At 57.6% G+C, this 134,984-nt stretch overlaps 8 protein-coding genes, 3 long non-coding RNA genes and 1 other non-coding gene across 25 annotated transcripts; 6 read left to right on the top strand and 6 right to left on the bottom strand.

Moving 5' to 3' along the window:
- Positions 1 to 5,015: 5,015 nt before the first annotated feature.
- Positions 5,016 to 12,027, top strand: NLRP6 (NLR family pyrin domain containing 6; the record flags this gene model as incomplete). The annotated part of the gene is given in 11 exon segments (XM_027090793.1): positions 5,016 to 5,310; positions 5,543 to 5,579; positions 5,853 to 6,703; positions 6,706 to 6,942; positions 6,945 to 7,043; positions 7,046 to 7,595; positions 8,457 to 8,549; positions 9,590 to 9,742; positions 9,821 to 9,825; positions 9,828 to 9,987; positions 10,430 to 12,027. Coding segments are annotated over 11 exon segments (2,619 nt in total), but the record flags the coding sequence as incomplete, so codon positions are not given.
- Positions 12,028 to 12,065: 38 nt separating this feature from the next.
- PGGHG (protein-glucosylgalactosylhydroxylysine glucosidase) lies at positions 12,066 to 20,418 on the top strand. 2 transcript variants are annotated; one of them, XM_027090790.1, is made up of 14 exons: positions 12,069 to 13,265; positions 13,509 to 13,792; positions 14,111 to 14,321; positions 14,395 to 14,830; positions 15,665 to 15,784; positions 16,224 to 16,355; positions 16,577 to 16,688; positions 16,897 to 16,969; positions 17,062 to 17,198; positions 17,339 to 17,472; positions 17,599 to 17,694; positions 17,769 to 17,866; positions 17,941 to 18,152; positions 18,255 to 20,418. In XM_027090790.1, the coding sequence occupies exons 2-14, from the start codon at positions 13,534 to 13,536 to the stop codon at positions 18,308 to 18,310; spliced, it is 2,076 nt and encodes a 691-aa protein (XP_026946591.1). In that variant the 5' UTR covers positions 12,069 to 13,265; positions 13,509 to 13,533; the 3' UTR covers positions 18,311 to 20,418. The 2 variants fall into 2 exon arrangements, with proteins under 2 accessions (XP_026946592.1, XP_026946591.1); XM_027090791.1 differs by lacking the exon at positions 18,255 to 20,418 and having other exon boundaries at positions 12,066 to 13,265; positions 17,922 to 18,060.
- Positions 20,419 to 21,562: 1,144 nt separating this feature from the next.
- On the bottom strand, positions 21,563 to 23,212 carry IFITM5 (interferon induced transmembrane protein 5). Its single transcript, XM_027090792.1, has 3 exons — positions 23,123 to 23,212; positions 22,677 to 22,965; positions 21,563 to 22,070 (listed from the first exon to the last, which is right to left on the bottom strand). Exons 2-3 carry the CDS (start codon positions 22,866 to 22,868, stop codon positions 21,858 to 21,860), a joined length of 405 nt encoding a protein of 134 aa, XP_026946593.1. The 5' UTR covers positions 22,869 to 22,965; positions 23,123 to 23,212; the 3' UTR covers positions 21,563 to 21,857.
- Positions 23,213 to 30,107: 6,895 nt separating this feature from the next.
- On the bottom strand, positions 30,108 to 34,342 carry LOC113611377 (uncharacterized). Its single transcript, XR_003429438.1, has 3 exons — positions 34,223 to 34,342; positions 32,392 to 32,508; positions 30,108 to 30,172 (listed from the first exon to the last, which is right to left on the bottom strand). It is a non-coding gene; the product is annotated as an uncharacterized LOC113611377 (long non-coding RNA).
- An 8,797-nt stretch (positions 34,343 to 43,139) lies between these two features.
- LOC113611348 (interferon-induced transmembrane protein 3-like) lies at positions 43,140 to 44,451 on the bottom strand. Its single transcript, XM_027090169.1, has 2 exons — positions 44,018 to 44,451; positions 43,140 to 43,424 (listed from the first exon to the last, which is right to left on the bottom strand). The coding sequence occupies exons 1-2, from the start codon at positions 44,273 to 44,275 to the stop codon at positions 43,233 to 43,235; spliced, it is 450 nt and encodes a 149-aa protein (XP_026945970.1). The 5' UTR covers positions 44,276 to 44,451; the 3' UTR covers positions 43,140 to 43,232.
- Positions 44,452 to 57,488: 13,037 nt separating this feature from the next.
- Positions 57,489 to 61,814, bottom strand: LOC113611391 (uncharacterized). 2 transcript variants are annotated; one of them, XR_003429448.1, is made up of 3 exons: positions 61,623 to 61,814; positions 58,498 to 59,340; positions 57,489 to 57,703 (listed from the first exon to the last, which is right to left on the bottom strand). It is a non-coding gene; the product is annotated as an uncharacterized LOC113611391 (long non-coding RNA). The 2 variants fall into 2 exon arrangements; XR_003429447.1 differs by lacking the exon at positions 61,623 to 61,814 and having other exon boundaries at positions 58,498 to 60,000.
- A 13,737-nt stretch (positions 61,815 to 75,551) lies between these two features.
- B4GALNT4 (beta-1,4-N-acetyl-galactosaminyltransferase 4) lies at positions 75,552 to 87,878 on the top strand. 6 transcript variants are annotated; one of them, XM_027089841.1, is made up of 20 exons: positions 75,552 to 75,927; positions 78,925 to 78,927; positions 79,405 to 79,500; positions 79,580 to 79,675; positions 79,751 to 79,841; positions 79,918 to 80,018; positions 80,183 to 80,250; positions 80,444 to 80,522; positions 81,723 to 81,789; positions 81,922 to 82,056; positions 82,144 to 82,253; positions 82,372 to 82,472; positions 82,550 to 82,650; positions 82,731 to 83,622; positions 85,434 to 85,735; positions 85,903 to 86,056; positions 86,181 to 86,253; positions 86,354 to 86,507; positions 86,824 to 86,950; positions 87,422 to 87,878. In XM_027089841.1, exons 2-20 carry the CDS (start codon positions 78,925 to 78,927, stop codon positions 87,543 to 87,545), a joined length of 2,874 nt encoding a protein of 957 aa, XP_026945642.1. In that variant the 5' UTR covers positions 75,552 to 75,927; the 3' UTR covers positions 87,546 to 87,878. The 6 variants fall into 6 exon arrangements, with proteins under 6 accessions (XP_026945642.1, XP_026945640.1, XP_026945638.1 ...); XM_027089837.1 differs by having other exon boundaries at positions 75,562 to 75,992; positions 78,925 to 79,028; positions 87,334 to 87,540; XM_027089836.1 differs by having other exon boundaries at positions 75,563 to 75,992; positions 78,925 to 79,028.
- A 2,858-nt stretch (positions 87,879 to 90,736) lies between these two features.
- TRNAG-CCC (transfer RNA glycine (anticodon CCC)) lies at positions 90,737 to 90,809 on the top strand. The gene has a single exon. It is a non-coding gene; the product is annotated as a tRNA-Gly (tRNA).
- A 3,643-nt stretch (positions 90,810 to 94,452) lies between these two features.
- On the top strand, positions 94,453 to 103,336 carry PKP3 (plakophilin 3). 4 transcript variants are annotated; one of them, XM_027090092.1, is made up of 14 exons: positions 94,453 to 94,941; positions 96,191 to 96,416; positions 98,592 to 98,668; positions 98,774 to 99,405; positions 99,494 to 99,617; positions 100,028 to 100,232; positions 100,522 to 100,696; positions 101,114 to 101,231; positions 101,306 to 101,476; positions 101,559 to 101,744; positions 102,040 to 102,193; positions 102,406 to 102,598; positions 102,695 to 102,782; positions 102,954 to 103,336. In XM_027090092.1, the coding sequence occupies exons 1-14, from the start codon at positions 94,861 to 94,863 to the stop codon at positions 102,987 to 102,989; spliced, it is 2,466 nt and encodes an 821-aa protein (XP_026945893.1). In that variant the 5' UTR covers positions 94,453 to 94,860; the 3' UTR covers positions 102,990 to 103,336. The 4 variants fall into 4 exon arrangements, with proteins under 4 accessions (XP_026945893.1, XP_026945894.1, XP_026945891.1 ...); XM_027090093.1 differs by having other exon boundaries at positions 94,458 to 94,941; positions 96,221 to 96,416; XM_027090090.1 differs by having other exon boundaries at positions 94,458 to 94,941; positions 102,937 to 103,336.
- Positions 103,337 to 104,207: 871 nt separating this feature from the next.
- SIGIRR (single Ig and TIR domain containing) lies at positions 104,208 to 112,889 on the bottom strand. 4 transcript variants are annotated; one of them, XM_027090097.1, is made up of 10 exons: positions 112,604 to 112,889; positions 108,325 to 108,487; positions 107,253 to 107,451; positions 106,610 to 106,743; positions 106,370 to 106,510; positions 105,829 to 105,972; positions 105,437 to 105,539; positions 105,222 to 105,372; positions 104,845 to 105,034; positions 104,208 to 104,545 (listed from the first exon to the last, which is right to left on the bottom strand). In XM_027090097.1, exons 2-10 carry the CDS (start codon positions 108,329 to 108,331, stop codon positions 104,382 to 104,384), a joined length of 1,233 nt encoding a protein of 410 aa, XP_026945898.1. In that variant the 5' UTR covers positions 108,332 to 108,487; positions 112,604 to 112,889; the 3' UTR covers positions 104,208 to 104,381. The 4 variants fall into 4 exon arrangements, with proteins under 4 accessions (XP_026945898.1, XP_026945896.1, XP_026945897.1 ...); XM_027090095.1 differs by lacking the exon at positions 112,604 to 112,889 and adding an exon at positions 110,142 to 111,477 and having other exon boundaries at positions 108,325 to 109,573; XM_027090096.1 differs by lacking the exon at positions 112,604 to 112,889 and adding an exon at positions 110,142 to 111,477.
- Positions 112,890 to 113,158: 269 nt separating this feature from the next.
- On the bottom strand, positions 113,159 to 131,632 carry ANO9 (anoctamin 9). Its single transcript, XM_027090098.1, is given in 25 exon segments — positions 113,159 to 113,742; positions 113,862 to 113,955; positions 114,027 to 114,128; positions 114,679 to 114,826; positions 115,557 to 115,709; positions 115,784 to 115,911; positions 116,053 to 116,150; positions 116,251 to 116,308; positions 123,785 to 123,896; positions 124,128 to 124,164; positions 124,250 to 124,270; positions 124,273 to 124,413; positions 124,494 to 124,536; positions 124,538 to 124,584; positions 124,717 to 124,799; positions 124,886 to 124,946; positions 125,061 to 125,157; positions 125,570 to 125,704; positions 125,919 to 125,992; positions 126,074 to 126,132; positions 126,247 to 126,293; positions 127,422 to 127,567; positions 127,757 to 127,882; positions 127,992 to 128,066; positions 129,322 to 131,632. Coding segments are annotated over 25 exon segments (2,367 nt in total). The 5' UTR covers positions 129,331 to 131,632; the 3' UTR covers positions 113,159 to 113,469.
- On the top strand, positions 116,060 to 118,802 carry LOC113611308 (uncharacterized). The gene is made up of 2 exons (XR_003429393.1): positions 116,060 to 116,171; positions 116,829 to 118,802. It is a non-coding gene; the product is annotated as an uncharacterized LOC113611308 (long non-coding RNA).
- Positions 131,633 to 134,984: the final 3,352 nt, after the last annotated feature.

Here is a 134,984-nt window from a genome sequence, read left to right as displayed (position 1 = left end):
CTCTCAGTGTGATGGTTAATTTTATGTGTCAGCCTGGCTAGGCCATGATGCCCAGTATTTGATCAAACATTGTTCTGGGTGTATCTGTGACGGTGTTTCTGGGGGAGATTAACATTTGGTGGACTGGGTAAAGCAGGTTGCCCTCCAAAATGAGGGTGAGCCTTGCCCAATCGGAGGACTGAATAGAACAAAAAGTTGACCCTCCCATGAGTGAGAGGGACTGCTGCCCAACTGCTTAGTCTGGGACATTGGTCTTTTCTTAGCTTCAGACTCAACGGAAACATCAGCTCATGTAGGGTTTCAAGCCTGCCGGCTCTCAGGACGGAGCTAATGGTCGGGTGTCCTGAGTCCAGCTCTCCAGCTGCAGCTCTCAGGACTTCTCAGCCTCCATAACCATGTGAGCCGATCCCTTATAATCAATCTCTACCCATATCTATATCCTGTTAGTTCTGTTTCTCTGGAGAACCCTGACTAATACAACTGTATGCTACACTTGTCACGATCAATGAACCAATATTGGTACATCATTATTAAGTAAATAAAGTCCATACTTTATTCATATTTCCTCAGTTTCCCTCTGATGTCCTTTTCCTATTCCAGGACCCTATCCAGGGCCCCACATGACAGTCACTCGTCACATCTCCTTAGGCTCCTCTGGGCTATGATAGTTTCGCAGGCTTTCCTTGTCTTTGGTGACCTGGACGGTTTTGAAGAGAACTGTTCAGGTATGTCATAGGGTACCCCTCTATTGGAACTTGTCTCCTGTTTTTCTCAGGATTCTCTGGGGTTATGAGGTTTGGGAGGACGACCACAGAGGTAAAGCACCCTTCTCATCACATCATGTCAAGGGCACAGACTATCAAGGGCACAGACACATCAGTATGGACTCATGGGTATTTGTCTTATGCCTTGGATTACAATCAATAGTACTTCATTTTGTTGCTCAAATGTTTCCAGACTTGGTGTTGGGAGTTCTTTCTTTTGGCTTCTGTGTCCCTTTGGCATACCCTTTTCATTATGGAGTTTTTTGGGTTTTTTTTTTTAATTTGTTTTGAACACTTTCTTACTTACTGGCACAGTAAAATGCTCCAGACTCTCCTTGTATATTTTCTGCCCCAGTGCTAGAATAAGCCAAGGAACCCTGGTCCCTTTTATTGGTGAATGGCACTAGAAACCAGGATCCGGGCACCACGTAGATATACAACATTATGCACCTGTCAAAATTCATAGAACTTTACAGCACAAAGAGTGAACATTAATGTCTGCAGACTAAAAATACCACTTGGGATGTCAGGGGATCCAAGGGCTAACACAGTGTATGTCATGAAAGAATCTAACCATATTACACATGTACGAATGAATCTCAGGGAAGGGAGTGGGGGAAAGGTGGTGACTTAAGTAACTTCAGAAATGAGTGGAGTCTGGGACTTCCCTGGTGGTCCAGTGGTTAAGAATCCACCTTCCAATGCAGGTGATGTGGATTCGATCCCTGGTTGGGGAACTAAGATCCCACATGGCGCCTGGCAACTAAGCCCACGTGCCGTAACTGCTGAGCCTGGGTGCCACAACTAGAGAGAAGCTGGCGCGCCGCAGTGAGGAGCCCTCACGCCGCAACCAAGACCAGACACAGCAAACAATAAATAAATACATAATATTTTTTAAAAATGAGTGGAGTCTGTAAGAATAAAGGCAAAAGAAACTGCAAATAAGCACTGTACTCCAGGTTATAAAGTAGTTTCCCATGGGGGAGTGTGTGTGTATGTTTATATATGTTTATATATAGTTTTATATAAAATAAATATATAGGGCTTCCCTGGTGGCGCAGTGGTTGAGACTCCGCCTGCCGATGCAGGGGACATGGGTTCATGCCCCGGTCCGGGAAGATCCCACATGCCGCGGAGTGGCTAGGCCCGTGAGCCATGGCCCCTGAGCCTGCGCGTCCGGAGCCTATGCTCCGCAACGGGAGAGGCCACAAGAGTGAGAGGCCCGCGCACCGCAAAAAAAAAAAAAAAAAAAAAAAGAACTCACACTGTGGAGAGAGAAAAGTGAATGTGCTTTTAGGAGAAACACAGCCGTGGCCTGTGTGCGAAATCCGTCTGCGCAGCATCTCAGGCTCAACGAGGGGATCAGTGAGGGCCGCCCTGGGTCTTCAGGATGGGGCTGTGGCCAGGGGCCCCGTGATGGCCCAGCGCTGTGCAGGGCCAGATTCTGTCCACAGCTGAGCTCTAAAACATCTGCTTTTGCGGTCTAGGCTGCTGCTTTCCCTGGCAAAGCCCCCTCTGCAGAATCCCAGCGTGTCAGAGGAGCTAAGTCAGGGGCAAGTCGAAGCATCTGGGACCCCACACAGGGCTCACAGGGCTCTGGCAACTGAGGCCAGACGTTGCTCAGGGCTTGTCTCCAGGACCCTAACTCTTCGGAGACCCTGCCCCCTCCTCTGCTTTGCTGGGCGCTGCCCACACTGTGGTCTGGAGGGAGGGTCTCGTCCCTGCTCTGGGCCTGGCCCAGGTGGGGCTGCTCCAACACACCAGGCAGGCACACGGCTCCGTCCTCTCAGGCCTCTGTGGGAACAAGAGAGACTTGTTCACGTTCTTTAAAAAGCACAGAGTGCCCCTCCCACCAGGAAGTGTGCTGGCGGTGTGTCCTTCAGGCTCTCCCGTCACCCCTCCTGCTCTGTGCCCGGGAGGCTGCCCATGTGGAGGGCAGCAGCAGGAGTTTAGGAGCAGGAAAGAGTGAGGAGGGCGCCCTGGGGGAGGTGTGAGTGCGGATAAACAGAGCCTTCCTCGCCTTCTCCCTGCGCCTTCCTTGGGGAGAGGTGGGGACTGTCTGTCTTAAATAGAAACAAAACTCGTAGGTAGAATGGGAACCTCTGTGGACCCTTTCCTCCTGGGGAAGGGGCAGCAGAACAGAGGCTCCCAGGACTCTGGGTTCCCTCTCCAAGGGCAGCTCTCAAGGCTCCTGAAGGAAGCAGGACTGAACACAGGGATGACCTGTGGAGCCTGAAAGGCAGTGATGATGCCGCAGCCCCTGTTCTTGCAGACACACTCTCACAGAAATGCACACTCAGAGACATACTGTGTTCGTTTCCTGTGGCTGCTTAGCCATTACTACAAACTCGGCGGCTGAAAACAACACACATGTATTCTCTTACAGTCGTGGAGGGCAGAAGTCCAAAGTCAGCTTCACTGGGCTGAGGCCCAGGTGATGGCTCAGCCGCTCTCCCTCTGGAGGCCCCAGGGGAGAATGTCTTCCTTCCCAGCTGAATCTCCAGCTTCTAGGGCTGTGTTCCTTGTGCTCCTTGCCTCGTGGCCCCTTCCTCTATCCTCAAAGCCTGCAGCCTGGCCTCTTGCCTCAGTGTCACACTGCCTTCTGCCTGTGTGCCAAAGCGCCCTCTGTCTCCATCCTATGACACTTGTGATGACATTCAATAATAACTATGCAGGATAATCTCCCCATCTCAAGATCCTGAATTTAACCACACCTGCAAAGCCCCTTTTGACATTTCAGGGAACATTCACAGGTTCCAGGAACTAGGAGCTGATGTCTTTGGGGACTATCGTATAGCCTACCATAGATACGTTTACGCAAACACAGTGTTAGGGTGGCCACACCAGCAGACACAGACATACACACACCCCCACATTACACACAGGCAGACGCTGTCAGTAGAAACCCGCGTTCCTGGGGTCCCACGCGGTCACCCATCAGTCACACACATGCCTCACGTCCAAAGCTCTTCCCATCAGCCTGCTTAAGCCAGGTTTGGGAGGCCGCAGAGCACTTCCCTGTCCCATTTTCTCCTGGCTCCCGGGTGACAGCCTTCCTTTCCCCAGTGACACTGTGCATGTCCCTCCTTTGCCCCCTCTACCTAGGAAGCCCTCGCTCACCTCTGCCTTCAGAATTTAACCAATCTTGAGGCCTTAAAGTTTAAGGTCTTGTTCTGAGCCAGCCACCTCCTCCATACAGCCCACCTTGCTCTGCAGTTACCTCTCACAACCATGCCTCGCTGCCACACCCCATGGGTTCTTAGAGAACGTGAACTGAATAAAGGAACAGTAGAAAACCAAAGGTCACTGAGCAGAGCTCTTAAACACCGGTCGTGCGAAGGTGCCACGGTGCCTGAGTTTGGGAGCTTGGTGACTGTCGGACAGACATCTCAGTGTTGGCCAAGCTAGAGCACCTGGGTCTGGGGCATGGACGGGGCCAGACAATGCCCCCAGGCTATGGCTCCAGTCAGGCTAGGGAGGGGTCGCCTCTCTGATCCCCACCTCTGCCCCTGAGTGCTAGACCTCGGGGCCAGACTCTGGAGACCAGCCAGAGGCTCCCGCTCTGGGTGAGTGCGGCTGGCCTCAGCCCTCTGGGTCCTCCACCTCCCCCTGCTGCCTTCCTGGGGCTTCACGCCCTGTGTCCTTCACACATCCTTCCTCCGCCGACTCCATCCCCCCAGAGGGCATCTGTGGAGTCTGTCCTCCACCAGGGGCTCAGTCTCTGCCTCTGGTGCAAGGCCCTCAGGCTGGGCCTCACCAAAGGGTCCAGTGAGCACGGATGTCCTGGGCAATTCTGGAACACAGCCTGGACCAGGTGGTGAGTCCAGCTCCCTGCTGAGGCCAACTGCTCCGGGCTCCTGGGTAAGAGAACGGAGGGAAAGGAGGGAAAAGGGGGAAAGGGGAGAGCACAGGCCCTGGTAGACATCTTATCTTGGACGTTTGACCTGGATGCGTGGAAAAGAATGAGCAGAAAGGTAGGTGCGGAGCAGGAAGGCACCCCCTAACTCTGGGGTCAGAGGAGGCCAGTGCCCGCCCAAAGCTTTGGAACGCCTTGGAGCGAAGTCCTCCGTAGGGGTGCTGGGAGGAGAGGACGACCCTCCCGGTAGAGCGCTATCGAGCGTTGGCCTGGAGCCACCTGGATAGATGGGGGCCGCGTCTAAGCCCCTGCCGCTCGTGGGCGCCCGGGGCTGGGGTCCGGAGCTGCGGGGAGGGGCCGGGGTCACCGGGGCACGGCATGCGTGCTAACCCCGTGCGCCCGCCCTCAGCACGGAGGCCCGCGCTGCCGCCGCCCGGGAGGTGCTCCTGGCTGCGCTTGAAGACCTAAGCCAGGAGCGGTTGAAGCGCTTCCGCCACAAGCTGCGGGACGCGCCGCTGCACGGCCGCCGCAAACCGTGGGGGCGGCTGGAGGGCACGGACGCCGTGGACCTCGCGGAGCACCTGATCCATTTCGACGGGCCGGAGCGCGCGCTAGACGCGGCGCGAAAGACCCTGAAGAGGGCGGGCGTGCGTGATGTGGCGACGCTGCTCAAGGAGCAGCGGCTGCGGAGTGAGCGCGGGGTCCCCGCCCTCCGTTCCCTCCCGCCTGGGCAGAGTCCTGGCCACAGGCCTCCATCCTTCCACTTCCCCAGAAAAGCCCCGGAGCTCTTCCGGCCTGGGCGCGCTTCGTCCACAAGTTCGCGGGCCCCAGGGCTCCGATCCTGCGGGTGGCCCCGACCCCTGATTGCGCCCCTCCCCGCACCGCACAGTCGGCGGGCCCTCACAGCAGTCCTCCCTTCCAGGGCTCGGCCTCAGCTCCTAGGCGCTGCTCTCCGCGTCCGATAGGTCTCTCTCGGCGGGAGGCGCAGGCCCCGAGCTTTCCGGGCCTTGAGCCCTGGGTTTGGAGTACGAGTGTCCTCGAAGTCACTCGGAGGTTCCTGACAGCTGGTCCCAGGGAGGAGCGCGGATGGGAGGGGGACTGTGGCGCAACAGGGGAAACTGAGGTCTGAGCCCGGCGGGGAGGGAAACAGGCCCCTGAGAGTCGGCTGACACAGCCCGCCTCCTCCTCGACCCCCGTTCCCCTCTCCTCTGTCCGGCCCTTCCCTGCCCCCAAGAGTACAAGAAGAAATACCGAGAGCACGTGCTGCGGCAGCACGCCAAGGTGAAGGAGAGGGACGCTCGCTCCGTGAAGATGAGCGAGCGCTTCACCAAACTGCTCATCGCGCCCGATAGCGCTGCCCTGGAGCACGAGGCTCCGGGGCCCGCGGAAGAGCCGGAGCCGGAGCGCGCTCGGCGATCCGACACCCACACCTTCAACCGCCTGCTCGGCCACGACGGGGAGGGCCAGAGACCGCCGACCGTGGTGCTGCAGGGCCCGGCGGGCATCGGCAAGACCATGGCGGCCAGGAAAATCCTGTACGACTGGGCGGCGGGCAAGGTGTACCACGGCCAGGTGGACTTCGCCTTCTTTGTGTCTTGCCGCGAGGTGCTGGAGCGACCGCGCACGTGCAGCCTGGCCGACCTGACCCTGGACCAGTATCCCGACCGCAACGCGCCGGTGCGACAGATGCTAGCGCAGTCCACGCGGCTGCTGTCCATTCTGGACGGCGTGAACGAATTGCCGGCGCCAGGGCCCGCCGAGGCCGCGCCCTGCACAGACCCCCTTGAGGCCGCGAGCGGCGCGCGGATGCTGGGCGGCCTGCCGAGCAAGGCGCTGCTGCCCACGGCCCGCGTGCTGGTGACCGCGCGCGCCGCCGCCCCCGGGAGGCTGCAGAGCCGCCTGTGCTCCCCGCAGCGCGCCGAGGTGCGCGGCCCCTCCGACAAGGACAAGAAGTACTTCTACAGGTTCTTCCAGGACGAGTGGAGGGCGGAGCGTGCCTGCCGCTGCGCGAAGGAGAATGAGACGCTGTTCTCGCTGTGCTTCGCCGTGTGCTGGACCGTCTGCCCCGTTCTGCGCCAGCTGCTCCAGGTCCTGACCTGTCGCGCACCTCCAAGACCACCACGTCCGTGTACCTGCTTTTCATCGGCAGCGTCCTGAGCTCGGCGCCCGCGGCCGACCGACCCCGCCTGCAGGAAGAGCTGCACAAGCTGTGCCGCCTGGCCTGCGAAGGCGTCGTCGGGGGCAGGGCGCAGGTCTCTGAGAAGGACCCGGAACGACTGGAGCTTTGCGGCTCCAAAGTCCAGGCGCAGTTTCTCAGCAAGAAGATGTGACAGGCGTGCTGGAAACCGAGGTCACCTACCGGTTCCTCGACCAGACCTCCCAGGAATTCTTAGCCGTGCTGTCCTACCTGCTGGAGGACGAAGGGCTCCCCAGACACCTGCTGGCGGCGTAGGGGCACTTCTGCGGGGGCACCCGGAGCTGCGTGGCCACCTCGCGCTCACTACGCGCTTCCTTTTCGGGCTACTGAACACAGAGAGGATGCGCGACATCGAGCACCACTTCAGCTGCGCGGTTTCAGAGCGCGGGAAGCAGGATGTCCTGAGGTGGGTGCAGGATCAGGGCCAGGGCTGCCCTAGGGTGGCACCAGAGGGGACCGAGGGGACCCAAGCGCTCCGGGGCGCTGGGGAGTCAGAGGAGGAGGAGGGCGAAGAGCTCAGCGACCTGCTGGAGCTGCTGTACTGCCGGTACGAGACGCAGGAGGGCGCCCTTGTGCACCAGGCCCTGCGCGGCCTTCCTGAGCTGGCACTGGAGTGAGTGCACTTCAGCAGAATGGACCTGGCCGTCCCGAGCTACTGCGTGCTGTGCTGCCCGGCGGGGCAGGCCCTGCAGCTGGTTAGCTGCAGACTGGCCACTGCCCAGGAGAAGAAAAAGAAGAGCCTGATGAAGTGGCTACAGGGCAGCCTGGGAGGCAGCTCGTGAGTCCCCAGAGCAGGGCGGCCCTCTCCTGCAGGCCCTCTGTGTGCGGCATATGTGCATCTTATGCACTGAAGTGTCCATCTGGGCCTGGGGAGTGTGTCCAGACCTGACACCTGCTCCCCAGAGGAGAGGCACGACTTCAGGCTGGTTTTCCCACCTCCTTGCAAGGCAGCTCCCAGGGTGTCCTCACCATGCCCCGCACCTCAGCACCCACATCTGAGGCAACCCTCCCAGCAGCCCCCCACCCACCACGATGCCTTCTCATAAGTCCTGGCGTATACCACGCCCTCTGTGCCCTGAGCCTTTGCTTCTACTGTTCCCTCCACCCAGAATACTGTTCACTGCCTATCCTCAAAGCCTCTCCAAGCCATCCCAGCTGGCCTGAGACCATTTTGGCCTCAGAAATGCCCCACTGACCACCGTATGCCATGACATCTGCCCGTGCCCATCTCCTCCACCAGACCCTCTGCTCCTCCAGGGGCAAAGCTCGTGCCGTTGTTTCTGTGCAGTTAATTCCAACCCAGCACCTGACTCAGGTGCTCAGCATCTGTTGGGAGAATGAATGTCAGGACGTTGACAGGGGCTGGGGCTGCCCACTGCAGGTGCAAGGACAGGCCTACCTGGTGTGTGCAGGTGACATGCCTCCATGGGACTCACATAGACAGCTTCAGTGGGGAGGTACTTGTGGTCACAGTTGAGTGGTTTCACTCTGGGCTTGGGATGAAGAGGGAGGAGGGTCCTGGCCCAGCTTGTGGGTGAGGGCAGAAGCAGCTCCAATACCTCAGGACCATAGGAAGGAGTCCTTTGTGGGAGTGAGGGATTGGAAGGGGCTGGGGCCTTCACCTTCCTTTCTCTCTTAGTAGCTCTCGAACCACCATGAGAAAACTCCTGGGCTCCCCACTGCATCCACTCTGTGAGTGGACCGACCGACAGTGTGGTCTGAACACCCTGATGTGAGTGAACATGCCCCCAGCCCTTCCCCTGGAAGGGATGCAGAGCAGGACACCCTGGGCAGGGACAGAGGTGTGGCCCTGTCTGGGGATGGCTGAGAGGACAGGCTGAGAACCTGTGGCCTCTGGTGTCCCTTGCTGGGGTCGACAGGCTCTGCCCACACAGGACAGAGGAGGGAAGAGGGGATGGGGGCAGGGCTCCAGCACCAGCTTAGGTGCTAGTTAGGACAGAGGGCTTGGCCCCAGTCTGAGTGGGAAGCAGAGTCCAGCTGAGCATCCTGGGGGAGGGATAAAGAAGGCCAGACTGTATTTCCCTCCCCAAGGAAGGCTGCTCAGTGCTATTGTGAACTGCTGGGCGGTCCCTCTGGATTCTTACAAGCAGATATGGAAGGCGTTCAGGGCGCGGGCTCTGAGGCCTGTCCGCCGTCTGAGCTTCAGTTTCCTCCCCTGGGAAATGGAGCCAGTAGCTTCCACCTCAGAAGGTTGATGTGAGGATTAATGAGGCAGTACTTAGTACATAATCTTTCCAAGGACTGTTCACCACCACCAAGTAAGCAGAAAGTAAGAAAGGCTGTAGGAACTAGTACCGAAGGGGCATGTGGTGAAATAGGCACAGTCCTGTGTCAGTGGTGACACAGGGTAACTTAACCTGCATAAACGTCAGGAGCCGAAACAGTGATCAGCTCACTTGGCCCATTAGTTCTGCTGCCCGGCTAAGTGCGTGAAGATGTTCCTCGCAGCATTGTTTATAATGCCCAGCTAACTAAATGAGCTCAGCCCACCTGCACTTGGTGGGTGACTATATGGAGTTAGACATATTAAGAACAAGGTCTCTTATTGGCTCATCCAGAAGCTGGTGGAGAATGCCCTGAGGGAAGAGGGGAGTGCAGTCCAGCAGGGACACACATGGTGACAAAGGGCAGGAGAAGCTCTGTGGGGCCCAGGGAGGCAGGTGTGCAGCCAGCACGTCTGCAGACTGAACCTCAGCCCCCAGGGAGTGGGCAGCTTGCACGGCTGGGGACCCATGTACCTCCTGACCACAGGCTGTCCCGCTGCAAACTGCCCGACTTGGTCTGCAGAGACCTCTCTGAGGCCCTGACGGAGCTGGGCCTCTTCCACAGCTGGCTCAGCGAGGCCGGCCTGCATGCGCTGAGTGAGGGCCTGGCCTGACCCCAGTGCCGGCTGCAGACACTCAGGTGAGGGCCGGCCTGGAAGGGACCAAGGGGGAGACGGGGGCTCCCATGGCAGCTCCTGCAGTCAGCACTGCCCGCGAGGGTGCAGCAGCTGGGCCTCCAGGAGGCTCCCAGTATGTGTTTGGCCTGCTCCAGCAGAGCCCAGCGCTGACTACCCTGGACCTCAGTGGCTGCCAGCTGTCGGGGACTATGGCGACCTAATTGTGTGCCGTCCTGCAGCTCCCAGGGTGCCGCTTGCAAAGCCTCAGGTGGGGGCAGCGCCGGGAAAGGTGCGGGAACACAGCCTCTCCACCCTGGCTTGGGGTGGGCGCCAGGGGCTTCCCCCAGACCTCACAGAGGAGTCCCGCCCAGGGCCCTCCCGAGGGACCCTGCTGAAACTCAGCCCCTGGAGACCCACCCCCTAAATCCCTGGCCCCAGCCCTGGGCTTCAACCACTCCGCCAGACCAAATGTCCATCTAGTGTCTGGTGCACATGGCCACAGTCTGGACCGGCACGCTTTCACTCCCCTGAAGGCTCTGGCCCCTAGGCCCTACCCGCTGCCCCGGCCTCTGACAGCCCCCTTAGTGGCTGCCTCCCGTCCCTGTGTGCCTTCGGCCTAACCCAGGTCAGCAGCTCCCCATCGCTGCCTCCCCGAGCCCTGGCCTCCTTCCCCCACCAGCTCCACTGCCGTCCTCTGCACACGGCTACAGTCTAACGTCCGTGGAGCTGAGCGAGCGGTCACTGCAGGAGTGGCGGGCCCTGGGGACAGCAAAGGCGGGACTGGCCGTCACCCACCCAGCATTGGACAGCGACCCCCAGCCTCACAAAGGGCTCGGCAGTGACCCCTGAGGCCCTGGGGGAGGGCTCTAGTCAGCCCTACGGAGTAGCCCTCCCCACTCCAAGGGCGAGAGGTTGGTGTTCTCTGCTGTGGGCAACTCTTGAGCCTGAGGGGCCCTGGACAGGCAGGTGGGAGACCCAGAGAGACACGGCCCCTTACCTGCTCCTGGACAGCCCCCGAGACCTCCCCACACCCTGGGGACAGGTATGTCTCTGTCCTCCCCACCAGGAGGAGGGGGTCCCCTCCCCTAACCCCACTGCTGCCCCACCCACGTTCCTCTTCTGGGACCTCCAGCCCTCCCATTGCAGGCGCCCCTCAGCAACAAGGGTGACGCTGAGCGCCCCCGGGAATTGAGGACCTACAGTGTGTTGGCCTTTACCTGGTGCAGGATGACCCGTTTGCTGATCCTGTGCCCATGCACAGTATGGGCACCCAGAGCCCACTACTCGGCTCCAGCCATAGGGCATCAAGCAGGGGCTGACCCGTGGCTGAAGGTAGGTGGGTCACCGTCCCTCCTCAGGAATTTGGGTCTCAGCATTAGGAGTGAAGCCATCCCTGAGGCTGTGTGGTCTGAGCCCAGAGGTGTCCACTCGCTGTCTGAGGACTTCAGGAACAGGCCAGAGGAGAGTGGACAGGAGCAGTAGCCCCTGCTCCGGATGGGAGCTGTGATGGCGCATGTGGTGGGCAGCGCCCCCGTGCACTGATGATAAATTCTCCTTGGGATTTGTTTTTGTCGGTTTCTGTTGCCCTTAGCCAGGCATCCTAACAGGTGTTCATACTCTTTCCTTTGGTCCCCAGCCCATCTCAGTGGGACAGGGTTGTAGCCCCCGTTTCCTGGGTGAGCTCAGGGGAACACCCTGATGCAGGAAGCTCTGACGTGAGGCTTGGCCTCCATGGGCAGGGCCAGCGACTGACAGCCCCCGAATCCTGAAGTCTTCTCTGCTCAACCCTGCTGGACTTGGCCAGCTTCTGGGACCCCAGTCAGCCCCTCCACTTCCCCAAATTCCCTTCCATAATCCAGTTATTCATTCCACAGAACAGACCAAAAATCCCTGCCCTCCTGGAGCTGGTATTCTAGGAGGAAGGGAAAGCAGGGGGCTGGGGGGATGGAGCCAGTGGTTTCCTCTTACATGTAAGTAGTCTGGGAACATCTGGTTGTGGACGAGGCATTTGAAAACGGAAGGAAGGGAGGGACCAACCCTAAGGATGTCCTGAAGAAAAGGCAGTGGGATGGCAAGTGTAAAGGCCGCAAAGGGGCCTGTCTTGGTTGGCTGCTGCTGTAACAAAATACCATACACCGGGTGGCTTGTCAGCAAGATAAGTTTATTTCTCGTAGCTCTGGAGGCTGGGATGCCCAAGGTTAGGATGCCAGTCAACTTGGTGTCTGGTGAGGAGCCTCTCCCTGCAGATGGCCGTCTTCTGGCTGTGTCCTCACGGGGTAGAGAGAGGGCGAGCTCTCGGGCCTCTTATAAGGGCAGAAATCCCGTTCTTGACAGCTCGTGACCTAATTACGTCCCAAAGGCCCCACCTCCAAATACCATCACACTGGGGATTAGAATTCAACGGATGGGTTTGGGGGGATCACATTCAATCCATAACAAGGAGCGAGCTTGGTGCAGAAGCAGCAAGGAAGCCAGGGTGGCAGCAGCGGGATGGGGGAGGGGCTGAGGGCGGGGAGGCAGCCCTGGGTAGCTTGTCCTGCCGGTGAGGTGGGCACCACTGCAGGCTGTGAGAACTTGCCCACTCCTGGGGTAGATGTGGCTCTGGCTCTGCTGACAAGGGCTGTGGGGCCAGAGCAAGGACTGCACTAACCCAGGAGCACGGCCTGGTGAGAGCGGGCACGCCCTGGAAGGGGGACGCGCCGGTGGATGTAGGTGGGGGGACAGCAGGCCTGAGCAGCGGGATGGGTGAAGTCACCACGGCCTGTGCTGGGCAGGCCACGGCAAGGGCAGGTTTCAGGGACACGTTGAATTCGAGTGTCTCTGGCTGGGCGAGTGGTCAGAGCACAGTCATTCGGGTCAGACCAGGGCCAGAGAGACGAGGTCCAGACAGCCCCAGGGCCTGGAGCCTCCAGCGGGGCAGGGGGCAAGTGGGTAGAGGCTGAGAGACGAGGCTGGGAAGAGCCAGAAAGTGGGGCGGGGACAAAGGAAGGCGGGGCTCCAGGAGGGGGACCTGCCTCACCTCTCCGGGGCGGACGGGGGTTCAGGGAGAGAGGCAGGACCCGGCGGCAAGAGAGGGGACACCTAAGCCGAAACCCCGCCCCTCTCAGTTCCACCCTTGGAGAAGACTCAAGGGAGAGTTGGAGCTGGGCTCCTCGCAGCCTCGCAGGCACGACTGGTCGAGGCAGCCCGCCCCACCCGCGCCCCGCCCGCCCCGGGGGTGGGGACGTTCCATCCGGCCCGCGCTGCGCGCCCTGGGGCGGGGACCGCGGGGCCTTCCGGTGACAAGGCCGCTCCTGGCTACTTCTCCCTCCGGTCCGGCGGCCACCCGCTGGAGCCGAGGGACGCTGCTGGGCTGCGGCGAGCCCCAGGGACGCGGCCGACGGCCCGCCTGCCCCCCAACCCCCAGCTGCTGCCGGCACCCCACCCCGTACCCAGCCGGCCTCCTGGAGGGTGAGGCCCGCCGGCTGAGGCCTCCTCCCTTCCCGCCAGCTGGACGGCTTCGAGGCAGTGCGCCCGGAGAGAGCTGGAAGGGACTGAGGCCCTAAGGTGGGAGTCCGGGGCCTCTGCTGTGTCCCTGGAGATCAGTATTGGGGGCGAGGGTCTCTGAGGGTTGAGGGTGTTTCCTGGGGTGGCTTGAGAGTGGGGTTCTGGACAGTCGGGGCTGCCCAGGTGGGTCACACACGTCCCTCCACCCGTGGGGGCATTAACCAGGTTCCAAGGCAAGCTTCGGGGTTTACAGAAAAGGGAGGCCCAACCAACGGTGGGGGCCTCTGACTCCCCCTTTTGCAGGCCCCTCCGCTGAGCCAACCTTGCCATGGAGGATGCTGGCAAGGACGCCACCAGATTCACTGCCCATTCTCTGCCCAGTGACCCCCGGCTCTGGGCCACCGTGACCAATGCCTACTTGGGCACACGCGTGTATCATGAGACACTGCATGTGAGCGGAGTGTACAATGGGGCTTGGGGGGATACGCACCGGGCCATTCTGCCCAGTCCCCTCAATGTCCAGTTGGAGGCCCCTGCAGGATCAGGAGAGCAGCTGACCAAGACCTTTGTCCTGGACACTAACACAGGTAGCCACTGCCTGACCTCCCCCTCCCCTCCGCCATTGTTCCAAGTGAGTGGGAGACCCGACAGAGGTCCCATCGAGAGGATGCCGACTCCCAAAGAACAGGAAGCTCTGAGAGGCCACTTTGTGAGGCCTTCAGCCCGACAGGCCTCCTGGGCTGGCAGGAGCTGGCGGCGCCTGTGCAGCTGTCGCTTCCCAGACAGGGCATCTGGGGCTTGGAGGTGACTCCACTCCCCGCCGGCAGCTTTGGAACTGTCCTCCGCGGCCCTGAGTGGGGTGTTCGAGTTGTCCTGTCTTCCCCTCCCCACCCCCGCCCCGCCAGGCTCCTTTCTGCACACCCTGGAGGGCCCCAACTTCCGGGCCTCCCAGCGCATCTATGCCCACCGCACGCTGCCTCACGTCCTGGCCTTCAGTGTGTCCATCACCCGCTTGGCCACAGGGAGCTGGCCCATCACCGTGCTGCTGCAGTCAACCTTCTCCCCAGAAAGCCCGGACCTGGACCTGCATCTGGGTCCTGACTTCCAGGGAGCCCGGTGAGGAGGGGGCGGGGGGCCGGCTGGGTAGCCCGAGGGAGCCCGTCCCTGAGACACAGCCATCCCGTTGCAGGTACCTGTACGGCCACACACTCACCCCCGAGCAGCCTGGGGGGGCACAGCAGGAGGTGCACATGCTGTGGACGCCGGTGCCCCCAGCCTTGACCCTTGGGGAAGGGGAGGAGGATGGGACGTGGGAGTTCCTGACGGTGGTGGGTGGCAGCCAGGCCGAAGCCCAGGCCTGCCTCACCGATGCCCTGCAGCTGCAGGCCAGGCGCACTCTCTACATGGCCCATGCACAGGCCTGGGCCCAGCTCTGGGCAGGCTGTGGCCTGGATGTGGAGGGGCCCCTGCGTCTGCGCCAGGCCCTGCGTGGAGCTCTCTACTACCTGCTCAGTGCCCTGCCCCAGCCCGGGGCCCCAGGATACGTCTGCCACGGCCTCAGCCCAGGCGGCCTCTCCAACGGGAGCCGTGAGGAATGCTACTGGGGCCACGTCTTCTGGGACCAGGTGCGCGCCAGCCACCCTTAACGCACACCTGCTGCAGAGCCGGCTGTACACAGAGCTGCTGCCTCTATCCTGCATGGGGTGGGGCTGTGGTTGGGGAGGCCCAGGGACCGTGGCAGACGGAAGGCTTCCTGGAGGAAGTAGTGTCTCGGCTGAAGGCTGTGTAGGCATTTGGTGAAAACGAGTGATGTGATTCAGGCAAGGGGACCAGAAGGTTCAGAGGCCCAGAACTGAGCAGGTGCGGCATCTGTGCAGGGCATCTGTGCAGGGGGCCCTCACCGCTGCAGGAAGAGCGGTTGTAGAGGGGGCTGAGGAGACTTTAACTGGGGAAGGACATGGGCAGCCGTGGGCTCTGGGAAGACCCCTGTGGCTGCTGAGTGGAGCGAGGGTGGAGCGAGGTGAGGCAGCCAGGACCGGCTGCCGGCTGGGCTTGGGAGGGTCCGGGATGCTGCTGCACATTTCCTGATGCCGGAGAAGCTGCTGCTGTGCTCCCTTCTTCACAGGTGAGGCTCAGAGAGGCCGAGCTGCTCACTCTGGGTCGGCCAGCTAGTGAGCAACAGAGCAGGCACCCCCCCACCCCCACCAGGCTGCCCACACCCAGACTCTGGCCTGAGCCCTGGGCAGACGCAGATGCCCGCTGGGGACCAGGTCTGAGGATCATCTGGGCTGGGGATCGGACTGTGGGGTTGGCAGGCAGAGGGCCCAGGACAGACCCAGATGAGGCAGGAGAGGAGGGAGCTGGGTGTGGCCCGTGGGGAGAGAGGAGTGAGAGCGCCAGGATGAGGGGCCCCTCGGCTGTAGCGCCAGGACGAGGGGGCCCCACGGCTGTGCTCGCAGGACCTCTGGATGTTCCCCAGTATCCTGATGTTCCACCCGGAGGCCGCCAGGGCTCTCCTGCAGTACCGCATCCGGACGCTCGGTGGAGCCCTGTACAACGCCCAGAACCTAGGCTACCAGGTGAGGGGGACTGAGCACCTACCCTACGGGGCCCCCCCAAGGGCTGACGTCCCATACCACCCCCCAGGTCTTCATCCCTCACCCCAGCCCCCTCTGTGGGTGTGGCTGGAATGTCCTGGATTCTCATAGAGGCTCTGTGGCATCCCCCAGCCTGTACTGTACGTGTGGGAACAGCAGCCTGACCGGGACCCCGCAGGACGTCCCCTCACTGCCCTACCCCAGGGCAAGTACACAGTGGAAACGGGGCAGAAGCCACCTGGCCCACGATGGGGCCACACAGAGGGCACTCAGAGCCCACAGGCCCCCACGAGGTCACGCGGGACAACTGGTGCCCCCGCCTCTGTCTGCCCTCCATGGCTGAAGGCTGAGAGCGTTGAGAACCGGGGTGGGCTACCCCCGGCCCCCCGAGAGCGGAGTCAAGTCTACTCCAACCCCGCAGGGAGCCAAGTTTGCCTGGGAGAGCGCGGGCTCCGGCCTGGAGGTCTGCCCTGAGGCCATTTATGGGACCCAGGAGATCCACATCAACGGGGCCGTGGTGCTGGCCTTCCGGCTGTACTACCACACCACCCAGGTGAGGTGTCACTGTGCCACCAAGTGTGACCTCCTACCTAGCGAGGCCACGCCCTCCACACTGCCATGACTTCCTGTCCGGCCGGTCCGGCGGAGCATCTCAGAGCCAGGCCTTCACTTCTGGGCACTCAGAAGGGTAGGCGTTGGCAAGAAATGCAGTGACCAGTGGGAACTAGAATCACAGGTGCCACGGCCTCTGATGCACCACCTCCTGCTCTCCAGGACTTGCAGCTGTTCCGAGAGGCTGGGGGCTGGGATGTGGTCAGTGCCGTGGCTGAGTTTTGGTGCAGCCGCGTAGAGTGGAGCCCCGGGGAGGAGAAGTTCCACCTGAAGGGTGAGAGCGTGGCCATGGTGGGAGGAGTGTGGATGACGGGGAAGGGGCAGGGGGAGTGGATGGTCACAAGTGGGGAAGCAGGTGGGTGCTTCTCAGTTCAGCATGTGGTCACCAGCACCGGATGCTGCCAGGCCCACACTGGCGACTGGCATCAGGGGCAGGTCCCTAAGACCCTGCACTGAATACCACCTTGTACTTATGTGCCCAGGAGTCATGCCCCCTGACGAATACCATTCAGGGGTCGACAACTCCGTGTACACCAATGTCCTGGTCCAGAACAGGTCAGATCCAAGAACCCGCCCCACCTCCACCATGCAGGGGGCCAGCCAGGAGTGCAGGGCTGCAGCCCACCTCTCCCCATCTCTACTCCTAGCCTGCGCTTTGCTGCTGCCCTGGCCCAGGACCTGGGTCACCCCGTCCCCAACCAGTGGCTGGTGGTGGCTGATAAGATCAAGGTGCCCTTTGACCCAAAACTGAACTTCCACCCTGAGTTTGATGGGTACCAGCCTGGTGAGTGGACTTGGAGCTCCTTCAGGGCCCTTCTCCCCTCCCACAGGACCTCGTGTCCGCCCTGGATGCCCCCTTTCCAACAGGGCAGCCCCTGCCCTCCCCACCTCACCCCATCAGCAGCATCTCCCCCCTCCCCCCAGGAGAGGAGGTGAAGCAGGCAGATGTTGTGCTCTTGGGGTACCCCGTCCCCTTCCCCCTGAGTCCTCAAGTTCGCAGGCAAAACCTGGAGATGTATGAGGCTGTGACGTCCCCCCAGGGCCCTGCCATGACCTGGGTAAGGAAACTGCAGGGTGTGGGGTGGTGGTCCCCAGGGCAGCCCCGGCCCTGCCCCACTGGCCTCAGTCTTCCTTGCCCCCGCAGTGGGCCTCACCCCAGCGTGACCTCTGATCTCTGTCCCCAGAGCATGTTTGCAGTGGGCTGGATGGAGCTGAAGGACCCCGGGCGGGCGTGGGACCTCCTGCAGAGGAGCTTCGCCAACGTCACGGAGCCCTTCAAGGTCAGCCTGGCCAGAGCCTCGACCTACACGCCGACCACGCCCACCTCCTGCACTGACTGCTTTGCCCCCTGCAGGTGTGGACGGAGAATGCAGACAGGTCGGGTGCCGTGAACTTCCTGACAGGCATGGGGGGCTTCCTGCAGGCGGTGCTCTTTGGGGTCACGGGATTCAGGTGAGTGCAGTGGCAGGCAGAGGGCAACCACCTGCCGCCACCCCCCTCCTCACAGAACCTTCCCCTCGCCGCAGGATCACTGAGGCCGGTTTGACCTTCGACCCCATGTGTCCAGCGGGGATCTCCAGAGTGTGCGTTTCTGGCATCTCCTACCAGGGGAGCAAGCTTGACTTTTCCTTCTCTGAAGGGTCTGTGACAGTTGAGGTCACTGCCCGAGCAGGGCCCTGGGCCCCCCCGCTGGAGGCTGAGCTGTGGCCATCACAGAATCGGCTCCCCCTGTCCCCAGGTAGGCCGCCACTCCCAGACCCACCCAGGGGTCCAGGGCACGTGACCCCCAAGGTAGCCCCCAGTGTGTGCCCTCACCCCACAATGCTTCCTCTCCCTGCAGGACACAAGGTCTCCTTTCCCTGCTCAGCTGGCCGGATACAGAGGTCACACCTGTAGGAAGCAGGGGCAGCAAGTTCTGCCCCAAGAGTTTCCTGGGAAGATTGTTTGAAGACATTAAGCATCTGCGCAGAGCCCACAGGACCCCCTCTGGGACACCCTTGGGCCCTCCAGCCCCACCGAGTCCCCCCCGCCCCCCGCCCAGTCCTGCCCCCTCCCCCAAAACGACCAGGGCTATTGGCTTCAGGGATGTGTCTCAGGCCTCCCCCCGGCCACTCCCTCTGCGGGTGCCCCTGCTGGCTGCACCCACCCCTCCTCAACGCCCTCCCAGCCTGCCGCCCCCTCCCACCCTCCTCCACACGGCAGCCAGGCTCACGGGTTCCAAGGAAAGTCTGGACTCTTTGGCCCAAGTTCAAGACTCTGCCTCTAGCCTGAGACCCTCCCCAGCCTAACCCCCCATAGATGGTCAGCTTTCTTGCAGCCTCACACAGCATGTCTGTTCCCGCCCTCCCTCAGTGCCCCTTCCCTAGGACCCCACAGGGTGAGGTGGGAGAAGGGCCAGCGGTTCTGCGAAGACAGAGGCAGATGCCGGCCTTGATGGGGAGCACGGCAGGATGAGGGGCGTGGGGGAGACTCAGTCTCCTGTGGGATTACTTGGGACATCGCATCGCAGCTTCACAAAGGACCCTTCTGTGTCACACGAGGGAGCATCAGGTATGGCTGGGTCCAGGTGCTCCTGGGCTGTTGTGAGCACTCGGCATCCTCAGTCCTTGGGTCCTCTTGCCTCTGGGCCACTTCAGTCAAGTCGGATGGTCTCTGTCACATGCCTTTCCTCAGCCAGGAAGGCAGGGGAGTGGGGTGTGGAGCAAGACCCTGCATTTCCTCTGACCAGCCAGAAGGACTGGGGCCGGGTGTGCGTGAGTTCCAGGCCATGGCCCTGGGCCCACCTGTCCTGGGCAGGCTGGGAGGGCGAGGCTCTGCCCACTGTCTCTTCCTGGGCTTCAGCCCCTCAGTTGGCACAGCAGACTTGGGTTTCCCCAGGGTGAGGCGAGATGGTGTCTGCCATGGAAATCCTGGCGAGGGCCGAGCCTGCTGCAGCAGATCTGCCTGAGGAATGGGCAAGCTTTGTCTGCTGTGAGGAGCTGGCGAGCTCCCTGCTGAACGTGAGGGTTTCGTAAAGGATCAAGCCCCCTTCCACGCGGCTGGGAAGCACAGTCACTTGCTCGCTAGAGCAAGTAAGGGAGTCCCGTCAACGTCTGCGCCCCTCCTTCATCTGCAGACCGTGCTCTCTGTTCTCAGTGGAGAGTTAGCCCGAGTTCTCCAAGAAGCAGACACCAGGCAGACAAACTGTGATGGACTGAAGCCCCATGAGGGAGAGAGGGAAGAGGGTGGCTGCAGGGAGTGTGGCCGAGCTGCAGACCAGCTCCCTGAGGGCCTGTGGCCTCAGAATGGATCCCGCGACTTGGTGGGGCTCCCCCAGGGGCCCACAGGCTCTCGCTCAACCGGTGGCAGTGCCGCAAAGGCCCAGGCAGGTCTGCTGAAGCACAGCATGGTGGCCAGGGACTGTCCCCATGAAGCAGACATTTGCCTTTGCAGCCCTGGAGCCAGATGTGGGCACAGGCATCAGGTGGGGGTGGTAGGTGGCCCTTCACCCACAGGACTGACGTAGCTTGATACGTGCCGCGTGTGTGTGCCGTGTGTGTGCGTGCACGCGCACGCACACCTACCTGTGCCTGTGGAGGGGCAACCCTCCAAGGGGCCGTGACGGTGGCAGCATGTGTGTGCTGGCCTGGCTGGTCCGGCCCATGACAGCCAATTGCCTGAACCTGACCAGGGTCCTTCAACCTGCCCAGGACACAGGCTGGAAGGGTTTCTGGTGACCTTCTGTGCCTGGCTTGACCGCGTATTCTCTGTCCTCAGCAACTGGGCAAGGGCTGGACAATGTCTGCTCCCCTCACCAAATGTGGAGACCAGAAGACCATCCCCTGCTTGGAGACATGTACCCGGCTACACACAGGCTGACCCCTGCTCCCAGCCTCTGTGTCCAGCATGGGTTGGTCCCTTCCTGGGCCAAACCTGGAGCTCAGTGTTGGAACGCCGTCTCCATCCTAGTCCGAGCGCTGGCCTTGTCCTTAGTCCAATGTAGGGCCAGTGCCCAGGAAGGGGCACTGCTCCATCTCCACCCCAGGCCCCGGCCAGCACAACCTCTGCCTCAGGGGCTGGCTCAGAGCAGCGCACACTCAGCAGGGGGCTGGGGTACTGCCAGCCTGCGGCCGGGACTCATCTCTGCTGGCACGCTTTAGAGACAGCTGGACCAACTGTTGGCCGTCACAAGAGGGGGGCTACTCTGGGGGCTCCAAGTACAGGAGCTAGACAGAGACCCACGCCCCCAGCCCAGGCAGGGTGGGCAGGCAAAGGGAGGGAAGGGACCATGGGTGGGGTATTCAGAGCCCTGAGCCACCCTGTGGTTAAGGCCCCTGCAATTAGCCTGCCCTATCATTGGCCCGGCCACAGCAAGGCCCAGGGGCCTCACCCCCAGCCACACAGGGTGTGCGTGTGTCTTTGGCAGCCCCCACTCTGCCAGGCTCTGCTGGGGCTGCCGGGGGGTTACATAAGGGAGGTAACTGATGCGAGGACGTGCACCCGCACAGAGGCACTGGGAAAACGCCCTCACCCCCCCACGCCTCCCTTTCTGTACAATCGTGCGTGTGCAGAAGGTGCTCCTGTGCACCTGTGCGTGATGGACGTGTGCACGGGTGACGGCGTGACCATGCATGTCTGTGTGCCTGTGTGTCTGTGTCCAGCCCCACTGATCCAGGAAGGAGGGAACCCACTGCCGGGACAGATCAGAATTAAAGGGACGCAGGGTCACAAGGACAGAGTGACCCAAAGAAGTAGGTCAACACAGGCCCAGCCCCAGACAGGAACGTGCACGACAAGGACAAGTCTCACTGGTCAGGGACTCCCCTTAGCGCGTGTGCACACACGCTGACTCGGGGATGGGCAGGCACGTGGACGCAGAGACACAGCACACACATTCTGAAAGACAGGCCGCTAAACCACAGAGCGGCAGAGATCAAAGCCCGACTTCTCAAACTTCATTCTAAAATACTCAGGCACCTCCACCCAGAAGCCGCAGGCCGCCCAGTGCCTGAGCAAAGGGGACAGTTGGGGCACCAAGCCGACAGGGCAGGGCGTCCACCATGGACGCTGGGGGCAGTCCAGGGGGATTTGGCTGCAGTGGTCCCTAGGGTAGCTCCCCTCAGGAAGACACCCTCCCCCACCCCAGCCAGGAACAGTCCTGGAAGGCACTTTCTGGAGCCAGGCGCTTTTAATTGTGAAACTGAGGCTGAGCCTGGCGGCTGGGGAGGGAGGAGCTGGCCTGGGGGCAGGGGTGGGGGGTGGGGTTAGGGGACTGGGGGCATCGATCGAGGTGAGGGTAAGGCCCTGGGGTCCCTGTGGAGGATCTTCAGGGTCAGTGTTAGGTGCCCAGGCTGGGGCTGGAGGGTGGGCCTCAGGCCCGTAGGCAAGTCAGGGTTCCAGGCGATTAGGATGGAGCCCCTGGGGTTGGGGTCCCTGGATCAGGGCGGTGACAGGGCCCAGCCTGTCAGTCATAGTCTGAGTCGTCGAACTTGGTGCTGAAGAAGGCGGCGGAGCCCTGGGCCAGCCGGGACAGGTGCAGGGCGCCGGTCACCACCAGCACCAGCAGCAGTAGAGGCGGCACCAGAGCCCACACCGTGGCCAGGATGTTGTAGCACTTGGCTTTGGAGCCGAGCCGCCGGGCTGCTTCCAGATCTCCAGTCACCTTCTGGTCTCGGGCCTGCGGGCCAACAGCAGGGCCAGCTCTCTACACCTGCCTGGGGCCTGGGTGGGGCCTGCCACCCAGTCCCAGGCAGCCGCTGGGTCCACACCTTGGAGGACCCGAGCTGGACCCAAAATCTAGATGGAGGGGTGTGGCCTGAGAGGATATTGCCCGGGCTCCACCCACTCCCTTCACCGTCCCCAGCTGGGCACATGGGCTTGGCCCGCCCAGGGGGCCTTGGGTCATCAGGGGCTCAGCCTAAAGTGGCGCTGAAAGGAGACCCTGCATCTTCCCACTCCAGCTATGGACCCAGTGGCCCTCCCAGGCCAGCATCAGCCTCCAAGGACCTCTGAGGGTAGGGAGTTCTCAGAGGTGCTGAGAGCGTTTGATGGAAGAGACGCCCTTGGATAAGGCCCCATCGACCCTGGGCTCTTCGGGACAAACTAGACCCCCCATTTCGGTTTTATGAACAGCACCCCAGCCTCAGTGGAGAAGCCCTCGTGAGGGAGGGGCTCCCACCACCGTCAGGCTGACGGATGGCCCCGTGGATACTCCTGCACCCCAACTTGATAAGCAGCCCCCGTGAGATGCTCTTGGGCCCCCTCGAAGCGCCCCAAGGCCCACCTTGATGGAGTAGGCCAGCGCCAGGAAGCCGAGGCAGCACAGGTTCAGGTAGAGGGTGCTGAACACCGACCAGATCAAGTGGTCTCGAGGTGGGGGTAGCGGCGCCCCCAGCGTGAGGGCCGTGTGGGCGGTGCCGTCGGCCTTGTTGGGCGTCGGGGCCCGGGGGTCCTCGCGGGGGTACGACGTGTCCATGGGTTCCAGCGCCGTCTCCTCGCTCGGACTCCTGCTTCGAGGGTGGGCGCCCCGGCCGCTTATAGTCCCCGCCGCCGCCCGGCTGACCGGCCCGCCGCTAAATTTAACGACAAATGACAGCCCGGGGCTGAGCGGTCGCCCCGCCCGCCCCGCCGCCCGCCGCCCCGCCTGCGCGAGCCCACCCCCCAACCCCCAACCCCCGCAGAGTCCCCCTCCCCCCCAGAAAGCCCCGCTCCCCGCGGAGAAACACTGACCCCGTAGAGGCTGGGGGCCGGTGCGGGGCCACCAGAGCCCCTCCTGTCCGGGTGGTCCAGCCTAGGGAGCCCCCTGCAAGGCTGCTGGTGGGGCCATGCGGTGGCTGCGGTCTGCCCCTCAGAGCCCCCGCCCCCGCCGACGAAAGGAGGCGGACGCACCAGCTCAGGGCCATGGTGGGTGGGCCGCTACCTCGGCTTGAGGGCAGGGCTAGGCGGGGCTCCTCAGGACCAGGGCTGCTGAAACCACAGCCCCTCTGTCCCCAGAACTGCCCGCATCACCTGGTCATCAGTGCCCACCCTGCCGGGTGGAAAAGAACAGTGCTCAGGAGAGAACAGCGGGGAAGAGGGAGAGCGGGGGTGGGGGAGGGTGGCCTGTTGGGGGACCAGCTGTGACCTGGACTGTTACTGTGCGGGCGCTACAGTGAGCTCTCCAGGGCCTGCTCTGGGGACTGCCCTCCTCCCTCCCAAGCTGTCAACTGCTTCTCAGGCTCCTTTGCTGGTTGCTTCTCCTGAATCCAGAGCTAGGGGGCTGGGAGGGCGGGGCTGAGCTTGTGTCCGCACCCCGGTCTCATCTCCCTCCAGAGGGCCCAGCAGCCTGTTGGCTAAAATGCCATCTATGTGCCCGTCAATCACATTTATGTCAAAGGGCCAGATTGCCGTGCTCCGCGGAGGAGGGCTCCCAGGGTCTCCAGCCTAGCTCCTCAATAGGAAACCTCAGGCTCTCCCAAACCTTCTGTCTGAGCTGGGACTCCCGTAGCAAAGTACCTGGACTAGCGGCTCACAAATAATAGAAATTTATGTCTCACATTTCTGGAGCCTGAAGGTCTGAGATCAGGGTGCCAGCGTCGATGGGTGCTGGTGAGACCCGCTTCCTGGTTGCAGAGGGCCGACTTCTCAGGGCTCCTCACTGGTGGAAGGAGCTGCGAAGCTCTGTGGGGTCCCTTTTATAAGAGCACTGACCCTACCATGAGGGGTCCACCCTCATGACCTAACCACCTCCTAATACCGTCACTTTAGAATTTCAGTGGGGGAGGGGGACACAAGTGTTCAGTCCACTGCACCCTCTGCCCGGTCTCTGCGGGCACAGCTGGTGGCCGCTCCACCCGGCCAACTGCTCAGGACAAAAGCATTGGCTTACGCCTGCACCTTCTGCCGCTCACACCGGATCCATTTGGTCCCACCTTCCAGAATGTGCAGAATCTCACCCCCACTGTGGCCTCTGAGACCAAGCCCTCTCACCTTCTCCTGGGTTAGCGGGCCCCCCTCCTCGGCGTTCTCACTACTCCAGCCAGAGTGATCCTGTTACAACAGAAAACAAGTTGTGCCCCCTGCGCCCCCCCAAGGGCCCCCACCTCACTCCAGATCCAGAGTCACTGCAGTGGCTCACAGGCCCTGCAGGGTTACTCCAGGCCACGCTCCTGGACTCTGAGAAGGACGTTGAATAGGGAGGCTCTTTGTGTCCAACCCTGAAGAAGGGAGGAAAAGAACAGGATGGGGTGGCGTAGAAGCTGAGCTGCAGTAAGGCCCAGCAAAGGCCTGAGCTGAGCCCGCAGGAGCTCTGGAGCTTGGAGGACATTTGAGACGTGTCCAAGGCAGGGCGCCGTTCTGCTCACCGTCAGCTACCAGCTCTGCTAGGCCCAGTGGGCCACGGTGTGATGTGGCCCCTTCTGCAAGAGACCTAGGCCTTGGTCACCGTGACCGTCTTGGGGCAGGAGTGCTGCACTTGGCCATTTACCATAACACTGGGCAAGAGGGGGCCCAGTGTGGAGCATCCCTCCCTCCTCCTGCGGACCAGAGTCAAGTGGCCCTGCCTGTGACCCAGGCGTGGGAAACAAAGGGGCATCCAGAGATCGTAGGTCAACGGCACCTTTTTGTGTCGCCTGAAGGAAGCTTTGGGAGACAGAACTTCTGAACCCACAAAGCCCAGAGCAGCAGGGCTGGAGAACGTGAAGGCACCAGTGGTCCAGGAAGTGAAGAGGCAGAGCTGCCCGGTCCTGCCCTGGGGCCCTGGGCCCATGTACTCTACCCACAGCCACACAGCACCTCCTAACGGCCTTTGACCTGAGGGCTAACTGCGGCCAGGAGGGGTGCCCACCCTCTGCTTGGTGCAGTGGGGTGGTAAGGTGTGGGACGTGACTGGCAGACCTGAGCCTGTGTTCCCATCCCTGGGGATGACATATGATGTGGACTCCTGTGCAGGGTCGGTGCTCCGAGTTCCTGAGGGCTACACGCTGCCCCTCTGGGGACAAGGGTCCAATGAAAGTAACTCGCTTGCAGCTCTGCCCCTCACCCCGGTGTTCAGGCCACTCCTGATTGGGCTGGAGTGCAGGACCCATCCTGTGGCCAGCCGTCTCCCTCACACTAAGCTGACCAATGGAGAACCAGGCTGGGAATTCTTCCTTCCCCATCATCTGGTCCCAGAGGGATCCCCCTGCAGCCCCAGGTGTGAGCAGAGAGACAGGCCTTGGGAAGCAGTGGTGGATGACACAGGGTCAGGACAACCTGCTTGTTTGACCTGGAATGTTGCACGTCCAGCCTTGAATGCATTGCTGCTGGACTAAACTGTCAACTGAAAGACAAACACACAATGCAAGAACTGTGAGGTAAGTTTTATTAACGGTGTTACTGAGGACTATAGCCTGGGAAGCAGCCTCTTGGTGCCTCTGAGAAACTGTAACAGGAAGAACAGACCTGGCACCACCTCCCCCAACACCCATTCTTCGGCCCATGTAGTCCATCACTTTCGTCCCCACACGCCAGGAGTTAAACAGTAGAGAAATGTTGTTTGTTCCCAAATAGCCCATTAAGTTCCCTGAAGAACGTTCCCATCCCACGGTCCTGGGTTACTTATGGCCATTACTTGTTGTAGATAAGTTTGCTTTCAGCCTGGAAACCTTGCAAATAAGCAGAGATAAGACTGTAAAGTAAAAATAACTGCTAAGGACTTGAGGATTTGCAGGCGCCTTGTGATCCAGCCTGCGTGAGCAAGCAGAAGAACGAAGCAATGCTGCGCTTCCTTGAAGGCCAGGTGGCTCTGAGAAGTCTGCAATCTGCCTTCACCCTCTAATCTCAGATGGTTCTTTAGGAACCATCTTCTTGGTTTGCTGGCCTCTGATTAAAGTCACTACTTCTTCCCCATCACCTTGTCTCTTGCCTCATCAGCCTGTCGTGTGGGAGCAGCGCGAACTTGGACTCTGCACTCGGTAACAGAACTGCTCCGAAGAGGTAGGGGAGAAGCCAGTGCACGTATGGTTTTAGCTAGGAAATGCGTGCAGTGAAGCACACAGCTCGGTAAAAGGTTCCCGAGAGTCACGAGGATCAGACATCTCAGTTAATGATTTTAGTGCTTTTCTATATGAGAAAATGCAAGAAAGTGGGTTCATTAAAATTTCTTCTTGGGACTTCCCTGGCAGTCCAGTGGTTAAGACTTCATCTTCCAATGCAGGGGGTGCGGGTTTGATCCCTGGTCGGGGAGCTGAGATCCCACATGCCTCGGGGCCAAAAACCAAAACAGAAGCAATATTATAACAAATTCAATAAAGACTTTAAAAATGGTCCACATCAAAAAAAAGTCTTAAAAAAGAAAAATTTCGGGCTTCCTTGGTGCGCAGTGGTTGGGAGTCCGCCTGCCAATGCAGGGGACGCGGGTTCGTGCCCCGGTCCGGGAAGATCCCACATGCCACGGAGCGGCTGGGCCCGTGAGCCGTGGCCGCTGAGCCTGCGCGTCCGGAGCCTGTGCTCCGCAACGGGAGAGGCCACAACAGTGAGAGACCCGCATACTGCAAAAAAAAAAAAAAAAATTTCCTCTTGCGATTACCCTGCCTAAGGGGCCTGGTTTTCCAAAGCACAGACAGCCTTTTCGTCCTGTTCTTCATCCTGAATTGCCCTCAGGGTGAGCTGTCAGTCAGAGACTCCAGTGGCTAATGGCCTGATCCTTGTAGAACTGGATGGTGGGCAACAGTATTTGTTTTACAATTTGCCCCTCTTGGTCATAAATTTAACCAAGGTTTGGGAGGCATGTCATGACCATCCGCCCCATGGTGCCCAGAGGGCTCCATGTGCTATTGCTGGACCAGGCCCTGTCAGAGGTGTCCGTGAAGTCTCTGGACCCCCCGTCACTCTAGTCTGTTACAGTCCAGAAAGTGACTCTCCCATGTTACTTCTTCCCATATCTAGAGTTACATTATTACGATCATTGTAATCTCATATAGAACTATATGTTTGGTAGACTATTTCAAGTTGCTTAGTTATTATTTTTGTTGGAAGCTCACTTACACATTGGTCAATACAAGAAACAACGATCTTGTAGAACAGGCAGAAGACAAGTGCTATAGCTAGTAGCATTAATAAAATCGTAAGTAAGAAGTTAGGCCAAGAATTTCCATTAGGTGTGGCCGAGTGTACTCCCAGTCGGCTGACGGTTTGCTCTGAACCAATCGCTATCTTTAAGGGTAATGACATATTGGCATTGTTCATAAGACAGCCCAATTTCCTAGTGTCATCAGGCTGATGACCCTTAGTATGATTTAATTGTTCCCAGCACAAGGGGACCCTTAAACTTAAACGACTGTGACCTGGTAAATCTACCCCATAACTGAGGGAGGGTCCCTCCTAATAAGCAAGTGATTATGGTTTTTGACTGAAATTTAGCTCACTGCTCTGATTGAACTCGAGTAACTCTTAAAGAAAATTCATATTTCTGGCCAGGGTCAGAGCAAGTATGATTAATTAGCCAAGTGAGGGGATCCCACCTAGTAATTCGATAGTGGCCTGAACAGAACTATAATTTTTTTCTTCTAGAATAGATCTCCTAAGGACCATTCAGAGCCAGTCAGAGCCGCAGGAGAAATCCACCAAGATAACCAGATGTACTGAATGTAGTTAATTGACCATCAACCCAACAACTGGATTGATTTTAGAACTCTGCATAGGACTGTGCCCATGATAGGAAAACATTCGATTCATATGCAAAAGTTCAAGAAGTTAAGAAAACACTATAAATGATCATATGGGTCAGGTCTGGCATCTTGGGCCAGCTGCCTACTTCTGATGTCATCTTCTTCTTGTCCCCGTGTGGGCATGGTTTCTCTTCTGATTGAGCATTGTTTTTTTTGTTGTTGTTGTTGTTTTTACATTTTTATTGGAGTATAATTGCTTTACAATGGTGTGTTAGTTTCTTCTTTATAACAAAGTGAATCAGTTGTACATATACATATGTTCCCATATCTCCTCCCTCTTGCGTCTGCCTCCCTCCCACCCTCCCTATCCCACCCCTCTAGGTGGTCACAAAGCACTGAGCTGATCTCCCTGTGCTATGCGGCTGCTTCCCACTAGCTATCGGTTTTACGTTTGGTAGTGTATATATGTCCATGCCACTCTCTCACTTCATCCCAGCTTACCCTTCCCCTCCCCGTATCCTCAAGTCCCTTCTCTAGTAGGTCTGTGTCTTTATTCCTGTCTTACTCCTAGGTTCTTCATGATTATTTTTTCTTAAATTCCATTATGTGTGTTAGCATACGGTATTTGTCTTTCTCTTTCTGACTTACTTCACTCTGTATGACAGACTCTAGGTGAGCATCGTTTTAAGGTGAGTTTGAGATCAGCAGTCCTCTATAGACCAGTCAGTCGGGTGCAAGGGCCCTTTGTAAATGGGAAATGTGAATCCAAGAACTAATTCCCTTCAGTCTTGCTGTGTGTGAGCTAGTTAAGAGCACCCAATGAGGGTCCTTCTATCTGGGTTGGAGAGAATCCTTTAAATGATGTCTTTTCCAGTGTGTATAATCTCCTGGTTGCAGGTTATGGGGCATCTGATGTTCATCCAAAGAGAGATTATTGTGATAAGCTTCAGAAACAAGCTTAGAGTGTCCTTTTAACAATTTAATTAAACCTTATGGTAATGCAACACAGTAACAAGGAGCCATCTAGGCAGTGAGTCTCAGGCAGTAAATACAAAACCTCAAAGACAACTAACAACACTAGAACTTAATATCCACTGAAACAAAATTTTTTTCTCTCTAAAATTACCCTCGTTTCTACAAAATATAGCCAAAGTAAGACTAATTTGCTTACAAAATAAGCCTGGTTTCAATAAACATGACCTGATTATTTACGTAAGTGTAATTGATGCTATAGGCTCTTCTAAATTGGCCTTGCTGGAACTTTTTTTTATTTTTTATTTTTTTTATTTTTGGCTGCCTTGGGTCTTCATTGCTGTACGCAGGCTTTCTCTAGCTGTGGCGAGCAGGGGCTACTCTTCGTTGCGGTGCATGGGCTTCTCATTGCGGTGGCTTCTCTTGTTGCAGAGAACAGGTTCTAGGCGCGCGGGCTTCCGTAGTGTGGCACGCGGGCTCAGTAGTTGTGGCCCACGGGCTTAGTTGCTCTGCAGCATGTGGAATCTTCCCAGACCAAGGATCGAATCCGTGTCCCCTGCACTGGCAGGCGGATTCTTAACCACCGTGCCAGCAGGGACGTCCCTGCTGGAACTTTTTATAAGGAATCTCAGACTGAACTTTAAAAGTCCTCTCAAGGCCATGAAAATCACACCAAACAGTTACCATCAGCTTCTGCCTGTAATACCTGTAGATTGGGGTAGACTCTTCTCTTCTCAAGGTCCCCCAAGATATCTTGAAATTCCTGCACCTGCCAGGAGGTGGCCTTCCTTATTCACCTGATAAGGCTGCTAGGAACCCCGTAAACAAGGTACCAGGCTGTTTGTCCAAGGGACTTCAGGCTCCATGAAGTTCACCTTAGTCCTTTAAAGCTGTGTGGTCATATCTGATTCTGATTGCATATTGTCCACTATGACATTTCAAAGCCAGGTTAATACAACCAGTGTTCCCAATTGCGTCTTGTTATAAGGAGAACATATTCTTTCTGAACTTATCCAAATAACTATATTGCCATGAAAATAAGAATACTCACTAGAAGTTTCCAAACTCTGGAGGGATCAGGTAGAGAGAAAAGATAAATGATTCAGTTCTGCTTACAAAGGTATAATTTACCAAATCGCCATAAGTCATAGCAACCTTCAGGAGAAGGGTTTCCTTAGATCTGGAAAACAAAGATGAAAAACCAGTAATATTTCAGACAGAAAGTCATAAAAGTTATCATTCAGCCTATGTACTAATTCCTCTTGATCTTGACCTTCTGTTAACAGCTTTATGAAGCCATCAGGTTTTTCGTTAGAATTCTGTCATTTCTTGCCCAGTTCAGTGGTATGACCTGAAAGTTATCGGAAATTTTTTACCTTCAGATTTTGTCCTATGCTTTCCCCTTTTCTCTCTCTCTTTAGAAGAAAATTACTTTCTTTTCCCTTAACAAAATGCATTTCCATTACTTACACTTTCTTTTTCCTTGCATACAAAGATGTTTTCCTCATTAATTTTTAGTAGTTTAATTACATTTTTAATTAGAATCCTTAACCTTTAAAAACCTTAATTTCTAGTGAGAACTAAGAAGTAAGCAATTATGAACTTTTACCTTAGCACTCTGTAAATTGGCAAATTTATAAATATTATTTATAATTTCAAAAAATGTGTGCTTTCTTATAGAATATGCCTCAGTATGGCGCCAAACATATCTACTAATATCTTTAATTTTTCTGTAAAAGGAAGCCTATGTTTTGTAATTAATGTTTCAGTATTTTATCTTATTTGGAAATAATACAGACATTCAATAAATTTTCATCATGTAACTTGATTTAGCGAAACTCTCAAGTTTCAAGTTATCAAAAATCTGGTAAGTAGACATATCATAAAACCTAATTATTCTTAAAAGGTTTATCTGAAAGCTCTTACCCCATTTATATCTCTTTAATTCACTTGTTCCCAACAATTATGTTTAGATGACCCATGAAAACTTCATGAGACATCAGAACAAGTCAGCCATCATCTGAAGCTATTTTTCTTGCTGACAAATTTTGTAACAGAGGTAACATAAACTTATCTGACTTTTAGTAAATCTAGGTACAATAAAAGTAGTATACTTAGTGTTGATGACTCTAAAGACATGTCTGTATTAATTAAATGAAACAGACAAAACTTAATACTGAATATTAATTTAATACTGGATATTTCCCTGATCACATAACATGAGATGCATTTGGGTTAGTTTCTATTATATTTCTGAGAATTTATGTAAGCACTTAACTTCTTTTAAGTCAATTAAATAGAGCTCATTTACAAATTAAATTTGAAAATACCACCTGGAGGTAGAAACATTTATAATGTACATACATTCAGATAGACAGAGATCTCATCATTTTCATTTTAAAACAGTCATGAATCAGGTATTAAAATATAAAACTCACTAGTTTATAAATAACAGTTGAACTAGACTAAGTCTACTTGCTTGAGTTTTTAAAAAGGCTTCTTCCCTTCCCCCTTTTTTCCGTTAGTATCAGGACCTGGAGATGGCCCGGATGTGTGTTCCCTGACCTGGTAGAACATTTATATCTCAAAGGCACAGGGAGAAAAATGCAAGCTTCTTCTAGAAGGACTTTTGTTCCCTTAGGGTCAGACTTCTGAAAAGATATTTTATCAAGCCAGCTTTCTCTAACTGCTTACGCGAAGAACAGTTTTGGAATGCTGAAAGAGCTCCATCTTGGCCATTGCAGGGAGAGATTTTTGTTTCCCATTTCATGGTCAGCGGAGATAAAATTGCTGTTAAAAGCTCTGTGTGGGCTGGCGTGCTATCTGTGAGCTTAACTCCTTCAGGTGTTACCACCGAGCCGTCTAGCTCTCTCACGTGTCTTGGTGTCTCTCTCTCGTAGTCTAAAACCTGAGCACCAGATGGCCAATCCTTTTGTGCGCATCTTCAGACGAGTGAGTTGTTTTTGTTTTTTTGCTTAATGAGAGGCTGTCCCTTTGGGACCGCTGCATGGTATGAAGATCCCACTCCACCACTCCTATAACTTTCTCAATTGCCTGAGAAAACAAAGCCATAGCTGGCTGGGAGAAGCTGGGTCCCTTATCTTTGGAGCTGAAAGCTCTCATGTGATATCGTCACTTTCATTCAGACAAACTTTGTTAAAGTAGCCAATTCAAGGAGAGACACAAGGCCATCCTCCTACCTAGTCACCCAGAGTCTAAACCTTTTCAGGGTCTTTCAACTGGGGAATCCAGGTACCCCTTCTTCAACTTAAGTTCAAAGAAAGAGCTACTCCTTATAACGAGGAGTTTAATAACCACCAGACATTGTAAAACTCAGGATTGCCAACCAGGATGGGAGACCTGAGACTCAGGAGAAACTTACCCATTCCTCTGACTCACCAAGGAGGTGGATGGGCACAAGGGGCCCTCGCTAGTACCAAGGCTGCCTATCCTCTTGGAGTTCAGGCAAGGAGAGACGTCTGCTCTGGGTCCCTTCGTGGTCACCCAAACTGTCGACTGAAAGAAAAATGTACAACGAAAGAGCTATGAGTTGAGTTTCATTCAGGGACCTTACTGAGGACTATAGACTGGGAACCAGCCTCCCAGTAGCTCTGAGAAACTACGAGGTAGGGGAGAAGCAAGTGTCACATGGTTTTGGCTGGGAAATGCAGTGAAGCACACATCTCAGTAAAATTTCCTGCTAGTTACGAGGATCAGATATCTCAGTTAATGCTTTTAGGGCTTTTCCATGTATGGGAATGACAGGGATAGAGTAGGATAGTTACACAGGTAGTCGTAGAAGTCCCACTAGGGAATTATAGACAGAGAGGGAAACCTAGGGAACGTTGGGAGACCACTGTAGGTTAATGATCACTCAAGAAAGCTATCGGAACTTAATGGAACGAAGCAGTCTTGCTTAACTATAAAACCATAAATAAAAGTATGAGATATGCCCAGGTCATTAAGTGAAAGAATGAGGCCTGCATTCTGCTGGTGGAGTTCGGCAAGATAATGATCCTTAGGACCAAGGACAGGAACTTAAGGGAAAGATGACGTTCCAAAGTAGGAGACCTTCATTATACGGAAACCTGAGATGATGCAACATATTTCAGTATATGTTACCACCCTTCTGCTGATTTGAATGAGCGCTATGACAGTCGTAGTTTGACCTCATAAGGTCAAACACTCTCCTGCCTGATACGAAGGAAGAGCTAGTGACGTCTACTCAAAGAATGAGGAAGAAGGCGGTCTTCCCCCCTCCCCGCTTCCCTTTGGTTATAAAAATGTAGCCTGCTTAATTCTTGGGGCAGAACCCCCTCGCCTGCCCGCCTGTATCCCTCACGAGCGTCCTATATTAATAAGTCCATCACTTTGCCTCTCACTGAATTCCTTCTGTGCTGAGCCTCAGTAAGTCCAGACACCAGGTGAGTGATTCTAATTAAGAGACCGTGGGCTCAAGTCCCAACCTGAGGTGCACAGTTTCAGGAAGATACAAGAAATTGGGTTCATTAAAATTTTTTCCAGAGATTTCTCTGCATCCAAGGAGCCTCCTCCTGACCTTTGTCCCGAACTCCTTTCAGGACGCCCTGTTGGTCCGCAAGTGCCGTGGCTGACAACCTGAACCGTGTAGCGTTGAGTGGTGGACATTCTTTGTTTCACAAACAAAGCTCTGTTTTGGTGGGTCTGACACAACCCTCCTACGGCTGGCAGATCTGCCACGAGGTGGCCGGGTGGCCATGTCCAACTTTAGAGACAGGACAGGAAAGACCGCCTTCCCCAGACCTCTGTCCACACACCCTAGTCCCGGGTCCGGTTGATGTACGTCTGGCACAGCAGCTGCACTTGGACTCCCACGGCTTAGTCTGCCGCGGCCCCGAGTCTCCACCAGCTCCATCTGGGTCTGGGGCCAGACAGGTGAACGAAATGGAGGTTTGGTGGGGGTGACACCCCTGCACCCTTTAGGCTTTGAGGTGGCTTAATTTCTGCTTCACTCCCAGTCTGGGATACAGTAAGTCCCTTACATACGAACGAGTTCTGTTCCAAGAGTGTGTTCATAAGTCCAATTTTTTCTAAGTCCAACAAAGTTAGCCTAGGTACCCAACTAACACAGTCAGCAATATAGTACTGTACTGTAGTAGGTTTATAATACTTTTCACACAAATAACATATAAAAAACAAACACAAAAAAGAAAAGATTTTTTTAAAGACTTTAAAAGATTTTTAAACTTACAGTGCAGTCCCTTGAAAAGTACAGTAGTGCAGCACAACAGCTAGCATGCAGGGGCTGGCGTCGAGGGAACAGGCAGGAAGAGTTACTGACTGGAGGAGAGAGAGGTGGTGGGAGACGGTAGAGCTGAAGGGTCGTCAGCAACAGGAGACGGAGGGCGAGCTGCACTTTCACTCACGCCTGACGCTGATGGCACAGGCTCTGGTTCCTTGCTGGGTTCAACTCTATCTACCCTCTTGAAAAAAAGATCCAGTGATGTCTGGTAGCTCTTTTTTTCTTATCATAGGTGACATGGTAGCACTGGATTATATTCTGAACGGCTACTGAAAGCTTCATGTACTGTTCTATATTCAGGTCCTGTGCCTCAAAAACTAACAGTGCCTCCTCAAATACAGAAAATCCCCTTGCCATTTCCTGCGCTGTGAATCTCTTCCGTTCTTCAGTTACTTCTTCCTCTTCTTGTCTCTCTTAGTCCTTTCTCTGGGCCTCCAATTCCATCAGGTCTTTGTTAGTCAGCTCCTCGTGATGCACAGCAACAGTACCGTATGGTACAGTACGCAAAAGCACCACCACTTGGAGAGGATGCACGCACATGACAATGTACGCCAGACACGTGACCTAACTTACGTGACTGGATATGCGAACACACCTTCGCATCATTTTAAGTTCGCAACTTGAAGATTCTTATGTAGGTGACTTAGTTATTGGTTTTGATTTTCCTCCCTGCTGGGGTGGGCACTGGGGAGCAATTCCAGTGTCCCCACCAGCCGGCCCCATGACCGTGGCTCCTACCCAGAAGCCACTGATCCCATGTGAGGATGTGCCGAGCACCACTTGCTTCCATTCCCATTCCACCCCAAGGGTGGGAAATGCCCGGACGGGGTCGGGCCCCACTCAGAGTTTGATTAGGGCCTGGAGCCCCCTGATTCCTCAGCCCCACGTGCCCTGCGTGAAAGGGCAGCCAAGTGATACTTTGCCTGTTGAGTTATTGTGATTTATATTAAGAAATACGTATTCGAAAAGAAAAAAAAGAAAAAAAAAAGAAATATGTATTCGACCTTCTTCCTGTTTCTTGCAAAGAACTCCTAAAACTCTTACAATTTCCTAAGTGATGAGAGTGACAAAGGTATCCTCGTGTGTAATGAGGTGACTTTTGGACCCCACCTGAGGATGAGCACTTCTCAGGGGAACCAACCATGTGTTTAGACTGTTGGAATTCTCAGTCCCAGTCTCCAGGCCTCCAGGGAGAGGAGAGGGGCTGGAGGTTGGGTCAGTCACTAACAATCTATGATTTACTCAATATGCCTGTGTAATGAAGTCTCCAAAACCCCCAGAAGGACAGCGTTCCAAGCGCTTCCAGGGTGGTGAGCACATGGAGATGCCTGCAGAGGGCAGGGCAGCTCTGTGCCCCGTCCCCCATAACTGCCCTGTGTGTCTCTTCCCTCTGGCTGTTCCTGAGTCATATTCTTTATAATAAATAAGTAAAATGTTCCTCTGAGTTCTGCGAGCTTCTGTGGCAAATCAGTTGAACCCAAGGAGGGCCTCGTGGGCCCCTCTGGTTTACAGCCGGGGTCAGAAGCCCAGGTGATAACCTGGTGTCTGAAGTGGCCGGGGGGCTGTCCTGTGGAGCTGAGACCCTAGCCTGTGGGATCTGGAGCTGTGTCTGGGCAAACAGTGTCAGAATTCAATTGAACTGAGTAGAATTCTCAGACACCTTGCAGGAAGCCCCCTCCCCCTCCACACACACACACATTGAAATTGGGTCCAGGAACCTATTAAATACCAAAAAATTCAACGGTGAAAATTCGAAGATCTAATTGGCTTTACTGAATGATTCACGAATGGGGCAGCATCCCATCCAACAAGTGAAAAGGAGCTCCAGTGGGCTTGCCAACTACAAATCGGCACTCGCCGTCTGCCTCTACGAGGATTAAATCATGAGCCACTGAAGCTGCTGACTTCCATTCAACACCCCCCGAAAGGAGTTCAGGGTGGAGACCAGGAATGAGGCCCTCTGTGCTCTGGGAAAAACTGGCAGGACAGGTCTTCAGATAGTTAGATACTTTCAGGAGATTTTAGGAGCCCTATTCTTGCATCTCCTCATATCTAGAAAAGCACTAAAATCCTTCAAGGTGACTCTGTTCCTCGTGACCAGCAGCAAAAGCCTCTGCCAGAATGCGGGCTTGAGTGCACGCCGCCCCCATCAGCCCTCCACAAAGTCCCATATAACGCTGACCTTCCCCGCCCCCCGACCCCTCCACAAAGTCACATATAACGCTGACCTTCCCCGCCCCCCCCCCCCCCCCACAAAGTCACATATAACGCTGACCTTCCCCGCCCCCCCGCCCCCTCCACAAAGTCGCATATAACGCTGACCTTCCCGCTACCTCTTTGGAGCAGTTTCTCAGAGCTGTCTGGGATGCTGTCTCCCGGGCTGCAGTCCTCATTTTGCCCCAAATAAAACTTCACTCGCAACTCTTCACAGTGTGCATTTTTTTCCATCGACAGGCTACAAAAATGGAAAAGATTTTAAAGGCAAGACAAGGAAGTCATAAACAAAAAAAAGTCTTAGATAATTTAGATTTCAGGCTTAAATAATTCACCTATGGGGGGAGGGAAAGGATCTTATTGGGGTTTCCTCCTAATACTGGCCAGGAAATTCCAGGTTGACTGGCTAAAGTTTACTCTCCCGGGGAAGGTTGAAACTGCAATTAGGTTGCGTGTTAAGTCTTGGTTGGCTGGTGTGGGGCTTAGCACATATGACTCCATTTGGGGCCTGTTGTTTCTTTTTAACAGTCCCCCCTTTTGCTCAGACTCTCAGCTTAGCTGGGAGATGTCATCAACATTTAAGGCATTAGCACTACCCCCAGCTACCGCTCTGAAGATCCTTCCTGTGATGTTCACAGGTCACAACTTCAGATTCCAAATTTTTAAGAAACAGGTGAACTTTGAACTGTGTCTGGAGGCACATTTCTGGTTTTCCAAAGATTTGTAAGATAAGGACACTTGTTTTTAATTCCTCAAAGAACTGGGTTGCAACTTAAATGACACCATAGGTTGATCCACTCATAAATCCTTTTACAAGGGCTTCCCTGGTGGCGCAGCGGTTGGGAGTCCGCCTGCCGATGCGGGGGACACAGGTTCGTGCCCCGGTGCAGGAGGATCCCACATGCCGCAGAGCGGCTGCGCCCGTGAGCCATGGCCGCTGAGCCTGCGCGTCCGGAGCCTGTGCTCCGCAGCGGGAGGGGCCACAGCGGTGAGAGGCCCGCGTACCGCAAAAAAAAAAAAAAAAAAAAAAACCCTTTCCCAAGAGCTTTAGGAGGTTCCCCTTCCTCTTGGTAGATTTAGCTTAGGGGAGGAGGCCTAAAACATTTCTATCAGGCTTTGAAAATCAGCTTCCAATATAGCCAAATTTCTGATCCTAGTGTGAAGTTAAACTCACATTTTATGGCAAGACAAGAAAATCTTAAACGTAAAAAACTTTCTCTGCCCTTTGGCCTCCTCTCTCCCTGCACTGCGCATTGTGTATCGACATTACGCATCAACCAACCTCCCCCAGCGGCAGAAATACTGGTTCAGCCATAAAGAGCAATATTCACCCGTCAGCAAGGCAGCTCCTTAAAGATAACACCGCTTCCTGGCCTGGTAAGGGGCCACGCTGTCGCTTAGCTCTGGATCGTGTAACTGTCGATAACGCGTCCTTTAACGTACAGCGCTCTTGTCTCAAAAAACTTATGTAACTGTGCCTGGACTTCTAATGGGCAGAACAGTTCTCTGTACTTTCTGAGACGTTCTTCCCAGGATATAAGCCTCAAATTTGGCTCAAATAAGACTTTCCATTTCTTTCTTAGTTTGATTAATTTTTCATCGGCACTAGAGTATCCTTTTAAATATCTTGTCAGGTCTCAGCCAGGACAAACAGTAAATATTCCTGGCAATATCAAACAACTCCGTGGACCCAAGAGGCATCCTCAGAGAAGGTGTACAGGTTACCACCTCCCCAAGATCCAGAGTCACCCTCAAAGACAGCCAGAAAAAGAGCTGACAACATGCATGTCCCAGGCAGGCAGAAAGCCAAGCCCCCCTCCTAGGACACAAAGTGAGACGAGCAAGAAGACAACGGCAGTCCTTGGGGGAGAAAGATCCGTAATCTGTAGGTCTGGTTTGGAAAGGAAGGAACACCATGACATTTTGTTTTCCTCTCTCGACCGAGCAATAAAGACAAAGACACAGGAGAGCTGACTCTGCTAAGAACCCTCACCTTTCTCTGGCTTCTGTCAGCTTTCCCAGGATCCCCTGTGCAGGCTCCAGTTTTGCATTAATTTTAATTTTAGTTTCCTTGGCTGTTTAAGGGAATAGTGTAGCAGTTTACCCGAGACCCGTCAGAGTCCCATCAGTTCTGGGAGGGGCCCAGATGGGGCCTCCTTTGGGGATAGATAGGAGGGCATTCGAGTTGATGTTGAAAAATCCCCTTTGAGGACAATCTCTTTTCCATTGCCACAGTTGACTACAACTGACACATCATTCCCTGGGCCCCTAGGTGTCTGGTCTTGGAGCTGTAGTAGCTGTAATGTTAATGCTTTGGTGGACTTTTGATTATGACCTGTGTCTTTAAATTTTCATTAGCTTTTTGCAAATAATTTTTTAAGGAAGGTATTTTGGAATTTTGAAGGCTTTTGGAAGCTTCCACATACCAATAAAAACAGGTATCCCATTTGCTCTGTTTGATTTGGGAAACTTTGCTTTCAAGTACACCTCTTAAATGATTTTATCTAATTGGAATAGTCCTTATAAACGCCCATTGTGACTCTAGGTTGTTTTAGTAAGACTTTTCCCATTTTTGTGATATCTACAGCTTCTGGGACAACAGTTCTTAGATATACAATAAACGGTTGTGCCGGCAGGTGGCAAGTTCCTTTCTTCTAGCTAAGCCTTGGGTTCTCTCTGAGCCAAACTAAAACCTCAAAGGGATGTTTCTCTGGGATGCAGATTGTGTGTGGTTCATGGTGCATCTCGCTGCTCGGAAATTTTCTTGACGTTGGTGGGTGACCTGGAGTCAATATAACCCGTTCCACGATCAACTGATCCTAACATGGGAGTCCTTGGGTTAGGAGACAAGTGGTCTAACAGCTCTTAAATGCTCCACCTGCACTACCAATTTTTGCACCTTTTTTTTTAACTTGCAAATTTCGCATTCGCTGTTAGCCTTTGCTTAAGATTTTACTCGCCCGAGGACCTGCACTGGACCCAGTCCCGCTTAAATTGGACCTAGTTCATTTCGAAACCCCGTTCAGTTTTTAAATCAGACCCAGTCTGACTCCAGCTGGTACACACCAACAGTTCCTACTGTGGAGTCTGAGGACTCGTGGAGGATTGTACCAGCAGAACTCCACACATGAGGACCGCAGCCTGGGGGCTCCACGTGGATGGGAAACTGCACTGCCACTTACAGTTCCCAAGTAGACGTAGACGCAGATTCAAGGGAACTGTGGAACCTGTGGCTTGGGGGATCACTCCCAGTGAGAGTTCACAGCGAGGCTGCAGGGGCACACACGGGGATGGGGGGGAGCTATGTCTCCACCACCCCAAGAAGTTCTCCTTCCCAGCCTCATTAGAGAAGTTACATCCTTCACACTTCAGATTCAGACCTCGAGTCTGGTCCAGAAAAGAAAAAGGTACTGAAAGGGCACTGACCACTGGTGGGGTGAGTGGCCAGCAAAGGGGACAGAGCAGAGGGAGGGTGAGCCCTGGGGCCTCCCGGAGAGGCTGAGAGTCCGTGAGGAAGCAGATCGAGGCCCAAGGAGGGGACAGGGGGCCCACCGGGCACTGTCCTGCTTGGGCTCCGGGGAACGGGCAGGGGTGGGTCCCCATGTGGGTGAACGGGCCCTGGGGGACGAGCAGGGGAGGGCCTGAGTCACAGCACCTGGCTGTCACCTGGCCCAGCTCCAGGACCCCTCACCATCTCTTCTCCCCCAGTCTAGGGACCGGAAGATGGTGGGCGATGTCACTGGGGCCCAGAGCTATGCCTCCACCGCCAAGAGCCTGAGCATCAGTGCCCTGGCCCTGGGCATCTTTCTGATCGTTGGATTGGTGTTTGCTTACCTGAAAGACTACCAGATGGCTTTACAGATGGCGAATAATAGAGGCTACTAGCCGCTGGACATGGAGGCAACCCAGTTCCTCCACCATCCACGGCCGGCCCTGCACCTGGGGCTGTGGGCCTGCCCCCTCCCCCCACCCCTTTATACAGCAATTTATGGAGACAGAGCTGTCGACAGCTGAATTCAATAAAGTGCACTCATCTGTGAAGGTGCTGTGATGTCCCCTGCGAGGGGACACTGCTGTGAGTCCCCGGTTGCCTCGGGGAAGCACAGAGCGCTCAGCTGTGGGCTGACAGCAGAAGCCCAGAGCAGAGCTGGTGACCCCGCCCCGGTCGACAGAAACCCCCAGAGGAAAGACCACTCCCTCCCACGCAAACGTGGCTGCCCTGCTGGGTGGAAGTGTCTCACAGACACTGGGGACCCTGGGGCATTGGGTGTGAGCCTGGGCTGTACACGGGGAGGTGGGGACCCGCCTCAGCCCAATACAGGGAGGGGCACCCCAGGCAGGTATTCCTGTCTCTGAGCCCCAGAGGGAGTGGGCGCAGGGGACGCACCCTACCGGCTGGCCCACCGCGCCCTGCACAGTATCCCAGGTGCGCTGTGCATCACCCGGGAGAGGCTGGAGGAGTCCAGGCGGCCACAGGCTGGTGCTGGGGCAGTGACCCTTCTCCACAGGCCCCTTGGGGATCCAGGCTCTTCTGGGCCCCCTCACGGGGCTGAGGTCCAGTCCTGTCCGGCTCTCATTGAGAGATGAGATTGAAATCCACTCTTCACAGTGGATTTCCTTCCGTCCTGGCACCTAGGACTCTAGACCCCAAACCCTCACAAGGCCCTACCTCGGGGGCTATGTAGGTTGGGGTCCTCCCTGGAAGACGGTGACTCAGACGAGGTTGCCCGCTCTCTCTTGGGTCCCACATGTGAGCTCGGGAGGCTCGGCCCCAGGGAAGCTGGTTCCCGGAGGAGGGGAGGCTGGAGGACCTGCCTCTCTGAGTCCAGGAAGGACACTCTCCCAGGCAGGGGGTGGGGGGACAGACGTATGACCCCAAACCCCCAAACCCCCGACCCCGGCTGGCTGACTAGGCACGTCCCACACCCCCCTGTCGGGTGGACAGCAGTCGCGAGGGGTGGGTGGCACTGACTGTAACCCCGTCAATCTTCACGGATTTGGGGTGAGGATCCTGCTAGGTGGCAGGCCAGCTTTGCCTGGAGTCTGGCCTGGAGGAAGTCTGCCCTTAGGATTCCTGAAGATGCCCCGCCCAGGTCTGGTCCCGAGGGAGTGAGGGCAGAGCAGGACAGACGCGCTCGGGGTGGGGGTGGGGGGGACGAACATCTCTCCTGGCCTCGCCCCTGGCTCCCTTCCTGAGCGCTGCTGGTCCGGGAAGCTTCCACCTGCCCAGCCCACCCAGCAGGGGTCTGAGTCGCTGGGCAGCGCCCCCTGCCGGACTCCAGGGCTTTACTGGCTGCGGGCCCCTCCTCACCTTGGCGTCAGTCCTTCCCAATCCAGAGGGGCAGGTCTGCCAGCCTCCCCTCCTCCCGGACCTCCTTGGGGCTGTCCCCTCCCTGCTCACGTGTGACAGACCCCCGGGGAGAGGGGCTCCCTCATGGCCACCCTGAGACCCCAGCCCCTTGGCCATCTCCTGGAGTCGGGACTGCAGCTGGGGACAGATAAAGGGGCGTGGGTGCGGGTCGGGAGGGGATCCACAGCTGGGGTCGGGTGTCAGGGTACGAAGGGGAGGCTAGGGCCACCCCACCTCACACCGCACCTGCCCAGCTGGTTGTGGGCAGGGTCTGCCCTGGGGCACCCCAAGTGCCCACACATCTAGAGGCCTGACAGAACCAGGGATGGGGGCTGATTTCCCGGGCAGGGCAGGGGTTTCTCCTCCTCCTGGGGGCTGTCTCTGCAGCGGTGGCCCGCGCACTCTTGTAGCCTTCCTGAGCTGACGGGGTCCGTGGGGCCATGGACCAGGAACAGCAAAGTGGAGACACATGTCAAAGGGTCTGCAAGGGAGCAGGGGAGCCACTGCGGACCTGGAATTTGCACACGTCCTGGCCGTCCTGGGACCACCTGGAACCTGTTGTCTTTACTCCCTGGAAGCCTCAGTTTAGCAGCCAATCAGCTGCTGACATGTGACCCACTGCCTGCTGGCACCGGTCCCGCTTCGTAAACAAGCCCTGTAACTTCTCTGGAATGTCTTTGTTGTGTTTAGAACCCCCCAGCGCTTGTACTTTCCTCGCAGCAGCAGCACGTTTGACTTGCTACTTGAATCTGCACTTCTCCGATTGCAAATCCTAAAACTCCAAATAAACTCTTTTCTTATTTGCGGGCTTCGTTTGTTTTGTTTTGTATTTTGTCAACAGGGTCAAGGGTGTTCTGGACCTGGCATGACCCTTCCCCAGAGGAAGGCACCACCCCAAACCCCTGTCCAATTGCTGCTGCCCCAGCTCAAGGCCAAAAACAGGCAAAGCCTTAGGACTTGGCAGGTCCCACTCAGAGCAGCAGAGCAGATGGGACGGGGGGGAGGGGCTCAGTCTCAGGGGCAGGCTGGGACTCTCAACAGGGCCCCCTCCCCAGGTCAAAACACAGCACCCGGGCTTCCCTGGTGGCGCAGTGGTTGAGAGTCCGCCTGCCGATGCAGGGGACACGGGTTCGTGCCCCGGTCCGGGAGGATCCCACGTGCCGCGGAGCAGCTGGGCCCGTGAGCCATGGCCGCTGAGCCTGCGCGTCCGGAGCCTGTGCTCCACAATAGGAGAGGCCACAACAGTGAGAGGCCCAAGTACCGCAAAAACAAAACAAAACAAAACAAAAACACACAACACCCTCACATACAAATGCTTTATTTCATTCAGCTGTGGACAGATGCGTGTGTAAACTGCAGTGAAAAGGGGTGACTGCCTCGGGCTGCCGGCAGCTACTAGTTGCCTCCATAATTCTGCATGAGCTGGGAAACCGCTTGAAAAATCATCACGGAACCAGTGGCGAAAACAACGATGAAGACGGTGATGAGAAGGATGCCCAGGACCAGGGCGCAGATGTTCAGGCACTTGGCGGTGGAGGCATAGCTCTGGGCCCCAATGACATCGCCCACCATCTTCCGGTCCCTAGACTGGGGGAGAAGAGACGGTGAGGGGTCCTGGAGCTGGGCCAGGTGACAGCCAGGTGCTGTGACTCAGGCCCTCCCCTGCTCGTCCCCCGGGGCCCGTTCACCCACATGGGGACCCACCCCTGCCCGTTCCCTGGAGCCCAAGCAGGACAGTGCCCGGTGGGCCCCCCTCCCCTCCTGGGGCCTCGATCTGCTTCCTCACGGACTCTCAGCCTCTCCGGGAGGCCCCAGGGCTCACCCTCCCTCTGCTCTGTCCCCTTTGCTGGCCACTCACCCCACCAGTGGTCAGTGCCCTTTCAGTACCTTTTTCTTTTCTGGACCAGACTCGAGGTCTGAATCCGAAGTGTGAAGGATGTAACTTCTCTAATGAGGCTGGGAAGGAGAACTTCCTGGGATGGTGGAGACATAGCCCCCCATCCCCGTGTGTGCCCCTGCAGCCTCGCTGTGAACTCTCACTGGGAGTGATCCCCCAAGCCACACACACACAGAACAATACACACAAGGGCTCTCCACACCCCACATGCCAGCCAGGCAGGGGGGGGGCCTCTCCAGGCTCACACACACTTCCTTGGAGAACCCCCCAGGCGCCCACCCACCTTCACGGAGTAGGCGAATGCCACGAAGCCCAGGCAGCACCAGTTCATGAAGATCGTGTTGAACAGGGACCAGACGATGTGGTCGGGCACCGAGGTCTCGCTGCGGATGTTGATCACCGTGGTCGTCACGGGGGCCTGGCTCTGGGGAGCCCCCAGCATGGCCACCTCGTGCTCCTCCTTGAGCATCTCATAGTTCGGGGGGATCCCGCTGTGGGCACCATTGAAGAACGGTTGGGATGTGTGGTTCATGGTGGACATGAGGCAGCTGTGATCCAGGTGCCTGGACAATCTCAGGGGTCCTCCCTTTCCCCAGTAGTTTCGATTTCACTTAAGTTTCCTTTTCCTGGAAGTTGGGGAATTGGGGATGGGCTGGTCCTAGGAGGCGGGATGAATACCTCCGAGTGTCAGGTTACACCAGCGTGAGTGGGAGGAAGGCTGAGGGCTTGGAGGGAGCTTCCCGTCCCAGAGGCTGGAAGGGGCAGAAGACTTTCCTTCTACCTTCCCAGGTTCTTGGTTGAGACCCCACTGTAATAAAAAGACAGTTTAACAGAAGAAAAACAAATAAAAGTTTAATAACATGTATACCTCCTGTATACATGGGAGAGACCCAGGAAAACTGAGTGACTCCCCGAAATGCTAAAGCCACCACCTTAAATGCCACCTCCAGCTAAAGACAGAAGGTGTTGCGGGGTGGGGAAGAGAGGCCCCTCTGGGAGGTGACAAGGAAAAGCACATAAACAATGGTAAGGTTTCCTGCGGAGCTTCTCCATCCACAAGAGTCTCTAGAAATGTGGCCGTCCCCCTCATCCCCACACAAGAGGAGACACACTTGCATGGAGGTTTCCCTTGTACGTGTAAATGTCTTTCGAAAGGCTGACTTCTCCCAGGTGTCCTATTGCTTAAAAATAAGCAGCTTAAAGTAATCAATATGGCAAAGAGGCACATTTGGGGTAATGAGTTCTGCTTCCCTTCACACCCGAGCCAGGCCCTGTCTCAGCCACCCCACCTCCCTACTTAGGGGTGTGGTCGGGCCCCGGGACGCTTCCCCAGCCCGGGGGTCTCAGGCCCAAGCCTGCTGCAGCCCCGCTGTCCTCACGCAGGGCCCCTCCCAGAGTCTCACTCAGCCTCCACACCCCAGCCCCCAGAGCGAGCCCTGGCCCACGGCCCGCCCCTCACTGCACCGCCCTCCCCTCGGAAATGCACTGGCCTTCCCGGCCCTGAGTCCCTGCTCCAGGCTGGTCTGGGTCCTTCCTGATTGCAGGTCAGCAGCCAGTAGCCTGGGTGGCCTGCCCCAAAGGAGCCTCCCATGATCTCCCAAGGGCTCCCGGGTGTGGGGACACTGGGCTCCACGTGACCTGAGGAGGCAGCTGTGGTGGGAGACCCCAGGGTCCAGAGCATCTGGTGGCAGCTAGGAGCCCAGGGCCTGCATATTTGCTCAGCCCTGTCGTTCCTTCCTCCTTCCCGTCCCCCCCCCACACATTTGATATACCGACCAAGGAGCTTAAGGGGCAGCATGGAGGGGCCTCGGGAAGGGTCAGTGCCTCCACCGCCCAGAGCCTTCCTGAATTACACGCTTTCCTCTTACTGACTCTGTCCACCCCACAGCAAGATGGTGACATCGGAGCAGAGAACGGTGTGTGTCTTGCGGTGAGGCCGTTCCGGTGTCTCAGGGGCAATGAGCGCTATGCTGTTTCCCCGTCACAAAGAAGTAACGCACATAGTAGGCCTGGCCCCTGACCCGCCTCTCCCGCAGCCCCCCTCCATGCCGATGTCCATCTGGCTCCCCCCAGCCCCTCCTGCTCTGCCGTCTGAGAGACCCCACCCAGGGCAGGGTGGCTGCCTTTTCTCCAGGAGCTTCCAAGTCCCCTGTGCCCTCCCCTTGTCAGGCTGGGGGAATGAACTTGGTGGCCGCCCTCCTGCTGCCCCACCTGGGGGTCCTCCCTGCCAGCTCCCACTCCTACAACAGCCTCCAGGGTGGCTCTGCTCCAGCGCTTCACAGTGGCCACCAGGCCCGGGAACGTGGAGGGTTCCAGTGGAGAAAAGATGTATGCATAAGTCTCATATCAGCTGTCCTTGAAAGCTTCGTGAGAAAAAAATAATTTTTTGTTAAGATATAAAATATTTCATCAATAATATCGTTCATGGGGCTTCCCTGGTGGCACAGTGGTGAAGAATCCGCCTGCCAATGCAGGGGACACGGGTTCGAGCCTTGGTCCGGGAAGATCCCACATGCCGCGGAGCAACTAAGCCCCCGCGTGCCACAACTACTGAGCCCGCACGCCACTACTGAAGCCTGTGCATCTAGTCCACAATAAGAGAAGCCACCGCAGTGAGAAGCCCGCCCGCCGCAACGAAGAGTAGCCCCCGCTCCCCGCAACTAGAGAAAGTCCACGCGCCACAATGAGGACCCAACGCAGCCAAAAATAAATAAATAAATTTATTTATTTATTTAAAAAATAATACCTTTCATTAATGATATGTTGTTATAATATTTTCTATATTTAGGTTCAAAGAAAACAGATCCTTAAAATAAATCTCACCTGTTCTTTTTCTCTCTTAACGTGGCTACTGGAATAGTTTAAATTGGGTTTGCAGCTCACACTCTACTATGCGCATGCCCTGGTGATCTGTAGGCAAAAGAACAGAGGGTCTGACCCCTTCTACTTGCAACAGTAGGCCCCAGAAGGGACATGTCATCTTGTGGAGACGCCCCTCCACCAGCTCCCCAAGTCTGAGGTCCTTTCTCAGGCGGGGCAGGGTCTCTCGGAGTCTGTGCTGGGTCCCTGCGCAGCAGGCGAGGTGGTGGAGGCAGGAGGGGATGGTACAGCTGGCCGATCCCCTTGGAAGGTGCCATTCCTCTGCAAAGTTTCAGGGGTTTTACACAACTTTTCCTAATGAATTTCCAAGGACCAATAATCAGAGAGACCAGAACAACCTGTAACAGTTAGGGTCACCTAGCTTTCTAACTACACAGGGAAACGAGATCCATCTGTGAACCTGCTCAGATTAACACGGTATAAAACCAGATATTGAACATGTCTAGGATGTAGAAAGATACCTCTTCCTTTTGTTAAGCCTAGCCTCTGGAGTTGCATGAATTAACATTTTAAGGAAAAAGCAAGTCTCTACAGGGCCTCTTGCTGGCCAAAATGGAGTAGAGAATAAACAGAGTTCTGCTTCACAGAGAAATCAGGAGCACAGAGCATCCGCCGTGGCCACAGGCACTCTGACACGCTGTCCTTGAGGAGGTCCCCTCTCTTGGAGGCGTGAGGGCCAGCCCCTCGGGGTGGTGCTGATGCTGCAGCGCCCAGTCGCAGCTGGTACACGGCGGAGCGACAGCGGGCAGGGAGCCCGCGCTCACAGACCAGCTGCCCCGGGACCGCAGACAATCAGCACAGACGCGAGAGCAGTCGGAGGCAGGGCCGGCGGGGCCGCCGTCTTCCGGGAGTTTCGGGGGAGGCTCTGGTCCCTCACACCCTCACTCCCAGTGCGCGGAGCGCGGAGCCGCACCCCGCCACCCCTCCCCCACCAAGTCCCGCAGCACCTGGGACGCGGGCGCAGGTGCGGGGTCACTCGCGGGCATCACGCGGACTCCGCACATCCCTGTGGCGGTCACGAAGCCCGCGATGGGAGCTTCACCCTGGGCCCCGGGGGTGAGGGGGACCCGCCGCTGACGGCCGCCAGCCCACCTCAGGTGGCAGCAGAAGCTGGAACAGAGCTTTCTTGGCCGCCGTTAAGATCCCAGATCACTCGTCGTCAGAGCACCGTGCAGCTCGCCCCGACCGCCGCGGCGCAGCGCCGTAAACGCGCCTCGGGCCCGGGCCCGGAGGCCGCAACGAAAAGCTATGTTCCCGAGGCGGGAGAGATCCAACCCACGTGGAGAAGCGTGATGTGAATTTCCTGTGTCAGCCCGGCCGGGGCGCAGGGCCCAGACGCCGGGTCAGAGGTTATCCTGGCGTGTCTCGGGGGGTCTTCCTGGATGACCTTCACTTTGAAAGGTGCGCTGAGTAAAGCAGACCCCCTCCACAGTGTGGGCCGTCTGTCCAACCCCTCCGAGGGCCGAGTAGGAGAGGGCGGAAGAGGGGAGAAGCTCCTTCCGACTGGGCCCTGGCCTCAGCCTGGCAGCCCCGTGGCTGCCCTGGTCCCCCTCCTTATGACAAGTCTCATCTAAGTATACGGGGGTCTGTTTCTCCAGGGAACCCCGACTAATACAAGCAGCGAGGAAAGGGAGGGTCAGCTGGCTCCCTGTGATATTTGGAAGGCGGACCAAGAACCTAGAACCCTGTAGCCCTAGAACCCCCAGCTGCTGGCTGCCAAAGGCCCATCGCATGCTGTTCACTGTTGGCTGCGTGTTCTGGCCTCTGGGCTCAGAGAGAAGGGCTGGCGGGTGGGCAGGAATGAACGGAAATAGAGAAAGTCCAGGGCAGGGACTTGGGGGTTAGAAGAGCGATAGCTTCTCAACCAGAAGCAGTGAAAGATAAAATCACAAAGCTCTCGAGTTATACTCCAGTCAGGGCGCAGCTTGTCCACGTCAGCCCGACACGCCCGGTTACCTGCCTCGAGCGGGGGGGAAGGTGGGCGGGAGGGGTAGGGGGTGAAAATGCAGAGAAAAGCAGCAGAAACGAGAACTGTGGGAAAAGGAGCTCCGGGCATGACTTTGACATCTGAACCTGACTGAAATTAAGTCCAAGTTTTAAAAGTCGATTACACATATGAAAGAGTGATACTGTCGCCCCCAAAATCATCGGCCTGGACCCAAAGAGACTGTGCTGGCTCGAGACTTAAAATAACCCTGGGACCCCGACTCTCTGTGGGCGAGAAGGGGATGGGAAAGCTTTGGGGTCTCCAGTGCCCACCTCAGCACCCAAAGGCCATGCAGAACGGCAGGTGGTGTGCCCCCGCCGGTCTAGTCCAGGAGTGCATCCACCCTGGGCCGGGGTCCTCAACACAGCCACCCGGAGGACTTCGGACCCCACGTCCGTGTCCACCGCCTTTCTGCTGCTCAGTTGACACTGCGGGTTTGGGGTCAGTGATCTGGCCTTTTAGCCGTGCTCCTTGCCAGGAGGCATGGCTAGGCCTCCTTCGCATCACTTTTGACCTTCGTGGGGCTGGAGGAGACTTTGGGATGGTCCCCCTGGGGGAGAGTGTATTTCGCACACAGGAAGGAGCGCCCCCAGGTCTTCCTGACCAGGTGTGAATGTGGGGTTCCTTAGTGCCGCCCAGTCCAGGCGTAGCCAGGGTGTGAGTCCCCGAGTGGCCTTCCTGTGCCTCCAACCTGGAGGTGGCACCTCCCCTGGTCGCTGCCTGACCGCGGGAAGCAGCGGCCCCGCGCCCCTCCTGGGGGTGTGGTCAGATCAGGACTTAGGGATTTGGGGTTGTCTGTTGCAGCCTGTCCTAAGCAATGCGTCCTTCCAGGCGGCTGCCTGCAAGCCCCCAGCTCACCCCCCACCCATGGGAGACCCTAGCCTTTTGCCTTCACGTGTTTCCCAGGCCTTTTCCTGGCAGAATTTTGATGACTTCAGAAACACAGTTACTAACAAGTGCACTGCTCCCAGCATTTCCATTTGCTGGTGCCTGATGTGTTCGGTCTGTGTTGTTAGGTGCATATACTTTTAACCTTTCCTTATTGTGAAATTTCACAAATACGCAGCAAAATGCATGAAACATGAACGTTCTGCCTAGCAAATTGCTAAAATGCAAATGCCTACAAAACTACCAAGTCACAAGTAGCGCACTGCTGCTACCCTGCCGGTAACCGCCATGCCTGCCCCAGGAAGGCCACTACTCTCTGGGTCATTATGCTGTGTACATTCTTGCTTTTCATATGCGGTTTAACCCCCAAGTGTGGGCTAAACTGAACATGATTGAGTGGAGGTTGAATCTGAACACCATGGTTTACTTCTGCCTGTTTTGAACTCATGTAAATGAAACGATGCTGTCTTCTTTGGTGCCCGTAGTCCTTCACTCAACATTACATTCTTGAGCCGCGCCGAGGTTGCAGCTGTAGTCCATTTATTCTGATCTGTGTTGTGTCCATTGTATAACAGCTTGTCTGCTCTCCTGTCCATGGGCAGTGTCGCTTGCCGTTTGTGGCTACGAGGGACAATGCTGCTGTTGAGAGTGCCCCTGACCCCAAGGGTAGCCGCTCTGGGGGTTGTGTAATGCTGTCTCTTTGTGATTTCAATTAGATTGTAGCAGTTAACTATTGCCACAATAAGGTTGCATAATGACAAACCCCCAAACCTCAGTGGTATATACCAATAAGCATTTGCTTTTGCCCTAGGAGCTTCGGCTGACCTGGACCGCCTCGGGTGGCCTTGGCCAGGCTCCTCATTTTCTGCTGTCAGCTGTGGGTTGAGGGGACAATGCCAGCTGTCCTATGGGAGCCCTCACCTTCCGGGATGTCAGGCTGGGCTTGTTCTTAGGGCCACGGCAGGGTCCCCACAGAGAGCAGAGGTGTGTGAGGGGCTCTGGAGGCCGGTCTGGGAACTGGTCGTGTCACTTCCTCCATTCATTAACCAGACAAGTGTTGAAGGCTGTTTGCAAAAGTGGCCACAGTGGCTCCCAGCCCTGCATCCAGGACCCTCGTTGGGGTGAGCGGTGTGGGCTGGAGACTAGGGGCCACTTCTGCGATCCACCCACCGAAGAAGTTTGACACCTTTCGTTATGCCTGATGGCCATTTGCTGGCTAAAGAAATACAACCAGTGTTTGGATATGAACTTTGCATCCCGCAACTTCGCCAGACTCTCTTACTAATTCCAGTAATGTCTCTACTTTGGCTGGTGTTTACGGTTTTATGATTTCATCCGACAGTGTGGATACTCAACACTCCTTTCCTATTATCTTACTTGTTACTAATAAATTATGACATCGCTCTGAGACCCTTAGGTGCTTTTGCCTGCCCAACGACACAAGGCCCTTACCTCCCTCCTGATGATGCCGCTGTTGCCACGCTCTTTCATTTTTCATTTTCTGACAAATCAAGATCTTGTCATTGTTTGGTGCAACTACTACCCTACTGACACTGACCACACGCAGGTTTCGCAGCTTCTCACCCCTTCCTGCATGCCCAGTCCGTCCAGGTAGTTCTCTTCAGCGTGAAGAGCTCCCTTTAGTGGGGGCTTACTGGTGGCCAAAGCCCATCAGTTTTTGTTTTCCAAAAAAAATCTTTATTTCACCTCATTCTTGAAGAGTGTTTTCACTCGGTAAAGAATTTTAGGTCAGCGCTGAAGATACAAATCCACTGTTCTCTGCTTCTGCAGTTACTATGAAGTCAGCTACCAATGAGCTGTTACTCCTTATTAGGAAATCTGGGTTTTTTTTTTTGTTTTTTGTGGTATGCGGGCCTCTCACTGTCATGGCCTCTCCCGTTGCAGAGCACAGGCTCCGGACGCGCAGGCTCAGCGGCCATGGCTCACAGGCCCAGCCCCTCCGCAGCATGTGGGATCTTCCCGGACCGGAGCACGAACCCGTGTCCCCTGCATCGGCAGGCGGACTCTCAACCACTGCGCCACCAGGGAAGCCCCTGGAAATCTGGGTTTTTATCAGGCTGTTTATGATTTTGTTTACACCTTTTGTTTGCTACAGATTTACTGTGATGTGTAGAGGTGTGGATTCATTTTTATTTATTCTGGTAGAGACTTCTTGGGTTGCTTACACCTGTGGGTTAATGTCTTCCAACAGTTTTAGAAAATTCTCATCCATTGTATTTTCAGATATTGATTTTCCCCCATCTTCCACATCCTCTCCTTCTGGAACTCCAATTAAACATAGATTAAAGCTTTTCACCGTCCTCAGTATCTCTTCCTGCTGTCTGTGGTTCCCTCCACTGTCTGAATGGTTTCTTCTCATCCATCTTCTCCAAGTGAGGTCCTTGAGCCGCAGCGTTGGCCTCACCTGGGAGCAGTATTCTGAGAGATCCAGGACTCACTGCGTGTTCTCTCCAGGTGTGCTCCACATGTTGTAAACCGCCCACTGAGTTCTTAATTTCTGTTACCGTATCTTGCAGTACTATGATTTCTAATTAATTCCTTTTCAGATCTGCAATATCACTTCTTATGGCTTCCCATGCCTGCTAAAATGTTTCAGTTTACCTCTCACCTCCAGGAGCTTAGCAAGCGCAGCTAGTTCATTATCTGGAAATTCCAGTATCCAGAGTTTCCGTCGTCTGTTTCTCCTGCCGATCCCCGAGCAAGTTTTCTTGTCTCTTGGGGTGCCTATTTATCTTTCGGTTCTGGGTTCAGAGCTAATTTCAGGCCTGAGATGGTGTCTCACCCCAGAGAGGATCCTGATGATTCTGGCAAGGAATCACCCAAATCCAATTTCAGGGACTTCCCTAGTGGTCCAGTGGTTAAGACTTCACCTTCCAATGCAGGGGGTGTGGGCTGGATCCCTGGCCAAGGAGCTAAGATCCCACATGCCTTGGGGCCAAAAAAAAAAAACAAAACAAAACAGAAACAATATTGTAACAAATTCAATAAAGACTTTAAAAATGGTCCACATCAAAAAAAAAAAAAGAAAAAGAAATCCAATTTCAGAGACTGAGATTTCTCCATATTTCTGGGTCTTTTCTTAAATTGTATCCCTTTTTGGATCTCTGTCTTTTAATTCACCTAATAATTCTTCTGTTAGGACTTATTTCTGTCATATTTTTCATATTTGCTATTTGCTCTACTTTTCTGTTTCTTTTTTCATTTCTGTTGATTGTCATTTGGTGGATTTTTTTTTCTTCTTATAACTTTTTTTTTTCCTGCGGTACGCGGGCCTCTCACTGTTGTGGCCTCTCCCATTGCGGAGCACAGGCTCCGGACGTGCAGGCTCAGCGGGCATTGCTCATGGGCCCAGCTGCTCCGCGGCATGTGGGATCTTCCCGGACCGGGGCACGAACCCACGTCCCCTGCATCGGCAGGCGGACTCTCAACCACTGCGCCGCCAGGGAAGCCCTCTTCTTATAACTTTGCCCAGAGCTGTGGCGGACATGAACGTTCTGGCCGTGTCTGCTGGCTTCTGTCCACTCCCAGCACTGAGCACCCAGGCCCCTGACACCTTTGCCCTTTGGTGGCCCTTCCTGTGGCCCTTTATCTTCCCTCCTGTCATGTTGGCGCCACCCAGAATTTTAGGTGGGGTTTGTATGGCTGCACATCCTGCACTTTTTTAAAAACTTTATTTATTTGTTTGTTTGTTTGTTTGTTTGTTTGCTTTTTGGGGCTGCGTTGGGTCTTCGTTGCTGCACGCGGGCTTTCTCTAGTTGCAGCGAGCAGGGGCTACTCTTCGTTGCGGTGTGCGGGCTTCTCATTGCAGTGGCTTCTCTTGCTGCAGAGCACGGGCTCTGGGCGTGCAGGCTTCAGTAGTTGTGGCTTGCGGGCTCTAGAGCGCAGGCTCAGTAGTTGTGGCGCACGGGCTTAGTTGCTCCGCAGCATGTGCGATCTTCCCAGACTAAGGCTCGAACCTGTGTCCCCTGCATTGGCAGGAGGATTCTTAACCACTGTGCCACCAGGGAAGCCCACATCCTGCACTTTTGCCCTTTGTTCCTGCCTTTTCATTGGTGATGGTTTGTTCCTAAAATAAGAAAAGGCTTCACAAAGGCATTTGGCCTCCTTGCTTCCTTTATGACTCATGGATTTTCCTGGGTGTGTTTTTCCTCTTTTTCAGTTCCTGCTCCAAAAATGTTATCAGTGTAGGTGTTTGGGAGGGGCACATGCTGAGGCTTTCTGGAAATATCTTTATTATATTCTTACATTTGAATAACAATTTGGCTGGATATTAAATTCAGTTCTTTAAAATATCACCCTGTATTTTCTTATATGATTTGCTCAGAAATCTGGTATCAGTATGATTCTTGTTCCCAGGTAGGTGGTCTGTTCTTTCTCTGTGGAACTTTCCTTTCTGGAAGCTTTCCTCTGATACTCTTAAATTTCACTGTAGCATATCTAAGTGTGGGTTATTTCTCGTCTTGCCTCTTTGTGGGCTGAAGCCCTTCATCTTTCTTCAGTTCTGGGAAGTTTAGCTTCGTTGTTTCGTCAAGAATATTTCCTCTCATTTCCTTTCCTCTTCTGTCCCAGGACGTGGGGACTTCTTCCCCGACACGGCTCAGCTCCCTTGTCATCCCACTATGTGCCTCTCCATCACCTCCCAGGACCGCTGTAGCTTAATGTCCCACACACTAAGCTGCCCTTCGGGGGGTCCACCCCTGTTTACAGTTATGCTCATCATAAGAGTGGTAAGTCTGCACCAAGCACTGTTCTAAATGCTTCACATATATTAATAGATTTAAACCTCATAACAACCGGATCAGATAAGTGCTGTTATTTTCCTCATTTTAGAAAAGAAGAAATGGAGGCACAGAGACATTAGGTAAACTGCCCAATGTCACACAGCTGGACAGTAGCAGAGCAGGCTTTGGCACCGAGGCAGGCTGGCTCCAGGCTGCAGCCACAATGCTACCTTCCTTATCCCACCTCTTTATTACTTATTTCAACAAGCCTAACATTGACTTTTTCCTGGCTTTGTATTTTCAAGAAATTTCAGACATATGGAAAAATTGCAAGACTTTACAGAGAGCGCTTCTGTACCTCCTCAGCCAGGTTCCCTGTGGTACCATGATCAAAACCAGGAGGTTAACATTGGTACGATGCTGTTGACTAAACTGAAGACCTCATTCAAGTGTCACCAGGTTTTTGCCTAACATCCTTTTTCTGTTCCATGATCCCACGTTGCATTGAGCCGTTATTTCTCCCAGCCTCCTCCAGCCTATAATAGTCTTCACTCTTGCCTTTTGCCCTGAAACGTTTGAAGAGTATCGTGAGTTATTGTGTAGAATATTCCTCAGTTTGTGTTTGTGTGCTGTTTGGAATGAGGCGCTAATAACAAAAATTCAACAAAGTAAACTTGAGATCTAATTGGCTTTATTAAGTGATTCATGAATCAGGCAGCATCACATCCAGCAATAGAAAGAAACTCCATTATAGCTGCAGAGAGAAAAGGTTTTTAAAGGTAGGAAGGGAGAAGAAAAAAGGAAATTATTAGCAAAGAATGCATTATTTTAGGCAAGGTTGCCCCCCTAAGGGGAATGGAAGGGGTCTATCAGCATATTTCCTCCTAGGACCGACCAGGAAATTGCAAATTGACTGGTTAAAAATTACTCTCCTGGGGAAGGTTGAAACTGCAATTAGGTTGGGTGTTAAGTCTTGGTTGGCTGGTGTGGGGCTTAGCACAAATGACTCCATTTGGGGCCTGTTGTTTCTTTTTAACAGTCCCCCCTTCCGCTCAGACTCTCAGCTTCACTGGGAGATGTAACTAAAATTTAAACACCACCCCCAGCTACCGCTCTGAAGTTCTTGCAGTGTTTGTGGCTCCTTCATGTCATATTCACAGGTCCTGACGGTTTTTGCTCAGTCTCTGTGATATTCACAGGTCACAATTTCAGATTCACAGTTTTTAAGTCAATAATGCTCTTTGTTCTTTTTTTGACAGTCCAGTCTTAGGAAGATCATTTGCTCCGTGGTCAGCAGCTGTGAACGTGTATGTAAAGCCTTTGAGAGGACGTGGAACACCAGGGAGATACTATGGTTATTATAAGCAGGAATATTTCCAGTGTCTGCAGGGCACTTTGGAGCTTGGTCCCTAAGACCCAAACGAATCAAAATCACATAAATCAAAGACCCATGGAAGAAGTCACCTTTTTAAGCCACGCGGTTTGCTCAGTGATCTTATTTAACTGAGTTTCAACCTCCCCAGGAGTGTGAACCTGGGTGGGCGGGTGGTGATGGCCATGCACAGACACCTCCTGCCTCAGCTCGAAGATACTCAGGGGCTGTCCTATTACCAAGAACAACACTGCCCAGACTCTAAGGATGCTTGTTGGGCAGCTCTTGACCTAACAGCAGATTCTGCAATGTCTTCAAGCATTAAGGAGAGATTTCTGATCATATCCTCATTTACATTTACTCCTAACCAGGGAGGTACGAATCCTGACTCATGAAGTCCTCCTGGTAGGTCCTTCCTAACTACAATGTGAATCCAGGGGAGTCACCAATGAGGGGTCTTTGCTCGTGGAAAGCTAAGGGCACAGTTACATAACCTAAGAGGCATTACCTGGCTGTGTGCCAGCCATCTGGACAACCAAAGGCCCAAGAAAAATGATAACCGTCACAGACAGAGATAAACCCAGACCATTCCCGTTAGGGCACATTGTTCATGGATTTGTTCACAGGAATTGCTGGCTGTGTTTACCCGTTTAAGCCAGGGGTCAGCCAGATTTTTAGCACATATGGTAAGAAATCTCCTAGTCTGAAATAAGGAGTCATTCTGAATATCTTGCAAACATGAGTGCTGCTGGAAAGATCTCTTAGTTGGTGGGGGCAGCCCTGATCTAGATAATCATGAGAAGGTGAGGATGCAGACGTGCTAAGATTTATTTAGGTATTTGTGTCTAACTGGGCAGGTACAGTTATAACTGGAGAATGGTTAAAAACAAGGCACAGGTGTTCTGGCATAAGGTAACAGAGAAGAACAAACCTGACTCCGTGTCAGATCTATTCCTTTAGCTCTAACCTTTGTGCTCTGTCGCCTGTTCTTAGTCATGCTGGCTCTGCATCCTGTCTCCTCAAACACTAAGTGAATGTTGCCTTGGGAACTCCCTGGTGGTCCAGTGGTTAGAACTCTGCGCCCTCACTGCCGAGGGCATGGGTTCAATCCCTGGTTGGGGAACTAAGATCCCTCAAGACAAGCAGCATGGCCAAAAAAATTTTTTTTAATTAAAAAAATAAAAGAATGTTGCCTGTAGCCTGAAATATACATAATATTTGAGGCTTGGGCCTCCCCAAGGCTCTGCCTCCCAGGTTTGCACTTTAAAGGCACAACAATTTTTCATTCATATAGAGATAAAAAGTTGCCGAATAGAGAATAACACTTGTCTTGTTGGAGGGTTACAGAAACATTGTGACCAGACCTACACAGTGCTGCAAGAGCAAAGAATTTTCACATCCCCTCCAAGGTCTGGAAGAAGTTTGCAACAGCCAGCCACACCCCCTCCCCTTTTAGTATAAAAGAAAACCGAATTCTAACTCAGGGAAGGTGGTCCTTTGGGACATGAGTCCGCCGTCTTCTCCATCTGCTGGCTTTCCAAATAGTCACTATTCCTTGTCCCAACACCTCATGTCTTGATGTGTTGGTCTGTCATGTGGTAAGCAGTATGATACTGGACTCGGTAACAGTAAGAGTTGAAGTCAATAGAGATTTCTAAGGAGTCAATTGTAGTTTGCGGTGACATTTGGAATAGAAGAGAAACTGGCCTCAGGGAGGACCAGGGGTCTCCAGCATCATAGGTGGGTCAGAATCTTTGATGACGGAGCCAGCCGTCTAAAAGGCCACCCCCTTAGCAAAGCCCGGGAGATACAGATGAGGGTGACACCTGTAGCTATAACCGAGTCCAAGCTCACACAACAGGCCAGTGAGTTGAGAGACAAGGTGTTGGGGAAGAATAGCGACTTTATTCAGAAGCGAGCAATCCGAGAAGATGGCAAACTAATATCCGAAAGAACCATCTTAATTCAGGCTTCTTTCATGCCAGGGAAGGGGGAAGCGTGCAGAGGTGAGGTCAGGAAGCAGGAGAGGCTGCAGTCTAAGGTCTTTGTTCTTGGTCAGTTGACTCCGGTTGACATTAACCTGGTCTTGTCATGATGTTCCTTCAGAGAAAGATAAGACATGTTAATTTTTCTTGTTCATATTTCCTTATCACCATGGGGTTTTCTTGAAAGGGGGCTGTCACATACACCCCAAGCTGTGGGCAGAATTCCTTTAGTGACTAACGTGTGTATGTGCACGGCTGAGCAGAGGCTTATGTCTCAGAGGTTAAAGCAGCAGAGGAGGGGATGTCCAGATTCCACAAACAAGAGGCGGGCAAGGGCTTAGCTCCTGAAGAGCAAAGAATTCTGTCAGACTGTCGTGTACATCCCTTGAGGAGGCCGGCAAGGGCTTAGCTCCTGAAGAACAAGAGGCCGGCAAGGGCTTAGCTCCTGGAGAGCAAAGAATTCTGTCAGACTGTCGTGCACATCCCTTGAGGAGAAGCTATGACTCTGTTTTATCCTGAACTATTGTCATTACTTTTCTCATTTAATTGCTTTTCCTCTGCTTCTGCATTCCCTCACTTCCTTAATTAGTAACTGCCTGTCCCTGCTCTTTGGAACTCAGGGAGGGCCTGGGAGACCAAAGCCTTTTTCTACAAACAAGAAACAGGAGGACACAGAGGGGTTTTTGTACTTGGAAGGGCCCCACAGGACCCTGCTTAGTTTCAATCCCCCCTTTTCTTTGATACTCCTCTATCCTGAGGGAAACAAGGGGTGGGACAAGAAAAGGAGTAAAGTTTTGGATAGAGAGGTTCATTATAAAGTCTGCAGAGAAATTCGGTTTAAGGGGGACTTGGTTTCAATGCCAGAGTAAAGGAAAGAATAAGAAAGCGTTTTGCGTTTTAATTAGAAACCTTGATCCAGCGTCTTGGGTGGCAGCCGCCGCTTCTCCTTGTCTGTTTGATCCTGAGGTCCCCAGTGTCTGCACAGGACCAGATGTCAGGTGGGACCTTCTTTAGCTGTGAGATGTGTACCCAAGGCTCAGTACCTTCTAATTTTGCAGCAGTGTCAGTGGTCAGGAGCACTTAGTAAGGTCACTTCCACCAACATCGAAGGCTGTCTTCCTCTGGTGAAGTTTCCAGAAGACCCAGTCATGAGGCTCCAGACTGACCAACAGGATTCTTTGAATTGGGACTGGGAAAGTTTCTTTAAAGTGTTGATGAGAAGCTTGAGCATAAGACAGTGGAGACTTACAGTAGCTGATCGCACTAGCGTGGGACAAGGGATCAGCAGAAGGTCAGATACCAATAGACATCTGTCTCCCGGTGACTCTCTCCTGTGGAGTGAGTTTGTTTCCCAAAGGGGGTCCTATGAACAGCCAGTGAGCCCTTAGGCCCGCGGAGTCCAGTAGGTTTGACAAATTTAGACATTTGAGGATCCCTTTAGCCCTCTCAACTTTGCCTGATGATTGAGGGTGAGAGGGACAGTGATAATGATGCCAAAAACTTGGCCTCTGTGCACCAGTGCTGAATTGAACCTCAAAGACAGAGTTCTGGGTGAAGTAGAAGAGAATAGCTGTATTGCTTTGCCAGGTAGAGGGACACAGTGGGCTCATGCCCTCAGAACTGTTTTCCAGCCGGGGAGGATTTGGTGAGGAGTTTTATAGCAATGGTTCAAGGGCAGGGCTGCTGATAAGGATCAGGGTGTGTGCAGGGCCGGCGCTCCTTTAATCTGGCCTTGGGTGGTCTCCTGAAGAGCTTTAAAGGCAATCAGAGTCCAGCAGATTCAGGAAAAGTGCTTTACCTCCCTCTCAACTGCCTAATTTACACTGGAGACCAGGAAGCGAGCTAAGAGATACACTGCAGAGCAGCCTTTCTGCACCAACATCCTGCTGCCGGCCTTCCTCTGTACCCCAGACCCCACCCCTCTCCTTGGCTCAGGAAGTTATCAAAGCCACAATTTTCTGGCTGCCCTTTGGGTCTCATGTTTTTATGGGGCTCCTGTATGCACAAAATTTGTTTTTCTGCTGCTAAGTTGTTTTATGTCAATTTAATTATTACACAAGCCGAAGACCCTAGAAGGGAAGAAGGGAAAGTCTCCCACTAGACACAACAAAGCAGCCTTTTTTGACTGTCAAAGAAAAGCCTAGACTGTGAGCTCCCGCTGCCAGGAAAGTGCAAACTCAGGCGGGGTCCCGCGTCTGGAATCCATCCCGCCTTCCTGACTGCCAGCCTCCAGCCCCGGGGCCACAGCCTCGCCCAGAGGAGGCGGGAAGTCACGTGACCTGTTTATCAGAAACTGCAACACAGAACTGATTTGTTTTTTGTTTTTTCTGTTTTTGCAGTACGGGCCTCTCACTGCTGTGGCCTCTCCCGTTGCGGAGCATAGGCTCCGGACGCGCAGGCTCAGCGGCCATGGCTCACGGGCCCAGCCGCTCCGTGGCACGTGGGATCTTCCCGGACCAGGGCACGAACCCGAGTCCCGTGCATCAGCAGGCAGCTCTCAACCTCTGCGCCACGAAGGAAGCCCAACTGATTTGTTTGAGATTGTTTTCCTTCCTAGTACTTGAGCTTGTTTGGACTTGAACTTAAGAATTTTAGTTCAATTTCTTTGAGGCTAATATTACTTCGGGAAAGGGTTAATTCTTGTACCGTAATTTCTCCTGGAATACTGGATATTGGGAAAAGATTTATACTCAAATTTGGTCTGTCACAGCGTCAGAGCCTCTATGCTGCCGTTGACCTGAAAGTATAATTTCTGCTGCACTTAACGGGGTTAAGGGTAATCTGGGGTGGAAAGTAGGTGCAATGGGAACCGGGGCCAGAATACAACGTGGAGTTAATCCGATGTAGGGTATTAAGGAGGCAAAAGCCCCCGGCCCCCAGCAGCCCCAGGAGGGTTCCCACAGGGATGCTGTGTGCAGGGAGGCCTGGCCCCCACCCTGATGGGTGAGGCTTCTGAGCAGGGGCACCCTGGTGGCGGGCTTAGCCTCAGGTCTAATTGGTTAAGAGAACAAAGGCCGGGCGGGGGGCGGGGGGGGGGGGGGGAGGGGGAGGGGTGGCTTGGGGGGAGGGGGAGATTGCAGTAAAACCCAGGGTTCGAGGGTTCTTCTGTGAAGAATTGAAGGGTCTGAGATTTCACCCACCTTGCAAGCTGACAAGTGAACCCACCACAGTTTTAGAGTACATGGACCCTGGGTCAGAGAGAAAGGACACTTCCCTTCTCATAACAATTTCCAGGTGTCCCCCACCGGGGGTCTGGAGACCGGAGAGGAGGCCTGGGCAGAGGGAACCAGACGCATCTACACCACACCGGCACCACCTTTGCCCCAAGGACGACATCCCCCCCCCACGCCCCATCTCCCCGCTCCCCTCACCAGCTAGCCCCTACTCTAGGGAGTCAGGGTCCCCCGAATCCTCACTCCGCAGGCAAGTCTGCGGCTGGCCTGCAGGCTCGGGATCTAAGGTTCCGGGCAAGCTGGAGGGGCTGCCGTCCCACCGGGGAGGTTGGGGCGGTCTCATCCCCAAGGCTCAGACCTGAGGGGAAATGTCAGGGCCCCAGCCGTGGCCGCTTTTCTAATCTGGGCTCTGTCCCAGAAGCGTCACAAGCTTCAGCAGAGGCGATGCCCCCTCTCCCCGCCGCCCCCTTCCTCAGCAGGGTCTCTGCGCAGAGCGGAGCGCTCCCACAAACCCACCCACGTGTCTCTCTACTTTCACCATTTCTCAGACACAAAGCTCTGCCGACCGCAGGGCCCATCTGTCCCCAGTGCCCGCGCCCCTCCCGTTTCCGGCCGCAGCCCCTGCCTCCAGGCCTCCTGCGCTCCCCCGCCCCCGCGCGCCCCGTCACTTCGGGGAAATGGGAGGCTCGGAGGCTGCAACCAGGCCATCGCCCCGCACGCCCCGGAGTCCCCGCCCCAGTCCCTGCGCCCCGCGCCCCCACCCCCGGTCCCCGTCTCCCCCCCTTCCCCCCGCCCCGCTCGCCTCGCCGCAGTCCCCGCCTCCGCGGGCAGCCCCCCTCCCTTGGATTCTCCGCCTCTTACCGGGGCCTGGAGGGGTCGAGGGTCACGGGGCTCCCCCAGGGACCCTCTCGACAACCACAGTCCCGCCGGCGGCCCCCGGGGCGCACCAGGGAACGTGTCGCCCCCTCCGAAGGCACCACCCGAGCCGTCCGGACGACTCTGGCCCCCTCGGCCGCTCGCCAGGAGCAGACCCTCACCTCCTACCCCGGCCCCACCGGCTCCCGGAAAGGCGCCCGGCGGCCCTGCGCCGAGCCCTCCGGCCGTGCGTGGGCCTGCGGCGCCACCTGGTGGCCGCGGGGACAGAACGCGGCTGCAGGGACAGCGAAAGGTGGGGGTGGGGGCGGCCGCCGGGAGAGGAGGCAGAGGGGACTCGCGGGACCCGGGTGCGGGGTCTTGTTTCAGCCTGCGGCTGCTGGCCCAGCGCAGATGGATTCCGACCGGCAGACACGGCCGGCGGAACGGTGGCTGGCCGAGCCCTGCTGCCGTGGGTCAGGGCCAGGGTCTGCGGGAGGGGACTGCTGATTTCCCCCAGGGAGCCGGCCAGGGAGGATGGACGCCCTCCCCCGCCAATGCGCTGGGGACCCACCGGGGGGAAGGACCAGGCCCTACCCTCATCAACTGTATCTCAATTTCCCCCACTACTCCCACCCACCGCGCCGCTTGCGCTTGCGGGATCTTAGTTCCCGGACTGGGGCTTGAACCCCGGCGCTCCGCAGTGAAAGCGCGGAGACCTAACCACTGGACCGCCAGGGGATTCCCTCTACCTCAATTTTTTTAATTAAAAAAAAAAAGTAAGCAGGATAATTTCAGGATTTGGTAAGGGCTAAGAAGCTCATGAAGCAGTGTGACGTACAAAATGTGATGAGACGCGACGGAGTGAGGGCAAGGTCAGTGAGAGCCAAGGAGGAAATTCCCTAAGGGACAAGGACATTCTGGCCAGAGGAGACAGCCGTGCAAGGGCCCTGGGGCACAGAAGGGCTGTAGTCCCTCCAGTGACGCGAATCCAGAGAAGTGGTCAGACGCCAGATCTGGACGTGTGTTGGAAGGTGACTCAGGAGGACAGCCACGGGGCAGTGGCGAGGCCTGCGTTGTGCTGGTCGTGTTGGGTGAGCGGTCTGGCCTCCCATGCGGGGGCTAAGCAGCCCCTGCAGGGAGGTGGTAGAACTGCAGGCTCATAGAGGGCGCCAAGAACAAACCGCTCACCACCCACAGGTGCCGACAGGAGCCGGCGGGACTCGGGCTCACAGCACACAGGCCTCACACGGCAGCACCAGGTCCCTGCCCTGTGTTCCAGGGTGATGTGATGGGCTGCATGCAGACTGGGTCGTATCACAGTTGAGGGACTTGGGGCCCTGGGGCAAGCAGCAGACACAGAAGTCCCTCCCCACAGGAGTGGGCAGTCGATGGTGGTCCCCCTGGGTCCCCTTGACTTGCCTAGTGGCAGTCGTCATGGCGACAGAAAGCACCCGGCCTCAGTCAGCCCTGCAATCCAGCCGTTCAGCAAGGACACATGGGGTGCATGGGGGCCCCCTGCCAATAGCTTCCCTCGAGATAATCCTACCCCCAGCCAAACTCAAATTGTCACAGGTCGGAGGGCTGACAGGGGCTGGGCCACTCCTGCTCAGTGTGTCCCACACTTGCTCGATAGTCCACTTGCGGGGTGAGGCGACCCACAGACCCGGCCGCTGCCATGTTCCCGGGATGCTGACTCAGACCCTCATGAGTCCCAGGTGGGGTGCAGGTCGCACCTCCAATGACCCTTAGCTTCTTTTCTGAGGGCCTGACAGTGGTATCAACCCAAACGTGGGAGGAGACGCTCCTCCCCACTCAGCCAGGGCAGGCTCAAGCCGGCTGTCTGTTGCCATCGTGACCCGCCCAGGTGCTGACCTGGGCTGGGCCATCTCACCAGCCTGGTAGACGGGGTTCTGACCATGGTCTCTGGGCATGAAGACAGGACAACCTGGGGGTTCAGTGAGAGCACGTGGTTGGGGATGGGGGTTAAGTGGCAATAATCAGAGGTGATGATGGCTGGAAGGTAGCCCCATTCCCCCATGCAGAGGCATCTGAGGCCCAACATCCCCACATCCGAACAGGTGGCCCAGCTTGAATCTGGTTTGGGTCTCCAGCACGTGGGTTTGCTTAAACATGGGAGCAGGGCTTCCCTGGTGGCGCAGTGGTTGAGAGTCCTCCTGCCGATGCAGGGGACACAGGTTCGTGCCCTGGTCCGGGAGGATCCCACATGCCGCGGAACAGCTGGGCCCGTGAGCCACGGCCGCTGAGCCTGCGCGTCCGGAGCCTGTGCTCTGCAACGGCAGAGGCCACAACAGTGTGAGGCCCGCGTACCGCAGAAAAAAAACCAAAGAAAACCCCAAAAAACCCATGGGAACAGTGTCACTGAGCATTTTCAGCCTCAATTGCTGCACGTAGCTTAACCCAAGACCACTCGGGCATGAATCAAAAAATAAGTTCCAAGAGGAATTTTTTAAAAAGAATTTGAACTAAATTAAAATGAAAACACAACTTACCAAAATTTGTGGGATGTAGTGAAAGCAGCACTTAGAAGGAAATCTATAGTATAAATGCATATATTAGAAAAAAAGACCTAAAATCAATAATGTAAAATTCTTATTTAGGAAACTAGAGAAAGAAAGGTAATGTAAGCCAAAAGAAATGATATAAACTAGAACAGAAATCAAGGAAATTGAAAATAGGAAATCAATTAAAAAAAAACTAAACAATGAACCAAAAGCTGGTTATTTGAGGGAAAAAAAGTAAATAAGATTGATAAACTTCTAGGAAGGTTAACCAGAAATAAAAAGAGAAAACAGAGATTACTACAATGAGAAATGACAGAGTGAAAGAGGGGCCGTCACTACAGTTTCCACAGACATTAAGGGGTTAATAAAGGAATACTATGAACAACTTTATGCCACAAATTTGATAACGCAGCTGAAATGGACAAATTCCTTGAAAGACACAGACTACCAAAACTCACACAAGGAGAAATAAACTAAATAGGTCTGTATCTATTAAAGAAATTGAATCAACAATTAATAATCTTCCAAACAAGAAAGGCCTAGGCCCAGATGGTTCCACTGGTGAATTGTACCAAACATTTAAGGAAAAAATGATACCAATTCTCTATAATCTTCTCCAGAAAATAGAAACAGAGAGAATGCTTCCTAACTCATTCTGAGGTCAGCATTAACCTAATAAAACCAAAAGCAGATAAAGACATGAGAAGAAAGGAAAACTACAGATCAATATCTCTCATGAATAGAACTGCAAAAATTCTCAACAAAATATTAGCAAATTAAATCCAACAATTAATTATACACCACAAAACAATTATATACTACTACCAAGTGGGATTTATTCCAGGTGTGCAAAGCTGATTCAATATTTTTAAAATCAATTAATGTAACCTATCACATCTACAGGCTAAGGAAGAAAAATAATATGATCTTATCAATGGATGCAGAAAAGAGTTTGACAAAACCCAACACCAATTCATAATTAAAATTCTTGGGACTTCCCTGGTGGTGCAGTGGTTAAGAATCTGCCTGCCAATGCAGGGGACACGGGTTCAAGCCCTGGTCCAGGAAGATCCCACATGTAGCGGAGCAACTAAGAAGCCCATGCGCCACAACTACTGAGCCTGCGCTCTAGAGCCCACGTGCCACAACTACTAAGACCATGTGCCACAACTTCTGAAGCCCACGTGCCTAGAGCCCGTGCTCTGCAACAAGAGAAGCCCCTGCTCACCACAACCAGAGAAAGCCCACGCGCAGCAACGAAGACCCAACGCAGTTATAAATAAATAAATAAATAATAAAATTTTAAAATAAATAATTAAAAAAAATAAAATCCTCAACAAAATGGGAATGGAGGGGACTTTCCTCAACTTGATCATTTACCAAAAAATGCACCACTAACATCATACTTAATTGTGAGAAACCAGATGTTTTCCCCCGAAGATCAGGCACAAGGCGAGGATGTCCTCTCTTATTTACTCCCATCCAACATCATACTAGAAATCCAGGACAATGAAATAAGACAAGAAATAAAATATACACAGATAGGGAAAGAAGAAATAAAACTATCTTTGTTCACAGATGACAAGAGTGTCTATGTAGGAAAACCAAAGAATTAACAAAACGAAAAATTAAAAAACACCTGGAATGCATAAGCAATTATTACAGGGTTATTAATGTACAAAAGTACATCGCTTTCCTATATACTAGCAATGAACAGTGGAAATTTTTTTTAACATTTTTATTGGAGTATAATTGCTTTACAGTGGTGTGTTAGTTTCTGCTTTATAACAAAGTGAATCAGTTATACATATACATATGTTCCCATATCTCTTCCCTCTTGCGTCTCCCTCCCTCCCACCCTCCCTATCCCACCCCTCTAGCTGGTCACAAAACACCGAGCTGATCTCCCTGTGCTATGCGACTGCTTCCCACTAGCTATCTATTTTACATTGAACAATGGAAATTTGACATTCAAAGCACAGTACCATTTACATTAGCACCCTAGAAAATTAAATACTTAGGTATAAATCTAAAAGAAAAAAATATGTACAGGATCCACATAAGGAAAACTACAAAACTTTGATGAATGAAATCAAAGATCTAAATAAGGGAGAGATATTCCATGTTCACTGATAGGAACTCAGTATTGTTAAGATGTCATTTCTTCCCAACTTGACCTATAGATTCAATGCAATCCCAGTCAAAATCCCAGCAAGTTATTTTGTTGATATTGACAAACTGATTCTAAAGATTATAGGAAAAGGCAAAAATCCAGACTAGCCAACATCATGCTGAAAGGAATGACAGAGTTGGAGGAGTGATGCTATGTGACTTATTACAAAGCTGCAGTAATTGAGACAGCCTGGTTTTGGCAAAAGACGAGATAAACAGATCAATGGAACAGAATAGAGTCCAGAAATAGATCCATACAAATACAGTCAACGGATCTTTGATAAATGAGCGAAGGCAATATGACGGAGAGAGAGGCTTCTCAACAAACTTCCTGGAACAAGCGGACATCTATGGGCCAAAAAATGACTCTAGACACAGATCTTACACTTTTCACAAGAATTAACTAAAAATTTATCATAGACCAAAACTATAAATCTTCTAGAAGATAACATAAGAGAAAATCTAGGTGAGCTTGGATTTGGTGATGATTTTTTAGCTACAACAACATAAGCACAGCCCCTGAAAGAAAAAAATTGATTAGTTGGACTTTATTAAAATTTTTAAATTCTGCTCTGCTAAATATACTGTAAAGACAAGGAAAAGACAAGCCATAGATTAGGAGAAAATATTTCCAAAATATATATTCAATACAGGATTGTGTCCAAAATAAACAAGGAACTCTTAAAACTCAGTGATAAGAAAACAAATAACCCCAGCAAGGAGTGCAGACTGTGACAGGAGAATGCACCTGCCTTACAGTGGGTGAAGCCCCCTCACAGAGGGGCCGGATGAAAGGTGCTGACCTCAGTCACTCTGGAAACGAGTGGGCTCTGTAGGCCTGAAGCCAAAGGGTGTGCACACAGCACTGGGCTCTAGTGGTGAAGTTGTTTCCCATGTGTCCCTGCTGTACACGTGCGCTGGGACTGAACAGAAAGTACATGGATGGTGGGGGCCAGGATTCTCACCCCGGAGGAGTGGGAGGTTACAGGCGACCAAGGGGAGACTGATCCGTGGATAACAGATGCTGGTTGGAGACGTCAGTGAGAACTCACGTTCGTTTAATGTAGAGACAGGTGGTTACACACAGGAATATTTGTAACGTGTGTGTATGCAAGGTTGGCACGCACATATATTTCTTTGCTTTGTCTGCTGAGGGGGCACAAAGAAACAAGACCGCAGCAGCAATGAACACATCTATCTCCCAGATCTGGGTTTCTAAGACCATTCTCTAACAAAAGGAAGGAACCAGAATTCCTTGAAGAAATGGCTGACCCTAGGACTGGAACTAGAAATATACAGGATGAGCCTGGAGCATCTTGTAGCCGGAAGGTAAGGAGGTGCTCAAAAAAAACAAAACAAAAACCACGAAGATGGGGCGAGTCAAAGGGACACAGGAGCCAACTGACAGAGCTCCCAGCAGCCAGAGCTGGAATAACTTGAGAAACAAAATCAACAAAGTAATATTGTACCATAACCCAAAGCATAAAATACGTATCCATGTGATCACACTGACATACACGATGGAACAAATTCATAAATGGAGAAGAGGCAAATCTCCCATGCTGAGAATTCCAGATAAATTCTGTGAACACTCCACCCCACAGCGGGGAGAGCTGGACTCCCCCCACCCTTAAGTGCAGGCTGTGCATGGGGACCTCCTCCCCGAAAGCACACGATGGAAGGGGGAGGGGGAGTAATTTTACAGCAGAGAAGCCTGACAAGCACACCTCGGCCAGGTGATCACAGGCAGCGTCAACAGCCATAAGTTACGTTGATACTATGTACCCTGGACACGGTGCGATGAAAAGGGTCTTTTACCTCTATTGTCTTCATCCTTCAAACCCATACAGTAAGTCTGCTCCACACGAAAGAGTCCCGTTCCGAGAGCACCGTAAGTCCAATTTGTTCATAAACAAACATTTGTTTCCTTGCAGCCCTGGAGGCTGGAAGTCCAAGATCAGGGAGCCAGTGTGGTCAGCATCTGGTGAGACCCTCTTCCTGGCTGCAGGTGGCTGTCACCTCCGTGTGCACACGGGCTTTCCTTGGGGTGTGCGTGGAGAGCGCGTGAGGTCTCTGGTGTCTCCCTGTAAGGGCATTAACCCCATCAGACCAGGGCCCCACCCTCATGGCCTCATCTAACCCTAGTTACCTCCCCAAAGCCCATCTCCAAACGCCATCACATTGGGGGTTAGGGTTTCAGCATGTGAATTTGGGGAGGGGGGACACAAACGTTCAGTCCATGACAAGAAGCCTGACTTAAATCACCGTGACAGAAAGCCACAGACCCCCGACCAATTTCCCGGGCTGAGCTGGTCCACAGACCCAAAGCCTCCTTGGATGAGGGTGAGGCCCATGCCCTTGAGGAAGGACCTTGTCACTCGACCAAAAAGGTGCTGTGAATCTTCCTCCGCGCCTTCCTCTGAGGCCCCTCAGGGACACTTACCAGGTGTCTGAGGATGGGGAAGCAAAATCTCAGGCTTCTCAGGGTACCCAAACCACCCCTGTGACCACCAGTCAGAGCAGCGGCTTACGGCGCTCAGGTGATCCACAATGTTTGGGTCATGTCTATCTAACGGTGGGTCCAGGGGCCCCTGGACCCATGTGTGGTCAGCCCCCGTTCCAGAATGCAGTCATCGGAGTGGGTACACGCAGCAGCTGGCAGAACCCATGCTGGTTTCCTGTCCCGCCGAGGGAGGGCTATTATGTGGGGAAGGCGGAGGGGAAGCCGCCAGGACCTCCTGGTCCAAGGAAGATAGTGAAGCAAAGCAGTGAGGCCTCCCCGACGGGAGTGCAGAGGTCGGTGCCACGGCAAGGACCTAGGGCCCAGGAGGGGGACTCCCAGCACAGCCCTCTCCTACTGGGCCTGTGCAGCAGACGACAGATAATGACCGCAAAGCTAGTCAGGTGGCAACTCCAACCGCAGCCGCTGTTCCTGACGTGCTTTCGTTGCTGAAGCAAAGCCCCACTAGTTCCCAGCTGGGAGCCCAGCCATCGAGCGATGGGTCTTTCCATCCCGGCTAGTAGAGACTGTCGGAAGAGCCGGCTTTCAAGAGGCAGCAACACCCCTCCACAGCCTTCCCTCAGAGACAGCAACCCCACGTCACACCAAGTCCCTGGGGACCTGGCCCACTGGTCCCTCCCACAGCTGCCGCACTGGTCCTTCCATGGGTGATGCCACGTTGTTCGAACTCGATGACCAGAACGTAGCAACTACCCTCAGTAGGACAAACATACACCAGAGTGCAAGGTAAACTCCACAAAAAGCCCAGGCCATCTCTGAAATGCCTAGGGGTCCAGCAGCCCAGTGCACACCTAGACGTCCCTCCCCAAGTCGCAGGCAAGTGGCTGCGTGCAGTGCCTTCGACCAGGAAGAAAGAGGCCTGATGCCTGACGTGTCTTGCTCCCGGGAGGTGACTTTCACCCCGTGTGGCTGTACCACTCTGACCCTGGAGCTGAGAGGCTCAGAGAAGAGGCAGCCCGGCAGCAGGTCACCCTGCCATAGGGGCCGCACCACCCAACAGAGCCCGAGGTGCCTGAGTGTGGCCCCGCGGTGTCACAGAGCTCTGCCACGTTCTGAAGATAACCGCCTGGGTACCACGCGCTTGGCCATGAGCCGCGGTTATTATACCGGCAGAGCTGCCGTCGTGGGCGGGTGTGTGACCCCCGAGCTGAATGGCCGGGCGCACAGCGGTGCCCTGTCAGTGGAAGTGGCGTGTATGTGATTGCTCTCAAGCAGGTCCCGGAGGCCCAAGGAAGTCACATGAGAGTCATGAACGAGCGTGACCAGGTAGCCGTCGCATCGCCTCAGCCCTCCCAACCTGCAGCAAGGCTTCGCGGGGCTTCCCGATGACCAGGTGCCTGAGAAGGAAGGAGCTCAGGCCTGGTTACAGACGGGGCTGCGGGCCTTGCCCAGACGTGGACGGTCAGGGGGTTGCAGGACAGAGATGAGGGTGAGCCCTCAGAGAGGGACAAGCAGTGCCCTGGCTGTTCGTGCCGCCTTGCAGGACGAGGTAAGAGGCGGAGACCTACCCTGGGGACGGGCAGTGACTAGCTCTCCAGCTGGCTGGATGCTCGGACACTAGGAAGGGATGTGATTGGAAAACTGGTGACGAGGACGTCTGGGGAAAAGTATGCACACGGACTTCTCTGGGTGTGAACAAAGTATAAAGAATTTGTGTCGCACGAGTGCTGCCTTAGCTGAGGAGGGCCTTAGCATCAGGAGGACAAGGTGGCCATTCTGAGGGCACGTCAGCCTCTTGCCCCGGCACCTCTCGCCCTTGGCCAGTCGGTTTATGAGCCAAGTGGCCGAGGCGGGGGATGGGAGGCTCTGCACGGCGTCACAACTTGGACATCCGCCCACCAGGGCTTAGCCGGCTGCTGTCACTGCCGAGAGCCCAACTGCCAGACGCAGAGACCAGCACTAGCCCCTCTCCCCTCCCAGGGGCAGCGGCTTGGGGGCAGTGCCTCGTTCGTCCGAGAATAGACACTTCCCTGCCTGCAGTGCTTCTGCCAGAACCGCTCCCCGTGGGCTCACAGAAAGCTGCATCCACCTATGCCATCCTCCACGCGGCATGACTCCCGACCAGCCACTCACCTCACGGCAGGTAAACTGCATCAGTGGGCCCATGCTCATGGAGTCCACCGGTCCTGCATGTTCCCATCTCCCCGAAGCAGCCAGCCTGGTAGAACGGTGGACAGAGGGTGGAATGGCCTTTGTGAGACGTGACTATGGAGATGGGTTAATGCTCTCAATCAGCAACCTACGGGGTCCCCCACAGCCAAGGTCCACGGTACCAGCTCTCAAGAGATAGGAATAGCAGTGTTCTACTAACCCAAAGGGTCCACCAGTGAAATGTTTGCTTCCCATCCCTGCAACTCTGGGCTCTGCTTGTCCAGTGGCCTCAGATTCCAAGGGAGGGGTGCATTACGGTGACTAGCTATCCTGGTTTGCCAGGACTTTCCTAGGTTTAAAACTGAGAGTCCCACATCCTAGAATCCCCTCAGTCCCAGGCAAGCCCTAGAGCACATCCACCAGGGGGCATATGTCAGACTGCAGCTGACAGCCACCTGGCCACTGGGGGCTCTTCACACCAGGGCATCGACAGAAGCTCACTGCGCCGGCGGGGATGATGGTCATAGACGGGGGCTGAGCTTTCATGACAGAGCTGGGTAAGCAGGCGACGTCTGGAAGGCAGGAGACACTCCAGGGTGTCTCTGAGTGCCCCTTGGTCCTGGAGTAAACACCAACAGAAAACTAGAACCACCCAAAACAGGCATAGACCCTTGGGGTCACTCCATCAGACAAAGAGCCATGAGCAGCTGAGGTGGTGGCTGGGGACACGGGGACGTGGAGTGCGCAGGGGACGCAGGCGCCGGCTACCGCCACGTGGCTGCCGTAGTAACGAGAACCTCATCCTTACCTTCACGCAAGGTACACCTGTACCAGTTCCACCCGCCCTCCTTCCTCCCTGTTCCTCTCCCACCCCTTCTGTCTAAGTATGTTAACAATAGCTGACCTCACATCCCAGTGTTTGTTATGAATGCTCACACACTCTCTCTGAGAGTGTTCAAGTGTTCAACATTCTTAAAGAGAACATATTGTTCAGTTAGAGTCAGTACCACCCAAAGATGGATAAAGTGATGTGAAACGTCCATCAGTCTCTTCTGGGGAGATTAGCCTCTTTTTAGCCAGGATACTTGCATCATATTAAGCAGAAGCATAATTTTGCCTTTGTTTTTATTTGGAAGTTAAGAATGGTTTAAAGTAGAAGCGTGTGGGACTTCCCTTGTAGCGCAGTGGTTAAGAATCCGCCTGTCAATGCAGGGGACATGGGTTTGATCCCTGGTCCGGGAAGATCCCACATGCCGCAGAACAACTAAGCCTGCGTGCCACAACTACTGAGCCCACATGCCACAACTACTGAAGCCCACACGCTCTACGGCCCACGTGCCGTAACTAATGAGCCCACATGCTGCAACTACAAAAGCCCACGTGCCTAGAGCCCATGCTCCACAACAAGAGAAGCCACCGCAATGAGAAGCCCGCTCACCGCAAAGAAGAGTAGCCCCTGCTTGCCGCGACAAGAGAAAGCCCACGCGCAGCAACAAAGACCCAAAGCAGCCAAAAAATAAATAAATAACTAGTAGAAGTGTGTGTGTGTGCCGAGTTGCCAAGGAGCCTCTCTGCGAGGGATTCTGTTGCTAAGCTGGGAATACGTTTCCCAAGATCCCCTTCCCTGTATGGTTTGGGTCCGAGTTGGGCAAAAAAGGAACTTGTGTGAAGTTGGAGACACAGCAGTGGGTGGTGGCTGCTACTCTCTGAAAAGGCTGTCGTGGCCACACGTGGTCACTGACGGAGCAGCCGCGTCCAGCAGAGGCAGCCTGCCTCTCACCCACTCTCTGCCCCCTGCCCTTCATCCACCTGCTGGCCTCCAGGCCGAGAGAGACCTTGGAGCCTCCCAGGCAACAGTGTCCCCAACACTTTCCTCCTGGCACACACTTTCCTTTTTTTTTTAACGTTCAAGTAGCTTTCTTTTTTTTCGCATTTTTAAAGACAATCGACATATTTATTTATTTACCTATTTTGGCCGTGCTGCTGCGGCATGTGGGATCTTAGTTCCCTGACCAGCGATCGAACCCGCATCCCCTGCATTGGAAGCGCAGAGCCTTAACCACTGCACCACCGGGGAAGTCCCTGGCACCCACTTTCTGATGCTTGCTTTCTAAAGATTTCGTTTATGTTTCAGATCAGATGTCACTTCCCAAAACAGTGAACCTCTAGTGATCACGCTAGCAGAAGAAACGCTCCCCCTGGACCTCCCTGGTGGTGCAGTGGCTAAGAATCAATGCAGGGGACACGGGTTTGATCCCTGGTCTGGGAAGATCCCACATGCCACAGAGCAACTAAGCCCGTGTGCCACAACTACTGAGCCTGCGCTCTAGAGCCCACGAGCCACAACTACTGAGCCCGTGTGTCACAACTACTGAAGTCCACGTGCCTAGAGCCTGTGCTCCACAACAAAAGAAGCCACCGCAATGAGAAGCCCGCGCACCGCAATGAAGAGTAGCCCCCCGCTCGCTGCAACTAGAGAAAAGCCCGTGCAGCAATGAAGACCCAACGCAGCCAAAATAAATAAATTAATTAAATAAAATTTAAAAACCCAACATTTGAAAAAAAAAAAAAGAGGAAGAAGAAACCCTCCCCCTCCTCTCTCTAGGCCATCATCGTGCTTTATTGTCTTCACAGCACTTATCACCACTGGAAACTATTGTTTGCTCACGTGTGCCTTTGCCTAGGAAAATAGAAACTCCATGAAAGAAGGGACCGTATCTGCCTTGTTAGATACTGTGCCCCTTAAGTCTCTGGCTCACAAGGACCCCAGGTATCTATTGGCTGAATGGGCACATGGTGGAGGACCAGGGGGCAGAGGGAAAGCAGTGCACACACGGCAACATGGAGATATACATTTGTATATATGAGGTCTGGAGAGACACAATGAGATTTACAGCACAAAACTATTGATATATGTTTAAAATACACACGATGTGATGTATATCTTAATGAATGTGCAGATAACATGGACATGGAAAGGGGATTGGAGGAGGGGAAAAAACAAGAATGGGGTGGGGGAAGGTTTGAAGAGATGTAGGTGTTGCTCACAGGACAGATGACAGATCGACAGAACGGCGGAAAGTGGCCAACTTGATTCTATGCCCCGAGGTCAAAATAAAAGGGAAAAAAGGGTAGTGTGGCCGTGTTAAGACTGCAACTTCCTGGATGATCTTGCCAAGATGAGGTGGGGTCCACGTCCCCTCCTCTCAAGGCTGGGTGGCCTATGACAGCGTGTGGCAGAATTGGCATGCCGTGACTCTCCAGGTGCTTTGCCCTGCTTGCTGGAGCCCAGAGGCCGCTGCCCTGGAGTGGCCGTACCCTGGTGCTCTGGTTAATCATCCTGGCCAAGCCCAACCGTCCCTGCCAAGGCCCTGACACGAGGGTGCAGAAGTCTCCCGGTGAGTCCAGCCCAGCCACCGGAGTCGCCGCCCCCAGCTGGTCACGTCTTCCCTGAGGCCCAAGACATCCTGGGGCAGAGGAGAGCTGTCCTGCGGGGCCCCGTCAAAAGTCCCGAACCACAGACTCCAGGAGCTTAACTAACAGTTGCTTTACAACCCTGATGCTGGGTGGCTCGTTACACAGTAACAGAAAACTTTAACGGATGGAGGAAGGGACAGAGAGAGGAGTCAGCCGGGCAGCTGGGCAGAGGGAGGGCTGGAGGAGACGACAGGGCAGGCAGAGGTGGCAGTGGCCCAGGCAGGAATGGGAACCAAGTGGGCAAAGTTCAGCATCGGCCCACACTCCCCTCCCACCTGCAGCTCAGCAAGAGCCACACCTTGGACCCCAGGCTCAGGTCAGAAACAGGAGGGCTACGTTCCCTCCTGCCCCCTTCCAGACAGCCGGGGCACCTCCTCTCCATCTTCACCCTGCCCTCAGTGGAGGCCGCCAGCTCGCCCCTCCGCTGCCGCTGTCCGCCTGGCAGCCAGCTCAGACCCTGGCCCTCCACGCTAAGTCCTCTGGTGGCTGCGCATGCCCCTCAGGGTGAAGCCAGGTGCTTTTGAGACCCTCCTCAGTCTTGCCTGCATGGATCCTGTGCACCCACGCGCCCCCAGCCCCCCTGACCCACCATCATCACCTACCCCACTATGTCTCTCCCCCAAACTTCCTTTTTCTTCTTCCCACGTTGTCTGAGCCCCATTCCTCCTGGCCGCATTCTTAGCAGGAGGCTTACTCCAACTGCAAGCCCAGGCTGCCCGCATCCTTCCCCTCACGTTCCCCAAGCTCCTAGTGTCTCCCCATCACGCGTCCCTACACCCTTGTTCTCCGTGTCCCCACTGTCCTCCGACCCATAGCCTGCTCCTCTCGCGGCCTCCATCACTACACCCCGTGACCCCGAGTCCCTATGTCCCCCGGTCCTATGCACCACTCCTTGTCTCGTGCATTCTCTGCCCCTTGACCCCTGTCCCCGGTTCTTCACACCTCCCCATACACCGCATCCCGGGTCCTCCGCAACCCCAGGACCCCGCGTCCCCGCGCTGCGCGGGCCGGCGCGCCCAGGTGGATGCGCGCGCGTTGCGTGGAGACCAGCGGCGGGCACACCCTAACCTCCGGCCCCGCCCCCCGCGCCGTGGATTGGCTCCCCTCAGGCTGGCCGGGCCCGGATTGGCTCGCGCGGCGCGGTGGCCGGGCCCGTTTCACGGTGGGTAGCACCGCAGCGTGGCTGCTGCTCCGTCCCGCCGAGGCCCCCAGGAGCTTGGAGCCCGAGCGGCCAGGCGGGGCCGGGCGGGGACACCGCCGGCAGCAGCTCCGCCGCCCACCCCGTGCCCTCGGCCAAGGGCAGCCCGGGGCCGCGGCCGCACCCTGGGGCCGCGGGCGGCGGACAAAGGGCCATGCAGGGCCGGGGGACGCGGCGCGGGGCGTGCTGGAGCGGGGGGCCGCGGCGGCGCCGCTGAGCGCGGCCCGGGGCGGAGACGGCCGCGATGCCGTGGTTCCCGGTGAAGAAGATCCGCAAACAGATCAAGCTGCTGCTTTTGCTGCTGCTTCTCACCTGCGCCGCGTGGCTCACGTACGTGCACCTGAGCCTGGTGCGCCAGGGCCGCGCGCTGCGCCAGCGGCTGGGCTACGGGCGAGGTACGGGAGGGGGCGCGCGCCCTGGGGGCGGGGGGCGGTGAGGGTCGCGAGCAACGCGGGTCCCGGGCCCTCCCATTGCGCCCAGGCCTCGGCGTGGGTCAGACCCGCCCGGAGACCCCGTCCGCCCTTCCCAGCTCGGCGACATTGGGGCAGGGGGCGCGGTTCGGCTCAGCCCGGCCAGAACGCCGATGACGTCAGCAGTGACGTGCGCGACCCTCTTGGGGAGCGTCCCCGAACCCCGGCGGATGCCGGGGTCTGGCCTGGAGCGGGTAGTGAGTGACGGGGTTAACGGTGGGCTCCTGGGGAGATCTCCGCTACCGGGCCCTGCATGCTGGGATTTCCGAGAGGCCAAGTCTGGCTGCGCCTCCGACACGTGCCTGCTTAGCAGAGCCTCGGTTTTCGCATCTGCTGGGGAGGGGCAGAGACCCAACCTCAGGACGGAGAGAGAGGGGACTGGCGGGAGGGAGCTGACCCTTGCAGTTGGAACGCTTCCTGGAGGAGGTGCCCTAGGTAAACCTGTGATCAGGGACTGAGACGCTTGTGTGTTGAGGTGGGGTGAGGCATAGGGATAGGGATCCAGCTTGGGGAGCACCGAACGGCCTGGAGTGAACTCTCCCAGGCTCCTCGAGCTCACGCTCTAGTGGGGACAGACAGTGAACCCACAAATCAGGTCCTGGTGAGCGATGTGGGGAAGAGTTGGGGAGGAGTCCTGCCACTTTAGCTAGGGGGATCCCAGAGGGCCTCTTGGAGGTGGTGACTTTTGACACACACTTGGAAGAGGAGGAGTAGAGTGCTGGGGGGGGGGGGCGGAGGGGCGGTGATGAGAGAGAGAAGGAAGCACCTCAGGGCAGGGATGGTCCCAGCCAAGCTGCTCCTGGCCCTTCTCAAGGAAGAGAGGTGTCCTTAGGATGGGTGGTGAGAATCTTGCTTCCCAAAGACTCAGAACCATGATCTTGCCCCATGAAGTCCTGGGCCACCCCACCAAGGGGTCCAGAGTTCCCTGTTCAGCCCCACAGCTGGCACCACAGACACCCCAGGCCAGGGGTCACAGGCTTGTCCCACCCCACCCCCAGAGTCCACGCATCTCACAGCTACCACACCCTCTAGGGGCCCCCAGCACTGTTCAGTCCCTCATAGAGGCCCCCCAGCTACCATCAAATAAGGCAGGACCCCGGAGCGTGACCCAGTGACACAGACGTGACCAGCCTCCTGCTCAGCTGCCCTGTGTTTTCTGAGCAACCACAGTCCTCCCTAGCCTGACTTCCCGGGCAGCCGGGGAGCCTAACTCGGCAACCGCGAGGGGGCAGAGGTGTGGGAACCCCACTTCTGAGGCCTCCTCTGCTCTCAGCTGGACCAGCGAGGAAGCTGTCCTTGCTGCTCCTCGGTGGGCAGGAGCTGTTCAAGGTTATGGAAGATCAAACCCTCAAGCAGCTCCTGCCAGGAGCAGACCCAGCCGGGGCTCTCGCCCCCCGGGGCTGCAGCCCCGCCTCCTGTCCCGCTACCTGGGCTCCCACCAGGGCAGGGCTTGTGGGAAGCTGAGCAGCTGGACATGTCTGAGGCCCTTCTGACTGTCCTGTCAGCACTGTGTTCACTCCCACCAGAAAGGCTACCTTCCCGGGGTCCAGCAGCCTGCGCAGGCAGAGGTGCTGGCAGCCAGGAGGCAGGAGGCCCGTGTGGATCTCGCTGTGCTGGGGCTCAGCCCCTGCAGGACAGTGATGGCATCCTGGCTTGGGACCCCACTGTGGAAGGTTCCCAGTACCCACAGAGTTACCTTTGTGGGCAGGGAGCATCAGGGCCAGGCTGTGGGGATTTGGCCGGGAGCCTCTTAGGGGCTCACCTCCCAGCTGGACAGGTGACAGTGATTGGGGGGGAGAAGCAAGTGGGCAGGCACCACCGGAGCCTCACAGGCACGAGACCGCGGGCAGCCCCCTCCCCCAGAGAAAGGGCCCAGGCCAACTGTGTCAGTCCGGGAATCTAGCTCCTGGGGTCTGGATCGAGGGACGGGCATAGACTTTGAAGGCCAGGCTTGGCCCTGGAGGAGAGGGGTTCCTGGACGGGGGGTCCCCGGATGGGAGCACCAGGGGAGGCAGACGTGGCGCACAGTGAAGCCTTGCCTTCGGAGGCTCAGATCCCAGGGTATGGAACCCCAGGCCCACAGCTTAGGGAGGAGGTCTGGGAAGCAGAGGGAGGCAGGGGTGTGGAGGTGGTCTGCCCCAGGCGTGGGGAGTTAGGGGGGGTGCCAAGCTCTAGAGGTATCCACAGAAGGGATCCGCAGGGGGACAGTCTCCCTCCGGGGCCGCCTTGGCCCCATGTCCTCTGGAAGCTGGACCAGAGTGCCAATCCCTCCTCTGCCCAGGTGGGTACCAGGGCTCCTTTGGTCCTGAGCCCTGGCCTCAAGGGCAGCAGGTGGCACACGTGCCATGGGCCGGGGCTGGCGTAGCCTCAAGACCACAGTGCCAGCTCACCTGACAACAAACTCCAGCACTAACCTTTGGCTCTCAGTTCTGGTAAAGGAGTCAGACACCAAACACTCCAGCACACAGGAAAAGTGCTGAGGGCACAGAGCAATCCTGGGGGCCTTCCTGGAGGCAGAGTCACTGATGACAACAGCCCCACGGGTGTGTGTGTGCAAGCATATGTGCTAGCATGTGCACACACATAACTGCTCCCTCATGCCAGTGGGGGCTGGGAAAAGCCAGGTGGGGGACTCAGGCAGGGGCCGTCCCCACGGAGGTGGGATGTGGGAGAAGGGCCCAGCCGAGAACACTTCCAGCTGTAGGGTGGGGCATCGGGTAGCATGAAGGGGCAGACGTGGGGAGGGAGGGCTTCAGTGGAGACACCACCGGCCATCCTGACCCCAGCTGACCCCAGCGGCAGGGGCTGTGGCCTTGGAGAGCCTGGACCCCAGCCCCGCCTCATGTGCCGCCCACAGATGGTGAGAAGCTGAGCGGTGTGACAGATGGCCGGGGCATCCGGGCTGCACTGTCCACACAGAGGGCAGAGGACTCCAGCGAGAGCCGTGAGGAGGAGCGGGTGGTGAGCAGGGCTGCGGGGAAGAACACCACAGCACACACGAGACCCAAGGCCAGTCCTGTGCCGGTGGCCTCAGGACCTGTAGGCCGTGAGGACACAGCAGCATGCTGTGCTCCACCACGGAGCGTGGCCCCAGCCTGGGTGGACGCATCTGGTGCACGTGGGGTGGCCAAGGGTCTGCTCGGGTGGGTGTGCACGGCCGGGGCGTGATGGAGTCAGGGCTTCGTGGCTGCACGTGGAAGGGATCTCTGTGAAGTGAGCCGGCGGGTGTGGCGGGCTGTGTCGCGCGCTGTGTCTGGTGAGCGTGCGTGTGGCTGTGGGGCTTCTTCCTGCCCTCACGTTCCTCAGCTTTGACCCTGGTGCCCCTTCTCTCCCGTAGCCTGAAGGTCGGGACCCAGACGCGCTGTTTCCCTGGGGGGCTGGAAGGCCACTGTCGCTCAACCTCACCCGTCAGGCGCCCTCGTGGCGGGAGGAGGTGAGCTCTGCTCAGCGGCTCGGCCTTGGGGAGGGCCGGGGGCAGCTGTGCAGAAGGTAAGCCCTCCTCCCACCCCCAGTACAAGGGGCAGGTGAACCTGCACGTGTTCGAGGACTGGTGCGGGGGCGCCGTGGGCCATCTGAGGAAGAACTTGCACTTCCCGCTCTTCCCTCATGTGAGTGCTGGGGTGGGGGGCGGCTGGCCCGCAGGTGGGCGGGGGCCTTGACATCAGAGGCCGCTGCCCCCCCAGACTCGCACCACCGTGAAGAAGCTGGCTGTGTCCCCCAAGTGGAAGAACTACGGCCTCCGGATTTTCGGCTTCATCCACCCGGCGAGAGATGGTGCGGGGACGGGGGTGTTGGGGGGCAGGGTGTCATGAAGCCCCCACCGACCCCTGAGCCCTGTCCTGTGGCCTAGGAGATGTCCAGTTCTCCGTGGCTTCGGATGACAACTCTGAGTTCTGGCTGAGCCCAACCGAGAGCCCGGCGGGTGCCCAGCTGGTGGCCTTTGTGGGCAAGGTACCCCCACGCGCAGCCCAGCCCCTCCATCCACACCCCTTGTCTTCGTGGGCCTCCTGCGGCTTGGTCACCTGTCCCCTCCAGCTTCTCAGGAGTGGGGACTGGATGGGACTGGTGCCCCAAGGAGAGGGTGAGCCCCCTGCCCCTTCTCTGTTACCCTCCAGACTGGTTCGGAGTGGACAGCACCTGGAGAATTCACCAAGTTCAGCTCCCAGGTGTCCAAGCCCAGGCGGTGAGTGACTGTGGGAGTGTGTGCATGAGTGCGTACCCGTGTGTGCGTCTGTCTGTGAGAACTGGGTGACACGTGCATGCGTGAAGCCGCTGTTGCTATGCTGCCCCCTCAAGCCCCGCCTCCTGTAGGCTCCCCATCTGTTTGGGGCTTCTGGGGCACGGCGGGCCCGCCCCCTCACTCCTCCTGTCCCCAGGCTCATGGCCTCCCGGAGGTACTACTTTGAGCTACTGCACAAGCAGGATGACCGCGGCTCGGACCACGTGGAAGTGGGCGTGAGTGCGGCTGCCCTCTGAGGGCTTCTGGAGACCCCACCTCCCCTGCCCTGCCCTCCTCTTTCCGGCCACTCCCCGCAGGACAACGATGTGGACCCCGCCCGCCCCCCCCAGAGAAGCTTCCCATCTAGCTGACAAAGCAGGTGCTCAGGGGCGGGGCTTGTGCTCACAGAGGAAGCGACCCTTGACCAGATTCTCGAGAGCTGAGAGACATTCACAGGGAGACCAGTGGGGAGAGAATCTGGGGTGCAAAGATGAATTCCAGGTCTCGAGAACAGCAGAGGAATGGAACCACCTGGAGTCTTCTGGAACTCCAAGCAGTCTGGTGGCCAGATCCAGCAGGGCTTCCTCCTAAGGATGAGGCAACTGGATCTGCATTTCAGGGAAAACTCTCTGGCCACTGCCTGTTGGGAGGGATTTTCGTGGGTGGCCATCCATCGGTCCCTGAACCAGAGAGGTGGGAATAGAAGAAGTGGAAGGTCCGGGGGAGGGTGGGGGGGCGGCGGGGGGAGATGCCCAGCGACTGAGAGCCTGAGCCTGGCTGGGTGTGGGGTGATGACCAGGGTGGGCTAGGGGGTGGTGGGAGGTTGCAGGTGTCTAGTTTGTGTGTGGTGGGTATCACCCCAGCTCAGCTTAGCAGAGGGCCCAGACTGCAGATGCAGATTTGGGGTGATCTTGTGGAAGCCGGGGGAGTGACTAAGGGCCGAGGATGAGCTGGGAAGGGAAGAGGGCCTGGGACAGCCCCCAGGAAGCCCAACATGAGAGCGGTGGGGGAGGGAGAGTCTGCAAGGGAGACTGGGAAGGCACAGCCACAGAAGTGGGGGAAGTGGGGATGGGGAGGTCCAGCGGGGAGCTGGGGGGCCAGCTCTGACCTCCAGAAGGGCAGTGTCTGCAGAACCGGGGGGAGGTGGGGGCAGAGGCCATAACCAGAAGGTCCGGAAGCACCCAGGGTGTCAGGAAAGGCATCCTCACCTGCCTCCAGGGACCCCAGCCTTCTAGGCCTCTCCAGCTTCCCTGCTGTGCCTTCTCAGGACTGCTCTCCCATCCACCCCCCCCACCCCAAGCTTCCTGCGTCCGTGAAGGGGTTGTCCCTACTAGTTCCCCAGCCCCACGTCAGGGAAGATTCACTCCTCCCTGACCCAGCTGTGTTCCCACCTTGACCCCCATCCTTTGGCCCTGACCACCCTCTCCAACCCCCAGTGGCGAGCCTTCCTGCCGGGTCTGAAGTTCGAGGTCATAGGCTCTGCTCACATCTCCCTGTATACAGGTGCGGAGCCCAGTGCCTCTGTGGGGAAAGGGGAGGGCTCCTGATGGGCGGTCTCTTTGGGGTGGTGTCTGGATATGGGTGAGGAGGGATCTCTAGGAACTCCTGGGGTCTCCACACATCCTCTGCCCCTAGATGAGTCAGCCCTGAAGATGGACCACGTGGCCCACGTGCCCCAGTCTCCAGCCAGCCACGTTGGGGGGCGCCTGCTGCAGGAGGAGCCCAGAGCTGACATGCTGCGGCCCGATCCCCGAGACACCTTCTTCCTCAGTGAGAGGAGGACCCCCGGGGTGGGGTGGGGGGCGGGGTGGGGCAGGGCAGGGGTTCCAGGTCACAATGTGACCACGCCTCCCGTAGCGCCTCGGGTGGAGCCCTGGAGTCTGCAGAATGTGCTGGAGCCCTGCACCTACGCCCCCACCTACGTCGTCAAGGACTTTCCCATCGCAAGATACCAGGGACTGCAGTTTGTAAGTGCCCCTCACCAAGGTCTTCCCTGAGACCCAGGCCTCCCTCTTCCCAGGGTCCCCGGAGCCTCCTCCAGGCCCTCTGGAAGACGCCCCAACCTGAGCCCTCTGCCCGCCCCAGGTGTACCTGTCCTTCGTTTATCCCAATGACCACACACGCCTGACTCACATGGAGACGGACAACAAGTGCTTCTACCGCGAGTCGCCGCTGTATCTGGAAAGGTGGGTGGGTGGTGCCCAAGGAAGAATGGGCGGGGCCTTGGCCGAGCCTGGTCTCTGACGCCCCGCCCCTGCCCCAGGTTTGGGTTTTACAAATACATGAAGATGGACCGGGAGGAGGGGGAGGAAGACGAAGAGGAGGAGGTGCAGCGCCGAGCCTTCCTCTTCCTCAACCCAGACGGTGAGTGCCCCCCGCGCCCCCCACCCCCTCAGCTGGGCCCGCCCTGGCGCAGCAGCTCACCCCACCCGCGCTGCCCACAGACTTCCTGGACGACGAGGACGATGGGGAGCTGCTCGACGGTCTGGAGCCCACCGAGGCGCCCGGAACGCAGGGCGGCCGCCGGCTCGCGGCCCCCACCGAGGCCCCGGCCACTCCCGCCCTGCCAACGCCTCCCGCCCCCCTGGGCCGGCCGACCCCCCGGCACTCACGGGCGCTGAGCTGGGCCGCCCGCCCCCTTCCCCTCTTCTGGGGACGTGCACCTCCCCCCCGCCCAGCAGCCGCGGCCGAGCGGCCCCCGAAGGTGTATGTCACGCGGGTGCGGCCGGGACTGCGGGTCCCGCCCCAGGCCCCGGCACCGCTCAGCCCACGCGGCCCTCCCCGGCCACCTTTCCCTGGCGTCTTCCTGCGCCCCAGACCCCTACCCAGGGTGCAGCTGCGCGCGCGCCCACGCCCACCCCGGGCTCGAGGCCGCAGGACCGGCGGCCCCCAGGCTGCAAAGCTGAGGCCCCCGGCCCCGGCGCCGACCACCCAGGGGAGCCGAGAGGGCCAGGCACGCGAGCCGGGACTCACGGCCCCCACCACGGACTCGAACTATTCGTCCGAAGCGCAGCCCGTGACCTCCTTCCTGAGCTTGTCCCAGGTGCCCGGGGAGAATGAGGAAGAGGAGGAAGGGGACGACGAGGAAGGGGCGCAGGGCGAAGAGGCTGCGTTGGAGGACAGCGAAGAGAAGGCCGGCGCGGTGCGCGGCCGCTGGCGGGAGGACGCTGTCAACTGGCAGCGCACGTTCAGCGTGGGCAGCGTGGACTTCGAGGTGCTGCGCTCGGACTGGAACGACCTGCGCTGCAATGTGTCGGGGAATCTGCAGCTGCAGGAGGCCGAGGCCGTGGACGTGGTGGCTCAGTACATGGAGCGTCTCAACGCGCGCCATGGAGGGTACGAGGGAGGGGCGCGCATGGAAATGGACGGCCTTGGCCTCCATGGGACTCTCAGACTTCCCCAGGGTTTAATGGGGCACTGTTCTGGGAATGGTACACGCCCCCCGCCCCCCCGGAAGTGTCTTCTCACCCTTCTGGGGCCCCTTACTGCTCAGGGCCCCCGTCCTGTGCTAGGAGCCTTTCTCCCATCACCCAGGGCTGGCTCCCTTGTCCTGCACCTCCAAACCCCACACCTATTACCTTGGACCTGGACCTGAGGATGGATCTGAGCCACCCAGGTCTCTTCCAGATAGAGACACGCACGAAGGTCAAGCTAAGAACCCCTGGATCCCTCTCCCCACTGGCACCTCGCTGGCTGGGGTCTTGGTCCTCAGGGGAGGGCTCAGGGTTCCTGCCCCACTGGCCCTTCTGGTCTCCCCCAGGCCCCAGGAATCCAGTCTTGTCTCCACCCCAAGCAGGTATGGGGGTTGGAGAGTGGAGGCCCCAATTTGACCTGAGGGGAGGCCCTGAGGGGTTCTCAGAGCTGTGCTGAGTCCTTAAGTAGGGGCAGGACCTTCAGAGACAGGCAAAGGCTGGCCAGGAGGCTGGTGGGCAGAGGACAGGCCTCATGGGCCTTGAAGGCCAGGTGCAGGAGTCATTCTTCTTGCCTCCGATACACACAATTTGGAGCAGGACGCAGGTTTGGCCCATCTGGTTCATAGACAAGCATGTGGCTGTGTTGGAGAGGAGGGGGTGGAAGGGGGAGACCATGACTGACAGGCTTGGTCCAGGGCAGCAATGGGATGGCCTGGACCCTTGGCAGGGGCTGGGGTAGATTGATTCTAGGTGGCTGAGAAGGCAAGCCTGCGCTTGGCTCTGAGCTTCCTGAGAGCAGCTCATCGTCCCATGGGCATGAGGGGGCCTGTCCAGCAGAAAGGTCATGGCTGCAGCCCCACCTTCCCTGAGCCGTGCAAGGGTGTGGGTGGCCCCAAGGAATGAGAGCACAGACCCAGAGCGTTTGGGGCAGAAAGTCCCTGATACTTGAGAGCATGGTGGGGATGGGCAGAGGGTGAAGGGAGGAATCTAGATCCCTGGGAGGTCACACCGGTAGGCTCCGAGGGTGAGGGATACTGGCTGCAAAGGTGGATGGGGGGGACGTGCGGCAGAAGGGAGAGTGACCTAGTCAAGGGCAGGGCCCTATCTTCCCAGGCCAGGGCTGGGGAAGAGCCAGCGGCGGAAGGCCCGGAGGCTTCTTCCCCAGAGATCAGGGCAGCCCCTGCGCTGGTGCTCGGGGGGCAAAAATGAGGCTTCTCAGAGGAGGCACCCAGGACCTTGGAGAGGAGGGCGGGGAGCCTGGGGCGAGCATCCAGGCAGGGGACACATAGGGCAAAGACCCCACGGGAAGGGGCAGCTTGCGTATCTAACCTGACGGGGTATTGAGGCCACAAGGTAGACACCGTTTACCGGCTTAGAATTCAGACGTCTGAGCCTCGGCCTGTGGGCCGTGGGCGCCCCTGCAGGTTTCTGAGCGTGCAGCTGTGGACAGGGGTGGTGGCACCGAGGAGAGGACTGGCCTGGGCTTGGGGACGCCTCCCTTGTGGGCTGCCTCACGGAGAGGGAGCCCCGGTGTGTGGGCCTGCCTTCTGAGAAGGGAGCTCCCCAGCAGGCCTTGTGGTGTGGTGGGGGATGGGGGGCGTGCGGCACCCCACCCCAAGTCACCTGAGTGGCCACCTCGTTTCTGCGGCTGGGGGCGGCTTGTGGGAAGAATGGGGTTGGAGTCGTGGGCGCAGCCTCGGAGCCCGAGGGGGCTGACTGGGTCCCGCCCCGCAGGCGCTACGCTCTTCTGCGCATCGTGAACGTGGAGAAGCGCCGGGACTCGGCGCGGGGAAGCCGTTTCCTCCTGGAGCTGGAGCTCCAGGAGCGCGGTGGGCGCCGGCTGCGCCTGTCTGAGTACGTCTTCCTGCGCCTGCCCCGGGTACATGCCGGCGACACAGATGGAGATGGGGAGAGTCCTGAGCCCGCTCCAGCTGTCTCCCCAGCCGCCTCCGTGCACCCCGACGGCCGCCCGGAGCTGTGCCGGCCGCTGCGCCTGGCCTGGCGCCAGGATGTGATGGTGCACTTCATCGTGCCAGGTGCGTGGGAGTGGGGCTGGCCGGCCAGCCACCTGGGATTGTGGGGGGGTGGGGGGTGGGGGGCCTTGTCCAGCAGGCCTTATGGGGAGGGGGGGAGTGCCACCGGTCCTGGGCAGGGTACCGCCAGGTCGGGTCCAGGTGGGTTCAGTATCCCCATCCTCCTCCAGTGAAGAACCAGGCGCGCTGGGTGGTACAGTTCCTGGCAGACATGGCTGCGCTGCACATCCGTACAGGGGACTCTCGCTTCAGTGTCATCCTGGTGGACTTTGAGAGCGATGACATGGATGTGGAGAGGGCCCTCCGCGCGGCGCCACTGCCCAGGTAACGGCCCCCACCTCCCGGGGCGGGCCAGGTGCAGCTTCCCTCCTCCCGGACAGGCATGGGTTTTCCTGCCCCAGAAACGGGTGGCTATGACTTCCCACCCCATATCCCCTTCCTCCCCCAGATACCAATACCTAAGGCGAAGCGGGAACTTTGAGCGCTCCGCGGGGTTGCAAGCTGGAGTGGCCGCGGTGGAGGTGCGTGGGCAGGATGGTGTGGGTGGAGAGAATGAGATGGGGGGCGGGGGGGGCCCTTCCGGAGGAGAGGGCGAGGCTCAGACCTCCCCGCTGTCTCCAGGATGCCAGCAGCATCGTTTTCCTCTGCGACCTGCACATCCACTTCCCCCCCAGCATCCTGGATGGCATCCGCAAGCACTGCGTGGAGGGCAAGCTGGCCTTTGCGCCTGTGGTCATGCGGCTGGGCTGCGGGAGCTCGCCAGGGGACCCTCACGGTAATGCCCTGAATGCCCCTCGGTAACGTCAGGGGTCCCACCCATGCCAGGGCAAAACCCAGGCCCCCGGGGGCCTCCCAACCCGCAAGGGAGGCCTAGGGCCCCATCAATGCCCCTTATAACGCCTGGGACTCCTTGTGGCCTCTAGGACCCCCAGAGTGCCCAGGACCATGCTTGGCCCCTAGGAACCTTCTCCAACACCCAAGTCATGCACAGGCCTCCCAGGTTATGACCAACACATTGGAGTGACCCCAAGAGCCCTCCTGAGGAAGGGCTTGCAGGACCTGGCGTCTGAAGGGCACCCCATCCCCGCCAGGTTACTGGGAGGTGAACGGCTTCGGCCTCTTTGGGATCTACAAGTCCGACTTCGACCGCGTTGGAGGCATGAACACCGAGGAGTTCCGGGACCAGTGGGGAGGCGAGGACTGGGAACTTTTGGACAGGTGACCACCTCCCCCCAGCGGAGACTGCGACTTCCACATCCTCCGCCTGTGGGTGGGAGGGGCCTCACGTGCTGACGGGACTCTGCTTTCCTCCCCCTCCGACCCCCAGATCTAGGCCTAGAGAGCTCCTTGGACCCCACCCCACTCCCCTAAACCCCTTCCCAGCTCCAGGATCCTACAGACTCAGGGAAGCCCTTGAACCAGCTCTGCCCCCAGACCCTGCAGGCCTCTCCTGGGTCCCTCTCCTCTTGCTGGGCTTGGACAGTAGTGGAAGCCCTGACACCCCAGGCCCTGGACCAGGGGCGTGAGCTCTTCCATTCCAGCCCACACCCAGGGTTCTGTAGTCTAGGGGCAGCCCTGACAGGCATGCCCTCCCCCTGCAGTCCCATTCACCCCCGTACCCCCAGTCTGGATCACCCCCCAAAGGTCCTCTGGGCCGAGGGGCAGCCCTGACTCGCCCTCCCCACCCAGGGTCCTGCAGGCAGGGCTGGAGGTGGAGCGGCTCCGAGTGCGGAACTTCTACCACCACTTCCACTCCAAGCGCGGGATGTGGGGCGTGCACAGCCGCAAGGCCGCCCGCAAGGAGGCCCCTTGAGGACCAGCGACCCCTCCCAGCCCCGGCTGCTGTCCTGCCGTGGCAGCTGGAGGCCAGGCTCTGAGCCTGGACCCTGGGGACCCAGCGGGGCTCATCCGGGGGCACAGCCACCACCCGTGCCTGCCCCTCTCTGGCCCCCCAGGCTGCTGCCCCCTCTGTGGCCGCCCCCCCCCAGAGAGGCGGCCGTCGTAGCTGGCGGGGCCTGGGCTTGCCCCCCACGCCCTGTGCGATGATTTCTGTGAAATTTTGCCGTAGCAATGACATTGTTTCAGGATTTCCAAGAGTTCTGTCTGTTCCGTTTTTTATTCAGAATGAAATGAAATATTTTTTTTAGTTCTGACTCATCCTCTGGGCCTGGTTCTCTTGGGAGGGCAGAGGTGGGCCTGGGCGGCAGCAAGAGACCCTGCACCCGCAGTGGCCCTGGGCACTGCCTGCTGCTGACTCCCTTTCCTGACCTGAGCTGCAGCCGCCGTGCTGACCGCACCTTTCTCCACCCTCGAGACCACTCACCTCTTCCCGCACTTTCCCTTTGAGCTTCTGTATCGGGCCCTGGAGGCAAGGGGGTTGGGGACCCTTCCTCACCACCCTGTGCGTGGAGCCGCCAGTCACCAGCGTGGCATGAGGCCTTTCCACCTGCAACCGTCTGCTTAGTCCCCTTTGTTGTGAAAACAGACCTTGGATGTCAGTCCTGCGCCACCCTCAAGGATGGGGGAACACTAGGCACCCCGGGGTGGCGGGTGACATGCTACAACCAGGTTGGGGTATAGTTAGGACTCAGTTGCCATAAATGGAAAGCCCAATGCACGCTGGTTTAAACACAACGGGGGGTTTGCTTGACTTGTCTCGTGGAAGTCCGGGGTCAGGAGCCCTCTGGAGAGTCAGACGGGCTGCATGATGCTGTCGAGGGCCCCCCCTTCCCTGGGGTACCAGTCACGGCAGGGAGGCCAGTGCTCTGCCTGGCACTGGGCGCGCCTGCCCATATGAGTTCCTTGCAGCTGCTGTAACAGATTTCCACAAACAAAATGGAATTTCCTGTCTTATGGCTCTGGAGGTCGGAAGTCCTAAAATCGAGGTTTCCACAGGCTTGCGCCCCTTCTGGGGCCTTTAGGACTGAATCTGCTTCCCTCCTTCCCCAGCTCCTGGAGGCCACCTGGACTTCCTTGCTCATAACCTCTTCCTCCATCCTCAAAGCCAGCAGCTTACCATTTTCATATCACTCTCCCTGTCTCTCTCACACCTCTACTACCATCATCACATCTCCTTCTCTGGCTCTGACCCTCCTGCCTCCCTCTTATAAGGACCCCTGGGATGACCCTGGACCCACCCACATAACCGAGGATAATCGCTCCATCCCAAGCAACATCCTTTACTTAATCTGCGAAGTCCGTCCTGCCGTGGAGGTGACAGCCACAGGTTCTGGGCATTAGGGCATGGACATCTTTGGGGCTTTTACTCTGTACTGCCTCATTCTGTGGGAAGGCAGCACGTCCGCCCAGCACTCCACACAATCCTCGCAAGGTTTACCTTGCCATGAACACAGGGCAGCAGGGAGGATTTCAGGGAAAGAAAAACCAGATGGACACTCCAGTCGGGCCCTGAGAAGACCCTAGAGATGGCCCGGGGCATTCAGCTCTGTGGCTGCTGACCAGGGCAGCCCGCGGGTGTCTGTGAACACTAAGTCACTCGTGACGTGAGTCCTGCTGGTGCCCGCAGGGTGGAGGACACAGCTAACCTGCCACACACCTACTCAGAAGTTACCAGATGCCCCAGCTCATACTGCCCACTCCTCCCTAAGTATCTAGTTCGGAAGAAATGATCCCCAGATACAGATGTTAGTAACAAGAAAAGAACTAGCACTGGAATTAAGAATATATACTCAAGGGCTTCCCTGGTGGCACAGTGGTTGAGAATCCACCTGCCGATGCAGGGGACGCGGGTTCGTGCCCTGGTCCGGGAGGATCCCACATGCCGCGAAGCGGCTGGGCCTGTGAGCCATGGCCGCTGAGTCTGCGCGTCCGGAGCCTGTGCTCCGCAACGGGAGAGGCCACAACAGTGAGAGGCCCGTGTACCGCAAAAACAAAAAAAGAATATATACTTCCAAAAATTGGGGCTGGGGGAGTGTAACAGGTAGGGGAAGCATGCACATCAGAAAAATAACTACCTCTGGAAGCAGAAAAAAATGTCAGACAACATTTCATCTAATGTGGACTATACGTATACCATAATTTATTAATCCACTTTAACAACTGTTTATTGAGCACCCACTATGTGCCAGACACTGTGGAAGAAGTGGTGAACAAAACAGACAAGAATCCCTGCCTCGTAGAACTTACATTCTAGTGAAGCGTGAGGAGAAGCAGACGACAGACACGGTAAAGCCATATCCGGTATATCAGCTGGTGGCAGCGCTTGTAAAGAAAAGTAAAGCCGGAAAGAGAATAGCGAGTCTGAGCGTGGCTGCCGCTGTAAACAGTGGTCAGAAAAAGCCTGACCAGGCTTCCCTGGTGGTGCGGTGGTTAAAGAATCCGCCTGCCAGTGCCAGGGGACACGGGTTCGAGCCCTGGTCCGGGAAGATCCCACATGCCGCAGAGGAACTAAGCCCGTGTGCCACAACTACTGAGCCTACGTGCCACAAGTACTGAAGCCCGCACATCTAGAGCCCATGCTCCACAACAAGGGGAGCCACCACAATGAGAAGCCTGCGCACCACAACAAAGAGTAGGCCCTGCTCGCCACAACTAGAGAAAGCCCGCTCGCAGCAACAAAGACCCAACGCAGCCAAAAATTAAAAAAAAAATTCTAGAAGAAAATATGGGCAAAATTTTTATTAAAGAAAAAGCCTGACCTGAGAAGGTGACATCCCAGCAAAGCCCTGAGGTGCTGATGAGGCTGCCAAGGACACAGGTGGGGAAGGGGAGGAGGTCCGAGGTGACATTTGAAGACATTTTTAGAAATCAATGATAAACACTTCTCATCACATCTTTTCAATATTATACTGGAAGTACTAGTTAACGCAACAAGACAAGAAAAGGAAATAAAAAGTATACAGATTGAGGAGGAAGAAACATTGTTTTAGTTTGCAGATGACATAATCATCTATGGAGAAAATCCAAAAGAATTAGCCAAAAAAAAGGAAAAGAAAAGAAAAAAAAAAAAGAAACTTCTGGAACTAATAATCAATTATAAGGACTTCCCTGATGGTCCAGTGGGTAAGATTCTGCGCTCCCAATGCAGAGGGCCCAGGTTCGATCCCTGGTCAGGGAACTAGATCCCGCACGCATGCTGCAACTAAGAGTCCGCATGCCACAGCTAAGACCTGGCACAGCCAAAATAAATAAATATTTAAAAATAATAATAATCAGTTATAGCAAGGTTGCAGGATACAAGGTTAATATACAGAAGTCAATTGCTTTCCTATATACTAGCAATGAACTATTGGAATTTGAAATTTAAAACACAATACCATTTACATTAGCACCAAAATAAATAAATAAATACTTAGGTTAAAATCTAACAAAATATGTATAAGATCTATATGAGGAAAACTACAAAACTGTGATGAAAGAAATCAAAGATCTAAATCAATGGCGAGATAGTCCATGTTGATGGATGGGAAGACTCAATATTGTCACGATGTCAGTTTTTCCCAACTTGATCTATAGATTCAATGCAATCCTAATCAAAACCCCCACCAATCAACTAATTGATTCTTTTCTGGAGAGGCAAAAGACCCAGAATAGCCAACATAATATTCAAGAAGAATAAACTTGGAAGACTGATAGTATCCAACTTCAAGGCTTACTATAGAGCTACAGCAATCGAGACAGTGTGGTATGCGCAAAAGATCAGACAAAATAGATGAGTGGGGCAGAGTAGAGAGCTCAGAAATAGACCCACATAAATGCAGTCAACTGATCTTTGACAAAGAAGCGAAGGCAATACAATGGAGCAAAGATGGTCTTTTCAACAAATGGTGCTGGTACAACTGGACATCCACATGCAAAAAATGAATCTAGACCCAGACCTTACACCCTTTACAAAAAATAACTCAAGATCAATCATAGACCGAAATGTAAAACACAAAACTGTAAAATTCCTAGAAGAGAGCACAGGAGAAAACCTAGATGACCTTGGGTGTGCTGATGACTCTGTGGACACAACACCAAAGGCTGATCCATGAAAGAGAGAATTGATAAGCAGAACTTCATTAAAATGAAAAACCTCTTCTCTGCAAAAGACAATGTCAAAAGAATGAGAAGATAAATCGCAGACTAAGAGAAAATATTTGCAAAAGACACATCTGAGAAATGACTGTTATCCAAAATATAGAAAGAACTCTTAAAACTCAACAATAAAATGAGTAACCCAACTGAAAAATGGTCAAATGACATTAATAGACCCCTCACCAGAGAAGAAATACAGATGGCAAATGAGCACATGGGAAGATGCTCCACATCCTATGTCATTGGAGAAATGCATATGATAAAAGAACGAGATACCTCTACACACCTATAAGAATGGCCAAAATCCAGACACCGACAAGATCCCTGGTTGCCCCCCACCCCACCCCCGGCCCCCGGGTTGGGCCGGTTCTGACAGCTCCAGGGGACGGAGGTCCTTCGGGAAAGGAAGCTGGAGCCTGAAGGGTTACCCAGCTCTGATGCTGTTCAACCAAAAAGGCAACAGCAGGTCTCGGAGCGCAGCAGATGGTGAGAGCAAAGGGCTCCTCAGGCAGCGATGGGAAAGGGCCCCGGGGAGCGGGAACCCCTCTGAGAACAAGGCTAAAGCTAAACCACGGGGAGGAAAAGGCAAACGAACGCCCTCTTACCCGCAGCGGAGAAAGCGGCGCAGACCTAGCTGGGGGACTACCACCAAGACGCCCACCCACCAGCCAGCGCCAGTCCCCAAGCTCAGCCCTGTCCCGCTCAGGGAGACCTTTCCCTACGCACCCTCACTTGCTTCGTAACTCGTGGAAGCTTATTTCGCCTGGGGAACTTGTTTGCCGGTCTGTGAAATGGAGCCGCGTCGCAGCTCTGCCTCCCGGCGCTCCCGTGTAGATTAAGGACAGAACGCAAACAGAGCACCCACCACCCAGCCTCCACCGCCGAGCCCTCGCAAACAGTGCCCATGGGTGGTGACGAGTTTCTCCAGGACCCGAGACGGGCCTCAGGAGGGGGGAAGCACCATCCTGCACCCCTCCAGGGACGCGACGCAGCTTTCTCTCCACCCTCCCCGCCCTGGGGCCCTCCCCTTAGTCAATTCATCCTCCTCCCCTGCTGCAGCACCCCCAACCATGGGCTCCGGCCACCCCGTTCCCTTTAGGGTCCTCTCTGGGGCCTCTGCAAGGCGCCCCCTCTGTCCCAGAGGCCCTCAGCTGCCCCGCCACCCAGACCAGCATCATTACGTGCGGGTCTCTGTGTCTGTGTCCCCCCAACCCCGCGACCCCAGAAGGAGCGCTCCCGCGAGAAGCTGCGTCTGTCTTGGTCACACACCTGCCCCGGAGCAGCGCCAGCGCATGGAAGAGCGTAGAACCGGCAAGGTGGACGGAAGACCTGAGGGGAGGGGGTGGACGGGTGGCGGTGGGGCTGTAACCGTTGGCGACCTTCCCCGCCAAAGGGGCGAGGCGCCAGGGGGCGCAGAGGATGCCCCGCCCCAGGGGGATCGGGGCAGCGCCCGATGCGCAAGTCCAGGTAGGGTTCATGGAGGAGGGACCCTAACCCTAACCCTGGGCTGGGCTGGGCTGGGTTTGGCGGGAGCCCAGCCCTCGGGACGTGGGAACGCTCGCGAGTTTGCTGACAGGAAACGCCGGGACGCGCACGGCTGGAGCCCTAGCAGCAAGACCCGCACCTCCACGGCCCCCGCGGCGCGCTGAGCCCTCACGCCTGGTACGCGCCCTCGCGCTGATCCATCCCGCTCCCTGCAGGCTCCGTGGCCCCGGACAATCTACCTAACTTCTCTGTGCTCCAGCGCGCTCCTGAATCTTGTTTTGAATATTATTTTGCTGTCTACATCTTCAAGCTTTTCTCTTCCATTCCTGCCCCCAATAGCCCCACTCCAGACTCCCCACAGAGGTGGGGTGGGGCGCCCTCTGTACCCCTCCTCCAGCTCCGGCCGCACACACCGGGCAGCCCCTAGCCCCTTCACAGTGAGCGCCTCTCAGGTCACCAAAGCCAGCACTAGGAGGGCATCCGTCCTTCCACCCGCCCCCTACTCTGGCCCTCGTACCTGAAAACCACCCCATATCGGCCCCCATCCGCTACCTCTCCTCCAGAGACTTTTGTAACAACTGCCTGGGGTCCCCCGCCTCCAGTAAATACCCCAGCCCGACCTCTAAGCTGTCGGGGTTGTAAATGCTAACCTGCCCCTCTTGGGCCCCCGTAGCCCTTCCTTCCCAGGCCCCAGGGCAGAGTCCAGGCTCCCCCATCCCCCCACCTCCCAAGTAAGAGCATCACTCACCCTTGCAGGCCCTCAGATCCCGGGATCTCAAACCCGAAAGTGCACCAACGCAGACTCCCAGGACCTACCGCCTGTTCTCTAAGCTCCCTGGGTGAATCTTCCCCCATCTGCCACAGAGTCCCCTCCCCCAGGAAGTTCACCCTCAAGCCGGCACAAAATCCTTCTCGTGCTCTCTCCCTACACACCGGTTCCAGGAAGAGGGGGCTCTCAGGGAGGACGGAGCAGAAGGCTGGTCGCAGGGGTTGGACTGGGCTCTGAGCTTCACATGGACACAGGTTCCAAGCCACAGCCAGTCCCTCAGGCCCTGCAGTGGTTAGAGAAGTCTCGCCCGGGATCCCCAGGATTTCCCTGGGCACTGAGCCACAAAGGCAGGAGATCCGAGGTGGGGAGGTGGAGGGGTCCACAGGTCCTCAGGCAGGCTCTGCACGGCCTGGGTGCCCCCGCAGCCCTCCCTGCCGAGAGGAGGGGGAAGCCCCGCAGGCTGTGGAAAACCGGACCTAGGGGGTATCTGCCTGGCGCCTCCTCTCCATCGCGCGGCTCCGACCCCACCAAAGCCCCTTCCATCCCTCTGCGGCCCTGTCCCACCACCCAGGGCCTCTGGACCCCACCTGCAGTCTGCCCCTCGAGGCCCGCTGCCCTGCCAGGTGGGCCCAGGCGGACTCGAGTGAAGGGCGGGCCTCCAGGCACACTCAGCGCTGTACAAACTTGTATCCCGGGATTTCTCCACACAAAACACATTTCCCAGGGAAGCAACCGGTCTGATGAGCTCGCTGGGCGTGCGGGCGTTCCCACTCCGCCCTCCCGGTGCCCCGGCAGTCCTGTCCCACACTGAGGCCCTGACGGCAGTGCTGGGCCCAGGATGCAGCCCAGGATTCCTCAGCCGGCAGCAGAGGCCTCTGGGATGAGCCCGGGGGCTGGCAGTATCTGGACCACCAGAAGGGTAGGTCGCCCACTGTGCACATCCCCTGAGCCGGGAGGCTCCACCCCAGGGTTCACCTTGTCCTTTCCGGGGACCCTCCCCTCCCTCTCTCACCCCCAACGTTGACCTCTGACTCCCACCCCCAGTCCCCTCCCCAGCACTGACCTCACCCCTAGGGCTGCCTTCTGACCTCGACCCCGCCTCACCCCCAGGCCACTGCCCCCAGCCACCATTCCCACCTGGGGCTCACGTCCCCTGCCTTCAGGGGGCCAGGGCCCAGGGTCAGGGCCTCCCATGGGAGGGAAGGCCTGTGAGGGTGGCCCCAGGACGACTTTCCCAGGGGAACCCAGGAGGTACATGAGGCCACTCAGCCCACACCCCTCCAGCCCTCCTGGGCTCAGCCCCCACTCAGTCCGCCAGGGGCCTGTCCTGGATCCAAGCCAGGCCTACCCGGGACGCCTTGGAACGCGCTGGTCCAGCTGGCGGTGGCGCTCCAGGGAGACCTTCTTGGGGCGAGCGCTGCTAAGCCTGGCCCTTCCCCTCCCACCTCCGACTGCTGGGCCTCCCCTCCCCACACAACTGCGACCCTGCTCGCCTGGACTCCTGGGCTCTCCCTGGAGCACGCCAGATCCTGAGCCCCCAGCCAGGGCAGGAGGGCCCCTCTGAGTCAACCCCCTGGGGCAGCCCCGCCTGTGCCTGCTGAGCTGAGCCTTGACTCATGGCTTGGGAGAGGCCTCCCACCTCCACAGGGGGCGGGAGCCCAGGAGGGCTAGCCAGCCCCTTGGAGGGCTCTGCAGAGGCCGGGGTGGGGGTGGGGGTGCTGGGAGCACTTCCGGAGTCTGCAGGATGGAGGTCTGGAGGGTCATGAGCCTGGGGTGGGCCCGTCTCGCCTCTTGCTTCTGGGGTCTCTTGGGCACCAAGGACCAGGACGAGGGCCCCATAGAGCCCCTTTCCACCCTGAAGCTCCACTCCAAGCCTTCTATCCTCAACGCTGTCCCTTAGCACTTGACGCCTGCTAGGCCTCACTCCAACCATGGCTGCAGTGCCTGGTCACGCAGGGCCTGTTCTTCCGCCCAAATTCCACCTTAAGCGGGGCCCCTCCCTCCCACCTGGTCCAGGTGTCCCCGCCCCTAGCTGAGCTCAGGGCTGGGCGGGGTCAGTCTCCGGGCCAGCCCTGGGCAAAGCCAGCGGGGAGGGGACTTCGGGGACAGGGCCGCGCGGGAAGAGACAGCGGAGACAAATCCCGGCCCCCGTGCCTGCCGCCATGCAGGACGGTAACTTCCTACTGTCGGCCCTGCAGCCCGAGATGGGTGTGTGCTCCCTGGCGCTGCCCTCGGACCTACAGTTGGACCGCCGGGGCACCGAAGGGCCAGAGACCGAGAGGCTGCGTGCAGCTCGTGTCCAGGAGCAGGTCCGCGCTCGCCTCCTGCAGCTGGGGCAGCAGCCTTGGCAGAACGGGCCGGCCCAGCCCGACGGCGCGGCCAGGGCGGCCACAGGTAGGCAGACGCTGGCCGGGTGCCCACGATGGGTGGCGGGTGGAGGTGGCCCCAGCAGGCATGGTGGTGCGAGGGCCAGAGGCCGCGGTGGGGCCACTTCGGACTCAGCTCCCTGACTCACCCAGGCCCGCCTTGAGTCACCGCCCTACCCCTGCAGGCGTGGGAGAAGCCAGAGGTGAGGCCTCCACCTCCTGGCAGGGACCCCGGGGTCCTCCCTGCAAGTCGGGTTGGGCCTCACCTGCCCACCGGGCCCTGAGCCTCCCACCCCCCCAGGGGGGGCACGGGAGAAGCGGCATGTGGCCAGCCAGGTCTGTCTCTGTCGGCAAACCCGGAACACGCACGCGTCCGGTCCCACACCCCACGGGCTCACACACGGTCTCAGAGACACGCAGACACACACGTCACTCCCCTGGAGACACAAACGCAGAGACACAGACGCCCAGACTGTAGCGTCCACCCCCCATGCCCCACAGGAATAAGCAGACAGAAAGGTGAGGGGCGGGGTCTGGGACTCCTGGAGGAGAGCCACGGCCTGTCTGGGCCAGGGTCTCCCTGCGGAATTGCGGGGGGGAGGCCCTGCTGGGGTGACCCGGATACTCTCCATGAGAGCAGCGGGTGGGGGAATGCCCCTCAGGGCCAGGCAGCTCCCTGTGTAGGAACCCCGGTTCGTGCATGGGGCACGTGCACGGGTGTACGTGAGTGTGTATGTGTGTGTGCATGAGTGTGTGCAGCGAGTTCAGGGCACTTCTAGAAATGCCACTTCCTCCCTTGCCAGCTGCAGCCGCAGGGACCAAGGTCAGACAGTAAGAGGAGCCTCCAGGATGTCCGGGGCCAAGACCCCGCTCCACGGTGGCTCGCGTGATCTCCAGAGGGCCCTTCCCAGTGCTGGCCACCAGCTGCTGGTCGGGGGATAAGCGGCTCAGCCAGCACAGGGGCCGCCAGGGCTGGCTGGATTCCTGCGTCCTCCCCTCCCTGGGCCTCAGCCTTGCTGGTGGCCAATTTGGGTGCCCAGGGGTCATGGGGTAGAGGAGGGAGCGGGGAGGGGTTAATTAGGGGAAAGAGGATTAGAATTTGGGGGAGGGGGCCGTGCCCCCTCAAGGCCGGGCCTCACTAGCGTCAAAGGGTTAATAGCCCCTGCCCAGAAGCCTCATTAACCAGGGCCTGTCTGGGGAGCGTGCTGGGTGGGGGAGTCCCCCCAGACCTAACTGAGGCAGAGGTTGTGGGAGGGTCCAAGGCCCCTCCTTCCCTTCACCCTCACCCTGAATCCCTTCAGCCTAGTCACTCTACCCTGGCCTTCGGGGGATGGGACTCTTCCCCCTCCAGGTGTGACCACAGCAGGGGCTCTAGCAGAGGCTGACCACTCCAGGAATACCCCCCCAACCCAAAGACCCCGCCCCTGGCATTGCCCAGGTGATGCGCCCCCCAGTCCGTTCCCACTGCTCTGCCTTGGTTTGACCTTTGCCCCACTCTTCCCCGGGTGTTCTCAGCTCTTCCTATACACCCGACCAACCACACCGCGCCACCTGTCATCCACATATTCATTCCGTTGTCCCTTCAGCATCCATCCTCCCGGCTTAGATACCCCTTCACACACCAGTCACACACCAGTCAGTCTGCTCATCCAACCCATCCTTCCGATGGTCCAACCCGCCCTCCCCCCATCGCTCCACCCTCCACCTTCCATCCACCTGCCCGTCTGTCCACTCGCCATGCAGGTGGGCTGGCACCGGTGCCCCCGGCTTGTGTGTGGCTAGGGGTGGGTGTGGCTCGGCCAGGTGGGTCAGGGCACTGCGCCTCAGGGCACTGGTCCAGGGAGACTGTGTCCGCGGCGAGTGACCAACAGCACAGGATGGGCTCCCGGGAGGTCAGTGTGGCTTCCTGGGGGCAGTGGCCAGGCGTTGTGCCCTGGCAGGGATCGGGGAGCTGAGGAAGGAGGCCCTGGCACACTAGGTAGCCGGGAGGTCAGCAGGGTGAGCACATCCGTCCCCCGCTGAGGGGCACAGCTGGAAGGGACGGGGGCTGTGGGAGGGATGACAAGGTGACGGCAGGGACCGGAAGCCAAGGTACCTGCGCCAGAGTCCACTGGCCTCCCCACCAGGGCTCAGGGCAGGAGGGGAGGCAGGAGGCCAGTGCCTTGCCATTGGCCCAGCCAGGCTGCGCTGTCCCTGTCCGCAGGTGCGTGCCGGGCTCAGTACCACACCTTGCAGGCCGGTTTCAGCTCCCGCTCCCAGGGCCGGAGCGGGGACACCTCGGTGAGTGACAGCCCGGAGCCCCGTGAGGGAGGTTCTGGGGGCTCTGGGGGCTCCAGCGTCAGGAAGCCCAGCGGCCCTCACTGCCCTCCCCTCCCTGCCCCACAGACCTTCCGGCCCATCGCCAGGCCTGCCTGCAGCCCTGTCTCCTGGTCTTCCCGCTCGGTCGTGGACCTGAGCTCCGGCCGAAGGCTGAGCTCAGCCCAGAGCAGGGGCAGCGCCCTTGGTGCCGCAGGGTATGGGGGTGCCCGGCCCGCCGCGCCCCCGCCCACCCGGCCCACGTCCTTCCACGAGCGTGGCGGGGTGGGGAGCTGGGCGGATCACGACACCTTGTCCCTGCACTCGCTCAGCCTGGGGGCCGGGGGCCCGGATGACCGCTACGGAGTGGTGGAGGAGTGGCTGGAGCCGGCGGCCGCCTCCCCCTACAGGGCCTCTGCCTCTGAGCGCCGGGCCAGCTCCAGCTCTGGCCGGGCTGGGGGCCTGGGCTGGCTGGAGGCTGCCGAGGGGCCGCCCAGCCGGACCATCCGTGCCCCTGCCGTGCGGACCCTGCAGCGGTTCCAGAGCGGCCACCGCAGCCGTGTGGCAGCTGGGGGAGTGCCAGGGGGCGTCCTGGAGCCCGTGACCCGGGCGCCATCTGTGCGCAGCCTCAGCCTCAGCCTGGGCAACTCGGGCCACCTGCCGGACACGCGTGGGCTGGACAGCTACGGTGGCCACCGCACTTTGCAGAGGCTCAGCAGCGGGTGAGCTGGGCCTGGCTCGGGGAGGGGGCTTCTGCCCTAACCCTGGCCTGTCCCCAGGCTCAGCCTGACCTGCCTCTTTTCTCCGCAGCTTTGATGACATTGACCTGCCCTCGGCAGTCAAGTACCTCATGGCCTCAGATCCCAACCTGCAGGTGCTGGGAGCAGCCTACATTCAGCACAAGTGCTACAGTGACACAGCAGCCAAGAAGCAGGTGACCACCCCTGCTTACCACCCTCACGGGCCCCCCTTCACTCACTGTCCTCTGTCTGGTCCCTGACCACCCCTCACTGATCCCCAAGCTGCCTGGGCAGACCCCATCTGCCCAGGGCCTCCTCAGCAGAGGAGGAGCAGGAGGGACTGACTTGCACAAATCTGAATACACCTGCACGCTTCTGCACACACCTGCGTACATCTCCATACACCTGTACGTGTATGCACACGTTTCCATATACCTGCACATACCTGCACACACTTGCACACATCTGCATGTTTCTGCACACCTCCGCATACATCTCCATACACCTGCATATGTACTCACACATCCATATACACTTGCATACGTTTGCACATACCTATGCAGCGTGTGCACAAGCGCTAACACCCGTGTGGCTATGCCCACAGGCCCGCAGCCTGCAAGCTGTGGCTAGGCTGGTGAAGCTCTTCAACCACGCCAACCAGGAGGTGCAGCGCCACGCCACGGGCGCCATGCGCAACCTTGTCTACGACAACGCGGACAACAAGCTGGCCCTGGTGGAGGAGAACGGCATATTCGAGCTGCTGCGTTCGCTGCGTGAGCAGGACGACGAGCTGCGCAAGAATGTCACAGGTGGCCCTGCTCCCCGCCCGCCACTCTGCCACCCTTCCCTCGGTCCCCACGGCCATCCCTGTGGCATGTCTCTTTGGAGTTGGACTCCAGCCCCAGGCCCCATGTCCCCAAGCGTCCTCCTCTCTGCGCTGTTGCGGCCCCGTGACCCTACACGTCACACTCAGGCTCTCCCCAGCGATGCTCTTGGGTGAGGCTCGAAGTGCCAGGCGGGGCCCTGGGCACCATCCCCGGAAGAGGCAGAGGGGCTGGAGGGCCGTCCCTGACCACGGCCTCGCCCCACCTGCCACAGGGATCCTGTGGAACTTGTCCTCCAGTGACCACCTGAAGGACCGTCTGGCCCGAGACACGCTGGAGCAGCTCACAGACCTGGTGCTGAGCCCCTTCTCAGGGGCCAGGGGACCGCTCCTCACCCAGCAGAACGCCTCGGAAGCGGAGATCTTCTACAACGCCACGGGCTTTCTCAGGTGCGACGGGCAGCAGGCAGGGGAGGCCCAGAGAAGGGGCGTTAGGATCTGACATCTGAATGACAAGGCGGGGCCACCGGGGGTGGGGGTCTGGGAGAAGTGGACAGAGAGGCAGAGGCGCTGACACGGGAGTGGAACGGGCCGCCAGGTGTGGCCCCCGGCCAGACGTCAACAGACTGGGGGCTGCAGGCTCAAATTTCTTTAAATCAGGGATTTGATCTGATATTTATAACCTCCCCGGAGCCCCGGACACTTTGAGAAGTGGATGGGGGATGGGCATGCGGAGGTGCCGAGGGGCAGAGCCCAGCTCAGGGGAGGAGGGGATTGGTGCTCAGGATCTCAGCATTGGGTGGGTCCCTGAGGGGTGGGCTCTGCCTGTGGTCCCAGTGGGGGTCTCTGATCTGCCTCCATCCAAAGGAACCTCAGCTCGGCCTCCCAGGCCACTCGCCAGAAGATGCGTGAGTGCCACGGGCTCGTGGACTCCCTGGTCACCTATATCAACCACGCCCTGGACGTGGGCAAGTGCGAGGATAAGGTGAGGCTCAGCCAGTGCCCCGGGGCCCGAGGGGCTCCAGCCTGCTCTGACCGAGGTCCGCCCTCTGTCCACAGAGCGTGGAGAACGCCGTGTGCGTGCTCAGGAACCTGTCCTACCGCCTGTACGACGAGATGCCACCGTCGGCCCTGCAGCGGCTGGAGGGCCGAGGCCGCCGGGATACGGCAGGGGCGCTGCCAGGCGAGGCAGTGGGCTGCTTCACGCCACAGAGCCGGCGGCTCCGAGAGGTGGGTGCGGGCCTGGGCAGGGGGGCGGGCGGAAGCAGGGATCCCGGGTGACCTCGGCTGACCTCCACGCCCTCCTGCCCAGCTGCCCCTCACGGCCGACGCACTCACCTTCACCGAGGTGTCTAAGGACCCCAAGGGCCTGGAGTGGCTGTGGAGCCCCCAGGTCGTGGCGCTGTACAACCGGCTGCTGCAGCGCTGTGAGCTCAACCGGCACACGACGGAAGCGGCTGCCGGCGCGCTGCAGAACATCACCGCAGGCGACCGCAGGGTGAGGTGGCCTGGGACCACACCTGGCCACGTGCTGGGGCGCGAGGCACTGGGGACGCAAGGGGTGAACGGGGGACAGGAGCCCGCTCTCCCGGACTTTACGGTGCATCGGGGGGCCAGAACTTCAGAGCGAGAGAGGAAGGCAGGCAGGATGCGGCTGGAGGATGCCACCTCGGCCCCCGGGGTCTGCACTGAGTTTAAGGAAGGTGCCGGGAGGGTTGGTCCAGGAGGGAGCAGACCCGGGGCCTCCACGGGGCACCAGCACCCATTCTCACCAGCCCCTCTCCTGCCGGCAGTGGGCGGGCGTGCTGAGCCGGCTGGCTCTGGAGCAGGAACGCATCCTGAACCCGCTGCTGGACCGAGTTCGGACGGCTGACCACCACCAGCTGCGCTCGCTGACCGGCCTCATCCGAAACCTGTCTCGGAATGCCAGGAACAAGGATGAGCTGTGTGAGTCCAGCCGTCCCGAGGCCCGGGTTCTGCCTCCCCTGGGGGCCGGGCGCGTGCCTGGACTCTGTCTGTACTGCTGCTTCTCCGGCCGGCTTCTGGGAAGCCAGAGCTGGTGGACAGACAGGCGCCGAGGGGGCGCAGGGAATGGCAGGCGCCGAGGGGGCGGGGCAGGGGGCGGGCAATGGAGACTGACCACCCCGACCTGCTGGCAGCCACCAAGGTGGTGAGCCACCTGATAGAGAAGCTGCCCGGCAGCCCGGCTGAGAACTCTCCCCCGGCCGACGTGCTGGTGAACATCATAGCCATCCTCAACAACCTGCTGGTGGCCAGTCCCGTGGCCGCCCGAGACCTGCTCTACTTCGACGGGCTCCACAAACTGTTCTTCATCAAGAAGACGCGGGACAGGTGAGGGCCCGAGCCCCGCGCCCCCCCCCGCCCCCCAGCTCGCCCTGCCTCCTGGCCAAGCCTGTCACCCCACTGACCCCTGCCCCCTACCCCCAGCCCTGACAGTGAGAAGTCCTCCCGGGCAGCCTCCAGCCTCCTGGCCAACCTGTGGCAGTACAACAAGCTCCACCGGGACTTCCGGGCGGTATGTTCCTGTGGCCCAGGGCAGGCGGGGCTACGAGCGTGGGGCGCGGGCACGGGACGGCAGGGAAGGACACGGAAACCCACGTGGCCCAGGGCACCCATAAGACCAGGGGCCTGGGGGGGCGGGATGCAGAGCAGCAGCGCCCTGACTCCAGGCCCCTCTCCGCCGCAGAAGGGCTACCGAAAGGAAGACTTCCTGGGCCCGTAGGCGAAGCCTCCCTTGGAGAAGGAGCGTGCGATGTGACCCGCCTCCAAGGGAAGGGCTCAGCTCAGGGCTGCTCGCCAGCTGGCCTGGAGGAGAAGGTTGATGACGGCCCAGGGGCTCTCGCTGGAGCCCCATCCACGTGCAACTTGAAGGCCTGGGCCACGGGGGAGGGGACAGGGGCTTGCGGCTGGGGAATTGGCTTCTGCAGGGCAGGGGGTGGGGCAGGGCTTGAGGCTGCTCTGATGCGTGGGGTGGTGGCCAGGTCACACTGGCAGAGGTGGCTCTGGCTGTGGCCCAGCAGTGCCTCGGGACAGCCAGCAATGGGAATAAAGGTGGCCGTGAACACAGCAGCCACAGCCCCTCATGCTTCTTTGGTTGGTCAGACTTGGGGGTCGGACCCAAGGACTCAGCAATGTCTCCAAGAGCAACCATGCCTGCAACCATGCCTGCCCCTTAGGACACTCCCCCCTGGGCCCATACACAGGCCTCTCCAGGTCAGGGGACCCAGGACAGGGAGGAGGGCGTGTCCAGCAGCAGGAGAGCTGGCGGAGAGAATGGAGGAGATGGGGCAGACAGCAGAGGCAGCCTCAAGCCAAGTGAGATGCAGAAGCAGCAGAGCTGGGGACCTGGTGTGTAGAGGAACGAGCACTTCTGGGGCAGCTGTGACTCCTACTGGCCTCGGTGCTGCCCTGCCGGGCTGTGCTCACGCAGCAGATGCATCCAACACCTCTCCCTGCCCTGCCTTCCTGGGCCTGGAGGTGCCCTGATAGGTATACTCATGCTGTCTGAGGCTTGGGGTCCAGTAGGTTCTGGGACCTCTCCATCTCACCAAGCCAGGCCCGTTGGTTGTAAAGTTCCCACTGACATTTTTTACAACAACAGGCTTTTTCTGCAAAGCTCAGAACCTGAAGTCTCTAAGGGGCCTGCCCCCCAGGAACTGTCTGGATCACAGTGGGACTGGGAACAGTCACGGCCCCAAGCAGGAAGACCTGAGGAGGCCGCTGCAAGAGACACGCCTCAGCTGGCTCAGGACGGAGGAGGATGGGGAGAGGGTGGGCTTGAGGGGACACCCAGGTGCGGTGACCAGGTGGCCATGGAGCGAGAAAAGGAAGGGATCCAGGGCCCTGGAGTGCCTGAGACGGAAGTGAGGGGTGGGGTGTTCTGCTCAGAACACTGCACGCCCCCTCCTGCCCCAGGGGAGCAGAGGCCGAGACCTGGGCAGGATTCCAAAGGACTTTATTTCTGGCACGAGGAGGGTCGCTGGGCCCACTCTCCTTCCCCAAGGTCCCAAGGCTCCAGGTAGACAGGGCTCGTGGTCCTGCTGAGTGGGAAAAAAACCCACCCCAGCCCTGCCCCAGCTGTCCCTGGTGAACCTGCTGCTCCATGGGGCAGGGGCTACACGTCATCCTCCGACACCAGGCAGTAGAAGTCCGTGCGGGCACTGTAGTTTCGGGAGCCAAGGTCCGACACATCCACTTCACTGCCTTGGCCCTCTCCAAGCGAGACCCCACTTGCATGCGGTGGAGCTGCTGGCTCCCCAAAGACAGGCCCTCGTACACCTGGGGAGGGGTACCGCCAGGCCTGAGGCTGGGCCGCCCACAGCCTGCCTTCTGCCAGGGTCACTCCCTGCTGCCCCTCCTGCATGGTGGCATTTGAGATCCTGGAGGTTCCCAGTCAGGCCCCGGGCCCGACCACCTTCATGGAAAGAGGCAGTGGGAGGTGCTGGGAATTAAGCCCATCCACGGGCTGCAGGGAGCAGTCCCTGCCACCTGGACCCTTTTTGGGGCTCCACCTTATGCAGCCCCCCTCCAACTCAGGCTGAGCTTCTCAGGGTCAGGGGTGGGGCCGGTGGGCATACCCAAGTCCCCCTCAGGGTCAGGGTCCAGCTCCGGGTCCAGGGTCCGACCCTCTGGGACCCGGCCTCGCACAATCAGCATGGGGTCCTTGTCATCCTGCAGCCGGGTCTGGGGGTCTCCCTCCATCGCTCTGTACTGCACCTTCCGCGGCAATGCCAACTGTAGCTCTTTCCAAAAATCGGAGGAAGGTGTCTGGAGGCCAAGGTGGGGCAGTTAGCGAGCGTGAACAATTGGGGGGGGTGAGGGGGTGCCAACACGGAAAGACCCTGGTCTCCTTGGCCCCAAAGAGCCCACTCCTCTGGGCGGCTGACCATGGCACCTCCACCCACGGGCTCCCATCCACAAGCCCCCTCCCTCCCCGCCCCCTGCCCCTCCGCACCACGGAACCGGGCCTCCAGAGCAGCAGGGTCACCAGGTGGCGATGCTGGCGCAGCAGGCGGAGCGCAGGGTGTGCGGGGTCGCGCCGCTGGCCCTCGAAAGTGATGAAGATGGGTCTGCGCGTGAGCTCCAGCAGCCGGCACAGGCCCTCCCTGCGAGGGCGGCACAGTCAGGGGGGGCGCAGTTGGGGCCCACCCAGCCCCGCGCGGGACCCACCGGAAGCTGTGACTGCACCAGGCCCGGCCGAGGAAGGCGTCGGACAACACCACGACGAGGCGCCGGCAGCGGCTCAGGTTCACTAGGAGGTCGGCCGACGGCTCTGCGGGAACCCGGGCATCGGCGGGGGCGGTGCGGACGGGGCCCTAGAAGGGGCGGGGCCCTAGCCGGGGCCTGAGGAGGACCCGAGGGGGCGTGGCCCTAGGAAGGCGGGATCTGGGCCGGAACAGGGGCGGGGCCCAAGTAGAGATGGGGCTGGGCCCTGCACGGGGAGGAGGCGGGCTTTGAGGGGCGTGGCCCTGGAAAGGCGGTGTCTGGGCCGGAACAGGGGCGGGGCCTGCGCCCCGCATCGGGGCTGGGCCCGAGCGGAAAGGGGCAGGGCGCCGCCGTACCCGCGCGAGGCAGGAGGTCGCGGTCGTCCAGAAAGAGCTTGTAACCCCGACGCCGCTCCAGCTGCGGCTTCAGGATGAAGTTCACGAACTTCCGGTCCTCGGGGCTGTCGCTGTAGGAGACGTAGGCGTCGTAGAGCTTCCCGTCTGCGGACGGCGGCGGGTCAGCGCGGCCGCTTTCCAGGCCTAGGCTTGCCACCCTCGGGGCCCCCTAAACCTCCCCCCTTGTGCCCCAGGGTCCAGGCCAGCCCCCCAGACGCAGATCCAGCAGATCTCGGCCCCGGGCCCCGCTTAGACCCCTCCTCAGCACAGGATTCCGAGTGGAGCCCTGGAACCAGGCTACCGTGGCCCCCTTCTGCCGGCCCTGTGCCCTCCTGGGCTGCACAGAGACACCCCCCTTTCCTGGACTGGGATCTCTCCAGTGCCCTCCAGGGACGGATGCCTCCTCGCCCCCACCTCCAGAGCCAATCCCCCCCACCCAGAGCTGAGCCTAGGGAGGCCCCGTGGCTGACTCCGCCTCCCCATGCATCCGCGCCCCACGCACCGTTCATCTCCACCTCCCCATACGTGTCTTGGTACCAGAGCAGTACATTGAGTCGACACTTAGCGTATAGCAGCGCTGCCAGCAGCAGGACCAGCAGGACCAGAAGTGAGGCCAGCACCGCGGCCACGTGTCCAGCCAGGCCTGGGGACAGAGCCACTGACTGAGCCAGCCCAGCACCCTCCAAGCCTAAAGGCTCCCCAGGCCTCCCTCCTACCTTCTGCCCCACTGGACCCCACTCACCAGCTCTCCAAAGAGTGAAGGAAGAGGAGCTGATGTTCTGGACAGAGCAGGTGAAGGTCCTGAAGTCTTCAGTACTGGTCAGGTTGATCCCCAGGACACTGGACACAAGCACCTCTGACCAGTTGGCCTTGACCCTGGGGAGACCAGGCCCCACCCCCTCACCTGGGGTTCGACAGCATCACCGGATGCCCCAGAGCCCCACTTGTTTGGGACTCACCCAGAGAGGCTGCAGATTTGGGCCTCCTGGGCAGTCCTTGGGCCATAAGCTAAGAGAAATGGCCAGAACATGAAGGGGGTGTGGATCTCTTTTGGGACAGTCACCCTAATCCTGGGTCTGGGTCCTGGGGGTCCTCAGATCCTAGGCTTGGCCCGACGGTCAGTGAGTAAGTCAGGCTGTAGGACTCTGCTGGCACCCATGGCCCTGGGTGGTCTACAAGGTGAGTGTCTAGAGGGGCCATCTGTCCCTGCAGTCACTGACTCTTAGTGTGCGTCCAGAGTGGCACTCTGCCCATGGCATGTCTGGCCAGTCACTCCCCAGCCCATGTCCAGGTCATTACAGACCAGGATGTAGGTCAGAGAGGCCACTGGGGGGGTGGGGTATATCCAGCGTGGTCACCTGACCCTGGACACCCTCATCTCTTACCAGGAGTCCTCATGGAGGTCATAGTGGCTTCCATTGCCCAGCAGCAGCCCATCTCTCAGCCACTGGACCGAGGGCAAGGGGCAGTGGGGCCCAGAGACCACTGAGGCCGTGCAGTTCAGAGTGACCACACTGCCCAGGGCAGGCCACAGGACCTGGTTTCCAGATGGGGAGAGGAAGTCAGGGGCCCTGTCGCAGGCTCCTGCAGAGAGAGGACCGAGTGGGTTAGCTGTGCCCACGATGCCAGCCTCCCACTGTCCACAGATGGTCTGTGGGCCAGGAGAAAACCACGGTGGCCAGTGGCATGTGCTGCTTGGTAACTGCATCACGTCTGTCCACACGTCCCACGGGGGACAGGGCCTGGCATTTGGCACATCTAACCCCAGCAGCAGCCGGTTCGTATGTTCTGCCTGCCCCAGATGTGGCTGCCCGTCCGCAGAGAAGATGTTAGCACAGAGTCATGGCTGAGCTGGCCCAGCACCGCCCTCCAGCTCAGCAGGGCCCGCCTAGCTGCCTGTCTACCCAGGACGTGAGCCAGCACACATTTCCTGTGTGCACCTGTCGCCCACTGCTCTGATGCCCAGGCCCCGGCCCCTCTGCTGGACACCAGTGGTTTGGGGGAGTCAGGGGTTGGGCGTCAGCACCTTCCACCTGGTATGGGAGCTGGGGGTTCCAGGACCCTCTACTCCTGGCTACAGGCAAGCCTTCTCACCTCCCCAAGATCTTTTAATTGGGGTGATGAGCCGGAGCCGGTAGTCATAGAAGCCTGCCATCATCTTGGTAGTGTGGTCTCCCAGCAGCCCACCCCCCATGGCCGCCCACCGCGCCCACTCCCAGTATCCCTGGGCTTTACTGACCCCCACGAGCCTGGTCTAGAGGCCTTGGGCAGGAGACGGTGTGGGCCCATCCTAACCATGGGCTCAGGACCCCGGGCCATAGGGGAGGGGCAAACAGAGGTCTTTGTACCCCTGGCTTGAGGCCAAGCAGAGAGGCCAGGCCACACTGCAGCGTGGAGCCAGCCTGAGGGGCAGGAGGTGGGAGTGGAGCCCATGCCCATCCCTCTCTGGCCGTCTACCTGCCATGGTCTGGCTGGGGCCTCCTCAAGGCAGGCTGGACACTGGTGCCACCCACGGCTCCCCAGGGCTCCTTGGCCGAGCAGACTGATCCCTCAAGGGCTGGGCAGGATTCACTCTCTGTCCTTGTGGCCAGTCAGTCAGGGCACCAGGATGGGTCAGAGGCTGCCGCCATCCCCGGAAGCAAGTTAAACAAGAACAGGATAAGTTAACGTGTAACTCTGGCCACTGAAGCACTGCCTCTGCCCCAGCTGCCGCGTGGAGGCCCCAGAGCACCAGGCACAGCCTAGACTGCACGTCATCTGCCCCAGGGACGCGGTGACAGCCCAGGGTGGGACAGCACTCCCAGCACACCTCGTGAGCCCAGGAGTTGGCCTCGTTCCCAGGTCCCCTGGGACAGGGCTGCCACCCACAGGCAGGGGGGCTGCAGTACAGCCGCACTCAGCCTGTACCGAGGCTCCGGGGGGCTCGGGGTTCTCGAGTGCTGGGCTGCCTGACTGAGCCTCGCTCCCAGCCATGGGGTTTTGTTTTGGACGCCGTCCTGGGTGCACCACGCACGCGTGAACCCTGCACTTGAGGCTGCACTGGGCCGAGGTGTCGAGGCAGGAGGGGTGAGCGGGGGTCAGGCTGGTCTCACGGGGCAGCCCTCCTTCTGGGTCCTGTGCTGGCGCCTCCACCCATTTGTCATCTTCAGACCCAGACACTTTTGTCCACACTGTCCGTATAGTTGTCCAAGGGAAGCCCCCACCCGCCCACGGTGACCTTTCTCTCCTCCGCGGCGTCTGGGACCACTCCCGGCCAGACTGGCAGCAGCCACACGCCTCTTGACCCAAAAAGCTCTCCAGTGACCTGGGCTGAACGGCGGGGCATGAAGCCCCAGTGGCAGAGCCTTTGAGGAAGACTCCTTGGCAGCCGGGCCCTGGGCACCTCCTCCCTGGTGCCCAGGGGTATTTACTGGGCACCTAGTCCTCCCCCTGCTCCCTGCTAAGTGGACACACCAGGGCCCCGGCTCCTTCAGGCCCTCCCCCCACCCGTAGGGCCCCTGAGGCTTTGCAGGGACGAGTCTTAGCCTGCCCCCCATTCCTTCGGCACGGGTGACCCGATGTGGCCCCGTGATCAGCTGGAAGCCCCTGGTTTGGCTGGGCTGGAATTTCCTCAGAAATCGGTGGAGCGGCAGGCTCGTTCCCGGGGGGCTGGTGCGGAGGGTCCTTCCAGAAGTCCTTTGGAGTGGAGGGCAGTCCTGGCAAGGCCCTTGAAGCAGGAGGACAAGCCCACTGAGGGCTATGGGAGGCTGGGCGGCTCACGCCCCCTCCCCCAGCCCAGCGGGTCCCAGGGCAACTCCTACAGTGGCTCCTTGGCCTCTGTAACCTCAGAAGACCTCCTACCCCTGGAAAGGCAACCTCGGACCCTCCTGGAAATTCAGGCCAAACCACATGGCCAGGCGACAGGTGTCCCCCTGCACACCCTCCGCTGCAACCCTCCCCGTCCTCTGTATCGTCTCTGTGTTGTACGACCGCCCCCTGCACGCCCCACACATGCCTGCACGTGCACACTCCCCACACCTCCGACACTCTGGCAGTCCACACACCTGGCACACCCCACACCACACACACTGCACCTCACACCCACCCTCAGCCTCCCATCACCCCTCGCTCTCTCACTGGCACACACGCACCACACACACACGTGCACACGCAAGCCACGTGCTTTGCGGGCCTCCCCTCAGCCAGGCCTGATTTCGAGGAGAGGGCTCAGGCCGGAAAAGGCATCCAAGGACGAGAACACAGGCTCAGGCTGAGCAGCGAGAACACGAAGTCACCTGGTTCCAGCTCTTTCCTCCTGAGGAGGGGATGTCCGTCACTGAGGTCATTCACGTGTGCTTGGGAGCAAACTGTTTGCTCGGCTGGGCCCCCGGCCCAGTCCAAATCACCACGGCTGCCCCAGACGCATCGCCAAGCACGGCGAGGACCTGGTTTTTGTTTGTGCGTTTTAATAAGAACTTTCCCCGTAGCTTCCTGGCTTTGCAGTCACATCCTCTCCTCAACCTAAACCCCACCCAGGCACCCACCCTCCTCCCCAGCGGGCTGGCGGGCGGGCGGGCGGGCGGGCAGTTGGTGGTTCTCCCCGCCAGCCCCGCCTGCCCCACTCTTCCTGTAACTCTGAGTCAAGCAGCTCCTTCCTCTAGGGCCCGCCCCAGCCCACCCGGGCACCGGCACCGGCACCGTCCTTCCCTTCGCAAGGCCAGGCCTGGGTGAGCGGGGAGGTGGCAGAAGGGCTGGGGGCCACGGTGATATGTGGGGGTCCTGGCCAGCGGACCCCCAGTCAGGGCCGTCCTGCACACGCCTGAGGAGCTGGGCAGTATGGCCTGCTTCCCGGACACTCCCTATGGTCCCAACACCCAGGAGACGGGGCGGGGGGCGGGTGTCTCCACGTAGCTCCCCGGGCCCCAGTGAGCAGCCCCGATGTATCTCTGACCTCTGACCTGCCAGGGTGATGGGTGGGGCTCCTGTGGAAACTCTCACCAATAACGGGCCCTTGAACAGGGCTCTCTGGCCCCCTCCCTGCCCACCTCCCAGGTGTAGCCCCCAAATGGTGAGCAGTTACAAGGAGGCTGGGGTATCACATGGACCTTAAGCCCCCTCTTCTAGATAAGGGAGCGAACAGGAGGCCTCAGCGAGGCTCCCAGCTCTGAGCCCAGGTGGTGGAGAGCCGACATCTCCTGGAGTCACAACAGACCCCCCTGCACCACCATCCCGGACTGACCTGGAACTCAGCGCCCAGCACTGGTGGCTGATGGCGCTGCTCATAGCAATCGGGCAGGGTCCCCTGTGGTCCCTGTCCCTGCCCTCACCCTCCAGGGGCAGAGCATCCTCACTGCAGCGTCAGCTTTCCTACATCCTTAATCTGACCCTGTCCAAGGCACCCTGCACCCCCCGTGGCCTCCAAGACCCTTGGACGATGGTGCATCTTGGGCTCAGGGTCCAATAGAACTGGAAGAAGTCCTGACTGCACGCCTTCCCCACCGAGCCGCAGCTCCTCCAAGGAGCCCCAGTGGGCCCTGAGGCTGAGTGAACAGCGTAAGCACCTGATGGACAGGCTGGTGGCCGCCAGCAGTCAGTGACCTGCCCGGGAGAGCCCAGGCAGGAGACAAAGAGCTAGGTTCTCCCTGGTGTCCCCACCTGCTTTGCTGCCTCTCAAAGCTCCTGCCAGACTGCCTGCCTCTCGGCATGCCCACCCGCACCACCACCTCACAGCCGCGACTGGGCGCCCGTCTACCCTTTGCTAACGCCCACCCTCACCCTCCCTTGTCCCCCAGGCCCACTCCACAAAGTGAGCAGAAAACCCCACGTCGCCTCAGGCACTCTCGAGAACAGCCCTTCCGAATCCGAGCCCGCCCCCTGCACCGCCCACCGCGCTCGGCTGCACCCGCGCGGTTCCTAGGAAGCCCTAGCCCCTCCCACCCGCCGGCCTCACGCTGGCTCTCCGCCTCCCCGGAGCCTCGGCGTCGGCCTGGCCGCCTGCGCGCGCCCGCGCCTTGTCCCCAGGCGCCCAGCCGTCTGATTTGCTGCTCAGCACCCCAGTCTCTGAGCGACTCCCCCTCATCTGGGACCGGCGGCCCCTCTGCGCCTGGCGCGTCTGTCCCGAAGGAAAGAACTTGCACAAAGCGCTGTGGCCCCGCGAGCCGAGAGGCCCCCTCCTGCACCCCCGGGCCCGCCACACACCCCACACCCGCGCTCCGCCTTCCCGGAGGGGCGTTAGTACCCCCTTCCTCCGGGTGGGGTGAGCCAGGCAGGGCGCGCACATTTGGGGGGCGCGGGGACGGGCAGGTCGGGGGCGCGCACGGAAGGGCGGGGTGCGCGGACGGCTGTAGCGCCGCCCGGACACAGGTGCGCAGCGGCTCCAGCAGGTTTCTCCGTCCGCCCCCGGCGCTCTGGGAGGCCTCGGGGCTGGGCTCGGACTTTGGGGCGGAGGCGGGGTCCCTCAGCGCCTCGGCGCTCCTCTTCCCTCTCCTGGCCGAGGGCCAAGTCGGGCGGAGCGGGAAGAGCGGCCCTCGCCCCCGCAAGGCCGGAGGGGCCGGACGAGGGTGAGCTGAGGCTTCCGGGCGACGCGGGCAACGGGCTCGGCTCCGAGGCGCTTCCTGCGGAACCGCACCCGCCACGGCCCAGAGGCTCCCCGGGGCAAAAGGCGCGTCGGCCCCCCAAGCTCCAGGCCCGGTTCTGGCTCCCGGGAGCCGGCGACCTCCACTCACCTCCGCAGGTAGGAGCCGCGATCGGCACTCACCTGCTGACAAGACCCGGGGCTTGCGCGGCCGCGAGGGTGGAGCGGCTCACCTGGGCCAGGTGCGCAGCGGCGACAGCCCCAGCGACGGTGGCAGGTGCAGCCCCGCCCAGCAGCCGGGGCGAGGGCGGACCCAACTGTCCTGCTTCGAGCCTCAGGCTGGTGTTCAAGACGGTCCTGCGCTCGGCCCCCTGGAGCCGCGGCCGCCGCGCCTGGGGGCAGAGGCCAAACCGGCCCGACCAGCCCCGAGAGTCTCGGTGCCCCAGGAACTCCTCGGAAATTCCACCGTCCCCAGGAGCACCTGGTGCGGTTCTGCTCCTCCTCCCAAGCTCTTTGTCTTCCTCTAGGAAGCCTGCCTTGACTCCCGCTCCTAAACCCGAGGTGCAGGGAGGGTAAGACCTCTGTGACCTCTGTAAGGCACCCCTCACTTGGAAGCCCACGGAAAATCAGAGCGGGGCGGAGGCTACCACATTCCGGGCCTCTCCCCGTCACGGCCTCAGTTTCCCAGCTAGCCCTGAGGGCAGACGTAATCGGCCAGAAGCCCAGAAATTAACACAAAGCAGTTTTATTTTATTAGAGAAAACTCTGCTGGTTGAGGGGAGCCAGTGGGGTGGGGCAGGATCTGGGGCCCAGGAAACTGGGCCAGTTTTCCTGTCAAGACGGCGTGAGAAGACAGGACAGGCCTGCACTGTTCCCCCCCAACCCCGCCCCAGTTCTCTGGGTGGCAGGGGTCACTCAGAGTTCAAGTCAGGCAGTACCAAGCCTGAGCCCTCACAGGTGGAACAGGCCTCCCAGACCATGGACAGGTGTGCAGCTCACAGACACCCCAAATATACAGGGGCTCCCAGGACCCCCACATATACGCGGGTCTAATTAAAGCCCGCCCACACACACACACAGCCGGGGCTGGGGTGGGCGGTGGTGGCAGCAGCTCTGCAACTTGGCCTCTTGACCGGCTCCGGGCCTGCTCCATGTCTGTGCTCTCGGCCGGAGTCTCTGGTACTTCGGGACTCGGGGCCAGGCCCCGGCAGCCCCGCCTCCCCAAGTCTCTGGTGCTTCCTCTTCAGGACTTCATTCTTCACCCACTGAGGCACATCAGGCACAAACCAGCCAGCAATGAGCTTGACGCATGAGGCCACGTGCTGGGAGGGCCAGAGTGGGGAGGTCAAGGTGCGCTGAGCAGGGACTTTAGGGGGCAGGGGCCCAGGGAGGGCTGCAGAGAGCTGCCCCGCCCTGGGGCCTGTCCCCAGTGTTGGCTCACCTCGAAGAGGATGAGGAAGGTCAGACGGACGGCCAGGAGGAACCAGGGCTGCTCAGTGAAGTTGGAGTTCTGAGCGGTGCCACAGTCCCAGTACCTGGGGTGGGGAGCACCTGAGGTCAGGAGTCAGGAGTTCAGAGGGTGCTCACAGGGGATGGGGGTCCAAACCTGCACTCAGTCACATTCTCTGAGCCCTCTATTTCAACAGGATTCTGGAAGTCCTTGGTGTAGAACACGGACAGGCTGTGGTTGACGTAGCCTGTGAGGCAGCTGGGGGGAGGGGGAGAGGAGTTTGGTGTGGTCCCTTCAGGCTTCTGGGGTGCTGGCTTGTAACCGACCCCGCCTGGTGGGGGCCATCAGGGTGGGCCACAGTGCAGACCCCCCTCCTTCGTCTCTGTACATGGGAGAGGAGCCCCTGGGGGAAGCTGAAGGCCACCACCTGCCTTCCTTGCCAGGGGCCGAGGCTTCCTTGCCAGCCTTCCTGGGGGAGACCTACCCCTGGAGACCTGTCCCCCTGCAGGGCTGGAGGAACTGGATGAGGACAGCATGCAGACCACTAAGGGTCTGCCTTTGGAAGGGGAGCCATTCCAGTATCACTTGCTCAGAAAACAGCTGGTTCTGGGACGTTAACCCCCTACTGGGGTCCCAGTCAGCACTCCCGGGGTCCACTCAGGGTCTGCAGGTTGCTGTGGGAGGGCAGCCCACCCCAGGCAATACTGTTAGCATTGAGCCCTTCCCTGGGGTCCCCTGGGGCTGGGCCATGGTTGGGCCAGTTTCCCAGGGGTCTCTGGACAGGGTCTGTGTGGCGGTGTCCCCTTACTCGACTGCAGGGTGGGCCCCCTGTCGGCACGGGCCATAGCGGTACTTGTACACCACTCGGGGGATGAACTCAGATGTGAAGGCGATGACCATCCCGTCGGCAGTGACGGCCAGCACGCCGATTATCGCCAGCACCTGCAGCCAGGTCCCTGGGCCACGGCAGGGGGTGAGGCCTGCACTGTCTCCCCGCCCCCTGCCCCCCCACCTCTGGTGATCCCCTGAAGCTGGGAGCCTGGATGGTCAAGGGCCTCATCATGTCTCTGCTTGTGGCAGCCGCAGGGCCAGGTCCGTGATGAGGAAGACCTGGGCCAGGGCCAACAGAGAGCAGCCTCCACTCTCCTGCACCCCTCTTCTTGACGTGGACAGGGAGGGGCTCAGGTCTCCGCCCCCCATCTTATGCCTGAACCTTTCGGCTGCCCCCAGGCCTGCTCCACCTCCTGGGTCCCCTCCCCAGGGCAGACCCCCTTAACCTGGTCCCAAGTCTCCCTCACACTTCTCTCTCCCACTGCCTATGTCCAACGCCACAACTCCTGGCTTCATCCCTGACACCTGTCCACCTCAGCGAGGCCAGTCAAGGTGACTAAGGCCACCTGCTCTCAGTCCCTGTGCCCAGCTGCTGGACCCCTCTCCCTCAGCTCCCTGAGAGTCAAGCCGTTCTGCACGGCCTCCGCAGGGCGGCAGCTGGCCCTTCAATGGGACCCCTGGGGGGGAAAGGCCTGCGAGGTGCCTGCCAGCCCCGCCTCTTCCTGGGGCCTGAGCCCTGCCCCCATGGCTCAGAGCGGTGGTTTCAAGGGGACTGGCGTGGCCCCAGCGTGCCTCGCGGCTCATGCCCCCATGGCTGGAGCGCCCGCCCTCAGGCCGCCCCGTCGGGCCCCTGACTGATGTCCTTGGCCTTGCGGGGCACCAGGCGCCGCTGCACCTGGACCATCTTGATGGCGTCCAGGCGGATCTCCACGAGGTTGCTGAAGAGCGCCAGCAGCAGGGCAAGAGGGAAGGCGGCCACGAAGACGGTGGTGAAGCCCTACTGGATCCCTGGGGGTGGGGGTCGTCACCGCGGGCCCCCGCGCGGTGCCCGCCCCTCCGCCCAGCAGCCCCGCCCTGCATACTCATCTCCATGAACTCCTCGAACAGGCTGAAGGTGTGGACCGGGTTCAGGCGGTAGTTGCGCCGCCAGTGCCTCAGCTCGGGGTCCTGGGACGTGGCTCGCATGGAGCGACACTTGTGGGCCAGGCATCTGCGAGCGAGGAGGACCGGGTGGGGGACGGGGAGGGGGCTGAGGACCCCTCGGGACTGCTGGCTCTGGGAGGTGGGGTCCTGTGGGCTCGGGGGCTCCCTGTGGTGAGAGTGGCGCCCCGGGAGGGAGGGTGGTCCTCACGGGCCCAGGTACTCCATGCAGTTGCTGAGCGTTTGTTTCAGACCCATGATGATGGCCACCTGCACGAACAGGTCTGTCATGCAGCCGCTGAGATGGCACTGCGGGGGCAAGGGTGAGAGGTCAGGCACGGGGCCTGGGGGTGACCAGGGGGTTGGGGCAGTTCAGGAAGAGGGCAGTAAGGCCTCCGGACAGACTGACCTCCTCCAGCTTCCACAGCCCTGCCAGGCGCACCAACTTCCCGGGGTTACCGTTGATCATGGGAAGGGCAGCGAGGCTGAGAGAGGGGGCAGGACAGGAGTGGGAGTTGGGGAGCAGTGGGGCCTGGAGGGGAAGGAAGGAGACCCGCCCCACAGGTGAGCAGAGGCTAACCCAGACAGGCCTGCGTGCACGCAGGACCGCCGGGGACCTCTCAGCTGTTCACAGGCTCAGGAAAGGCTGTGAGGAGGGGCCTCAGTTTCTCCCCAGGTAACTGTGCACACAGGGCTACTTTGTGTTTAAATCACCTGATTTCCATGATAAAAAAGGTATATTTAACCAAACGTTGGGCTTATTATGCTCAATGGTGAAGTCCTGCAAGCACTCCTGTTACTACAGTTCATGACAACTACTATTCCAGAATGGTGTAACTTTGCAAAGGAAAAACTTGTTGTAGAAAATACGATTATATATCTGGGAAACCAAAATAAATCAACTGAACGATTGGGCAGATAAATCTGAAAAATGCTCAGAGTGGATATAAAATTGATATCAAACTCAACTCCCTTTTGCTTTCCTAGGTGCAACAAAACCACTGAGAAATGTAGCAGGAGGAAATATCTGTCGCAGATAGCGGCAAAAACTATAAAATAGAGTGAAATTCACAGGAAATACGGGGGACCCATAAGAAGAAAACTATAACACAGCTAAAGAACATTAAAACAAGACTTGAATAGAGGAAACTTGTTCTTCGATAGAAAAACTTACGCTTGTATTTTTGTGACAGGTGGAATGTCAGGCCCCCAAAGATACCACATCCTAATTCCTGGAACCTGTGAATATGTTATCTGACATGGCAGGTGGTATTAAGGTTGCTAATCAGCTGACCTTAAAATGGAGAGAGAATCCTGGATTATCTGGGTGTGCCCACTGTAATCACCAGAGTCCTTAAATGAGTAAGAGGGAGAGCCAGAGAGATGGCAGGATGAGAAGGACCCAGCCTGACACCACTGGCTTTGCAGACACAGGACGGAGCGGGCCAGGCAGCCTCTAGAAGCTGAAAAAAACAAGAGTGTGGACTCTCCCTGAGGGCCTGCAGACAGAACACAGCCCTGCTGACACCCTGATTTTAGCCCAGTGAGACCCATTTTGGACTCTTGGCCTCGAGAACTGTACGTAATGTGTGTTGTTTAAAGCCACTAAGTTGTGGCCAGCAACAGAAAATTAATACAGTATCTATGTCAATTCTCCCTAAAAGAATGTATAATTTCACTGCAGTCTTAAGCTAAATCCCACAGAATTTTGATGGAGTTTGACAAACATTATTTTAAAGTTCACCTAGAAGAATAAACACGTAAATAACTACAGAAAAGGAAAAGTGAAAAAGAAGAGAAAAAGAAAATTAACGCCAGACCTATCTGACAGGAAAGCATTACAGTAGTGATGACACAGAAATGTACTAGACCAGAGCCATCAGAATCCACGGAGCGCCAAAACAGTCAAGTGCATGATGGAACTTACTGTGTGACAGAAGGGTGGTGGTGGCGATGGAACAGTCAACAAATGGTTTGGGGACAACTGGCTGTCACTTGGAAAACAACAAAACAGGCTTCCCTCCTTTGCCGCCTGCAGCAAAACAAATTCCTTGTGAATCAAAGATTTAAATGTTTAAAATGTTGAAACCATAAGCATCTAAGGGAAATCACAGCTGAACGTTTTTTTTGGTTTTTTTTGTTTTGCTCCGGACGCGAGGCTCAGTGGCCATGGCTCACGGGCCCAGCCGCTCCGCGGCATGTGCGATCCTCCCGGACCAGGGCACGAACTCGCGTCCCCTGCATCGGCAGGCGGACTCTGAACCACTGCACCACCAGGGAAGCCCCTGAACATGTTTTTAATGTTGAGGAGGGGAGGCCTTTTTGAGCACGGCATGAAAAACAGGAACTATAAACAGACACACTGATAACCTTCGTGACGAAACAGGAACCACCTCCAGAGAAACACGAGTGGCTGCACAGGCTCCTGCCCTCTCCTCCCAGGGATGCCACATGCAGGGCCAGTACACGAAAGGCGCCAGACTCAGGCTTCCATCTGCCCCACCGCCTGCTGACTGTGCGACTTAACCTTTCTGTGCCTCGGTCTACTCATCTGTGAAATGGGGTTTAGAGATTCCCTACCCCATAGGGCTGTTGTGCAGATTAGAGCTGATGAATGTGAGGCCCTTATGATAGAACGGGTGAGTGTCAGCAGACGTGAGTTATTATAAAGACATATCCCATCCTGCCAGGAAAAACCTACTCAGTCCTTCGTTCTTCAGTATGAACGGACAGCTACAAATCTTCAGGCACGAGGAAAACCAGCTGTACAAAAGAGAAGGACTACGATAAAGGAACAGGAAGATGGACCTTTAGGAAATGAGATAATGAGGAAACAGATGAGAACTTAAGGGGAAAAAAGAACATTGATATCCTCAAGAAAGTACTGTATCTGTGGAAACAAGAAAAGGACACTTTAAAAAAATAAAAGGATAAAAAAATAAAAACCCTCTTGGAAATTAAGACTTTAACTGTTAAACTTAAAAAAAGAAAACAGGGACTTCCCTAGTGGTCCAGTGGCTAAGACTCCACATTCCCAATGCAGGGGGCCGGGGTTCAATCCCTGGTCAGGGAACTAGCTCCCACATGCCGCAACTAAGAGTTCGCATGCTACAACTAAAGATCCCACGTGCCACAACTAAAACCCAGTGCAGCCAAATAAATAAATAAATAAACATTAAAAAAAAAAAAAGGCAAAAAGACAAAGTGAAGGAAATCTTTCCAGATGTGGAATGTAAAGACACAGAGATGGAATATATGAGAGAAAAAGATAAGAAACCCAAGAGGACCAGGCGTTCCATAGACAGCAGAGGGGAAAAAAATATTTTTAAAAACCTAAGGAAAAAAACCAAAAAAAACTAAAAATAAAACTACCACCTGAACCAACAATCCCACTACTGGGCATATACCCAGAGAAAACCACAATTCAAAAAAACACATGCACCCCAATGTTCACAGCAGCACTATTTACAATAGCCAGGACACGGAAGCAACCTAAATGTCCATCAACAGAGGAATGGATAAAGAAGATGTGGTACATACATACAATGGAAAAGTACTCAACCATAAAAAGGAATGAAATGTGGTCATTTGTGGAGACGTGGATGGACCTAGAGAGTGGCACACAGAGTGAAGTAAGTGTGAAGTAAGTCAGAAAGAGAAAAACATCGTATGATAACACATATATGTGGAATCTAGAAAAATGGTATAGGTGATCTTATATGCAAAACAGAAACAGAGACACAGACGTAAAGAACAAATGTATGGATACCAAGGGGGAAAGGGGTGGGGTGGGAGAAACTGGGAGACTGGGACTGACACATACGCATTATAGACACTATGTATAAAATAGACAGCTGATGGGAACATACTGCAGAGCACAGGGAACTCTCCCCAATGCACTGTGGTGACCTAAATGGGAGGGAAGTCCAAAAGGGACGGGGTATCTGTATGTGTATGGCTGATTCATTTTGTTGTGCAGTGGAGGCTAACACAACATTGTAAACCAACCATATACTCCAATAAAAATTAAAAACAACCTAAGGAAAAACAGAAGAAAACGTAGTGAGCCTAAGCAGGACACGGGCTGTTTCATCGGAAGGTGCCAACAATTGCCCAGCACAGTGCGTGAAGAAAAGACCCACCTTAGATTGTTCCCCTGTTTAAAGAGAAGATCCTAAAGCTTCTAGGTCAACTAGGAAGAAACAAAAATCAGATTTTCTGCACATTTCTTATCATCCATTTTGCATGTTCAAAGACAATGGAGCAATGTCTTTAAAGTTCTAGAAGGGAAAAGTGTTTTGAAGTTAGATTTCTATACCCAGCCATGTCAATCTTGTGCAACAGTAGAACATGACACCTTTAGACATACATGAATTCAGAGAGTTTACCTCTCCGATATACCTTCTCAAAATAAATGAAAGCAAAAATCAAGAAAGACTCCCAAGGCTTGGGAGTCCAGGAAATGATGGTCCTAACCCAGGAAAGCAGCAGATTGAAGTCCCAGGGAGACAGGTATGCAGGAGGCATGGAGCGCCACCAGCCCAGTGTGGGGAGAATGGAGGGTCTCTGGGAGAAAAGAGACTCCATGCAATAGGCAGTTTGACATGGAGAGGCTGGATAACCTTGATAAGATAAAGACAGGCAAGGAGGAAAAAAGGCAATTAAAAACAACAGGAAAAATAAAGAGCTGCACAACAAAGAACGGTCAGATAAGAAGCACAGTAAAATGTGACATGATGAGTCAGAGGAGAATCCACTTGACCTTGATGTTATAAAAATGCTCAGATGATATGAACAACTTATAGGAAAAGAAACTTAATGGCCAAAAAATATCTGGAAAGATGCTGGATTCTCACTAATAGGTTTTAATAACGCACCTTTAAGGTCTTTGCTCATCAGACCAACGTGGAGTGTGCAGTCCCGTACACAGTGTGTGGCTTTGTGAGTCAGCGCAGCATTTTTGGAGGGTGCTTTAGCAACGTCTCTCAATTTAAATGTGCACTGCCGACTCCCAGTTAAAATGGCTGGCTGCCCACACCCACTGCCAGGCATCACCTCGGAGATGGAAGGGAACTGGGGAGGCCTGCAGCCCACTTGAGACATCAGGCTGGATCTAAGCCTGCAGGGAAGACGTCTGAATAGCAACACAACCCTGCCCAAGAGCCTGGAACACCCCAGGACTTGGGCACCTCTGGTAGCTTGGGAGCACCCACTGGATGGGAGGCAGGCCCGGCTGAACCTCTGGGCCTCCTATCCAACCCCTAATCCACCCCCCCACACACACAAGAGACACACACACAAGAAGACAAAGACATTTCTAGGGGGTTGAACAACCAAAGATTCAGATCGCAGGGTTGGGCCAATGGACACTGAGACCCCACAGTGTCCCTTCCCCAGCTGGGCTCCCAGCATACTGACGGGCATCCTTCTGCCTCCAGGCAGGAGACCAGGGATTCCCCTTCAGGAACCGACACAGCAAGAGGTCCCGACAGGAGACACATAGTCCAGAGCAAAGCCACTGGCACACGCCTTTCTCAATTACGGACAGGTGGCCAAGAATAAAAGACATCTAAGGCGGGGGGGGGGTCTCTAACACCAGAATCAGAGACCAATCAAAGAAAGAGCATCAAAGAAACTCGAAAGGAACAGAAGAAATGCCAGAGTAGAAGGGAAAAAGAGAGGCCACATCCTCAGAAAAGAAAAGCCCTGGTGTCCAGGTGACATGAAGAGGGGGCTGTGAAGAATCTGCACATGTCAAAAGGAGTGCTCTGAAATGAGAACATAAGCAGAAGCGAAACGTTCAGTAGAAGGGTTGGAAAACAGCTGAGAAAAACTCCAAGAAACTGGAAGAGAATGGGAGAAAAAAAGCCAAGAAAAGTAGATGATCAATTCAGAAGGTCCAATTTCCAAACAAAAAGAATTCCTCAGAAGGGAGGAGAGGGAGCTGAAGCAGGAGACTATCAGGTACATGAGAAAATCTCTCAAAACTGAAGGCCCTGAGGCTCCAGGCCCAGTGAGTACCCGGTAATTTCTTTCCATTTGACCAGCATTGATTCTGCACGCGTGGCCGGCTGCAGGAGCTGAGCATTCAGCAAAGGACAAGCGCCCTACCCTCCGCCCTGGGGAGCTGCCATTTCTGAGAGAGACAGTGAACAAATAAATGTGCGTCACGTCCTGGGTGGCGACGGCTATGGAGGGGGAGCAAGGGAAGAGCGGAGTCTGAGGGACCAGGGTTTGGGGCCAGGCGACGTTCCGAGGTCAGCAGGAGAGCAAAGGTCAGCGCCAGGAGGCAGAGTACCGGGGAGGCAGAAGCGCGAGGCGGGAGAACCAGAAACCAGGTTCGCCGATGAGAAGACTTCCGGAAAGAACTGTGACAGCATGTTTGTGTGATGGTGGAAATCAGCCGGCAGAGAGAGGAAAGCTGGCGTGTGGAGGAGAGAGATGTGAATTACCGAAGCATGTCGACTGAAAAAGACCCACCAAGTCACACGGCTGAGAAATTCCAGAAGACGGGGGACAGTGAGAAGATGCACAGAGAGTTGGAAGAACACTAACGCCAGACTTGCGGAACAGAACGCTGGAAGCCGGAAACCAAAATACCCTTCGGAAGTCTGAGGAAAACCATATCCAACTTAGAACTCTCTCCAGCAGACGCTCAGTCAGGCCCCCAATAAAGAGGAAACTCAGCACATATGATTTCCCATGTACCCTTTCACAGGAAGCCACTGAAAAACTTGGGATCCTACACGGCAGAGAGTGAGGGGCTTCCCAGGATGAAAGGGCCAAGCACAGCCCCAAGAGAAGGGGACAGATGCCACGAGGGCGTCTCCAAGGACCTCATGAAGTCTTTGAACATACTGGCAGGAGTTGGTTTCTTCTAAAGTTCTTCTAGAGGGACTTCCCTGGTGGCGCAGTGGTTAAAAATCCACCTGCCAGTGCCGGGGACACGGGTTTGAGCCCTGGTCCGGGAAGATCCCACATGCCATGGAGCAACTAAGCCCGTGCGCCACAACTACTGAGCCTGCGCTCTAGAGCCCACGAGCCACAACTACCGAGCCCGTGTGCCGCAACTACTGAAGCCCGCACACCTAGAGCCCGTGCTCAGCAACAAGAGAAGCCACCGCGATGAGAAATGAGAAGCCCGGGTACCTCAACAAAGAGTAGCCCCCACTCGCCACAACTAGAGAAAGCCCGCACGCAGCATTGAAGACCCAACGCAGCCAAAAATAAATAAATAATTGAGTAAATAAATTTTGCAAATAAATAAAGTTCTGCTAGAGAGTTTGGGATTAATTGGCAGTATATGTGTAACTTACAACATTTGAACAAACATAGAGAACACATAGAGGAATTATTTTCTTCAGAAAAGACAAGAAAAGATATGTTGATTGAACGAAAACTGTTCATTTCATTAATTAGGAAGGTGAGGGGAAGTGTGTGCATGTGCACGTGCATGTGTGTTACATGGGATGCCCACTGCAGCTTTATTTATAAACCTCAAAACTGGAATTAACCCGAATGTCCACCAACTGAAGTGGTTAAATAAATGCAAGGGCATCCCACAAAAGAACGCCCATAGTATGTTTTTAAAAACAAACCCTCACCGCCCATGCAGACATGGAAAACGCCCATAGTACGTTTTCAGTGTAAGGCAGATACAATTATTTACACGACAAAATCACTCATGTCAATAGGTGTATGTGTGTGTACTTAAATGTGTGAAAAAGTTTGGGAAGACCCAACAAACAGTTACAGTGTCATCTCTGAGGACGAGGATTGGACAGTTGGGGGTTCACTGTGGGCTTCCTTCACATATTTCTTTACTGGGTTTCCAGGTGTTCTGAGCATGATTAATTTTAAAAATCAAAAAGAACAGGTATTTCTATTTTCAAGGTGGGGAGAAAGGAGTTAGAGGGAGGCATGTGGGAGCAGGTGGCCCTTACCTGCCCAGGATGAAGGCGATGTAGATAAGGGAGGAGAAGTGAGCAAAGAACTACAGAGTGAAGAACTTGATGGTGAACTTGCTCTCTCGCTCTGAGAAGGTCCTGGGCTTCTCTGGAATGAGATGTGGGGCCGTCCCTCCCCCATCCTTCACCCCGATGACAGCCCGCGCCCAGCCTGTCCCTATCCTGACAACTCCGGGACACCTGCGACCCCCACCTGTCTCCCAGGTGCGAGCCCCTGCCCTCTCGTAGGCCCCCTTCCCCCACCCCAGGGCTCCAAGATCCCCGCCCTGAATCCTCCCTCCAGTAGCCAGAGAGGGGCTCAGGGGGGCCCTCCTCTCACCAAAGTCACAAAGCTTCAGTGCCACATATTTGTTGATCTGTGGGAGGGGAGACGGAGGGCTCACCTCGGACCTCAGCAGAGCCGCACCCCCACCGGCACCCTCGCCCTGCCCCGACCCCTGCCTTGGTCATGACGAGGATGCTCTCACATAGTGAACCAGGGCCCCGGTCACCACCACGGCCGTGGTCACCTGCTCTCCCAGGAAGGGCAAGGCGGAGCTGAAAAGGGCAGCGAGCAGGACGCGGCAGATCACCAGGACGTGGGCCATGCCTATCATCAGGCAGATCTGGCGGGGGTCGGGGAGGCCAGGATGGGCAGGCCTCCGGGGGCCGCCCCACCTGCTCTCCAGGGGCGCCCCAGGAGTACCATCAACAGAGACAGCAGGAGGATGACGGTACTCCGCGCGTAGCCGGGGCTGGTAGTCAGGGCAGGCAATGAGCCCCAGCACCATTTCCTCCTGTGGACGGCACCGGACACGCCTGAGACACGGGACTCCTCACCCACGGGAACCGCGATTCATACATGGGGACCCCCTCAGACACAGCAGACTCGTGTGGGCCCTGGGCCTGGTCACCTGGCTCAGCCTCACCTGGTCCTCGTCCCACCCGTACAGGTCCCACTGCAGGACCACACGGACTCGCTCCCGCTTCCACAACTCCAGGAACACGGTGGCTGCAGCCGGGAGAAAGCAGAGGCCTCACGGCGTGTCCCCACTGCGTGTGGAGCTCGGCTGCCCCCCAGGTGCCGCAGCGACTCACCCCACAGCGCCGTGAACACGGCGAACAGCACGGTGCCCTCGTTGTCGAAGAGGTGGGTGAGCTGGGGAGAGCGGCGCGTGGGGCTGGGGCGGCCTTCCCTTCCCTGGGAGGACCCCCTGGGCCCTCTTCCCCGCGGGCGAGCAGCCGCAGTGCCCCCCCCTCCCACGGCGCAAACCTTGGCGAAGGCGCAGGTTTCTGAGAGCCGCTGGTACCTGGGGCTGTGGTCGCCGCGAGGGCACATGTAGACGTCGTGGGCATCACAGATCTCCCTGCTGGGGGTGCAGGGACCGGGTTGTCGGCGGCGCTTACCTGTGGCCCCTCCTGTGGCCCCTGGGGGACCCCACCCCAGGCCGCCCCTTCCCTGACTCCGCCCCTTCCCTGACTCCGCCCCACCCTCAGTCCCGCCCCTTCACGCCCCCGCCCCTTCACGACCCCGCCCAGTCACGCCCCCTTTCTGACTCCACCCAGCCCACTCAGTCCCACCCCCTTACGTGACTCCACCCCAACCCCGCCCCCTCCATGACCCTACACACCCCTGTCCCGCTCATTCCCTGACTCCTCCCCACCCTCAGTCCCTCCCTTTCACGACCCCGCCCTAACCCCGCCCCTTCCGTGACCTCCGCCACCCCGGTCCTGCCCCTTCCCTGACCCCCCAGTCCCGTCCCTTGCCTGACTCCGCCTCACCTGATCTGGCTGGCTTCGAAATGGGCAAACCCGCTCAGGAAGATGATGAGGCCCACCACCGCGGCGGGCACCAGCATGTAGGTGTACCAGCCGAGCCAGGCGAAGTACAGCGCCACCTTCTCACCGAAGTAGTTCCTAGGGGCACAGCCGTCCCGTCAGGGCCACTCCCAGCAGGGGTGACCGTCCACCGCCAACGCCGGGGTGAGGCATGCCACATGCGGGGCGGGCAAGGAGCGTCTGTACTGAGGGCATCTAAACGTGTGTCTAAATGGGAGTCCGCACAGCAGTTTGCTGGAGGCGTGGGTATAACCGCGGGGGGCGCAGGTGTGTCCGCGGGGGGCAGTAGTACCTGATGTCACCAATTGGCTGCTCTTGGAACATGTTTCTCCACCAGGCCCATTTCTTCTTTAGGTCTTCCTCCCCCTGAGCACAGGCGACAGACAGTGAGAGCTTCTTGCCTCAGGTCCTGCCCTCAGGTCCTCTCCCAGCCGGCCCACCACTCACCTTGTGTAGGGGAAACACGGCCTCAAAGACCCCATCCTTCACCAAATCCTGGAGCGTGTCTGGTGGTCACAGGGATTCTCGGGTCAGAAGGGAGTGAGGGGTGAGGGAGGACCCTGTCCCGTTCTCCCCGTGTGACTGCCCCTCCTGGTGGGCTGCTGCCATCCAGTCCTTACCACCAGCTGCCATCTTGCTGTTCAGCACAAAGTTGACAATTTGGATTCTGGAACACAAGAGCTGGCTCAGGATGGCCCTCTATCTGGCCAGGTCCTCTGTGTCCTAGCAGAACCCCCAGACCACCTGACCAGAGCCCAGAATCCAGGACTCCTCTGGGAGCCCACCTCCTTAAATCCTCCCAGGGTCTAGCTGTGCCATGGTTCCAAGGTGGGCCTCCCTCAGGGTGGTCTCTCTCTTCCCAGGGCCCCGATGCTCAGCCCTGCAGTAGTCTCTCCCAGATCCCTCCCAGACCTCCCACCTCCAATCACCCGTCCCACCTGGAGCCCCCACACGTCGAGAGCACACTCTTTATGTGCACAAATCCTCTTTGCACCCCTGTGAGCCATTTTGCCTATGGGGCGACTGAAGCTCAGAGAGAGTGAGTAATTTGGTCAAGGCCACACAGCCAGGAAGCGGCACATTCGGGCATCTGACTATACAGTCCCCCTGAGTGTCCAGGGGACTCCCCACAGCCTGCTCCTCTCAGGCCCCATCAAGATGCCTCTATTCATGTGTCCTCCCAAGACCGGCCAGTCCTTCTGTGTTCACAGGAAGCCCCCCTCCACTGCCTCGTATCCAAATTCCAGGAGTGTTCTTCACTAGTCTCCCTGATCGGGCCCCAGATGAGTTCAGGGGGCCGGGGCTGGAGCCAGGAAGATGATGGAGGAGGGCTGTGGGGAGGGCAGGTGGGCTGGCTTGGAGGCCTAGAGGATCGGGGTGGGGAGAAGCAGGTGCTTGGAGAGAGAGGAGGTGTTGGATGCCTGGGAAGCAGGGGATAGATGTCCAGGGAGGGGCATTTGGTCTGGAGGAAAGAAGTCAGGATGTGAATCCAGGGAGATGACCTCAGAGCCTAGGAGGGACAGCTGGGAGGATCCTCTCAGCCTCTCCAAATTCTGCCCACCCTTTAAGGCTGGTTTCTATTCTGCATCTGGGGGCATAGTCACATGTAACCTTCAAACACTCCAAGAGGTGAGAACTGTCATTTTCCCGTATTACAGACATGGAAACTGACTCACAGACCCTTGCCCCCTGGGCCCTCCACCCTGGGACCACTCCTGGGAGCCTTGCTGCCTGTCTGGACCGGCATGTGGGCGGGCAGGGGTCCTCCTGGCCCCACTCTGGGCCAGCCTCTCACCTGGTGGTGGCTGGGATGGAAGTTGGCCTGGCCAGCTCCCCTCTGGGGGCGGTAGCCTCGGGCTCCATGAGAAGTCTGCGGTACCGGTCAAAGACCCGGTTGTCAGCTCGGATCCCAAAGAACACCTTCGCCTGGTCCTCCCTCGCCTGAGGGTGGGGGACAGCATGGGACCCTCTACTCCACATTGGGACCCTCCCCTTCATCCAAAGCCAATGGCCTATCCCCTCCTATCCTTCTCCTGCACGAGGCCTCAGCCCACCTCCCCAGACACCTCCCCGGGATCCGCCCAGTCCCACGTGACCCCTGCGCCCAGGCGAGGCCCTCAGCCCGCCCACCCTGTAGCAGAAGCCCTTCCTCTCGAGCTCTTCCAGGAACTGCTGCTGCCGCTGGACCTGCCTGGGGTTTCTCTGGGTGCAGTGATCAGCCACAACGACATAGTCCCATGGCTCGGAGGCCTCAGTCTAGAAGCAAGAGGTGTGGGGACTGGGACTGGGGACCAGGGCGGGCCAGGTGCGGGCCATGGGGCAGTAGGTGGGACCAAGCCCAGGAGAGACTCAAGCAGAGACTCACCTCAGTGGTATTGATGTCCATCTGCAGGGGGCTGTCCCCTTCGGTCCCCACCAGGATCCGGAGGCTCTCTTCTCCCTGGGGGTGAAGAGCAGACGGAGGATGGGGCTCATTGCAGCAGACAAGCACCTCCTGGGCTGGGTGCTCTGGTAGCAAAGGGGTAGTTCCGGGTGGGGCTGAGTGCGTGCACCGAGGCTACAGCACAAGCGGCCGGCAGAGGCTGGTTTGGAAATCTATACAAAGAGCTCCCAGAATTCATAAGAAAAGGCAGACAGCCCAGTTTAAAGTGGGCACACTTCACAAAAGAGGGGCACTCAGAAGCTGAAACCATGGAGCTAGGGAACCATCTGGAAACGCAGGCCAGGTGACCAAGAGGCACCACCTTCCACCATTTGGTAGCCAACATTTTACGGCCAGACAGCTCTAAAAACACAGGTGTGGGAGTTCCCTGGCTGTCTAGTGTTTAGGATGCAGTGCTTTCACAGCCGTGGCCCAGGTTCAATCCCTGGTCGGGGAACTGAGATCCCCAATGCCGCTTGGTGCGCCCCCCCCCCAAAAAAAAAGCCTGGGTGGGACTTCCCTGGTGGTCCAGTGGCTAAGCCTCCACGCTCCCAGTGCAGGGGGCCCGGGTCCGATCCCTGCTCCGGGAACTAGATCCCACATGCATGCCACAACTAAATCCCACATGCTGCAATGAAGATCCCATCTGCTGCAGCTAAGACCCAGAGCAGCCAAAATAAATAATAAATAAATAAATATTAAAAAAAAAAAAGCCCGGGTGATCTATAAAAATATTGAATGTAATATAATATTGTAAATCACCTGAAACCACTATAATGTTGTAAGTCAACTATACGTCAAAAAAAAAAAAAAGCCCGGTGACTCAGCAGAATCCCCATGTGTTGATGTGGCTCACACATTGGTGCTGGAACTTGGGAAACTAAGTTGACCGTCCCAGACACTACACCCTGGGCCAGCCACCTTTGGAGACAGACAAGGGTGCTCACAGCAGCACATTTCATATCAGAATTGTGGAAATAACCCAAATTCCCATCGGTAGGCAGATGGATGAAAACACTGTGCTATGAGCACACACAACAGGAACATGAGGGCCACCACTGCACGCAGGGCGCTGGGGACCAGTGTGACACGGTACTGAGTTTCCTAAAAGTAAGTCCAGTGAGAACTGTGCAGGAGCGACTGCTGCAGGCACGTCCCGGACAGACGGACGGACACTAAAACCAGCGGGCAGAACCTTAAGGGGGAAGCGGATGGTGCCGAGCCCCTGAGTCTCCCCGATTCTTTGTTAACTGTTGCGGCAGCATTAACAAACCTCACACATCCTATGCTACTGCCTCCGGAGGATGGTGCAGACTCCGCCCTCTCGAGGGTGGGCTGGACTCAGTGACTAATGAAGGAAGCGTGAAAGGGAAAAAGAGTCACCCTACAGAGGAGAAACCTGGCAGATGCCCCCCACCCAGGTGATGAAGGTCAAGGTCACGGTGATGTAATTGAGATGTCGGGGACCTCCTGACAGCATGTGATGCGATAGTACGTGATCCTACCCTAAAACCCCTATAGTCCCATCTCAGCAGAAGACGCCGGAGGCCCTTTCACCTGAGCCCGAGTGAGCGGACCCCAGAGGCAGGCGGCCAAGGACAAGGCGGGACGGAGGGACCATCACAGACAGGAGGGGCCGTGGAGACGTGGCGATGATGCCGTGGCGGGTCCCGCACGAGCCGGGAACAGGAGAGGACACGCACGGAAAAGCCGGTGACGTGAGTCAAGGCGGCCGTGTCGGGCTCTTAGCTTTGACCAGCGCCCCAGGCGACGGGGCACGGGGGACCCTGCACCGTCTTTGTGACTCTTTACGAAAACTCACAGACCTGTAAAAACTGCACAAGTGGAGTGGAGGGTTCTGGGATTGGCATCCAGGTTGGTGGGGGGGCGGGGCGGGGAGTGGAGGGGGGTCTTTAGGCTTCATTTACTCCCAGTGAGCAAACAGCAGGTTCTGACTTGCCCGCCTTAGGGGCTAAGTGTCATGTTGGACAAATTCGTAAGTGAAACGGATCCTCACGTGCTTGACTTCAGACCCAAGATGAGGGCTCGCCCCACCTCTCCCCAGGCCCGGGACCTCCTGCAGGAGGACCCTTCGAGGGTCCCTGGTGGACAGTCCCACAGAGGCTGAAAGGAGAGACTCCCTCACATGAGCACTGGCCTGAGGCTGAAGAACGGGAAGACGGGACCCCAGGGCGGGGAGGGACGGCACAGGGAAGCCACCCTGGCAGGAGGCAGCAGGAAGGAGCCTGGGGAAGACTGCCTGTGAGGGACCCGCCAAGACGACAGCGGGAGGCTGGCCCTCAGGCGGCGCCAGAACTGAGCTGCTGGACTTGGTGCAGCTCTGGGGTCCCAGACAGCCCTCCCTCCCCAGAGACATCACACAGCTTTGGGACATTACCCAGAGCCTCTTGGAAAAGGGGAACGCAACCTTCCCTGGAGGATGGTGTGTGATCTGGACCAGAGGTGTCCTACGGGCACTGACCCCCACCATTGATTCGGGCCACTGGACAGGGAGACACCCCCCACCGAGGGCAAAGGTACATGCACCCCTCAGGGTTGCCCTGGTCACCCCTGGGCAATGGGCGAGCAGTCACAGGAGCGGCCAGGTCTGAGTGCCCCCTGCCCAGCCCTGGTCTAGCCACCCCACACCCCACAGCCGCAAAGGGACCAAGTCCTGAGCATCAGCTTCCTGTACACTCTGGGCTCCCCAGCCCCATCCCCAGGCCACCTGCCACATGCAAGGCCCCTCTCTGGGCCGTGGTCACAGACACAGCCTCCAGTATCAGGCTGTCCATCTGTCCACCTGTCCTCCAGGGAAAGAGGCCTTCACAGATGGGAACCAGGTCCACCTGAAGTCACCCCCACCTCCAGCCAACCAGACTGCTTGGTGCACCCGAAGCGAGGTGTCTGGGGCCCCTGCGTCCCTGTCTATCAGACCCCACCCCCAGGAAGCCATGTGTGCCCATCAGGCTCCCAATCCCCAGGGCTCCTGCAGGGTTCCTACAGGGGCTACCCTGGCACTCTTGGCCTCAGGGATCCCAGCCCTGCCATGTGCAGACCCCCAGCAAGTCCCTGCACTTGGACGGGGGGCAGGCTCTGGGCACCCGGCTCTCTGTTGTCCTCCCTTCGGCCTTCCAGCCCCCACCCCTGCAGGCCATGCACCCAGGGCTTGGTACAGACTGGAGTCCCAGCGGGCTCACCCGCTGGCTCCGCAAGAGGAAACTTCTTATGATGCTGCAGCTCCCGGGAGACCTTCCCAGCCTTGGGAGCCAGAGCTGGGCGAGTCCTGCCCCTGTCTGTCCCTTCCCAGGCCAGCCTCCAGGTCACCGGAGAGGCAAATGCGACTGCCACCCAGCTCCCAGCAGTCCTGGCCCTGCGGGCTACGGGGAGCACCCGTGTGACATCACCCCAGCTGCATGTGGCACACGTGGGCCTCCGTCACTCTCCACGGCCCGTCTCACGCCAAGGGTCATAGCACAGCCCTGCCGGCACTCCGCACCCTCCTGCCCCACTGCCCAGCATGAACAGGGAGAGGCCCGCCCTCGCTCGTCCGGCCTCTGACCCCACCCCCCCAGTGGATGCCCCATCTGCTGGCTCTGCTTCCTCATCTTCCCTTCCCAGCCCCCTTCCCCTGGCCGTACCCCCTCGCATGTGGGATCTTAGTTCCCCAACCAGGGATCGAACCCACACCCCCTGCAGTGGAAGCAAGGAGTCCTATAGCCACTGGACCGCCGGGAAAGCTCCTGCTTCCTCCTCTGACTCATCTTCCGAGTCCTGTCATCTGCCTACCCACTCCCTTCTGCCATCCCTCTGTCTCATGTGTCCGGTCATCCACCCCCAGACACAGCTTGCTCTGTGTGCAGCCCTCACGGGGAGTGCGTAGTGTAAGTGGACACGGGCCCGGAGAGCAGGCGCCTACTTGGCAGGGGAGCTTGCCCTTGTGGTGTGGACAGGCCCCGAGGGGCAGCGGGCAACTGGTGTCCAGGGGCTCAGTGCTACCTCCCAGGGACTCGGTACTCAGCACTTCAGCTCTTCAGAAGCATAAAGGGCAAGAAGGGAGCTGCCGGGAGGTGAGACTGGGGATTAGCAGAAGCCAGACCAGAGGGCCTCTCAGCGGCTGGGGAGCCTGGACTTCAGCTGGGGGCAGCAGGGAGCCATGGAAGGGACTGGAGCAGGGAAGGGTGTGCTCAGATCCAGCTGGGGCCACAGAGTTCTCTGCCGTGTGCATCAGTCTTTCTCCAAGGGTTGATTCTCTTGCCTCAGTCAAACCAGGGGCTTCCTCCCCACCCACCCTTGCCAGCCCCGCCTCCCTTCCACCCCAGCACAGGGCTGGCATGGGAGGAAGGGGCAGCCAGGGGAGCTCGGGGTCAGGCCAGCGTATGCCCACATGCCAGCCTTAGCAGCCGGGGCTCCAGAGCTGGCTCTGGAAGGGCAGGGGCAGAGTGAGAGGCTGCCTGCTTGGCCCACACCTGGGAGCGCCCTGAGGGGGCTGAGTGGGAGGCCGCTTTCCTTCTCCACTTCAGCACGGGTCCCCGCCAGCTGCCCAAGGGCTGGCCCCCGCCCCGGAGACCGACCTCTTCCCTGGGGAGGGAAGGAAGGAAGTCTTTCCAGGATGTTCCCGCCTACCTCCCCAGGGCCCCCACGGCCTCCTGCTCTGCCCCCAGAATCAGAATCCAGTAGCCCTCGGCGGGCTCCCACCCCTGCCTAGGCAGAACCCCCAGGGAGCCAAGGACCCAGCTGGCCACCCTGGGACTCCCCATCCCCAGGTCAGCCCACCCTAGAGACCACAGCCCCTCCCCTCAGGGCAGAGCGGCAGGTCTGGGGTCTTCCTCCTGGCTCAGGGCCCAGGGGTGGATATGCCTTCCCGCACACTCTGTGTGAGTGTAAGAGCCGGGCCGGAGGGACCCAAGAACCCCGGCTCGGGGCCCAGGGGGTGGACTTGCCCTCCCCGCATACGCCCTTCACTCTCGAAGGGCCGCCCTCCTCTGTCCCGCCCCAATCCCAGCCCGGCCAGCCTCCCCGCGGCCGGGGCTGGGCAGAACCCCACCCGCGGCCGCCCCAGGCACCCTCCAGGTGAGGGGGCAGGGCCGGCCGGAGGGGCCTCGGCTCGGACCCCGTCCGGGTGGGCGTGGCTCGGAGCGGACTCACCCGCACGCTGGTGGCGGTGCTGGGCGCCGCGCTCGGAGGGGTCGGAGGGACCGGCAGTCCCAGCGCCGGTGGGAACCCGAGCGTGGCTGCGAAGCCGCCCGGCGCTCCTTCCCGACTTCCGTGCGCGACTCTCCCCTCCCTCCTCAGGCCCCTGTGCCGCCCGGCGCCGTCGGGGAGGAGCTAGTGGCCCGCGGGCCAGAAGGCACACCCTCCCCCCAGTCCCCCGGACCTGGGGCACCTTCCTGGGGACGCCGCCGTCGCGCCCGCCCCCGCCCCGAGGCCCGAGGCCTCACCTGCAGAGGGGAGTGTCCCCTCCGCTACGGGGTTAGACTGGCATCCGGTAGGCGGAGGGGAGCCCTCCCCGATGATGACCGCAGCTCCCTGCTCGCCTTCACTCTCCCTGACCCCAGGACGCACCTTCCCCAGGCCCTTCCAGAGCACCCAACCTCTGACCCTTTCAAGTCTAGTGTTGATTCCCTTAGAGGAGAAACTGGGGCCCAGAGGACTGAAGATGAGACAAACCCCAGCAAGAAACAATCAGCTCCCTGAGCCCCTGCTCTGTGGACGCCAGCTGGGGGAGGGGAGCCCTTGGGGTCCTGAGGACAGGTGGCTGGCTGGGCTGGGTGGGGAATGAAGGACTGAGAGGGCAGTTCTATGACATCCTGTGGTCCAGCGGGCAGCAGCTGGAGGAGGCTCTGGGCCACCTGAGAGGGACTGTCCTGCAGGATAGGGAGGTGGGGTATCCAGGCTCTGACAGCTGCTGGGAAGCTGAGGACACAGGGCAGGAGCCAGGAGAGAAGACAGGTGGAGACACTGAGCAGTATGGGGGCAGCTGGAGGAGAGCAGGGGGCACCCATAGTGTCACAGGGGGCACCCACGATGTCACGATACAGCATTGTGCAGCCCAGGCAAACCTGCAGTGGAGACCCATGGTTGACATGTTTGCTCTAGGTTCCCGCAGGGTAACATGGCCCCACCCACATTTCTGTTTGCGGGACCCCATGGCAGGCTGTGACAGCAGCGGGGACTGAACTACGAAGTGGCAAAGACGAGAGTGAACTGGCAGCACAGAACCTGTGCAACTCTGATGGAGCAAATCTGCACAAATGCATTGAGGTTGGTGTGATGGAAACCCCAAACAGTAGCAGCTTAAACAAGCCCGTTTACTTCTCTCTCCCATAAGTGACATCTGGAGGCGGTCCTACCAGACGCCTGGTTATTAACTTGTTGCTCTGTCACCGAAGGCGCGTGGACCCATCACATAGTTCAAAGTGGCTGCTCAAGCTCCAGGCGTCACATCCACGTCCCAGACAGCAGGAAGAGCAAAGGTTGGGGGGGTATTCCATCCCGCACGTGGTTAGTCACCTGGCCAGTCACCTGGCCAACCTTACTGCAAGGAAGCACGGGAAGTATGATCATTTTTCCTAAGGGAGAAGGTAGGTGGACCCTGGGGGCACCCAGCAGCCTCTGCCACAGGTGAGAGGGCCTCAAACGCTGTGTTAGAGCTCAGGAAACAGAGTCAGCAAGAGATTCTGAGCATGAGTAATCCAAACTCAAGATCCCTATGACCAGCCGTCTCCTGGACTCTCCATCTCCCCCAGTCTCCAGCTCAACCTGCTCAGGACAGTCTGCATTTGCACTTTCATTCTGTGAAAAGAGTCCACTAGTTCCCCCCCAAGTGTCTACACAGCTGCTCCCTTTTTCAATGTCTTTATTTGGCATTCCGACTTTTAATGCCACAGAAACACTGCTTCTTCTCTTTCCCACCTTCCAAGGGTCTGAGGGAAC

The sequence above is a fragment of the Aethalodelphis obliquidens genome, unplaced genomic scaffold, assembly GCF_003676395.1.
Source record: "Aethalodelphis obliquidens isolate GAN/ISIS:26980383/991018 unplaced genomic scaffold, ASM367639v1 scaffold69, whole genome shotgun sequence".
Classification (NCBI taxonomy): Eukaryota; Metazoa; Chordata; class Mammalia; order Artiodactyla; family Delphinidae; genus Aethalodelphis; species Aethalodelphis obliquidens.
This window is presented reverse-complemented; position numbering and strand designations above follow the sequence as displayed.

Coding starts and splice junctions, on each gene's coding strand:
- PGGHG (XM_027090790.1), top strand. CDS start 13,534: ATGGAGGATGCTGGCAAGGACGCCACCAGATTCACTGCCCATTCTCTG. Junction 14,831..15,664: donor GCCACGTCTTCTGGGACCAG/GTGCGCGCCAGC, acceptor CTGTGCTCGCAG/GACCTCTGGATGTTCCCCAG. Junction 17,473..17,598: donor AGGGCCCTGCCATGACCTGG/GTAAGGAAACTG, acceptor CTCTGTCCCCAG/AGCATGTTTGCAGTGGGCTG.
- IFITM5 (XM_027090792.1), bottom strand. CDS start 22,868: ATGGACACGTCGTACCCCCGCGAGGACCCCCGGGCCCCGACGCCCAAC. Junction 22,071..22,676: donor CGCTGGCCTACTCCATCAAG/GTGGGCCTTGGG, acceptor GTTGGCCCGCAG/GCCCGAGACCAGAAGGTGAC.
- LOC113611348 (XM_027090169.1), bottom strand. CDS start 44,275: ATGTCCACCATGAACCACACATCCCAACCGTTCTTCAATGGTGCCCAC. Junction 43,425..44,017: donor CATTCGCCTACTCCGTGAAG/GTGGGTGGGCGC, acceptor CTTCTCCCCCAG/TCTAGGGACCGGAAGATGGT.
- B4GALNT4 (XM_027089836.1), top strand. CDS start 75,842: ATGCCGTGGTTCCCGGTGAAGAAGATCCGCAAACAGATCAAGCTGCTG. Junction 75,993..78,924: donor GCGGCTGGGCTACGGGCGAG/GTACGGGAGGGG, acceptor TGCCGCCCACAG/ATGGTGAGAAGCTGAGCGGT. Junction 86,254..86,353: donor CTGGAGTGGCCGCGGTGGAG/GTGCGTGGGCAG, acceptor CGCTGTCTCCAG/GATGCCAGCAGCATCGTTTT.
- PKP3 (XM_027090090.1), top strand. CDS start 94,861: ATGCAGCCCAGGATTCCTCAGCCGGCAGCAGAGGCCTCTGGGATGAGC. Junction 98,669..98,773: donor GCCGGAGCGGGGACACCTCG/GTGAGTGACAGC, acceptor CCTGCCCCACAG/ACCTTCCGGCCCATCGCCAG. Junction 100,697..101,113: donor AACGCCACGGGCTTTCTCAG/GTGCGACGGGCA, acceptor CTCCATCCAAAG/GAACCTCAGCTCGGCCTCCC.
- SIGIRR (XM_027090097.1), bottom strand. Junction 105,035..105,221: donor TCTGGAGGCCCGGTTCCGTG/GTGCGGAGGGGC, acceptor CTTGGCCTCCAG/ACACCTTCCTCCGATTTTTG. Junction 104,546..104,844: donor TGACCCTGAGGGGGACTTGG/GTATGCCCACCG, acceptor ACCCCTCCCCAG/GTGTACGAGGGCCTGTCTTT.